This window comes from Eulemur rufifrons, unplaced genomic scaffold (assembly GCF_041146395.1).
Source record: "Eulemur rufifrons isolate Redbay unplaced genomic scaffold, OSU_ERuf_1 scaffold_124, whole genome shotgun sequence".
Classification (NCBI taxonomy): domain Eukaryota; kingdom Metazoa; phylum Chordata; class Mammalia; order Primates; family Lemuridae; genus Eulemur; species Eulemur rufifrons.
Genome location: NW_027182906.1, coordinates 469,420 through 613,598, shown reverse-complemented (window position 1 = coordinate 613,598; position 144,179 = coordinate 469,420).

Sequence of the window (144,179 nt, the reverse complement as noted above, 5' to 3'; positions counted from 1 at the left end):
GGTTAGAGTTAGGGTGAGGTATAGGTGTTAGGTTTAGGGGTTAGTTTTAGGGTAAAAGGATAGGATTAGGGTTACGGGTTGGGCTTAGGATTAGGGTTAAAGTTTACTGCTAGGGTTAGGGACAGGGTTCAGGGTTAGCTTTAGGGGTTCTGGTTAGGCTTAGGTGTTAGGTTAGTGTCAGGGTTAGGTCTAGTCGTGAGGGTAAGGTTTAGGGTTAGCTTTAAGAGCTAGGGTTAGGTTTAATGGTTAGGATTAGGATTAGGGTTAAGGGTTAGGGTAAGGCTTAGGGGTTAGGGTGAAGGGTTAGGGTCAAGGGTTAGGGTTTTTGTTAGGCATAGCGTTGGGGTTAGAAGTAAGGGTTACTCTCAGTGTAAGGTTTGTAGATAAGGTTACGGTTAGGGTTAGCGGTTTAGAATTAGGGTTAGGGATTAGGTGTCACAGTGATGACTAGGAGATAGGGTTAGAATTATGGGATAGGGGTTGTTCTCAGGAAATGGGTTATGCATTAACGTTAGGATAAGAGGTTAAAGTTAGGCGCACGGTGAACTTTACGTGTTAAGGGGAGAAATAGGAACAGGTTTGGGTGTCATGTTCAGGGTAAGGGTTATCTGTTAAAGGTATTGATTATGCTTAGTGCACGGGCCCTGTCTGCATTAGGCGGGCGGGGGGAGTTTAGCGGTCTGGGATTGTACCCGGGAACCCACTCTATCATACTCTGGGTATCGCCCGTGGGTTTCATGCAGAACACAGTGATAGAGCCTCCTTTCACGCATGGCATGGGAGGATTGCAGGCTTTCTAAACTCTAAGAAAGCAAGAAGTCTGAGAATTAGATTTAGGGTTAGGATTATGGTTAGGGTTAAGGATGAAGTTTAGTGTTAGGGTGAGGGCTTAGGGTTAGGGATTAGGGTTAGGGTTAAAGGTTACTCTTAGGTTTAACGGTTACACTTTGGTTTAGGGTTGAGGTTTACGGTTAGGGTTAAGATGAGGGGTTAGGGTTTGGTACAGGTTTAGGGTTAAGTGTTAGGTTTAGGGTTGAAGGTTAGGATTAGGGTTAGGATTAAAGGTTAGCGTGAGAGTTAACGCTTAGGGTTAAGGTTAAGAGTTAGGGTTTAGGGTTAGGGTTAGGGTTAGGGTTAGTTTTAGCGTTAGAGTTATGTGCTATGGTTTGTGTTAGAGGTTAGGGTTAGGTTTACTGTTCACGGTTAGGGTTACGTTTAGGGCTTAGCATTAGGGTTAGGGTTAGGGTTAGGGTTAAGGGATAGGATTAGGGTTCAGTGTTGGGCTAGAGTTAGGGTTTAGTGTTAGGGTTTTCATTAAGGATTAGGGTTAGGGTCAGGGTTAAATGCTTGGGTGCGGGTAATGGTTAGGGTCAGGGTTAAGGTTCACGGATAGGGTTAGTGTTAAGGGTTACGGGTAGGTTTAGGGTTCAGGGTTAGAGTTAGCATTAGGGCTTAAGATTAGGATTAGGCGGTAGGTTAGATTTAGGGTTAGATCTAGGCGTTAGGGTAAGGGCTAGCGTTAGGGTTAAGAGATAGGATTAGGTTTAATGCTTAGGATTAGGGTTAGGGTTTGGGGTTAAAGTAAGTGTTAGGGGTTAGGTTTCAGGATCCAAGGTTAGGGTTATTTTTAGCTGTAGTGTTAGGGTTAGGGATAAGGGATCCCATTAGCATTAAGGGTCTTCCTTACTGTAGGGTTAAGGGTTAGGCTTAGAGTTAAAGGTTAAGGTTAGGGTGAGTGTTAAGATTTAGGGTGAGGGTTAACGGTTAGGGTAAATGTTAAGCGTTAGGGTTAGGGATTAGTGATTAGGGTTTTTGGTTAGTGTTAGGGTTAGCGGTTAGGAGTTAGTGTTTTATGAAGGGGTATGGTTAGAATTAGGATTGGGTTTAGAGTTAGGGTGAGGTATAGGGGTTAGGTTTAGGGGTTAGTTTTAGGGTAAAAGTATAGGATTAGGGTTACCGGTTGGGCTTAGGTTTAGGGTTAAAGTTTACTGCTAGGGTTAGGGATAGGGTTCAAGGTTAGCTTTAGGTGTTATAGTTAGGGTTAGGTGTTAGGTTAGTGCAAGGGTTAGGTCTAGTCGTGAGGGTAAGGTTTAGGGTTAGCTTTAAGAGCTAGGGTTAGGTTTAATGGTTAGGATTAGGATTAGGGTTAAGGGTTAGGGTAAGGCTTAGGGGTTAGGGTGAAGGGTTAGGGTCAAGGGTTAGGGTTTTTGTTAGGCATAGCGTTGGGGTTAGAAGTAAGGATTAGTGTCAGTGTTAGGGTTGTAGGTAGGGTTACGGTTAGGGTTAGCGGTTTAGAATTAGGGTTAGGGATTAGGTGTCACAGTGATGACTAGGAGATAGGGTTAGAATTATGGGATAGGAGTTGTTCTCAGGAAATGGGTTATGCATTAACGTTAGGATAAGAGGTTAAAGTTAGGCGCACAGTGAGGTTTACGTGTTAAGGGGAGAAATAGGAACAGGGTTGGGTGTTATGTTCAGGGTTAGGGTTATCTGTTAAAGGTATTGTTTATGCTTAGCGCACGGGCCCTGTCTGCATTAGGCGGGTGGGGGGAGTTTAGGGGGCTGGGATTGTACCCGGGAACCCACTCTATCATACTCTGGGTATGGGCCCGTGGGTTTCATGCAGGACACAGTGGTAGAGCCTCCTTTCACGCATGGCATGGGAGGATTGCAGGCTTTCTAAACTCTAAGAAAGCAAGAAGTCTGAGAATTAGATTTAGGTTTAGGATTCTGGTTAGGGTTAAGGATGAAGTTTAGTGTTAGGGTGAGGGCTTAGGGTTAGGGATTAGGGTTAGGGTTAAAGGTTACTCTTAGGTTTAACGGTTACACTTTGGTTTAGGGTTGAGGTTTACTGTTCGGGTTAGGATGAGGGGTTAGGGTTTGGTACAGGGTTAGGGTTAAGTGTTAGGTTTAGGGTTGAAGATTAGGATTAGGGTTAGGATTAAAGGTTAGTGTGAGAGTTAACGCTTAGGGTTAAGGTTAAGAGTTAGGGTTTAGGGTTAGGTTTAGGGTTAGGGTTAGTTTTAGGGTTAGAGTTATGTGCTATGGTTTGTGTTGGAGGTTAGGGTTAGGTTTACTGTTCACGGTTAGGGTTACATTTAGGGGTTAGCATTAGGGTTAGGGTTAGGGTTAAGGGATAGGATTAGGGTTAAGTGTTGGGCTTAGGGTTAGGGTTTAGTGTTAGGGTTAGCATTAAGGATTAGGGTTAGGGTCAGGGTTAAATGCTTGGGTGTGGGTAATGGTTAGGGTCAGGGTTAAGGTTCACAGATAGGGTTAGTGTTAAGGGTTACGGGTAGGTTTAGGGTTCAGGGTTAGTGTTAGCATTAGGGCTTAAGGTTAGGATTAGGCGGTAGGTTAGATTTAGGGTTAGATCTAGGCGTTAGGGTAAGGGCTAGCGTTAGGGTTAAGAGATAGGTTTAGGTTTAATGCTTAGGATTAGGGTTAGGGTTTGGGGTTAAAGTAAGTGTTAGGGGTTAGGTTTAAGGATCCAAGGTTAGGGTTATTTTTAGCTGTAGTGTTAGGGTTAGGGATAAGGGATCCCATTAGCATTAAGGGTCTTCCTTACTGTAGGGTTAAGGGTTAGGCTTAGAGTTAAAGGTTAAGGTTAGGGTGAGTGTTAAGATTTAGGGTGAGGGTTAACGGTTAGGGTAAAGGTTAAGCGTTAGGGTTAGGGATTAGTGATTAGGGTTTTGGTTAGTGTTAGGGTTTGCGGTTAGGAGTTAATGTTTTATGAAGGGGTATGGTTAGAACTAGGATTGGGGTTAGAGTTAGGGTGAGGTATAGGTGTTAGGTTTAGGGGTTAGTTTTAGGGTAAAAGGATAGGATTAGGGTTACGGGTTGGGCTTAGGATTAGGGTTAAAGTTTACTGCTAGGGTTAGGGATAGGGTTCAGGGTTAGCTTTAGGGGTTCTGGTTAGGCTTAGGTGTTAGGTTAGTGTCAGGGTTAGGTCTAGTCGTGAGGGTAAGGTTTAGGGTTAGCTTTAAGAGCTAGGGTTAGGTTTAATGGTTAGGATTAGGATTAGGGTTAAGGGTTAGGGTAAGGCTTAGGGGTTAGGGTGAAGGGTTAGGGTCAAGGGTTAGGGTTTTTGTTAGGCATAGCGTTGGGGTTAGAAGTAAGGGTTACTGTCAGTGTTAGGGTTGTAGGTAGGGTTACGGTTAGGGTTAGCGGTTTAGAATTAGGGTTAGGGATTAGGTGTCACAGTGATGACTAGGAGATAGGGTTAGAATTATGGGATAGGGGTTGTTCTCAGGAAATGGGTTATGCATTAACGTTAGGATAAGAGGTTAAAGTTAGGCGCACAGTGAGCTTTACGTGTTAAGGGGAGAAATAGGAACAGGTTTGGGTGTCATGTTCAGGGTAAGGGTTATCTGTTAAAGGTATTGATTATGCTTAGTGCACGGGCCCTGTCTGCATTAGGCGGGCGGGGGGAGTTTAGCGGTCTGGGATTGTACCCGGGAACCCACTCTATCATACTCTGGGTATCGCCCGTGGGTTTCATGCAGAACACAGTGGTAGAGCCTCCTTTCACGCATGGCATGGGAGGATTGCAGGCTTTCTAAACTCTAAGAAAGCAAGAAGTCTGAGAATTAGATTTAGGGTTAGGATTATGGTTAGGGTTAAGGATGAAGTTTAGTGTTAGGGTGAGGGCTTAGGGTTAGGGATTAGGGTTAGGGTTAAAGTTACTCTTAGGTTTAACGGTTACACTTTGGTTTAGGGTTGAGGTTTACGGTTAGGGTTAAGATGAGGGGTTAGGGTTTGGTACAGGTTTAGGGTTAAGTGTTAGGTTTAGGGTTGAAGGTTAGGATTAGGGTTAGGATTTAATGTTAGCGTGAGAGTTAACGCTTAGCGTTAAGGTTAAGAGTTAGGGTTTAGGGTTAGGGTTAGGGTTAGGGTTAGTTTTAGCGTTAGAGTTATGTGCTATGGTTTGTGTTAGAGGTTAGGGTTAGGTTTACTGTTCACGGTTAGGGTTACGTTTAGGGCTTAGCATTAGGGTTAGGGTTAGGGTTAGGGTTAAGGGATAGAATTAGGGTTCAGTGTTGGGCTAGGGTTAGGGTTTAGTGTTAGGGTTATCATTAAGGATTAGGGTTAGGGTCAGCGTTAAATGCTTGGGTGCGGGTAATGGTTAGGGTCAGGGTTAAGGTTCACGGATAGGATCAGTGTTAATGGTTACGGGTAGGTTTAGGGTTCAGGGTTAGAGTTAGCATTAGGGCTTAAGGTTAGGATTAGGCGGTAGGTTAGATTTAGGGTTAGATCTAGGCGTTAGGGTAAGGGCTAGCGTTAGGGTTAAGAGATAGGGTTAGGTATAATGCTTAGGATTAGGGTTAGGGTTTGGGGTTAAAGTAAGTGTTAGGGGTTAGGTTTCAGGATCCAAGGTTAGGGTTATTTTTAGCTGTAGTGTTAGGGTTAGGGATAAGGGATCCCATTAGCATTAAGGGTCTTCCTTACTGTAGGGTTAAGCGTTAGGCTTAGAGTTAAAGGTTAAGGTTAGGGTGAGTGTTAAGATTTAGGGTGAGGGTTAACGGTTAGGGTAAAGGTTAAGCGTTAGGGTTAGGGATTAGTGATTAGGGTTTTTGGTTAGTGTTAGGGTTAGCGGTTAGGAGTTATTGTTTTATGAAGGGGTATGGTTAGAATTAGGATTGGGGTTAGAGTTAGGGTGAGGTATAGCGGTTAGGTTTAGGGGTTAGGTTTAGGGTAAAAGGATAGGATTATGATTACGGGTTGGGCTTAGGTTTAGGGTTAAAGTTTACTGCTAGGGTTAGGGATAGGGTTGAAGTTTAGCTTTAGGGGTTATTGTTAGGGTTAGGTGTTAGGTTAGTGTCACGGTTAGGTCTAGTCGTGAGGGTAAGGTTTAGGGTTAGCTTTAAGAGCTAGGGTTAGGTTTAATGGTTAGGATTAGGATTAGGGTTAAGGGTTAGGGTAAGGCTTAGGGGTTAGGGTGAAGGTTTAGGGTCAAGGGTTAGGGTTTTTGTTAGGCATAGCGTTGGGGTTAGAAGTAAGGGTTACTGTCAGTGTTAGGGTTGTAGGTAGGGTTACGGTTAGGGTTAGAGGTTTAGAATTAGGGTTAGGGATTAGGTGTCACAGTGATGACTAGGAGATAGGGTTACAATTATGGGATAGGGGTTGTTCTCAGGAAATGGATTATGCATTAACGTTAGGATAACTGGTTAAAGTTAGGCGCACGGTGAGGTTTACGTGTTAAGGGGAGAAATTGGAACAGGGTTGGGTGTTATGTTCAGGGTTAGGATTATCTGTTAAAGGTATTGTTTAAGCTTAGCGCACGGGCCCTGTCTGCATTAGGCGGGCGGGGGGAGTTTAGGGGGCTGGGATTGTACCCGGGAACCCACTCTATCATACTCTGGGTATGGGTCCGTGGGTTTCATGCAGGACACAGTGGTAGAGCCTCCTTTCACGCATGGCATGGGAGGATTGCAGGCTTTCTAAACTCTAAGAAAGCAAGAAGTCTGAGAATTAGATTTAGGGTTAGGATTATGGTTAGGGTTAAGGATGAAGTTTAGTGTTAGGGTGAGGGCTTAGGGTTAGGGATTAGGGTTAGGGTTAAAGGTTACTCTTAGGTTTAACGGTTACACTTTGGTTTAGGGTTGAGGTTTACGGTTAGGGTTAAGATGAGGGGTTAAGGTTTGGTACAGGTTTAGGGTTAAGTGTTAGATTTAGGGTTGAAGATTAGGATTGGGGTTAGGATTAAAGTTTAGCGTGAGCGTTAACTCTTAGGGTTAAGGTTAAGAGTTAGGGTTTAGGGTTAGGGTTAGGGTTAGGGTTAGTTTTAGGGTTAGAGTTATGTGCTATGGTTTGTGTTAGAGGTTAGGTTTAGGTTTACTGTTCACGGTGAGGGTTACGTTTAGGGCTTAGCATTAGGGTTACGGTTAGGGTTAGGGTTAAGGCATAGGATTAGGGTTAAATGTTGGGCTAGGGTTAGGGTTTAGTGTTAGGATTATCATTAAGGATTAGGGTTAGGGTCAGGGTTAAATGCTTGGGTGCGGGTAATATTAGGGTCAGGGTTAAGGTTCACGGATAGGGTTAGTGTTATGGGTTACGGGTAGGTTTAGGGTTCAGGGTTAGAGTTAGCATTAGGGCTTAATGTTAGGATTAGGCGGTAGGTTAGATTTAGGGTTAGATCTAGGCGTTAGGGTAAGGGCTAGCGTTAGGGTTAAGAGATAGGGTTAGGTTTAATGCTTAGGATTAGGGTTAGGGTTTGGGGTTAAAGTAAGTGTTAGGGATTAGGTTTAAGGATCAAAGGTTAGGGTTATTTGTAGCTGTAGTGTTAGGGTTAGGGATAAGGGATCCCATTAGCATTAAGGGTCTTTCTTACTGTAAGGTTAAGGGTTAGGCTTAGAGTTAAAGGTTAAGGTTAGGGTGAGTGTTAAGATTTAGGGTGAGTGTGAACGGTTAGGGTAAAGGTTAAGCGTTAGGGTTAGGGATTAGTGATTAGGGTTTTTGGTTAGTGTTAGGGTTAGCAGTTAGGAGTTAGTGTTTTATGAAGGGGTATGGTTAGAATTAGGATTGGGGTTAGAGTTAGGGTGAGGTATAGGGGTTAGGTTTAGGGGTTAGTTTTAGGGTAAAAGGATAGGATTAGGGTTACGGGTTGGGCTTAGGTTTAGGGTTAAAGTTTACTGCTGGATTAGGGATATGGTTCAGGGTTAGCTATAGGGGTTCTGGTTAGGGTTAGGTGTTAGGGTTAGGGTTAGGGTTAGGGTTAGTTTTAGGGTTAGAGTTATGTGCTATGGTTTGTGTTAGAGGTTAGGGTTAGGTTTACTGTTCACGGTTAGGGTTACGTTTAGGGGTTAGCATTAGGGTTAGGGTTCGGGTTAGGGTTAAGGACAGGATTAGGGTTAAGTGTTGGGCTTAGGGTTAGGGTTTAGTGTTAGGGTTAGCATTAAGGATTAGGGTTAGGGTCAGGGTTAAATGCTTTGGTGCGGGTAATGGTTATTGTCAGGGTTAAGGTTCACGGATCGGGTTAGTGTTAAGGGTTATGGGTAGGTTTAGGGTTCAGGGTTAGAGGTAGCATTAGGGCTTAAGGTTAGGATTAGGCGGTAGGTTAGATTTAGGGTTAGATCTAGGCGTTAGGGTAGGGGCTAGCATTAGGGTTAAGGGATAGGGTTAGGTTTAATGCTTAGGATTAGGGTTAGGGTTTGGGGTTAAAGTAAGTGTTAGGGGTTAGGTTTCAGGATCAAAGGTTAGGGTTATTTTTAGCTGTAGTGTTAGGGTTAGGGATAAGGGATCCCATTAGCATTAAGGGTCTTCCTTACTGTAGGGTTAAGGGTTAGGCTTAGAGTTAAAGGTTAAGGTTAGGGTCAGTGTTAAGATTTAGGGTGAGGGTTAACGGTTAGGGTAAAGGTTAAGCGTTAGGGTTAGGGATTAGTGATTAGGGTTTTTGGTTAGTGTTAGGGTTAGCGGTTAGGAGTTAGTGTTTTATGAAGGGGTATGGTTAGAATTAGGATTGGGGTTAGAGTTAGGGTGAGGTGTAGGGGTTAGGTTTAGGGGTTAGTTTTAGGGTAAAAGGATAGGATTAGGGTTACGGGTTGGGCTTAGGTTTAGGGTTAAAGTTTACTGCTAGGGTTAGGGATAGGGTTCAAGGTTAGCTTTAGGGGTTATTGTTAGGGTTAGGTGTTAGGTTAGTGTCAGGGTTAGGTCTAGTCGTGAGGGTAAGGTTTAGGGTTATCTTTAAGAGCTAGGGTTAGGTTTCATGGTTAGGATTAGGATTAGGGTTAAGGTTTAGGGTAAGGCTTAGGGGTTAGGGTGAAGGGTTAGGGTCAAGTGTTAGGGTTTTTGTTAGGCATAGCGTTGGGGTTGTAAGTAAGGGTTACTGTCAGGGTTAGGGTTGTAGGTAGGGTTACGGTTAGGGTTAGCGGTTTAGAATTAGGGTTAGGGATTAGGTGTCACAGTGATGACTAGGAGATAGGGTTAGAATTATGGGATAGGGGTTGTTCTCAGGAAATGGGTTATGCATTAACGTTAGGATAAGAGGTTAAAGTTAGGCGCACAGTGAGGTTTACGTGTTAAGGGGAGAAATAGGAACAGGGTTGGGTGTTATGTTCAGGGTTAGGGTTATCTGTTAAAGGTATTGTTTATGCTTAGCGCACGGGCCCTGTCTGCATTGGCGGGTGGGGGGAGTTTAGGGGACTGGGATTGTACCCGGGAACCCACTCTATCATACTCTGGGTATGGGCCTGTGGGCTTCATGCAGGACACAGTGGTAGAGCCTCCTTTCAAGCATGGCATGGGAGGATTGCAGGCTTTCTAAACTCTAAGAAAGCAAGAAGTCTGAGAATTAGATTTAGGGTTAGGATTGTGGTTAGGGTTAAGGATGAAGTTTAGTGTTAGGGTGAGGGCTTAGGGTTAGGGATTAGGGTTAGGGTTAAATGTTACTCTTAGGTTTAACGGTTACACTTTGGTTTAGGGTTGAGGTTTACGGTTAGGGTTAAGATGAGGGGTTAGGGTTTGGTACAGGGTTAGGGTTAAGTGTTAGGTTTAGGGTTGAAGATTAGGATTAGGGTTAGGATTAAAGGTTAGCGTGAGAGTTAACGCTTAGGGTTAAGGTTAAGAGTTAGGGTTTAGGGTTAGTGTTAGGGTTAGGGTTAGTTTTAGGGTTAGAGTTATGTGCTATGGTTTGTGTTAGAGGTTAGGGTTAGGTTTACTGGTGACGGTTAGGGTTACGTTTAGGGGTTAGCATTAGGGTTCGGGTTCAGGTTAGGGTTAAGGGATAGGATTAGGGTTAAGTGTTGGGCTTAGGGTGAGGGTTTAGTGTTAGGGTTATCATTAAGTATTAGGGTTAGGGTCTGGGTTAAATGCTTGGGTGCGGGTAATGGTTAGGGTCAGCGTTAAGGTTCACGGAGAGGGTTAGTGTTAAGGGTTACGGGTAGGTTTAGGGTTCAGGGTTAGAGTTAGCATTAGGGCTTAAGGTTAGGATTAGGCGGTAGGTTAGATTTAGGGTAAGATCTAGGCGTTAGGGTAAGGGCTAGCGTTAGGGTTAAGAGATAGGATTAGGTTTAATGCTGAGGATTAGGGTTAGGGTTTGGGGTTAAAGTAAGTGTTAGGGGTTAGGTTTAAGGATGAAAGCTTAGGGTTATTTTTAGCTGTAGTGTTAGGGTTAGGGATAAGGGATCCCATTAGCATTAAGGGTCTTCCTTACTGTAGGGTTAAGGGTTAGGCTTAGAGTTAAAGATTAAGGTTAGTGTCAGTGTTAAGATTTAGGGTGAGGGTTAACGGTTAGGGTAAAGGTTAAGCGTTAGGGTTAGGGATTAGTGATTAGGGTTCTTGGTTAGTGTTAGGGTTTGCGGTTAGGAGTTAGTGTTTTATGAAGGGGTATGGTTAGAATTAGGATTGGGGTTAGAGTTAGGGTGAGGTATAGGGGTTAGGTTTAGGGGTTAGTTTTAGGGTAAAAGGATAGGATTAGGGTTACGGGGTGGGCTTAGGTTTAGGGTTAAAGTTTATTGCTAGGGTTAGGGATAGGGTTCAGGGTTAGCTTTAGGGCTTCTGGTTAGGATTAGGTGTTAGGTTAGTGTCAGGGTTAGGTCTAGTCGTGAGGGTAAGGTTTAGGGTTAGCTTTAAGAGCTAGGGTTAGGTTTAATGGTTAGGATTAGGATTAGGGTTAAGGGTTAGGGTAAGGCTTAGGGGTTAGGGTGAAGGGTTAGGGTCAAGGGTTGGGGTTCTTGTTAGGCATAGCGTTGGGGTTAGAAGTAAGGGTTACTGTCAGTGTTAGGGTTGTAGGTAGGGTTACGATTAGGGTTAGCGGTTTAGAATTAGGGTTAGGGACCCGCCAAACCCCCCCGGCAGCGGCGGTCCCTGGTCTCTGCCTGCCGGGGAGCCGGTCCCCCTCCGACCCCGGAGCGCTGCGGGCGCCATCTTGAAAGCAAAGTCGGAACCGCTCGGGAGCCATAAGGTGCCCAGCAGCTCTCTCTCCCCGGCGCCCCCCGCTGGTCTCTGGGCCCGCGCCATCTCCGCCGGCGGCACTCGGCGTGAAGGGGCGGAGCTGCGCTAAGACTTAAAATAAACACTGAGTTGCCGCGCCGGAACCAACGGAGCGGGCGTGAAGGGGCGGAGCTGCGCTAAGACTTAAAATAAACACTGAGTTGCCGCTCCGGAACCAACGGAGCCGGCGTGAAAGGGCGGAGCTGCGCTAACACTTAAAATAAACACTGAGTTGCCGCTCCGGAACCAACGGAGCGGGCGTGTAGGGGCGGAGCTGCGCTAAGACTTAAAATAAACACTGAGTTGCCGCTCCGGAACCAACGGAGCGGGCGTGAAGGGGCGGAGCTGCGCTAAGACTTAAAATAAACACTGAGTTGCCGCTCCGGAACCAACGGAGCCGGCGTGAAGGGGCGGAGCTGCGCTAAGACGTAAAATAAACACTGAGTTGCCGCTCCGGAACCAATGGAGCGGGCGTGAAGGGGCGGAGCTGCGCTAAGGCGCAAAAACACGATCATTGAGCCGCTGAACTGTATACTTCAGAATTGTGTATCCCTTCGGTTAGCGATGCGCTGAGGTGCTGTGTAGCTCTGTTTTTGTTCTTTTGTGTTTGTGTTTTCGCTGTTTCTGGGTTAGGTCTCTTTGTGTTATTTGTTAGTTTAGTTTTTGTTTTTGTCTTTGTTTTTTTTTTATTTTTATTTTTTCTTTATTTTTTTATTTTTTATTTATTTATTTTTTTTCTTTTTTTTCCTCTTCTCTTCTCCTTTTCTTTTCTCTTTCCTTTTCTTCTCCTTCTGTTCTTTCTTTTCACTTCCTTTTCTTTTCTTTTCTTTTCTTTTTTCTTTTTCCTTATTTCTTCTCTCTTTTTGCCTTCTAACTGGGAACCCACGCTGAGCTTGGGAACGGGCCAGGCCCCTGGCTCTGGTACATACCGGAACCTGAGTAGTCACTCCCAACGCCGGCGATCTACGGGCGCGCAATAGCCACCTTGGGGCCCACAGCCAAGTCACTGCGGAGCAATAGGGTGCCAAGAGGCTCCCTGGACGGCCCCCTCCCCAGGTCCACAGACCTTATATAGGGTCCCCACCCACGTCTAAACATTGACTACTTCTCCAGAAGCGAGAGTGTGGAGTCTGGTCCCTGGGGACATTGGGCCAAGGCAGACTTTTGCCTGTGGGAGTTGCGGCAAATGGGGCGCTGAGCGAGCGAGGGCACCATCCACTCCCCACAACTAGTATTTTTCCTGCAGATAGAGACAGAAACCACCCCTATAGAGGAAGAACCAAAGGGAAACAAACAAACAAAGAGAATTTTGGCCCACTACTAGTGTGGACCCTGCCTGCCCTCTGAAAGACTACAACACAGTGTCCTAACTCACCAAAGCAGTCTTGGATCACTCCAATCCTCTAGGATTGGACCCATCATAAGCAGTCCCCCAACTGAAATAGAAAAATTTCTAAACAATTCACAACAGTCTTCCCCTCTTGCCAAAGGAAGCAATATACCTAGACTACTCCACAGCCTAAGAATAGAGCACAGAGAGTGCTGTTAACCAGACTAAATCTATAAGTAAAGATCCAACGATTAATCTAGATGGGAAGGGCCCAGCGAAAAAACACAGGAAGCACAAAGAATCAAACAGAAAGCTCACCCCCAAAGGGAAATACCGGCTCTCAACCATTTGACACAAACCAGACTCAAAACACCAACATGTCACAGGAAGAATTCCAATTATGGATCATAAACAAGCTAAATAATATACAAGAATCAATGGACAGACAACACAAGGAAAATGCAAAAAAAATTCAGGATTTGGAGGAAAAATTCACTAAAGAAATTGAAATATTGAAGAAAAACCAAACTGAACTCCTAGAAATGAAGAATTCACTCAGAGAGCTACAAAACACTGTGGAAAGTCTCAAAAGCAGGGTAGATCAAACAGAGGAAAGAATTTCAGAAATTGAAGATAACTCCTTTCAACTAAATAAGTCAGTCACAGAGATAGATCAAAAAAGTAAGAGAAATGATCTGAGTCTTCAAGAAATGTGGGATTATGTGAAGAAACCTAACTTGAGAGTTATTGGCATCCCTGAGGGTGAAGAAGACAATAAGCAAGGGTTGGACAAGCTATTTGAAGACATAATCGAGGAAAATTTTCCAGGCCTTGCCAATACTCTAGACATACAGATTCAAGAAGCTCAAAGGACCCCTGGGAGATTCATAGCAAATAGGAAAACACCACGCCACGTAGTCATCAGGCTGACCAAAATATCCACTAAAGAGTCCCTTCTCCGAGCTGTAAGGAGAAAGAAACAGGTAACTTACAAAGGAAAACCCATCAGAATTACGCCAGATTTCTCAGCTGAAACCTTACAAGCAAGAAGAGCTTGGGGCCCCATTTTCACGCTTCTGAAACAGAATAATGCCCAGCCTAGAATCTTGTACCCAGCTAAGCTAAGTTTTCTATACGAAGGAGAAATCAAGACATTCTCAGATAAACAAAGGTTGAGGGAATTCACCAAGACAAGACCAGCCCTGCAAGAAGTACTCAAAAGAGAGTTACACACGGACCAGCACAAGAAAGATCCACGAATGTAAAACTACTCAAGAGCTAAAGATCAAATTCCAGATACCACAATGGCTCAGGAGAGAAAACATTGCAATGAAGTTCTACCCAACAAGCTGAACAAAAAACCGTCTCACTTATCCGTCTTCTCAATAAATGTGAATGGCTTGAATTCCCCACTCAAGAGACATAGACTGTCCCAATGGATAAAAAAGCACAAGCCAAGTATCTGCTGTCTCCAAGAAACCCACCTAACGAGCAAAGATGCATTTAGACTGAAAGTAAAAGGATGGAAATCGGTATTTCAAGCAAACGGTAACGAAAAGAAAGCTGGTGTGGCAATCTTAATTTCCAATAACTTAACTTTCAAACCAACAAAAATAATAAAAGACAAAAATGGCTACTACATACTGGTCAAGGGCACAATTCAACAAGAAGCCATGACTATACTCAATATATATGCACCCAACCTAGGTGCACCTAGATTCATAAAGCAAACCCTACTAGATCTGAACCAGATGATAGATAATAATACTGTAATAGCTGGAGACTTTAACACCCCACTGACAGTACAGGACAGATCCTCTAAACAGAAAATAAACAAAGACATAATGGACCTAAATAGAATGCTAGAACAAATGGGCATGGCTGACATCTATAGGACATTCTACCCAAAGTCCACAGAATATACATTCTTCTCATCAGCTCACAGGACATTCTCTAAGATTGACCATGTCCTAGGACATAAATCATGTCTTCAAAAATTCAAAAAAATAGAAATTATACCATGCATCTTCTCAGATCACAGCGGAATAAAAGTAACAATGATCACAAACAGAAACCCTCACTCTTACTCAAAGTCATGGAAGCTAAATAACCTTCTCCTGAATAATTATTCTATAAAAGAAGAAATCAAGATGGAAATCAAAAATTTCTTTGAATTAAATGACAATGGAGATACAACTTATCAAAATCTATGGGATGCAGCTAAAGCAGTCCTGAGAGGAAAATTCATATCCATAAATGCCTATATCAAAAAGACAGAAAACATGCAAATAGACAACCTAACGAATAGACTCAAAGAGCTGGAGAAAGAAGAACAGAACGATCCCAAACCCAGCAGAAGGCGAGAAATTACTAAGATCAAATCAGAACTAAATGAAAAGGACAACAAAGAAACTATAAGGGAAATTAATAAAACAAAAAGTTGGTTCTTTGAAAAGATAAACAAAATAGACACACCTCTGGCTAGACTAACCAAGAGCACAAAAGTAAAATCTCTAATAACCTCCATTAGGAACATGAAAGGAGAAATCACAACCGATGCTACAGAGATACAAGATATCATCTATGAATTCTACAAAAATCTTTATGCACACAAACTGGAGAACGTGGAGGAAATGGACAAATTTTTAGAGACACATAGTCTTCCCAGGCTCAACCAGGAAGAAATAGAGTACCTGAACAGACCAATATCAAGAACTGAAATCGAAACAGCAATAAAAAACCTTCCCAAAAAGAAAAGCCCTGGTCCAGATGGGTTCACACCTGAATTTTACCATACATACAAAGAAGAACTGGTGCCCATCCTACATAAACTATTCTCCAATATTGAGAAGGATGGAGTTCTCCCCAACACGTTCTACCAAGCCAATATAACATTAATACCAAAGCCTGGAAAGGACTCAACAAAAATAGAGAACTACAGACCAATTTCCCTCATGAATATAGATGCAAAAATTTTCAATAAAATACTAGCAAATCGAATCCAAGTACTTATCAAAAAAGTAATCCACCACGACCAAGTGGGCTTCATCCCCGAGATGCAGGGGTGGTTCAACATACGTAAATCTATAAATGTAATTCACCACATAAATAGAAGCAAAAACAAAAATCATATGATACTCTCATTAGATGCAGAAAAAGCATTTGACAAAATTCAACACCCTTTTATGATAAAAACGCTTAACAAAATAGGCATTGATGGAACCTACCTAAAAATGATACAAGCCATATATGACAAACCCACAGCCAACATCATACTGAATGGGGAAAAACTGAAAGCACTCCCACTTAGACCTGGAACCAGACAGGGCTGCCCATTGTCTCCGTTACTTTTCAACATAGTATTGGAAGTCCTTGCGAGAGCTATCAGGCAAGAGAGCAAAATCAAGGGAGTCCAAATAGGGAAGGAAGAGATCAAACTCTCACTTTTTGCTGATGATATGATGTTATATCTGGAAAACCCCCAGGATTCAACCAAGAGACTCCTGGAATTGATTAATGAATACAGCAAAATCTCAGGCTACAAAATTAATATACACAAATCAGAGGCATTTATATATGCCAATGACAGTCAATTGGAAAACCAAATTAAAGACTCAATACCCTTCAAAATAGCAACAAAGAAAATAAAATATCTAGGTATATATCTAACTAAAGAGGTAAAGGACCTCTATAAGGAAAACTATGAAACACTGAGAAAAGAAATAGCAGAACTTGCAAATAGATGGAAAAATATGCCATGCTCGTGGATCGGAAGAATCAACATTGTTAAAATGTCTATACTACCCAAAGTGATCTACAAATTCAATGCAATCCCTATTAAATTACCAACATCATTCTTTACAGACATAGAGAAAATAATTATACAATTTGTATGGAATCAAAGAAGACCCCGTATAGCAAAAGCAATTTTAAGCAATAAAAACAAAATGGGAGGTATTAATTTGCCAGACCTCAAACTATACTACAAGGCCGTGGTTCTTAAAACAGCCTGGTATTGGCACAAGTGCAGGGACACAGACCAGTGGAACACAACAGAAAATCCAAATATAGAACCATCCTCATATAGTCACCTAATTTTTGACAAAGTGGGAAAGAATATACTCCGGGGACAAGAATCCCTATTCAACAAATGGTGCTGGGAGAATTGGTTAGCCACTTGTAGAAGACTGAAACAGGACCCACAGCTTTCACCTCTCACAAAAATCAAATCACGGTGGATAACAGACTTAAACCTTAGGCGTGATACAATCAGAATTCTAGAAGAAAATGTAGGAAAGACTCTTACAGACATTGGCCTAGGCAGAGAATTTATGAAGAAGACCCCCAAGGCAATCACAGCAGCAACAAAAATAAATGAATGGGACATGATTAAACTAAAAAGCTTCTGCACAGCCAAAGAAACAGTCCAGAGAATAAACAGATCACCTACAGAATGGGAAAAAAATTTTGCATACTACACATCAGATAAAGGACTGATAACAAGAATCTATTTAGAACTCAGGAAAATCAGCAAGAAAAAATCAAGCAACCCTATCAAAAAGTGGGCAAAGGACATGAATAGAAATTTTTCAAAAGAAGATATAAAAATGGCTAACAAACATATGAAAAAGTGTTCAACATCTCTAATCATCAGGGAAATGCAAATCAAAACCACAATGAGATATCACTTAACCCCAGTGAGAATGGCCTTTATCAAAAAAACCCAAAACAACACATGTTGGCGTGGGTGTGGAGAGACAGGAACACTAATACACTGCTGGTGGGACTGCAAACTAGTGCAACCCCTGTGGAAAGCATTATGGAGGTATCTTAAACAGATTCAAGTAGACCTGCCATTTGACCCAGCAATCCCATTACTGGGCATATACCCAAAGGAAAAAAGGTCATTCTATAACAAAGGCACGTGTACCCAAATGTTTATAGCAGCACAATTCACAATAGCAAAGATGTGGAAACAACCCAAATGCCCATCAATACATGATTGGATTAGTAAGCTGTGGTATATGTATACCATGGAATATTACTCAGCTATAAGGAATGATGAAGATACGACATCTCTGTGGTTCTCCTGGAGAGAGTTGGAACCCATTATATTAAGTGAAGTATCCCAAGAATGGAAAAACAAGCATCACATGTACTCACCAGAAAATTGGTTTCCCTGATCATCACCTAAATACAAATCTGGGAATGACACCAATTGGACATCAGACTGAGGTGGGGGGTGCGGGAGGGGATGGGGGTATGCCTACACGACGAGTGCATCCCACACCGTTTGGGGAGTGGTAACACTTGAAGGTGCTGACTCGGGAAAGGGGGGGTGGGGAAAAAAAAATATGAAACTATTGTTTTTAACTTGCACTGTTCACTTAATAATTTATCATGAATATTTCCCATATTATTTCATATCATTGTACAAGAAATAATGTATACATTATGAGGACATACTGTATCTAACAAGATATACTGTTAGACTCTTTGATACTGTAAAACTAAATTGAAAAAATATATATATATATAATAAAAAAAAAAAAAAACTATTTTTCTCTCTATCTTTCTGTCTCTGTCCTTCTACCTTTCTGTCTGTCTCTCTTTTTCTCCTCCCCCCCAACACACATACACATACACTCACCCCTATTATTTATTCTTTTTGCATGTTGCTGTCATTATCTCAGGCTAGCATTCTTGATAATCTTAAACCATCTGAATCCATGCTTCAGGCTCACATTCATTCAACTTTGTGATCAGAAAAGAAAAGGACAATGACACTTTCCTAGTGTCCTTGTGAAATATGCCAAAAAAGGATTGCAACTGATCTGGCTTGAGTCATATGTCTACCCCTGGGAACAATTACTTTGTCCAGAGGAGCAAGGAAATATGACTAGCCCCTCTGAGGTCATACCTTGTTGAGGAGGGTGATTTATTATTGGAAGAAGAGCGTTAATCATGGACACAGCCACTGTTGGATTAACTGAGCTAAGAGGCATCACAGTTATATCTTACAGACTCTGGGGAGTTTTTTTTATCTAGTTCCTCTTTTAGATTATAAGGTTTGTGGCCTGGGTGTGGTGGGGTTATGCCTGTAATCCCAGGACTTTGGGAGGCCAAGGTGGGAGGATTGCTTGAGCCCAGAAGTTTGAGGTTGCAAGGAGCTGTGATTGTGTCACTGCACTCCAGCCTGGGCAACAGAGAGAAACTGTACTAAAAAAAAAAAAAATGTCAGAGTAGCTAAAAAAATCTTATTAATAAGTCTAAAATTGTTAACAATTACTTTTTATTAAAATTTAGTCTATACATAAAAAGTGCATGACTCATCAGAATATGGCTTAATGCATTTCACATACTTAACAAACCCAAGAGATTAGCACTCATGTAAGAAACAGAACACCACTAGCAGACATCACAAAAGTCCCCTTTATGTCCCCGTCTAGTTATAACCTAAGGTATTCACTATTCTGACAGCTAATTGCATAGATTAGTCTCACCTGCTTTTATTCCTGAAATAAATAATATTATACACTGTTAAAAAAAAAAAAGAATTAGGGTTAGGGATTAGGTGTCACAGTGATGACTAGGAGATAGGGTTAGAATTATGGGATAGGGGTTGTTCTCAGGAAATGGGTTATGCATTAACGTTAGGATAAGAGGTCAAAGTTAGGCGCACGGTGAGGTTTACGTGTTAAGGGGAGAAATAGGAACAGGGTTGGGTGTTATGTTCAGGGTTAGGGTTATCTGTTAAAGGTATTGTTTATGCTTAGCGCACGGGCCCTGTCTGCATTAGGCGGGCGGGGAGAGTTTAGGGGGCTGGAATTGTACCCGGGAACCCACTCTATCATACTCTGGGTATGGGCCCGTGGGTTTCATGCAGGACACAGTGGTAGAGCCTCCTTTCACGCATGGCATGGGAGGATTGCAGGCTTTGTAAACTCTAAGAAAGCAAGAAGTCTGAGAATTAGATTTAGGGTTAGGATTATGGTTAGGGTGAAGGATGAAGTTTAGTGTTAGGGTGAGGGCTTAGGGTTAGGGATTAGGGTTAGGGTTAAAGGTTACTCTTAGGTTTAACGGTTACACTTTGGTTTAGGGTTGAGGTTTACGGTTAGGGTTAAGATGAGGGGTTAGGGTTTGGTACAGGGTTAGGGTTAAGTGTTAGGTTTAGGGTTGAAGATTAGGATTAGGGTTAGGATTAAAGGTTAGCGTGAGAGTTAACGCTTAGAGTTAAGGTTAAGAGTTAGGGTTTAGGGTTAGGGTTAGGGTTAGTTTTAGCATTAGAGTTATGTGCTACGGTTTGTGTTAGAGGTTAGGGTTAGGTTTACTGTTCACGGTTAGGGTTACGTTTAGGGGTTAACATTAGGGTTAGGGTTAGGGTTAGGGTTAAGGGATAGGATTAGGGTTAAGTGTTGGGCTTAGGGTTAGGGTTTAGTGTTAGGGTTAGCATTAAGGATTAGTGTTAGGGTCAGGGTTAAATGCTTGGGTGTGGGTAATGGTTAGGGTCAGGGTTAAGGTTCACGGATAGGGTTAGTGTTAAGGGTTACGGGTAGGTTTGGGGTTCAGGGTTAGAGTTAGCATTAGTGCTTAAGGTTAGGATTAGGCGGTAGGTTAGATTTAGGGTTAGATCTAGGCGTTAGGGTAAGGGCTAGCGTTAGGGTTAAGAGATAGGGTTAGGTTTAATGCTTAGGATTAGGGTTAGGATTTGGGGTTAAAGTAAGTGTTAGGGGTTAGGTTTAAGGATCCAAGGTTAGGGTTATTTTTAGCTGTAGTGTTAGGGTTAGGGATAAGGGATCCCATTAGCATTAAGGGTCTTCCTTACTGTAGGGTTAAGGGTTAGGCTTAGAGTTAAAGGTTAAGGTTAGGGTCAGGGTTAAGATTTAGGGTGAGAGTTAATGGTTAGGGTAAAGGTTAAGCGTTAGGGTTAGGGATTAGTGATTAGGGTTCTTGGTTAGTGTTAGGGTTAGCGGTTAGGAGTTAGTGTTTTACGAAGGGGTATGGTTAGAATTAGGATTGGGGTGAGAGTTAGGGTGAGGTATAAGGGTTAGGTTTAGGGGTTAGTTTTAGGGTAAAAGGATAGGATTAGGGTTACGGGTTGGGCTTAGGTTTAGGGTTAAAGTTTATTGGTAGGGTTAGGGATAGGATTCAAGGTTAGCTTTAGGTGTTATTGTTAGTGTTAGGTGTTAGGTTAGTGTCAGGGTTAGGTCTAGTCGTGAGGGTAAGGTTTAGGTTTAGCTTTAAGAGCTAGGGTTAGGTTTAATGGTTAGGATTAGGATTACGGTTAAGGGTTAGGGGTAAGGTTTGGGGATTAGGGTGAAGGGTTAGGGTCAAGGGTTAGGGTTTTTGTTAGGCATAGCGTTGGGGTTAGAAGTAAGGGTTACTGTCAGTGTTAGGGTTGTAGGTAGGGTTACGGTTAGGGTTAGCGGTTTAGAATTAGGGTTAGGGATTAGGTGTCACAGTGATGACTAGGAGATAGGGTTAGAATTATGGGATAGGGGTTGTTCTCAGGAAATGGGTTATGCATTAACGTTAGGATAAGAGGTTAAAGTTAGGCGCACGGTGAGGTTTACGTGTTAAGGGGAGAAATAGGAACAGGGTTGGGTGTTATGTTCAGGGTTAGGGTTATCTGTTAAAGGTATTGTTTATGCTTAGCGCACCGGCCCTGTCTGCATGAGGCGGGCGGGGGGAGTTTAGGGGGCTGGGATTGTACCCGGGAACCCACTCTATCATACTCTGGGTATGGGCCCGTGGGATTCATGCAGGACACAGTGGTAGAGCCTCCTTTCACGCATGGCATGGGAGGATTGCAGGCTTTCTAAACTCTAAGAAAGCAAGAAGTCTGAGAATTAGATTTAGGGTTAGGATTATGGTTAGGGTTAAGGATGAAGTTTAGTGTTAGGGTGAGGGCTTAGGGTTAGGGATTAGGGTTAAGGTTAAAGGTTACTCTTAGGTTTAACGGTTACACTTTGGTTTAGGGTTTAGGTTTACGGTTAGGGTTAAGATGAGGAGTTAGGGTTTGGTACACGGTTAGGGTTAAGTGTTAGGTTTAGGGTTGAAGATTAGGATTAGGGTTAGGATTAAAGGTTAGCGTGAGAGTTAACGCTTAGGGTTAAGGTTAAGGGTTAGGGTTTAGGGTTAGGATTAGGGTTAGAGTTCGTTTTAGGGTTAGAGTTATGTGCTATGGTTTGTGTTAGAGGTTAGGTTTAGGTTTACTGGTCACGGTTAGGGTTACGTTTAGGGGGTAGCATTAGGGTTAGGGTTAGGGTTAAGGGATAGGATTAGGGTTAAGTGTTGGTCTTAGGGTTAGGGTTTAGTGTTAGGGTTAGCATTAAGGATTAGGGTTAGGGTCAGGGTTAAAGGCTTGGGTGAGGGTAATGGTTAGGGTCAGGGTTAAGGTTCACGGATAGGGTTAGTGTTAAGGGTTACGGGTAGGTTTAGGGTTCAGGGTTAGTGTTAGCATTAGGGCTGAAGGTTAGGATTAGGCGGTAGGTTAGATTTAGGGTTAGATCTAGGAGTTAGGGTAAGGGCTAGCGTTAGGGTTAAGAGATAGGGTTAGGTTTAATGCTTAGGATTAGGGTTAGGGTTTGGGGTTAAAGTAAGTGTTAGGGGTTAGGTTTAAGGATCCAAGGTTAGGGATATTTTTAGCTGTAGTGTTAGGGTTAGGGATAAGGGATGCCATTAGCATTAAGGGTCTTCCTTACTGTAGGGTTAAGGGTTAGGCTTAGAGTTAAAGGTTAAGGTTAGGTTCAGTGTTAAGATTTAAGGTGAGGGTTAACGGTTAGGGTAAAGGTTAAGCGTTAGGGTTAGGGATTAGTGATTAGGGTTTTTGGTTAGTGTTAGGGTTAGCGGTTAGCAGTTAGTGTTTTATGAAGGGGTATGGTTAGAATTAGGATTGGGGTTAGAGTTAGGGTGAGGTATAGGTGTTAGGTTTAGGGGTTAGTTTTAGGGTAAAAGGATAGGATTAGGGTTACGGGTTGGGCTTAGGTTTAGGGTTAAAGTTTACTGCTAGGGTTAGGGATAGGGTTCAGGGTTAGCTTTAGGGGTTCTGGTTAGGGTTAGGTGTTAGGTTAGTGTCAGGGTTAGGTTTAGTCGTGAGGGTAAGGTTTAGGGTTAGCTTTAAGAGCTAGGGTAAGGTTTAATGGTTAGGATTAGGATTCGGGTTAAGGGTTAGGGTAAGGCTTAGGGGTTAGGGTGAAGGGTTAGGGTCAAGGGTTAGGGTTTTTGTTAGGCTTAGCGTTGGGGTTAGAAGTAAGGGTTACTGTCAGTGTTAGGGTTGTAGGTAGGGTTACGGTTAGGGTTAGCGGTTTAGAATTAGGGTTAGGGATTAGGTGTCACAGTGATGACTAGGAGATAGGGTTAGAATTATGGGATAGGGGTTGTTTATGCATTAACGTTAGGATAAGAGGTTAAAGTTAGGCGCACGGTGAGGTTTACGTGTTAAGGGGAGAAATAGGAACAGGGTTGGGTGTTATGTTCAGGGTTAGGGTTATCTGTTAAAGGTATTGTTTATGCTTAGCGCACGGGCCCTGTCTGCATTAGGCGGGCGGGGGGAGTTTAGGGGGCTGGGATTGTACCCGGGAACCCACTCTATCATACTCTGGGTATGGGCCCGTGGGTTTCATGGAGGACACAGTGGTAGAGCCTCCTTTCACGCATGGCATGGGAGGATTGCAGGCTTTCTAAACTCTAAGAAAGCAAGAAGTCTGAGAATTAGATTTAGGGTTAGGATTATGGTTAAGGTGAAGGATGAAGTTTAGTGTTAGGGTGAGGGCTTAGGGTTAGGGAATAGGGTTAGGGTTAAAGGTTACACTTAGTTTTAGCGGTTACACTTTGGTTTAGGGTTGAGGTTTACGGTTAGGGTTAAGATGAGGGGTTAGGGTTTGGTACAGGGTTAGGGTTAAGTGTTAGCTTTAGGGTTGAAGATTAGGATTAGGGTTAGGATTAAAGGTTAGCGTGAGAGTTAACGCTTAGGGTTAAGGTTAAGAGTTAGGGTTTAGGGTTAGAGTTAGGGTTAGGGTTAGATTTAGGGTTAGAGTTATGTGCTATGGTTTGTGTTAGAGGTTAGGATTAGGTTTACTCGTCACGATTAGGGTTACGTTTAGGGGGTAGCATTAGGGTTAGGGTTAGGGTTAAGGGATAGGATTACGGATAAGTGTTGGGCTTAGGGTTAGGGTTTAGTGTTAGGGTTAGCATTAAGGATTAGGGTTAGGGTCAGGGTTAAATGCTTGGGTGAGGGTAATGGTTAGGGTCAGGGTTAAGGTTCACGGATAGGGTTAGTGTTAAGGGTTACGGGTAGGTTTGGGGTTCAGGGTTAGTGTTAGCATTAGGGCTTAAGGTTAGGATTAGGCGATAGGTTAGATTTAGGGTTAGATCTAGGAGTTAGGGTAAGGGCTAGCGTTAGGGTTAAGAGATAGGGTTAGGTTTAATGCTTAGGATTAGGGTTAGGGTTTGGGGTTAAAGTAAGTGTTAGGGGTTAGGTTTAAGGATCAAAGGTTAGGGTTATTTTTAGCTGTAGTGTTAGGGTTAGGGATAAGAGATCCCATTAGCATTAAGGGTCTTGCTTACCGTAGGGTTAAGGGTTAGGCTTAAAGTTAAAGGCTAAGGTTAGGGTCAGTTTTAAGATTTAGGGTGAGGGTTAACGGTTAGGGTAAAGGTTAAGCGTTAGGGTTACGGATTAGTGATTAGGGTTTTAGGTTAGTGTTAGGGTTAGCGGTTAGGAGTTAGTGTTTTATGAAGGGTTATGGTTAGAATTACGATTGGGGTTAGTGTTAGGGTGAGGTATAGGGGTTAGGTTTAGGGGTTAGTTTTAGGGTAAAAGGATAGGATTAGGGTTACGGGTTGGGCTTAGGTTTAGGGTTAAAGTTTACTGCTAGGGTTAGGGATAGGGTTCAGGGTTAGCTTTAGGGGTTCTGGTTAGGGTTAGGGGTTAGGTTAGTGTCAGGGTTAGGTCTAGTCGTGAGGGTAATGTTTAGGGTTAGCTTTAAGAGCTAGGGTTAGGTTTAATGGTTAGGATTAGGATTAGGGTTAAGGGTTAGGGTAAGGCTTAGGGGTTAGGGTGAAGGGTTAGGGTCAAAGGGCTATGGTTTTCGTTAGGCATAGCGTTGGGGTTAGAAGTAAGGGTTACTGTCAGTGTTAGGGTTGTAGGTAGGGTTACGGTTAGGGTTAGCGGTTTAGAATTAGGGTTAGGAATTAGGTGTCACAGTGATGACTAGGAGATCGGGTTAGAATTATGGGATAGGGGTTGTTCTCAGGAAATGGGTTATGCATTAACGTTAGGATAAGAGGTTAAAGTTATGCGCACGGTGAGGTTTACGTGTTAAGGGGAGAAATAGGAACAGGGTTGGGTGTTATGTTCAGGGTTAGGGTTATCTGTTAAAGGTATTATTTATGCTTAGTGCACGGGCCCTGTCTGCATTAGGCGGGCGGGGGGAGTTTAGGGGGCTGGGATTGTACCCGGGAACCCACTCTATCATACTCTGGGTATGGGCCCGTGGTTTTCATGCAGGACACAGTGGTAGAGCCTCCTTTCAGGCATGGCATGGGAGGATTGCAGGCTTTCTAAACTCTAAGAAAGCAAGAAGTCTGAGAATTAGATTTAGGGTTAGGATTATGGTTAGGGTTAAAGATGAAGTTTAGTGTTAGGGTGAGGGCTTAGGGTTAGGGATTAGGGTGAGGGTTAAAGGTTACTCTTAGGTTTAACGGTTACACTTTGGTTTAGGGTTGAGGTTTACGGTTAGGGTTAAGATGAGGGGTTAGGGTTAGGTACAGGGTTAGGGTTAAGTGTTAGGTTTAGGGTTGAAGATTAGGATTAGGGTTAGGATTAAAGGTTAGCGTGAGAGTTAACGCTTAGGGTTAAGGTTAAGAGTTAGGGTTTAGGGTTAGGGTTAGGGTTAGTTTTAGGGTTAGAGTTATGTGCTATGGTTTGTGTTAGAGGTTAGGGTTAGGTTTACTGGTCACGGTTAGGGTTACGTTTGGGGGTAGCATTAGGGTTAGGGTTAGGGTTAAGGGATAGGATTAGGGATAAGTGTTGGGCTTAGGGTTAGGGTTTAGTGTTAGGGTTAGCATTAAGGATTAGGGTTAGGGTCAGGGTTAAATGCTTGGGTGCGGGTAATGGTTAGGGTCAGGGTTAAGGTTCACGGATAGGGTCAGTGTTAAGGGTTACGGGTAGGTTTAGGGTTCAGGGTTAGTGTTAGCATTAGGGCTTAAGGTTAGGATTAGGCGGTAGGTTAGATTTAGGTTTAGATCTAGGCGTTAGGGTAAGGGCTAGCGTTAGGGTTAAGAGATAGTGTTAGGTTTAATGCTTAGGATTAGGGTTAGGGTTTGGGGTTAAAGTAAGTGTTAGGGGTTAGGTTTCAGGATGCAAGGTTAGGGTTATTTTTAGCTGTAGTGTTAGGGTTAGGGATAAGGGATCCCATTAGCATTAGGGGTCTTTCTTACTGTAGGGTTAAGGGTTAGGCTTAGAGTTAAAGGTTAAGGTTAGGGTCAGTGTTAAGATTTAGCGTGAGGGTTAACGGTTAGGGTAAAGGTTAAGCGTTAGGGTTAGGGATTAGTGATTAGGGTTTTTGGTTAGTGTTAGAGTAGTGGTTAGGAGTTAGTGTTTTATGAAGTTTATGAAGGGGTATGGTTAGAATTAGGATTGGGGTTAGAGTTAGGGTGAGGTATAGGGGTTAGGTTTAGGGGTTAGTTTTAGGGTAAAAGGATAGGATTAGGGTTACGGGTTGGGCTTAGGTTTAGGGTTAAAGTTTACTGCTAGGGTTAGGGATAGGGTTCAGGGTTAGCTTTAGGGGTTCTGGTTAGGGATAGGTGTTAGGTTAGTGTCAGGGTTAGGTCTAGTGAGGGTAAGGTTTAGGGTTAGCTTTAAGAGCTAGGGTTAGGTTTAATGGTTAGCATTAGGATTAGGGTTAAGGGTTAGGGTAAGGCTTAGGGGTTAGGGTGAAGGGTTAGGGTCAAAGGGTTAGGGTTTTCGTTAGGCATAGCGTTGGGGTTAGAAGTAAGGGTTACTGTCAGTGTTAGGGTTGTAGGTAGGGTTACGGTTAGGGTTAGCGGTTTAGAATTAGGGTTAGGAATTAGGTGTCACAGTGATGACTAGGAGATAGGGTTAGAATTATGGGATAGGGGTTGTTCTCAGGAAATGGGTTATGCATTAACGTTAGGATAAGAGGTTAAAGTTAGGCGCACGGTGAGGTTTACGTGTTAAGGGGAGAAATAGGAACAGGGTTGGGTGTTATGTTCAGAGTTAGGGTTATCTGTTAAAGGTATTATTTATGCTTAGTGCACGGGCCCTGTCTGCATTAGGCGGGCGGGGGGAGTTTAGGGGGCTGGGATTGTACCCGGGAACCCACTCTATTATACTCTGGGTATGGGCCTGTGGGTTTCATGCAGGACACAGTGGTAGAGCCTCCTTTCACGCATGGCATGGGAGGATTGCAGGCTTTCTAAACTCTAAGAAAGCAAGAAGTCTGAGAATTAGATTTAGGGTTAGGATTATGGTTAGGGTTAAGGATGAAGTTTAGTGTTAGGGTGAGGGCTTAGGGTTAGGGATTAGGGTTAGGGTTAAAGGTTACTCTTAGGTTTAACGGTTACACTTTGGTTTAGGGTTGAGGTTTACGGTTAGGGTTAAGATGAGGGGTTAGGGTTAGGTACAGGGTTAGGGTTAAGTGTTAGGTTTAGGGTTGAAGATTAGGATTAGGGTTAGGATTAAAGGTTAGCGTGAGAGTTAACGCTTAGGGTTAAGGTTAAGAGTTAGGGTTTAGGGTTAGGGTTAGGGTTAGTTTTAGGGTTAGAGTTATGTGCTATGGTTTGTGTTAGAGGTTAGGGTTAGGTTTACTGGTCACGGTTAGGGTTACGTTTGGGGGTAGCATTAGGGTTAGGGTTAGGGTTAAGGGATAGGATTAGGGATAAGTGTTGGGCTTACGGTTAGGGTTTAGTGTTAGGGTTAGCATTAAGGATTAGGGTTAGGGTCAGGGTTAAATGCTTGGGTGCGGGTAATGGTTAGGGTCAGGGTTAAGGTTCACGGATAGGGTTAGTGTTAAGGGTTACGGGTAGGTTTAGGGTTCAGGGTTAGTGTTAGCATTAGGGCTTAAGGTTAGGATTCGGCGGTAGGTTAGATTTAGGGTTAGATCTAGGCGTTAGGGTAAGGGCTAGCGTTAGGGTTAAGAGATAGGGTTAGGTTTAATTCTTAGGATTAGGGTTAGGGTTTGGGGTTAAAGTAAGTTTTAGGGGTTAGGTTTCAGGATGCAATGTTAGGGTTATTTTTAGCTGTAGTGTTAGGGTTAGGGATAAGGGATGCCATTAGCATTAAGGGTCTTCCTTACTGTAGGGTTAAGGGTTAGGCTTAGAGTTAAAGGTTAAGGTTAGGGTCCGTGTTAAGATTTAGGGTGAGGGTTAACGGTTAGGGTAAAGGTTAAGCATTAGGGTTAGGGATTAGTGATTAGGGTTTTTGGTTAGTGTTAGGGTTAGCGGTTAGGAGTTAGTGTTTTATGAAGGGGTATGGTTAGAATTAGGATTGGGGTTAGAGTTAGGGTGAGGTATAGGGGTTAGGTTTAGGGGTTAGATTTAGGGGTTAGTTTTAGGGTAAAAGGATAGGATTAGGGTTACGGGTTGGGCTTAGGTTTAGGGTTAAAGTTTACTGCTAGGGTTAGGGATAGGGTTCAGGGTTAGCTTTAGGGGTTCTGGTTAGGGTTAGGGGTTAGGTTAGTGTCAGGGTTAGGTCTAGTCGTGCGGGTAAGGTTTAGGGTTAGCTTTAAGAGCTAGGGTTAGGTTTAATGGTTAGGATTAGGATTAGGGTTAAGGGTTAGGGTAAGGCTTAGGGGTTAGGGTGAAGGGTTAGGGTCAAAGGGTTAGGGTTTTCGTTAGGCATAGCGTTGGGGTTAGAAGTAAGGGTTACTGTCAGTGTTAGGGTTGTAGGTAGGGTTACGGTTAGGGTTAGCGGTTTAGAATTAGGGTTAGGAATTAGGTGTCACAGTGATGACTAGGAGATAGGGTTAGAATTATGGGATAGGGGTTGTTCTCAGGAAATGGGTTATGCATTAACGTTAGGATAAGAGGTTAAAGTTATGCGCACGGTGAGGTTTACGTGTTAAGGGGAGAAATAGGAACAGGGTTGGGTGTTATGTTCAGGGTTAGGGTTATCTGTTAAAGGTATTATTTATGCTTAGTGCACGGGCCCTGTCTGCATTAGGCGGGCGGGGGGAGTTTAGGGGGCTGGGATTGTACCCGGGAACCCACTCTATCATACTCTGGGTATGGGCCCGTGGGTTTCATGCAGGACACAGTGGTAGAGCCTCCTTTCAGGCATGGCATGGGAGGATTGCAGGCTTTCTAAACTCTAAGTAAGCAAGAAGTCTGAGAATTAGATTTAGGGTTAGGATTCTGGTTAGGGTTAAGGATGAAGTTTAGTGTTAGGGTGAGGGCTTAGGGTTAGGGAATAGGGTTAGGGTTAAAGGTTACTCTTAGGTTTAACGTTTACACTTTGGTTTAGGGTTGAGGTTTACGGTTAGGGTTAAGATGAGGGGTTAGGGTTTGGTACAGGGTTAGGGTTAAGTGTTAGGTTTAGGGTTAAAGATTAGGATTAGGGTTAGGATTAAAGGTTAGCGTGAGAGTTAACGCTTAGGGTTAAGGTTAAGAGTTAGGGTTTAGGGTTAAGTTTAGGGTTAGTTTTAGGGTTAGAGTTATGTGCTATGGTTTGTGTTAGAGGTTAGGGTTAGGTTTACTGGTCACAGTTAGGGTTACGTTTAGGGGTTAGCATTAGGGTTAGGGTTAGGGTTAGGGTTAAGGGATAGGATTAGGGTTAAGTGTTGGGGTTAGGGTTAGGGTTTAGTGTTAGGGTTAGCATCAAGGATTAGGGTTAGAGTCAGGGTTAAATCCTTGGGTGCGGGTAATGGTTAGGGTCAGGGTTAAGGTTCACGGATAGGGTTAGTGTTAAGGGTTACGGGTAGGTTTAGGGTTCAGGGTTAGTGTTAGCATTAGGGCTTAAGGTTAGGATTAGGCGGTAGGTTAGATTTAGGGTTAAATCTAGGCGTTAGGGTAAGGGCTAGCGTTAGGGTTAAGAGATAGGGTTAGGTTTAATGCTTAGGATTAGGGTTAGGGTTTGGGGTTAAAGTAAGTGTTAGGGGTTAGGTTTAAGGATCCAAGGTTAGGGTTATTTTTAGCTGTAGTGTTAGGGTTAGGGATAAGGGATCCCATTAGCATTAAGGGTCTTCCTTACTGTAGGGTTAAGGGTTAGGCTTAGAGTTAAAGGTTAAGGTTAGGGTCAGTGTTAAGATTTAGGGTGAGGGTTAACGGTTAGGGTAAAGGTTAAGCGTTAGGGTTAGGGATTAGTGATTAGGGTTTTTGGTTAGTGTTAGGGTTAGCGGTTAGGAGTTAGTGTTTTATGAAGGGGTGTGGTTAGAATTAGGATTGGGGTTAGAGTTAGGGTGAGGTATAGGGGTTAGGTTTAGGGGTTAGTTTTAGGGTAAAAGGATAGGATTAGGGTTACGGGTTGGGCTTAGGTTTAGGGTTAAAGTTTACTGCTGGGGTTAGGGATAGGTTTCAGGGTTAGCTTTAGGGGTTCTGCTTAGGGTTAAACGCTGAACACCTGCAAATAATTTTCAACGTAGTGGTTAATTGAAAAGCTCTGCGGCATACTTCTTGGAACAAGCCAGTTACTTGTTCCCACGCAAAGAGGAGTATATAGAACCATGGTGGATTTCCAGCTGATGAAGTAAAGGATTATTAAAGGAACGGGATGGCCATGGGGTTCATCGTTAATTCTCTGTAACAGAATCCGCCCTTTTCACCTGCCAAACACATGCCCACTTCTCCTCTCTGGGGATAATAAAAACTAACCAGCGAACTGACAGAGGGCCTGACCCCCCCATCCACATAGACCACACACACACAAAAAAAAACCGTACCCTCCAGCTACTAATTATAATGCTAACTTGCAAAATTTCCCTGCATTTTAAAACAATTGAAAAATGGTGGTGGGATGATACTTAGAAGAATGGCTTCTTGTCTGTCTCCACTAACAAAAATAGGCAACACCAAGTCAGCTACTCCTCAGCATAGTTATATCCGTCGCAGCCTTCTGGGTTTCAGGAGGCACAAACAAACGTTATCTCAATTATGGTGAAACGCTGAACACCTGCAAATAATTTTCAACGTAGTGGTTAATTTGAAAACTCTCCAGCATACTTCTTGGAACAAGATAGGTACCTGTGCCCACGCATAGAGGAGTATATAGAAACATGGTGGAATCCCAGCTGATGAAGCAAAGGATTCTTAAAGGAATGAAATGACCATGCGGATCCTGTTTAATTCTCTGAAACAGAATCCGCACTTTTCACCTGCCAAACACATGCCCACTACTCTTCTCTGGGGATAATAAAAACAAACCAGCGATCTGACAGAGGGCCTGAACACCCATTCTGACCGACCCCACAAAAAAAAAAGTACCCTCCAGCTACTAATTATAATGCCAATTTGCAAAATTTCCCTGCATTTTTAAACAATGGAGAAATGATGGTGGGATGATACTTAGAAGAATGGCTTCTTGTCAGTCTCCACTGAGAAAAATAGGAAACACCAAGTCTGTTACGCCTCAGCATAGTTATGTCCATAGCAGCCATATTTGGTTTCGGTAGGCACATACACAAGTTATCACAATTATGGTGAAACGCTGAAAACCTGCAAAGGATTTTCAACATACTGGTTAATTGAAAAGCCCTGAGGCATACTTCTTGGAACAAGCCAGTTTCCTGTGCCCACGCATAGAGAAGTATATAGAACCATGGTGGATTCCCAGCTCATGAAGCAAAGGATTCTTAAGGAACGGGATTACCATGCGGATCCTGTTTAATTCTCTGAAACAGATCCGCAGTTTTCACCTGCCATACTAATACCCACTTCTCCTCTCTGGGGATATTAAAAACAAACCAGCGAACTGACAGAGGGCCTGACCAACACACCCACACCGACCCCACAGGAAAAAAAAAAAAAAACACCCTAGCCTCCACCTACTAATTATAATGCTAACTTGCAAAATTTTCCTGCATTTTTAAATAATGGAAAAGTGATGGTGAGATGATACTTAGAAGAATGGATTCTTGTCAGTCTCCACTAACAAAAATAGGCAAAACCAAGTCAGCTACGCCTCAGCATCGTTATGTTCGTGGCAGCCATCTTGGGTTTCAGGAGGCACAAACAAACGTTATCACAATTATGGTGAAACGCTGAACACGTGCAAATAATTTTCAACGTAGTGGTTAATTGAAAAGCTCTGTGGCATACTTCTTGGAACAAGCCAGTTACCTGTTCCCACGCAAAGAGGAGTATATAGAACCATGGTGGATATCCAGCTGATGAAGTAAAGGATTATTAAAGGAACGGGATGACCATGGGGATCATCGTTAATTCTCTGAAACAGAATCCACCCTTTTCACCTGCCAAACACATGCCCACTTCTCCTCTCTGGGGATAATAAAAACTAACCAGCGATCTGACAGAGGGCCTAACCCCCCCCATCCACATCGACCACACACACAAAAAAAACCGTACCCTCCATCTACTAATTATAATGCTAACTTGCAAAATTTCCCTGCATTTTAAAACAATGGAAAAATGGTGGTGGGATGATACTTAGAAGAATGGCTTCTTGTCTGTCTCCATAACAAAAATAGGCAACACCAAGTCAGCTACTCCTCAGCATAGTTATGTCCGTCGCAGCCTTCTTGGGTTTCAGGAGGCACAAACAAACGTTATGACAATTATGGTGAAACGCTGAACACCTGCAAATATTTTCAACGTACTGGTTATTTGAAAAGCCCTGCGGCATACTTCTTGGAACAAGCCATTTACCGGTTCCCACGCAAAGAGGAGTATATAGAACCATGTTGGATTTCTAGCTGAGGAAGTAAAGGATTATTAAAGGAACGGGATGACCATGGGGATCATCGTTAATTCTCTGAAACAGAATCCGCCCTTTTCACCTGCCAAACACATGCCCAATTCTCCTCTCTGGGGATAATAAAAACTAACCAGCGAACTGAGAGAGGGCCTGACCCACCCATCCACATCGACCACACACACACAAAAAAAAACCGTACCCTCCAGCTACTAATTATAATGCTAACTTGCAAAATTTACCTGCCTTTTAAAACAATGGAAAAATGGTGGTGGGATTATACTTAGAATAATGGCTTCTTGTCAGTCTCCACTAACAAAAATAGGCAACACCAAGTCAGCTACTCCTCAGCATAGTTATGTCCATCGCAGCCTTCTTGGCTTTCAGGAGGCACAAACAAACGTTATCAAAATTATGGTGAAACGCTGAACACCTGCAAATAATTTTCAACGTAGTGGTTAATTGAAAAGCTCCTCAGCATACTTCTTGGAACAAGCCAGTTACCTGTTCCCACGCAAAGAGGAGTATATAGAACCATGGTGGATTTCCAGCTGATGAAGTAAAGGATTATTAAAGGAACGGGATGACCATGGGGATCATCGGTAATTCTCTGAAACAGCATCCGCCCTTTTCACCTGCCAAACACATGCCCACTCCTCCTCTCTGGGGATAATAAAAACTAACCAGCGAACTGACAGAGGGCCTGACCCACCAATCCACATCGACCACACACACACAAAAAAGAAAACCCGTACCCTCCAGCTACTAATTATAATGCTAACTTGCAAAATTTCCCTGCCTTTTAAAACAATGGAAAAATGGTGGTGGGATGATACTTAGAAGAATGGCTTCTTGTCAGTCTCCACGAACAAAAATAGGCAACACCAAGTCAGCTACTCCTCAGCATAGTTATGTCCGTCGCAGCCTTCTTCGGTTTCAGGAGGCACATGCAAACGTTATCAAAATTATGGTGAAACGCTGAAAACCTGCAAATAATTTTCAACGTAGTGGTTAATTGAAAAGCTCTGTGGCATACTTCTTGGAACAAGCCAGTTACCTGTTCCCACGCAAAGAGGAGTATATAGAACCATGGTGGATATCCAGCTGATGAAGTAAAGGATTATTAAAGGAACGGGATGACCATGGGGATCATCGTTAATTCTCTGAAACAGAATCCACCCTTTTCACCTGCCAAACACATGCCCACTTCTCCTCTCTGGGGATAATAAAAACTAACCAGCGATCTGACAGAGGGCCTAACCCCCCCCATCCACATCGACCACACACACAAAAAAAACCGTACCCTCCATCTACTAATTATAATGCTAACTTGCAAAATTTCCCTGCATTTTAAAACAATGGAAAAATGGTGGTGGGATGATACTTAGAAGAATGGCTTCTTGTCTGTCTCCATAACAAAAATAGGCAACACCAAGTCAGCTACTCCTCAGCATAGTTATGTCCGTCGCAGCCTTCTTGGGTTTCAGGAGGCACAAACAAACGTTATGACAATTATGGTGAAACGCTGAACACCTGCAAATATTTTCAACGTACTGGTTATTTGAAAAGCCCTGCGGCATACTTCTTGGAACAAGCCATTTACCGGTTCCCACGCAAAGAGGAGTATATAGAACCATGTTGGATTTCTAGCTGAGGAAGTAAAGGATTATTAAAGGAACGGGATGACCATGGGGATCATCGTTAATTCTCTGAAACAGAATCCGCCCTTTTCACCTGCCAAACACATGCCCAATTCTCCTCTCTGGGGATAATAAAAACTAACCAGCGAACTGAGAGAGGGCCTGACCCACCCATCCACATCGACCACACACACACAAAAAAAAACCGTACCCTCCAGCTACTAATTATAATGCTAACTTGCAAAATTTACCTGCCTTTTAAAACAATGGAAAAATGGTGGTGGGATTATACTTAGAATAATGGCTTCTTGTCAGTCTCCACTAACAAAAATAGGCAACACCAAGTCAGCTACTCCTCAGCATAGTTATGTCCATCGCAGCCTTCTTGGCTTTCAGGAGGCACAAACAAACGTTATCAAAATTATGGTGAAACGCTGAACACCTGCAAATAATTTTCAACGTAGTGGTTAATTGAAAAGCTCCTCAGCATACTTCTTGGAACAAGCCAGTTACCTGTTCCCACGCAAAGAGGAGTATATAGAACCATGGTGGATTTCCAGCTGATGAAGTAAAGGATTATTAAAGGAACGGGATGACCATGGGGATCATCGGTAATTCTCTGAAACAGCATCCGCCCTTTTCACCTGCCAAACACATGCCCACTCCTCCTCTCTGGGGATAATAAAAACTAACCAGCGAACTGACAGAGGGCCTGACCCACCAATCCACATCGACCACACACACACAAAAAAGAAAACCCGTACCCTCCAGCTACTAATTATAATGCTAACTTGCAAAATTTCCCTGCCTTTTAAAACAATGGAAAAATGGTGGTGGGATGATACTTAGAAGAATGGCTTCTTGTCAGTCTCCACGAACAAAAATAGGCAACACCAAGTCAGCTACTCCTCAGCATAGTTATGTCCGTCGCAGCCTTCTTGGGTTTCAGGAGGCACATACAAACGTTATCAAAATTATGGTGAAACGCTGAAAACCTGCAAATAATTTTCAACGTACTGGTTAATTTGAAAACTCTCCCGCATACTTCTTGGAACAAGCCAGGTCCCTGTGCCCACGCATAGAGGAGTATATAGAAACATGGTGGAATCCCAGCTGATGAAGCAAAGGATTCTTAAAGGAATGAGATGACCATGCGGATCCTGTTTAATTCTCTGAAACAGAATCCGCACTTTTCACCTGCCAAACACATGCCCACTACTCTTCTCTGGAGATAACAAAAACAAACCAGCGATCTGACAGAGGGCCTGAACACCCATCCTGACCGACCCCACAAAAAAAAAAGTACCCTCCAGCTACTAATTATAATGCCAATTTGCAAAATTTCCCTGCATTTTAAAACAATGGAAAAATGGTGGTGGGATGATACTTAGAAGAATGGCTTCTTGTCAGTCTGCACGAACAAAAATAGGCAACACCAAGTCAGCTACTCCTCAGCATAGTTATGTCCGTCGCAGCCTTCTTGGGTTTCAGGAGGCACAAACAAACGTTATCACAATTATGGTGAAACGCTGAAAACCTGCAAATAATTTTCAACGTAGTGGTTAATTGAAAAGCTCTGCGGCATACTTCTTGGAACAAGCCAGTTACCTGTTCCCACGCAAAGAGGAGTATATAGAACCATGGTGGATTTCCAGCTGATGAAGTAAAGGATTATTAAAGGAACAGGATGACCATGGTTATCATCGTTAATTCTCTGAAACAGAATCCGCCCTTTTCACCTGCCAAACACATGCCCACTTCTCCTCTCTGGGGATAATAAAAACTAACCATCGAACTGACAGAGGGCCTGACCCCCACATCCACATCGACCACAGACACAGAAAAACCGTACCCTCCAGCTACTAATTATAATGCTAACTTGCAAAATTTCCCTGCATTTTAAAACAACGGAAAAATGGTGGTGGGACAATACTTAGAAGAATGGCTTCTTGTCTGTCTCCACTAACAAAAATAGGCAACACCAAGTCAGCTACTCCTCAGCATAGTTATGTTCGTCGCAGCCTTCTTGGGTTTCAGGAGGCACATACAAACGTTATCAAAATTATGGTGAAACGCTGAAAACCTGCAAATAATTTTCAACGTAGTGGTTAATTGAAAAGCTCTGTGGCATACTTCTTGGAACAAGCCAGTTACCTGTTCCCACGCAAAGAGGAGTATATAGAAAAAAGGTGGAATCCCAGCTGATGAAGCAATGTATTCTTAAAGGAAAGAGATGACCATGCGGATCCTCTTTAATTCTCTGAAACAGAATCCGCCCTTTTCACCTGTCAAACACATGCCCACTACTCTTCTCTGGGGATAATAAAAACAAACCAGCGATCTCACAGAGGACCTCAAAAAACATCCTGACCAACCCCACAAATAAAAAAAGTACACTCCAACTACTAATTATAATGCCAATTTGCAAAATTTCCCTGCATTTTTAAACAATGAAGAAATGATCGTGGGATGATACTTTGAAGAATGGCTTCTTGTCAGTCTCCACTAACAAAAATAGGCAACACCAAGTCAGCTACGCCTCAGCATAGTTATGTGCGCAGCAGCCATATTTGGTTTCAGTAGGCACATACACACGTTATCTCAATTATGGTGAAACGCTGAAAACCTGCAAAGGATTTTCAACAAACTGGATAATTTAAAAGCTCTGAGGCATACTTCTTGGAACAAGCCAGTTTCCTGTGCCCACGCCTAGAGAAGTATATAGAACCATGGTGGATTCCCAGCTCATGAAGCAAAGGAGTCTTAAAGGAACGGGATTACCATGCGGATCCTGTTTAATTCTCTGAAACAGATCCGGAGTTTTCACCTGCCATACTAATACCCACTTCTCCACTCTGGGGATAATAAAAACAAACCAGCGAACTGACAGAGGGCCTGAACAACACATCCACACCGACTCCACAGGAAAAAAAAAAAAAAAACACCGTAGCCTCCAGCTACTAATTATAATGCTAATTTGCAAAATTTTCCTGCATTTTTAAACAATGGAAAAATGATGGTGAGATGATACTTAGAAGAATGGATTCTTGTCAGTCTCCACTAACAAAAATAGGCAAAACCAAGTCAGCTACGCCTCAGCATAGTTATGTCCGTCGCAGCCTTCTTGGGTTTCAGGAGGCACAAACAAACGTTATCACAAATATGGTGAAATGCTGAACACCTCCAAATAATTTTTTTTTTTTTTGTTGAGACAGAGTCTCACTTTGTTGCCCAGGCTAGAGTGAGTGCCGTGGCGTCAGCTTAGCTCACAGCAACCTCAGACTCCTCGGCTTAAGCGATCCTACTGCCTCAGCCTCCCGAGTAGCTGGGACTACAGGCATGCGCCACTATGCCCGGCTAATTTTTTCTATATAGATTTTTAGTTGTCCATATAATGTCTTTCTATTTTTAGTAGAGACGGGGTCTTGCTCAGGCTGGTCTCGAACTCCTGACCTTGAGCAATCCACCCGCCTCGGCCTCCCAGAGTGCTAGGATTACAGGCGTGAGCCACCGCGCCCGGCCCCAAATAATTTTCAACGTAGTGGTTAATTGAAAAGCTCTGCGGCATACTTCTTGGAACAAGCCAGTTTCCTGTTCCCACGCAAAGAGGAGTATATAGAACCGTGGTGGATTTCCAGCTGATGAAGTAAAGGATTATTAAAGAAACGGGATGACCATGGGGATCATCGTTAATTCTCTGAAACAGAATCCGCCCTTTTGACCTGCCAAACACATGCCGACTTCTCCTCTCTGGGGATAATAAAAACTAACCAGCGAACTGACAGAGGGCCTGATCCCCCCATCCACATCGACCACACACACACACAAAAAAAAACCGTACCCTCCAGCTACTAATTATAATGCTAACTTGCAAAATTTCCCTGCATTTTAAAACAATGGAAAAAGGGTGGTGGGATGATACTTAGAATAATGGCTTCTTGTCAGTCTCCACTAACAAAAATAGGCAACACCAAGTCAGCTACTCCTTAGCATAGTTATGTCCATCGCAGCCTTCTTGGGTTTCAGGAGGCACAAACAAACGTTATCACAATTATGGTGAAACGCTGAACACCTGCAAATAATTTTCAACGTAGTGGTTAATTGAAAAGCTCTGTGGCATACTTCTTGGAACACCCCAGGTACCTGTGCCCACGCATTGAGGAGTATATAGTAACATGGTGGAATCCCAGCTGATGAAGCAAAGGATTCTTAAAGGAATGAGATGACCATGCGGATCCTCTTTAATTCTCTGAAACAGAATCCGCCCTTTTCACCTGCCAAACACATGCCCACTACTCTTCTCTGGGGATAATAAAAACAAACCAGCGATCTGACAGAGGGCCTGAACACCCATCCTGACCGACCCCACAAAGAAAAAAGTACCCTCCAGCTACTAATTATAATGCCAATTTGCAAAATTTCCCTGCATTTTTAAACAATGGAGAAATGATGGTGGGATGATACTTAGAAGAATGGCTTCTTGTCAGTCTCCACTGACAAAAATAGGCAACACCAAGTCAGCTACGCCTCGGCATAGTTATGTCCGTAGCAGCCATATTTGGTTTCAGTAGGCACATACACACGTTATCACAATTATGGTGAAACGCTGAAAACCTGCAAAGGATTTTCAACATACTGGTTAATTGAAAAGCTCTGAGGCATACTTCTTGGAACAAGCCAGTCTCCTGTGCTCACGCATAGAGAAGTATGTAGAACCATGGTGGATTCCCAGCTCATGAAGCAAAGGATTCTTAAAGGAACGGGATTACCATGCGGATCCTGTTTAATTCTCTGAAACAGATCCGCAGTTTTCACCTGCCAAACACATACCCACTTGTCCTCTCTGGGGATAATAAAAACAAACCAGCGAACTGACAGAGGGCCTGACCAACACATCCACACCGACCCCACAGGAAAAAAAAAAAAACAACCGTAGCCTCCAGGTACTAATTATAATGCTAACTTGCAAAATTTTCCTGCATTTTTAAACAACGGAAAAATGATGGTGAGATGATACTTAGAAGAATGGATTCTTGTCAGTCTCCACTAACAAAAATAGGCAACACCAAGTCAGCTACTCCTCAGCATAGTTATGTCCGTCGCAGCCTTCTTGGGTTTCAGGAGGCACAAACAAACGTTATCACAATTATGGTGAAACGCTGAACACCTGCAAATAATTTTCAACGTAGTGGTTAATTGAAAAGCTCTGCGGCATACTTCTTGGAACAAGCCAGTTACCAGTTCCCACGCAAAGAGGAGTATATAGAACCATGGTGGATTTCCAGCTGATGAAGTAAAGGATTATTAAAGGAACGGGATGACCATGGGGATCATCGTTAATTCTCTGAAACAGAATCCGCCCTTTTCACCTGCCAAACACATGCCCACTTCTCCTCTCTGGGGATAATAAAAACTAACCAGCGAACTGACAGAGGGCTTGACCCCCCCATCCACATCGACCACACACACACAAAAAAAACCGTACCCTCCAGCTACTAATTATAATGCTAACTTGCAAAATTTCCCTGCATTTTAAAACAATGGAAAAATGGTGGTGGGATGATACTTAGAAGAATGGCTTCTTGTCAGTCTCCACTAACAAAAATAGGCAACACCAAGTCAGCTACTCCTCAGCATAGTTATGTCCGTCGCAGCCTTCTTGGGTTTCAGGAGGCACATACAAACGTTATCAAAATTATGGTGAAACGCTGAAAACCTGCAAATAATTTTCAACGTACTGGTTAATTTGAAAACTCTCCAGCATACTTCCTGGAACAAGCCAGGTCCCTGTGCCCACGCATAGAGGAGTATATAGAAACATGGTGGAATCCCAGCTGATGAAGCAAAGGATTCTTAAAGGAATGAGATGACCATGCGGATCCTGTTTAATTCTCTGAAACAGAATCCGCACTTTTCACCTACCAAACACATGCCCACTACTCTTCTCTAGGGATAATAAAAACTAACCAGCGATCTGACAGAGGTCCTGAACACCCATCGTGACCGACCCCACAAAGAAAAAAGTACCCTCCAGCTACTAATTATAATGCCAATTTGCAAAATTTCCCTGCATTTTTAAACAATGGAGAAATGATGGTGGGATGATACTTAGAAGAATGGCTTCTTGTCAGTCTCCACTGACAAAAATAGGCAACACCAATTCAGCTACGCCTCAGCATAGTTATGTCTGTAGCAGCCATATTTGGTTTCAGTAGGCACATACACACGTTATCACAATTATGGTGAAACGCTGAAAACCTGCAAAGGATTTTCAACATACTGGTTAATTGAACAGCTCTGAGGCATACTTCTTGGAACAAGCCAGTTTCCTGTGCCCATGCATAGAGAAGTATATAGAACCATGGTGGATTCCCAGCTCATGAAGCAAAGGATTCTTGAAGGAACGGGATTACCATGCAGATCCTGTTTAATTCTCTGAAACAGATCCGCAGTTTTCACCTGCCATACTAATACCCACTTCTCCTCTCTGGGGATAATAAAAACAAACCAGCGAACTGACAGAGGGCCTGACCAACACATCCACTCCGACCCCACAGGAAAAAAAAAAAAACACCGTAGCCTCCAGCTACTAATTATAATGCTAACTTGCAAAATTTTCCTGCATTTTTAAACAATGGAAAAATGATGGTGAGATGATACTTAGAAGAATGGATTCTTGTCAGTCTCCACTCACAAAAATAGGCAATACCAAGTCAGCTACGCCTCAGCATAGTTATGTCCGTCGCAGCCTTCTTGGGTTTCAGGAGGCACAAACAAACGTTATCACAAATATGGTGAAATGCTGAACACCTCCAAATAATTTTCAACGTAGTGGTTAATTGAAAAGCTCTGCGGCATACTTCTTGGAAGAAGCCAGTTACCTGTTCCCACGCAAAGAGGAGTATATAGAACCGTGGTGGATTTCCAGCTGATGAAGTAAAGGATTATTAAAGAAACGGGATGACCATGGGGATCATCGTTAATTCTCTGAAACAGAATCCGCCCTTTTCACCTGCCAAACACATGCCCACTTCTCCTCTCTGGGGATAATAAAAACTAACCAGCGAACTGACAGAGGGCCTGATCCCCCCATCCACATCGACCACACACACACAAAAAAAAAACCGTACCCTCCAGCTACTAATTATAATGCTAACTTGCAAAATTTCCCTGCATTTTAAAACAATGGAAAAAGGGTGGTGGGATGATACTTAGAATAATGGCTTCTTGTCAGTCTCCACTAACAAAAATAGGCAACACCAAGTCAGCTACTCCTTAGCATAGTTATGTCCATCGCAGCCTTCTTGGGTTTCAGGAGGCACAAACAAACGTTATCACAATTATGGTGAAACGCTGAACACCTGCAAATAATTTTCAACGTAGTGGTTAATTGAAAAGCTCTGCGGCATACTTCCTGGAACAAGCCAGTTACCTGTTCCGACGCAAAGAGGAGTATATAGAACCATGGTGGATTTCCAGCTGATCAAGTAAAGGATTATTAAAGGAACGGGATGACCATGGGGATCATCGTTAATTCTCTGAAACAGAATCCACCCATTTCACCTGCCAAACACATGCCCACTTCTCCTCTCTGGGGATAATAAAAACTAACCAGCGATCTGACACAGGGCCTGAACACCCATCCTGACCGACCCCACAAAAAAAAAAGTACCCTCCAGCTACTAATTATAATGCCAATTTGCAAAATTTCCCTGCATTTTTAAACAATGGAGAAATGATGGTGGGATGATACTTAGAAGAATGGCTTCTTGTCTGTCTCCACTAACAAAAATAGGCAACACCAAGTTAGCTACTCCTCAGCATAGTTATGTCCGTCGCAGCCTTCTTGGGTTTCAGGAGGCACATACAAACGTTATCAAAATTATGGTGAAACGCTGAAAACCCGCAAATAATTTTCAACGTACTGGTTAATTTGAAAACTCTCCAGCATACTTCTTGGAACACCCCAGGTACCTGTGCCCACGCATTGAGGAGTATATAGTAACATGGTGGAATCCCACCTGATGAAGCAAAGGATTCTTAAAGGAATGAGATGACCATGCGGATCCTGTTTAATTCTCTGAAACAGAATCCGCACTTTTCACCTGCCAAACACATGCCCACTACTCTTCTCTGGGGATAATATAAACAAACCAGCGATCTGACAGAGGGCCTGAACACCCATCATGACCGACCCCACAAAGAAAAAAGTACCCTCCAGCTACTAATTATAATGCCAATTTGCAAAATTTCCCTGCATTTTTAAACAATGGTGATATGATGGTGGGATGATACTTAGAAGAATGGCTTCTTGTCAGTCTCCACTGACAAAAATAGGCAACACCAAGTCAGCTACGCCTCGGCATAGTTAGGTCCGTAGCAGCCATATTTGGTTTCAGTAGGCACATACACACGTTATCACAATTATGGTGAAACGCTGAAAACCTGCAAAGGATTTTCAACATACTGGTTAATTGAAAAGCTCTGAGGCATACTTCTTGGAACAAGCCACTTTCCTGTGCCCACGCATAGAGAAGTATATAGAACCATGGTGGATTCCCAGCTCATGAAGCAAAGCATTCTTAAAGGAACGGGATTACCATGCGGATCCTGTTTAATTCTCTGAAACAGATCCGCAGTTTTCACCTGCCAAACACATACTGACTTGTCCTCTCTGGGGATAATAAAAACAAACCAGTGAACTGACAGAGGGCCTGACCAACACATCCACACCGACCCGACAGGAAAAAAAAAAAAAAACCGTAGCCTCCAGGTACTAATTATAATGCTAACTTGCAAAATTTTCGTGCATTTTTAAACAATGGAAAAATGATGGTGAGATGATACTTAGAAGAATGGATTCTTGTCAGTCTCCACTAACAAAAATAGGCAACACCAAGTCAGCTACTCCTCAGCATAGTTATATCCGTCGCTGCCTTCTTGGGTTTCAGGAGGCACAAACAAACGTTATCACAATTATGGTGAAACGCTGAACACCTGCAAATAATTTTCAACGTAGTGGTTAATTGAAAAGCTCTGCGGCATACTTCTTGGAACAAGCCAGTTACCTGTTCCCACGCAAAGAGGAGTATATAGAACCATGGTGGATTTCCAGCTGATGAAGTAAAGGATTATTAAAGGAACGGGATGACCATGGGGATCATCGTTAATTCTCTGAAACAGAATCCGCCCTTTTCACCTGCCAAACACATGCCCACTTCTCCTCTCTGGGGAAAATAAAAACTAACCAGCGAACTGACAGAGGGCCCGACCCCCCCATCCACATCGACCACACACACAAAAAAAAACCGTACCCTCCAGCTACTAATTATAATGCTAACTTGCAAAATTTCCCTGCATTTTAAAACAATGGAAAAATGGTGGTGGGATGATACTTAGAAGAATGGCTTCTTGTCAGTCTCCACTAACAAAAATAGGCAACACCAAGTCAGCTACTCCTCAGCATAGTTATGTCCGTCGCAGCCTTCTTGGGTAGCAGGAGGCACAAACAAACGTTATCAAAATTACGGTGAAACGCTGAACACCTGCAAATAATTTTCAACGTAGTGGTTATTAGAAAAGCTCTGTGGCATACTTCTTGGAACAAGCCAGTTACCTGTTCCCACGCAAAGAGGAGTATATAGAACCATGGTGGATTTCCAGCTGATGAAGTAAAGGATTATTAAAGGAACGGGATGACCATGGGGATCATCGTTAATTCTCTGAAACAGAATCCGCCCTTTTCACCTGCCAAACACATGCCCACTTCTCCTCTCTGGGGATAATAAAAACTAACCAGCGAACTGACAGAGGGCCTGACCCCCCCATCCACATCGACCACACACACAAAAAAAAAAACGTACCCACCAGCTACTAATTATAATTCTAACTTGCAAAATTTCCCTGCATTTTAAAACAATGGAAAAATGGTGGTGGGATGATACTTAGAAGAATGGCTTCTTGTCAGTCTCCACTAACAAAAATAGGCAACACCAAGTCAGCTACTCCTCAGCATAGTTATGTCCGTCGCAGCCTTCTTGGGTTTCAGGAGGCACAAACAAACGTTATCAAAATTACGGTGAAACGCTGAACACCTGCAAATAATTTTCAACGTAGTGGTTATTAGAAAAGCTCTGTGGCATACTTCTTGGAACAAGCCAGTTACCTGTTCCCACGCAAAGAGGAGTATATAGAACCATGGTGGATTTCCAGCTGATGAAGTAAAGGATTATTAAAGGAACGGGATGACCATGGGGATCATCGTTAATTCTCTGAAACAGAATCCGCCCTTTTCACCTGCCAAACACATGCCCACTTCTCCTCTCTGGGGATAATAAAAACTAACCAGCGAACTGACAGAGGGCCTGACCCCCCCATCCACATCGACCACACACACAAAAAAAAAAACGTACCCACCAGCTACTAATTATAATTCTAACTTGCAAAATTTCCCTGCATTTTAAAACAATGGAAAAATGGTGGTGGGATGATACTTAGAAGAATGGCTTCTTGTCTGTCTCCACTAACAAAAATAGGCAACACCAAGTGAGCTACTCCTCAGCATAGTTATGTCCGTCGCAGCCTTCTTGGGTTTCAGGAGGCACATACAAACGTTATCACAATTATGGTGAAACGCTGAACACCTGAAAATAATTTTCAACGTACTGGTTAATTTGAAAACTCTCCAGCATACTTCTTTGAACAAGCCAGGTCCCTGTGCCCACGCATAGAGGAGTATATAGAAACATGGTGGAATCCCAGCTGATGAAGCAAAGGATTCTTAAAGGAATGAGTTGACCATGCGGATCCTGTTTAATTCTCTGAAGCAGAATCCGCACTTTTTACCTACCAAACACATGCCCACTACTCTTCTCTGGGGATAATAAAAACTAACCAGCGATCTGACAGAGGTCCTGAACACCCATCCTGACCGACCCCACAAAAAAAAAAGTACCCTCCAGCTACTAATTATAATGCAAATTTGCAAAATTTCCCTGCATTTTTAAACAATGGAGAAATGATGGTGGGATGATACTTAGAAGAATGGCTTCTTGTCAGTCTCCACTGACAAAAATAGGCAACACCAAGTCAGCTACGCCTCAGCATAGTTATGTCCATAGCAGCCATATTTGGTTTCAGTAGGCACATACACACGTTATCACAATTATGGTGAAACGCTGAAAACCTGCAAAGGATTTTCAACATACTGGTTAATTGAACAGCTCTGAGGCATACTTCTTGGAACAAGCCACTTTCCTGTGCCCACGCATAGAGAAGTATATAGAACCATGGTGGATTCCCAGCTCATGAAGCAAAGGATTCTTTTTTTTTTTTTTTTTTTTTTTGTTGAGACAGAGTCTCACTTTGTTTCCCAGGCTAGAGTGAGTGCCGTGGCGTCAGCTTAGCTCACAGCAACCTCAGACTCCTCAGCTTAAGCGATCCTACTGCCTCAGCCTCCCGAGTAGCTGGGACTACAGGCATGCGCCACTATGCCCGGCTAATTTTTTCTATATAGATTTTTAGTTGTCCATATAATGTCGTTCTATTTTTAGTAGAGACGGGGTCTCGCTCAGGCTGATCTCGAACTCCTGACCTTGAGCAATCCACCCGCCTCGGCCTCCCAGAGTGCTAGGATTACAGACGTGAGCCACCGCGCCCGGCCCCAAATAATTTTCAACTTAGTGGTTAATTGAAAAGCTCTGCGGCATACTTCTTGGAACAAGCCAGTTACCTGTTCCCACGCAAAGAGGGGTATATAGAACCATGGTGGATTTCCAGCTGATGAAGTAAAGGATTATTAAAGGAACGGGATGACCATGGGGATCTTCGTTAATTCTCTGAAACAGAATCCGCCGTTTTCACCTGCCAAACACATGCCCACTTCTCCTCTCTAGGGATAATAAAAACTAACCAGCGAACTGACAGAGGGCCTGACCCCCCCATCCTCATCGACCACACACACAAAAAAAAACCGTACCCTCCAGCTACTAATTATAATGCTAACTTGCAAAATTTCCCTGCATTTTAAAACAATGGAAAAATGGTGGTGGGATGATACTTAGAAGAATGGCTTCTTGTCAGTCTCCACTAACAAAAATAGGCAACACCAAGTGAGCTACTCCTTAGCATAGTTATGTCCATCGCAGCCATGTTGGGTTTAAGGAGGCACAAACAAACGTTATCACAATTATGGTGAAACGCTGAACACCTGCAAATAATTTTCAACGTAGTGGTTAATTGAAAAGCTCTGTGGCATACTTCTTGGAACAAGCCAGTTACCTGTTCCCACGCAAAGAGGAGTATATAGAACCATGGTGGATTTCCAGCTGAAGAAGTAAAGGATTATTAAAGGAACGGGATGACCATGGGGATCATCGTTAATTCTCTGAAACAGAATCCGCCCTTTTCACCTGCCAAACACATGCCCACTTCTCCTCTCTGGGGATAATAAAAACTAACCAGCGAACGGACAGAGGGCTTGACCCCCCCATCCACATCGCCCACACACACAAAAAAGAAACCGTACCCTCCAGCTACTAATTATAATGCTAACTTGCAAAATTTCCCTGCATTTTAAAACAATGGAAAAATGGTGGTGGGATGATACTTAGAAGAATGGCTTCTTGTCTGTCTCCACTAACAAAAATAGGCAACACCAAGTCAGCTACTCCTCAGCATAGTTATGTCCGTCGCAGCCTTCTTGGGTTTCAGGAGGCACATACAAACGTTATCAAAATTATGGTGAAACGCTGAAAACCTGCAAATAATTTTCAACGTACTGGTTAATTTGAAAACTCTCCAGCATACTTCTTGGAACAAGCCAGGTACCTGTGCCCACACATAGAGGAGTATATAGAAACATGGTGGAATCCCAGCTGATGAAGCAAAGGATTCTTAAAGGAATGAGATGACCATGCGGATCCTGTTTAATTCTCTGAAACAGAATCCGCCCTTTTCACCTGCCAAACACATGCCCACTACTCTTCTCTGGGGATAATAAAAACAAACCAGCGATCTGACACAGGGTCTGAACACCCATCCTGACCGATCCCACAAAAAAAAAAGTACCCTCCAGCTACTAATTATAATGCCAATTTGCAAAATTTCCCTGCATTTTTAAACAATGGAGAAATGATGGTGGGATGATACTTAGAAGAATGGCTTCTTGTCAGTCTCCACTGACAAAAATAGGCAACACCAATTCAGCTACGCCTCAGCATAGTTATGTCCGTAGCAGCCATATTTGGTTTCAGTAGGCACATACACACGTTATCACAATTATGGTGAAACGCTGAAAACCTGCAAAGGATTTTCAACATACTGGTTAATTGAAAAGCTCTGAGGCATACTTCTTGGAACAAGCCAGTTTCCTGTGCCCACGCATAGAGAAGTATATAGAACCATGGTGGATTCCCAGTTCATGAAGCAAAGGATTCTTAAAGGAAAGGGATTACCATGCGGATCCTGTTTAATTCTCTGAAACAGATCCGCAGTTTTCACCTGCCATACTAATACCCACTTCTCCTCTCTGGGGATAATAAAAACAAACCAGCGAACTGACAGAGGGCCTGACCAACACATCCACACCGACCCCTCAGGAAAAAAAAAAAAAAAAACCACCTTGGCCTCCAGCAACTAATTATAATGCTAACTTGCAAAATTTTCCTGCATTTTTAAACAATGGAAAAATGATGGTGAGATGATACTTAGAAGAATGGATTCTTGTCAGTCTCCACTAACAAAAATAGGCAACACCAAGTCAGCTACTCCTCAGCATAGTTATGTCCGTCGCAGCCTTCTTGGGTTTCAGGAGGCACAAACAAACGTTATCACAATTATGGTGAAATGCTGAACACCTGCAAATAATTTTCAACGTAGTGGTTAATTGAAAAGCTCTGCGGCATACTCCTTGGAACAAGCCAGTTACCTGTTCCCACGCAAAGAGGAGTATATAGAACCATGGTGGATTTCCAGCTGATGAAGTAAAGGATTATTAAAGGAACGGGATGACCATGGGGATCATCGTTAATTCTCTGAAACAGAATCCGCCCTTTTCACCTGCCAAACACATGCCCACTTCTCCTCTCTGGGGATAATAAAAACTAACCAGCGAACTGACGGAGGGCCTGACCCCCCCCCAACCACATCGACCACACACAAAAAAAAAACCGTACCCTCCAGCTACTAATTATAATGCTAACTTGCAAAATTTCCCTGCGTTTTAAAACAATGGAAAAATGGTGGTGGGATGATACTTAGAAGAATGGCTTCTTGTCAGTCTCCACTAACAAAAATAGGCAACACCAAGTCAGCTACTCCTCAGCATAGTTATGTCCGTCGCAGCCTTCTTGGGTTTCAGGAGTCACAAACAAACGTTATCACAATTATGGTGAAACGCTGAAAACATGCAAATAATTTTGAACGTAGTGGTTAAATGAAAAGCTCTGCGGCATACTTCTTGGAACAAGCCAGGTACCTGTGCCCACGCAAAGAGGAGTATATAGAACCATGGTGGATTTCCAGCTGATGAAGCAAAGGATTCTTAAAGGAATGAGATGACCATGCGGATCCTGTTTAATTCTCTGAAACAGAATCCGCACTTTTCACCTGCCAAACAAATGCCCACTTCTCCTCTCTGGGGATAATAAAAACAAACCAGTGAATTGACAGATGGCCTGACCAATCCATCGACAATGACCGCACAAAAAAAAAAAAAAGTACCCTCCAGCTACTAATTATAATGCTAACTTGCAAAATTTCCCTACATTTTTAAACAATGGAGAAATGATGGTGGGATGATACTTAGAAGAATGGCTTCTTGTCAGTCTCCACTAACAAAAATAGGCAACACCAAGTCAGCTACGCCTCAGCATACTTATGTCCTTGGCAGCCATATTGGGTTTCAGGAGACACATACACACGTTATCACAATTATGGTGAAACGCTGAAAACCTGCAAAGGATTTTCAACATACTGGTTAATTGAAAAGCTCTGAGACATACTTTTGGAACAAGCCAGTTTCCTGTGCCCACGCATAGAGAAGTATATAGAACCATGGTGGATTCCCAGCTCATGAAGCAAAGGTTTCTTAAAGGAACGGGATTAAGATGCGGATCCTGTTTAATTCTCTGAAACAGATCCGCAGTTTTCACCTGCCATACTAATACCCACTTCTCGCTCTGGGGATAATAAAAACAAACCAGCGAACTGACAGAGGGCCTGACCAACACATCCACACCGACCCCTCAGGAAAAAAAAAAAAAAAAAACACCGTAGCCTCCAGCAACTAATTGTAATGCTAACTTGCAAAATTTTCCTGCATTTTTAAACAATGGAAAAATGATGGTGAGATGATACTTAGAAGAATGGCTTCTTGTCAGTCTCCACTAACAAAAATAGGCAAAACCAAGTCAGCTGCGCCTCAGCATAGTTATGTTCGTGGCAGCCATCTTGGGTTTCAGGAGGCACAAACAAACGTTATCACAATTATGGTGAAACGCTGAACACCTGCAAATAATTTTCAACGTACTGGTTAATTGAAAAGCTCTGAGGCATACTTCTTGGAACAAGCCAGTTACCTGTTCCCACGCAAAGAGGAGTATATAGAACCATGGTGGATTTCCAGCTGATGAAGTAAAGGACTATTAAAGGAACGGGATGACCATGGGTATCATCGTTAATTCTCTGAAACAGAATGCGCCCTTTTCACCTGCCAAACACATGCCCACTTCTCCTCTCTGGGGATAATAAAAACTAACCAGCGATCTGACACAGGGCCTGAACACCCATCCTGACCGACCCGACAAAAAAAAAGTGCCCTCCAGCTACTAATTATAATGCCAATTTGCAAAATTTCCCTGCATTTTTAAACAGTGGAGAAATGATGGTGGGATGATACTTCGAAGAATGGCTTCTTGTCAGTCTCCACTGACAAAAATAGGCAACACCAAGTCAGCTACGCCTAAGCATTGTTATGTCCGTAGCAGCCATATTTGGTTTCAGTAGGCACATACACACGTTATCACAATTATGGTGAAACGCTGAAAACCTGCAAAGGATTTTCAACATACTGGTTAATTGAAAAGCTCTGAGGCATACTTCATGGAACAAGCCAGTTTCCTGTGCCCACGCATAGAGAAGTATATAGAACCATGGTGGATTCCCAGCTCATGAAGCAAAGGATTCTTAAAGGAACGGGATTACCATGCGGATCCTGTTTAATTCTCTGAAACAGATCCGCAGTTTTCACCTGCCATACTAATACCCACTTCTCCTCTCTGGGGATAATAAAAACAAACCAGCGAACTGACAGAGGGCCTGACCAACACATCCACACCGACCCCACAGGAAAAAAAAAAAAAAAAACACCGTAGCCTCCAGCTACTAATTATAATGCTAACTTGCAAAATTTTCCTGCATTTTTAAACAATGGAAAAATGATGGTGAGATGATACTTAGAAGAATGGATTCTTGTCAGTCTCCACTAACAAAAATAGGCAAAACCAAGTCAGCTACGCCTCAGCATCGTTATGTCCGTCACAGCCTTCTTGGGTTTCAGGAGGCACAAACAAAGATTATCACAATTATGGTGAAATGCTGAACACCTGCAAATAATTTTCAACGTAGTGGTTAATTGAAAAGCTCTGCGGCATACTCCTTGGAACAAGCCAGTTACCTGTTCCCACGCAAAGAGGAGTATATAGAACCATGGTGGATTTCCAGCTGATGAAGTAAAGGATTATTAAAGGAACGGGATGACCATGGGGATCATCGTTAATTCTCTGAAACAGAATCCGCCCTTTTCACCTGCCAAACACATGCCCACTTCTCCTCTCTGGGGATAATAAAAACTAACCAGCGAACTGACGGAGGGCCTGACCCCCCCCCAACCACATCGACCACACACAAAAAAAAAACCGTACCCTCCAGCTACTAATTATAATGCTAACTTGCAAAATTTCCCTGCGTTTTAAAACAATGGAAAAATGGTGGTGGGATGATACTTAGAAGAATGGCTTCTTGTCAGTCTCCACTAACAAAAATAGGCAACACCAAGTCAGCTACTCCTCAGCATAGTTATGTCCGTCGCAGCCTTCTTGGGTTTCAGGAGTCACAAACAAACGTTATCACAATTATGGTGAAACGCTGAAAACATGCAAATAATTTTGAACGTAGTGGTTAAATGAAAAGCTCTGCGGCATACTTCTTGGAACAAGCCAGGTACCTGTGCCCACGCAAAGAGGAGTATATAGAACCATGGTGGATTTCCAGCTGATGAAGCAAAGGATTCTTAAAGGAATGAGATGACCATGCGGATCCTGTTTAATTCTCTGAAACAGAATCCGCACTTTTCACCTGCCAAACAAATGCCCACTTCTCCTCTCTGGGGATAATAAAAACAAACCAGTGAATTGACAGATGGCCTGACCAATCCATCGACAATGACCGCACAAAAAAAAAAAAAAGTACCCTCCAGCTACTAATTATAATGCTAACTTGCAAAATTTCCCTACATTTTTAAACAATGGAGAAATGATGGTGGGATGATACTTAGAAGAATGGCTTCTTGTCAGTCTCCACTAACAAAAATAGGCAACACCAAGTCAGCTACGCCTCAGCATACTTATGTCCTTGGCAGCCATATTGGGTTTCAGGAGACACATACACACGTTATCACAATTATGGTGAAACGCTGAAAACCTGCAAAGGATTTTCAACATACTGGTTAATTGAAAAGCTCTGAGACATACTTTTGGAACAAGCCAGTTTCCTGTGCCCACGCATAGAGAAGTATATAGAACCATGGTGGATTCCCAGCTCATGAAGCAAAGGTTTCTTAAAGGAACGGGATTAAGATGCGGATCCTGTTTAATTCTCTGAAACAGATCCGCAGTTTTCACCTGCCATACTAATACCCACTTCTCGCTCTGGGGATAATAAAAACAAACCAGCGAACTGACAGAGGGCCTGACCAACACATCCACACCGACCCCTCAGGAAAAAAAAAAAAAAAAAACACCGTAGCCTCCAGCAACTAATTGTAATGCTAACTTGCAAAATTTTCCTGCATTTTTAAACAATGGAAAAATGATGGTGAGATGATACTTAGAAGAATGGCTTCTTGTCAGTCTCCACTAACAAAAATAGGCAAAACCAAGTCAGCTGCGCCTCAGCATAGTTATGTTCGTGGCAGCCATCTTGGGTTTCAGGAGGCACAAACAAACGTTATCACAATTATGGTGAAACGCTGAACACCTGCAAATAATTTTCAACGTACTGGTTAATTGAAAAGCTCTGAGGCATACTTCTTGGAACAAGCCAGTTACCTGTTCCCACGCAAAGAGGAGTATATAGAACCATGGTGGATTTCCAGCTGATGAAGTAAAGGACTATTAAAGGAACGGGATGACCATGGGTATCATCGTTAATTCTCTGAAACAGAATGCGCCCTTTTCACCTGCCAAACACATGCCCACTTCTCCTCTCTGGGGATAATAAAAACTAACCAGCGATCTGACACAGGGCCTGAACACCCATCCTGACCGACCCGACAAAAAAAAAGTGCCCTCCAGCTACTAATTATAATGCCAATTTGCAAAATTTCCCTGCATTTTTAAACAGTGGAGAAATGATGGTGGGATGATACTTCGAAGAATGGCTTCTTGTCAGTCTCCACTGACAAAAATAGGCAACACCAAGTCAGCTACGCCTAAGCATTGTTATGTCCGTAGCAGCCATATTTGGTTTCAGTAGGCACATACACACGTTATCACAATTATGGTGAAACGCTGAAAACCTGCAAAGGATTTTCAACATACTGGTTAATTGAAAAGCTCTGAGGCATACTTCATGGAACAAGCCAGTTTCCTGTGCCCACGCATAGAGAAGTATATAGAACCATGGTGGATTCCCAGCTCATGAAGCAAAGGATTCTTAAAGGAACGGGATTACCATGCGGATCCTGTTTAATTCTCTGAAACAGATCCGCAGTTTTCACCTGCCATACTAATACCCACTTCTCCTCTCTGGGGATAATAAAAACAAACCAGCGAACTGACAGAGGGCCTGACCAACACATCCACACCGACCCCACAGGAAAAAAAAAAAAAAAAACACCGTAGCCTCCAGCTACTAATTATAATGCTAACTTGCAAAATTTTCCTGCATTTTTAAACAATGGAAAAATGATGGTGAGATGATACTTAGAAGAATGGATTCTTGTCAGTCTCCACTAACAAAAATAGGCAAAACCAAGTCAGCTACGCCTCAGCATCGTTATGTCCGTCACAGCCTTCTTGGGTTTCAGGAGGCACAAACAAAGATTATCACAATTATGGTGAAATGCTGAACACCTGCAAATAATTTTCAACGTACTGGTTAGTGGAAAAGCTCTGCGGCATACTCTTTGGAACAAGCCAGTTACCTGTTCCCAAGCAAAGAGGAATATATAGAACCATGGTGGATTTCCAGCTGATGAAGTAAAGGATTATTAAAGGAACGGGATGACCATGGGGATCACCGTTAATTCTCTGAAACAGAATCCGCCCTTTTCACCTGCCAAACACATGCCCACTTCTCCTCTCTGGGGATAATAAAAACTAACCAGCGAACTGACAGAGGGCCTGACCCCCTCATCCGCATCGACCACACACAAAAAAAAAAACCGTACCCTCCAGCTACTAATTATAATGCTAACTTGCAAAATTTCCCTGCATTTTAAAACAATGGAAAAATGGTGGTGGGATGATACTTAGAAGAATGGCTTCTTGTCAGTCTCCACTAACAAAAATAGGCAACACCAAGTCAGCTACTCCTCAGCATAGTTATGTCCGTCGCAGCCTTCTTGGGTTTCAGGAGGCACAAACAAACGTTATCACAATTATGGTGAAACGCTGAACACCTGCAAATAATTTTCAACGTAGTGGTTAATTGAAAAGCTCTGCGGCATACTTCCTGGAACAAGCCAGTTACCTGTTCCCACGCAAAGAGGAGTATATAGAACCATGGTGGATTTCCAGCTGATGAAGTAAAGGATTATTAAAGGAACGGGATGACCATGGGGATCATCGTTAATTCTCTGAAACAGAATCCGCCCATTTCACCTGTCAAACACATGCCCACTTCTCCTCTCTGGGGATAATAAAAACTAACCAGCGAACTGACAGAGGGCCTGACCCCCCCATCCACATCGACCACACACAAAAAAAAAACGTACCCTCCAGCTACTAATTATAATGCTAACTGGCAAAATTTCCCTGCCTTTTAAAACAATGGAAAAATGGTGGTGGGATGATACTTAGAAGAATGGCTTCTTGTCTGTCTCCACTAACAAAAATAGGCAACACCAAGTCAGCTACTCCTCAGCATAGTTATGTCCGTCGCAGCCTTCCTGGGTTTCAGGAGGCACATACAAAAGTTATCAAAATTATGGTGAAACGCTGAAAACCCGCAAATAATTTTCAACGTACTGGTTAATTTGAAAACTCTCCAGCATACTTCTTGGAACACCCCAGGTACCTGTGCCCACGCATTGAGGAGTATATAGTAACATGGTGGAATCCCAGCTGATGAAGCAAAGGATTCTTAAAGGAATGAGATGACCATGCGGATCCTGTTGAATTCTCTGAAACAGAATCCGCCCTTTTCACCTGCCAAACACATGCCCACTACTCTTCTCTGGGGATAATAAAAACAAACCAGCGATCTGACAGAGGGCCTGAACACCCATCCTGACCGACCCCACAAAGAAAAAAGTACCCTCCAGCTACTAATTATAATGCCAATTTGCAAAATTTCCCTGCATTTTTAAACAATGGAGAAATGATGGTGGGATGATACTTAGAAGAATGGCTTCTTGTCAGTCTCCACTGACAAAAATAGGCAACACCAAGTCAGCTACGCCTCGGCATAGTTATGTCCGTAGCAGCCATATTTGGTTTCAGTAGGCACATACACACGTTATCACAATTATGGTGAAACGCTGAAAACCTGCAAAGGATTTTCAACATACTGGTTAATTGAAAAGCTCTGAGGCATACTTCTTGGAACAAGCCAGTTTCCTGTGCTCACGCATAGAGAAGTATATAGAACCATGGTGGATTCCCAGCTCATGAAGCAAAGGATTCTTAAAGGAACGGGATTACCATGCGGATCCTGTTTAATTCTCTGAAACAGATCCGCAGTTTTCACCTCTCAAACACATACCCACTTGTCCTCTCTGGGGATAATAAAAACAAACCAGCGAACTGACAGAGGGCCTGACCAACACATCCACACCGACCCCACAGGAAAAAAAAAAAAACCACCTTGGCCTCCAGCAACTAATTATAATGCTAACTTGCAAAATTTTCCTGCATTTTTAAACAATGGAAAAATGATGGTGAGATGATACTTAGAAGAATGGATTCTTGTCAGTCTCCACTAACAAAAATAGGCAACACCAAGTCAGCTACTCCTCAGCATAGTTATGTCCGTCGCAGCCTTCTTGGGTTTCAGGAGGCACAAACAAACGTTATCACAATTATGGTGAAATGCTGAACACCTGCAAATAATTTTCAACGTAGTGGTTAATTGAAAAGCTCTGCGGCATACTTCTTGGAACAAGCCAGTTACCTGTTCCCACGCAAAGAGGAGTATATAGAACCATGGTGGATTTCCAGCTGATGAAGTAAAGGATTATTAAAGGAACAGGATGACCATGGGGATCATCGTTAATTCTCTGAAACAGAATCCGCCCTTTTCACCTGCCAAACACATGCCCACTTCTCCTCTCTGGGGATAATAAAAACTAACCAGCGAACTGACAGAGGGCCTGACCCCCCCATCCACATCGACCACACACACAAAAAAAAAACCGTAACCTCCAGCTACTAATTATAATGCTAACTTGCAAAATTTCCCTGCATTTTAAAACAATGGAAAAATGGTGGTGGGATGATACTTAGAAGAATGGCTTCTTGTCAGTCTCCACTAACAAAAATAGGCAACACCAAGTCAGCTACTCCTCAGCATAGTTATGTCCGTCACAGCCTTCTTGGGTTTCAGGAGGCACAAACAAACGTTATCACAATTATGGTGAAACGCTGAAAACCTGCAAATAATTTGCAACGTAGTGGTTAATAGAAAAGCTCTGTGGCATACTTCTTGGAACAAGCCAGTTACCTGTTCCCACGCAAAGAGGAGTATATAGAACCATGGTGGATTTCCAGCTGATGAAGTAAAGGATTATTAAAGGAACGGGATGACCATGGGGATCATCGTTAATTCTCTGAAACAGAATCCGCCCTTTTCACCTGCCAAACACATGCCCACTTCTCCTCTCTGGGGATAATAAAAACTAACCAGCGAACTGACAGAGGGCCTGACCCCCCCATCCACATCGACCACACACACAAAAAAAAAAGTACCCTCCAGCTACTAATTATAATGCTAACTTGCAAAATTTCCCTGCATTTTAAAACAATGGAAAAATGGTGGTGGGATGATACTTAGAAGAATGGCTTCTTGTCTGTCTCCACTAACAAAAATAGGCAACACCAAGTCAGCTACTCCTCAGCATAGTTATGTCCGTCGCAGCCTTCTTGGGTTTCAGGAGGCACATACAAACGTTATCAAAATTATGGTGAAACGCTGAAAACCTGCAAATAATTTTCAACGTACTGGTTAATTTGAAAACTCTCCAGCATACTTCCTGGAACAAGCCAGGTCCCTGTGCCCACGCATAGAGGAGTATATAGAAACATGGTGGAATCCCAGCTGATGAAGCAAAGGATTCTTAAAGGAATGAGATGACCATGCGGATCCTGTTGAATTCTCTGAAACAGAATCCGCACTTTTCACCTACCAAACACATGCCCACTACTCTTCTCTAGGGATAATAAAAACTAACCAGCGATCTGACAGAGGTCCTGAACACCCATCGTGACCGACCCCACAAAGAAAAAAGTACCCTCCAGCTACTAATTATAATGCCAATTTGCAAAATTTCCCTGCATTTTTAAACAATGGAGAAATGATGGTGGGATGATACTTAGAAGAATGGCTTCTTGTCAGTCTCCACTGACAAAAATAGGCAACACCAAGTCAGCTACGCCTCAGCATAGTTATGTCCATAGCAGCCATATTTGGTTTCAGTAGGCACATACACACGTTATCACAATTATGGTGAAACGCTGAAAACCTGCAAAGGATTTTCAACATACTGGTTAATTTAAAAGCTCTGAGGCATACTTCTTGGAACAAGCCAGTTTCCTGTGCCCATGCATAGAGAAGTATATAGAACCATGGTGGATTCCCAGCTCATGAAGCAAAGGATTCTTGAAGGAACGGGATTACCATGCAGATCCTGTTTAATTCTCTGAAACAGATCCGCAGTTTTCACCTGCCATACTAATACCCACTTCTCCTCTCTGGGGATAATAAAAACAAACCAGCGAACTGACAGAGGGCCTGACCAACACATCCACTCCGACCCCACAGGAAAAAAAAAAAAAAACACCGTAGCCTCCAGCTACTAATTATAATGCTAACTTGCAAAATTTTCCTGCATTTTTAAACAATGGAAAAATGATGGTGAGATGATACTTAGAAGAATGGATTCTTGTCAGTCTCCACTAACAAAAATAGGCAAAACCAAGTCAGCTACGCCTCAGCATAGTTATGTCCGTCACAGCCTTCTTGGGTTTCAGGAGGCACAAAGAAACGTTATCACAAATATGGTGAAATGCTGAACACCTCCAAATAATTTTCAACGTAGTGGTTAATTGAAAAGCTCTGCGGCATACTTCTTGGAACAAGCCAGTTTCCTGTTCCCACGCAAAGAGGAGTATATAGAACCGTGGTGGATTTCCAGCTGATAAAGTAAAGGATTATTAAAGAAACGGGATGACCATGGGGATCATCGTTAATTCTCTGAAACAGAATCCGCCCTTTTCACCTGCCAAACGCATGCCCACTTCTCCTCTCTGGGGATAATAAAAACTAACCAGCGAACTGACAGAGGGCCTGATCCCCCCATCCACATCGACCACACACACACACAAAAAAAAACCGTACCCTCCAGCTACTAATTATAATGCTAACTTGCAAAATTTCCCTGCATTTTAAAACAATGGAAAAAGGGTGGTGGGATGATACTTAGAATAATGGCTTCTTGTCAGTCTCCACTAACAAAAATAGGCAACACCAAGTCAGCTACTCCTCAGCATAGTTATGTCCGTCGCAGCCTTCTTGGGTTTCAGGAGGCAAATACAAACGTTATCACAATTATGGTGAAACGCTGAACACCTGAAAATAATTTTCAACGTACTGGTTAATTTGAAAACTCTCCAGCATACTTCTTGGAACAAGCCAGGTCCCTGTGCCCACTCATAGAGGAGTATATAGAAACATGGTGGAATCCCAGCTGATGAAGCAAAGGATTCTTAAAGGAATGAGTTGACCATGCGGATCCTGTTTAATTCTCTGAAGCAGAATCCGCCCTTTTCACCTGCCAAACACATGCCCACTACTCTTCTCTGGGGATAATAAAAACTAACCAGCGATCTGACAGAGGTCCTGAACACCCATCCTGACCGACCCCACAAAAAAAAAAGTACCCTCCAGCTACTAATTATAATGCCAATTTGCAAAATTTCCCTGCATTTTTAAACAATGGAGAAATGATGGTGGGATGATACTTAGAAGAATGGCTTCTTGTCAGTCTCCACTGACAAAAATAGGCAACACCAAGTCAGCTACGCCTCAGCATAGTTATGTCCATAGCAGCCATATTTGGTTTCAGTAGGCACATACACACGTTATCACAATTATGGTGAAACGCTGAAAACCTGCAAAGGATTTTCAACATACTGGTTAATTGAACAGCTCTGAGGCATACTTCTTGGAACAAGCCAGTTTCCTGTGCCCACGCATAGAGAAGTATATAGAACCATGGTGGATTCCCAGCTCATGAAGCAAAGGATTCTTTTTTTTTTTTTTTTTTTTTTTTGTTGAGACAGAGTCTCACTTTGTTGCCCAGGCTAGAGTGAGTGCCGTGGCGTCAGCTTAGCTCACAGCAACCTCAGACTCCTCGGCTTAAGCGATCCTACTGCCTCAGCCTCCCGAGTAGCTGGGACTACAGGCATGCGCCACTATGCCCGGCTAATTTTTTCTATATAGATTTTTAGTTGTCCATATAATGTCGTTCTATTTTTAGTAGAGACGGGGTCTCGCTCAGGCTGATCTCGAACTCCTGACCTTGAGCAATCCACCCGCCTCGGCCTCCCAGAGTGCTAGGATTACAGGCGTGAGTCACCGCGCCCGGCCCCAAATAATTTTCAACGTAGTGGTTAATTGAAAAGCTCTGCGGCATACTTCTTGGAACAAGCCAGTTACCTGTTCCCACGCAAAGAGGGGTATATAGAACCATGGTGGATTTCCAGCTGATGAAGTAAAGGATTATTAAAGGAACGGGATGACCATGGGGATCTTCGTTAATTCTCTGAAACAGAATCCGCCGTTTTCACCTGCCAAACACATGCCCACTTCTCCTCTCTAGGGATAATAAAAACTAACCAGCGAACTGACAGAGGGCCTGACCCCCCCATCCTCATCGACCACACACAAAAAAAAATACCGTACCCTCCAGCTACTAATTATAATGCTAACTTGCAAAATTTCCCTGCATTTTAAAACAATGGAAAAATGGTGGTGGGATGATACTTAGAAGAATGGCTTCTTGTCAGTCTCCACTAACAAAAATAGGCAACACCAAGTGAGCTACTCCTTAGCATAGTTATGTCCATCGCAGCCATGTTGGGTTTAAGGAGGCACAAACAAACGTTATCACAATTATGGTGAAACGCTGAACACCTGCAAATAATTTTCAACGTAGTGGTTAATTGAAAAACTCTGTGGCATACTTCTTGGAACAAGCCAGTTACCTGTTCCCACGCAAAGAGGAGTATATAGAACCATGGTGGATTTCCAGCTGAAGAAGTAAAGGATTATTAAAGGAACGGGATGACCATGGGGATCATCGTTAATTCTCTGAAACAGAATCCGCCCTTTTCACCTGCCAAACACATGCCCACTTCTCCTCTCTGGGGATAATAAAAACTAACCAGCGAACGGACAGAGGGCTTGACCCCCCCATCCACATCGCCCACACACACAAAAAAGAAACCGTACCCTCCAGCTACTAATTATAATGCTAACTTGCAAAATTTCCCTGCATTTTAAAACAATGGAAAAATGGTGGTGGGATGATACTTAGAAGAATGGCTTCTTGTCAGTCTCCACTAACAAAAATAGGCAACACCAAGTCAGCTACTCCTCAGCATAGTTATGTCCGTCGCAGCCTTCTTGGGTTTCAGGAGGCACAAACAAACGTTATCACAATTATGGTGAAACGCTGAACACCTGCAAATAATTTTCAACGTAGTGGTTAATTGAAAAGCTCTGCGGCATACTTCTTGGAACAAGCCAGTTACCTGTTCCCACGCAAAGAGTAGTATATCGAACCATGGTGGATTTCCAGCTGATGAAGTTAAGGATTATTAAAGGAACGGGATGACCATGGGGATCATCGTTAATTCTCTGAAACAGAATCCGCCTTTTCACCTGCCAAACACATGCCCACTTCTCCTCTCTGGGGATAATAAAAACTAACCAGCGAACTGACAGAGGGCCTGACCCCCCCCCATCCACATCGACCACACACAAAAAAAAACCCGTGCCCTCCAGCTACTAATTATAATGCTAACTTGCAAAATTTCCCTGCATTTTAAAACAATGAAAAAGGGTGGTGGGATGATACTTAGAAGAATGGCTTCTTGTCAGTCTCCACTAACAAAAATAGGCAACACCAAGTCAGCTACTCCTCAGCATAGTTATGTCCGTCGCAGCCTTCTTGGGTTTCAGGAGGCACAAACAAACGTTATCACAATTATGGTGAAACGCTGAACACCTGCAAATAATTTTGAACGTAGTGGTTAAATGAAAAGCTCTGCGGCATACTTCTTGGAACAAGCCAGTTACCTGTTCCCACGCAAAGAGGAGTATATAGAACCATGGTGGATTTCCAGCTGATGAAGTAAAGGATTATTAAAGGAACGGGATGACCATGGGGATCATCGTTAATTCTCTGAAACAGAATCCGCACTTTTCACCTGCCAAACACATGCCCACTTCTCCTCTCTGGGGATAATAAAAATAACCAGCGAACTGACAGAGGGCCTGACCCCCCCATCCACATCGCCCACACACACACAAAAAAAAACCGTACCCTCCAGCTACTAATTATAATGCTAACATGCAAAATTTCCCTGCATTTTAAAACAATGGAAAAATGGTGGTGGGATGATACTTAGAAGAATGGCTTCTTGTCTGTCTCCACTAACAAAAATAGGCAACACCAAGTCAGCTACTCCTCAGCATAGTTATGTCCGTCGCAGCCTTCTTGGGTTTCAGGAGGCACATACAAACGTTATCAAAATTATGGTGAAACGCTGAAAACCTGCAAATAATTTTCAACGTACTGGTTAATTTGAAAACTCTCCAGCATACTTCTTGGAACAAGCCAGGTACCTGTGCCCACGCATAGAGGAGTATATAGAAACATGGTGGAATCCCAGCTGATGAAGCAAAGTATTCTTAAAGGAATGAGATGACCATGCGGATCCTGTTTAATTCTCTGAAACAGAATCCGCACTTTTCACCTGCCAAACACATGCCCACTACTCTTCTCTGGGGATAATAAAAACAAACCAGCGATCTGACACAGGGCCTGAACACCCATCCTGACCGACCCCACAAAAAAAAAAGTACCCTCCAGCTACTAATTATAATGCCAATTTGCAAAATTTCCCTGCATTTTTAAACAATGGAGAAATGATGGTGGGATGATACTTAGAAGAATGGCTTCTTGTCAGTCTCCACTGACAAAAATAGGCAACACCAAGTCAGCTACGCCTCAGCATAGTTATGTCCGTAGCAGCCATATTTGGTTTCAGTAGGCACATACACACGTTATCACAATTATGGTGAAACGCTGAAAACCTGCAAAGGATTTTCAACATACTGGTTAATTGAAAAGCTCTGAGGCATACTTCTTGGAACAAGCCAGTTTCCTGTGCCCACGCATAGAGAAGTATATAGAACCATGGTGGATTCCCAGTTCATGAAGCAAAGGATTCTTAAAGGAAAGGGATTACCATGCGGATCCTGTTTAATTCTCTGAAACAGATCCGCAGTTTTCACCTGCCATACTAATACCCACTTCTCCTCTCTGGGGATAATAAAAACAAACCAGCGAACTGACAGAGGGCCTGACCAACACATCCACACCGACCCCTCAGGAAAAAAAAAAAAAAACACCGTAGCCTCCAGCAACTAATTATAATGCTAACTTGCAAAATTTTCCTGCATTTTTAAACAATGGAAAAATGATGGTGAGATGATACTTAAAAGAATGGATTCTTGTCAGTCTCCACTAACAAAAATAGGCAACACCAAGTCAGCTACTCCTGAGCATAGTTATGTCCGTCGCAGCCTTCTTGGGTTTCAGGAGGCACAAACAAACGTTATCACAATTATGGTGAAATGCTGAACACCTGCAAATAATTTTCAACGTAGTGGTTAATTGAAAAGCTCTGCGGCATACTCCTTGGAACAAGCCAGTTACCTGTTCCCACGCAAAGAGGAGTATATAGAACCATGGTGGATTTCCAGCTGATGAAGTAAAGGATTATTAAAGGAACGGGATGACCATGGGGATCATCGTTAATTCTCTGAAACAGAATCCGCCCTTTTCACCTGCCAAACACATGCCCACTTCTCCTCTCTGGGGATAATAAAAACTAACCAGCGAAGGGACGGAGGGCCTGACCCTCCCCCAACCACATCGACCACACACAAAAAAAAAACCGTACCCTCCAGCTACTAATTATAATGCTAACTTGCAAAATTTTCCTGCCTTTTAAAACAATGGAAAAATGGTGGTGGGATGATACTTAGAAGAATGGCTTCTTGTCAGTCTCCACTAACAAAAATAGGCAACACCAAGTCAGCTACTCCTCAGCATAGTTATGTCCGTCGCAGCCTTCTTGGGTTTCAGGAGTCACAAACAAACGTTATCACAATTATGGTGAAACGCTGAAAACATGCAAATAATTTTCAACGTAGTGGTTAAATGAAAAGCTCTGCGGCATACTTCTTGGAACAAGCAAGGTACCTGTGCCCACGCATAGAGGAGTATATAGAAACATGGTGGAATCCCAGCTGATGAAGCAAAGGATTCTTAAAGGAATGAGATGACCATGCGGATCCTGTTTAATTCTCTGAAACAGAATCCGCACTTTTCACCTGCCAAACAAATGCCCACTTCTCCTCTCTGGGGATAATAAAAACAAACCAGTGAATTGACAGATGGTCTGACCAATCCATCGACACTGACCACACAAAAAAAAAAAAAAGTACCCTCCAGCTACTAATTATCATGCTAACTTGCAAAATTTCCCTACATTTTTAAACAATGGAGAAATGATGGTGGGATGATATTTAGAAGAATGGCTTCTTGTCAGTCTCCACTAACAAAAATAGGCAACACCAAGTCAGCTACGCCTCAGCATACTTATGTCCTTGGCAGCCATATTGGGTTTCAGGAGACACATACACACGTTATCACAATTATGGTGAAACGCTGAAAACCTGCAAAGGATTTTCAACATACTGGTTAATTGAAAAGCTCTGAGACATACTTTTGGAACAAGCCAGTTTCCTGTGTCCACGCATAGAGAAGTATATAGAACCATGGTGGATTCCCAGCTCATGAAGCAAAGGATTCTTAAAGGAACGGGATTACCATGCGGATCCTGTTTAATTCTCTGAAACAGATCCGCAGTTTTCACCTGCCATACTAATACCCACTTCTCGCTCTGGGGATAATAAAAACAAACCAGCGAACTGACAGAGGGCCTGACCAACACATCCACACCGACCCCTCAGGAAAAAAAAAAAAAAAAAAACACCGTAGCCTCCAGCAACTAATTATAATGCTAACTTGCAAAATTTTCCTGCATTTTTAAACAATGGAAAAATGATGGTGAGATGATACTTAGAAGAATGGCTTCTTGTCAGTCTCCACTAACAAAAATAGGCAAAACCAAGTCAGCTGCGCCTCAGCATAGTTATGTTCGTGGCAGCCATCTTGGGTTTCAGGAGGCACAAACAAACGTTATCACAATTATGGTGAAACGCTGAACACCTGCAAATAATTTTCAACGTACTGGTTAATTGAAAAGCTCTGAGGCATACTTCTTGGAACTAGCCAGTTACCTGTTCCCACGCAAAGAGGAGTATATAGAACCATGGTGGATTTCCAGCTGATGAAGTAAAGGATTATTAAAGGAACGGGATGACCATGGGTATCATCGTTAATTCTCTGAAACAGAATGCGCCCTTTTCACCTGCCAAACACATGCCCACTTCTCCTCTCTGGGGATAATAAAAACTAACCAGCGATCTGACAGAGGGCCTGAACACCCATCCTCACCGACCCGACAAAAAAAAAGTGCCCTCCAGCTACTAATTATAATGCCAATTTGCAAAATTTCCCTGCATTTTTAAACAGTGGAGAAATGATGGTGGGATGATACTTAGAAGAATGGCTTCTTGTCAGTCTCCACTGACAAAAATAGGCAACACCAAGTCAGCTACGCCTAAGCATTGTTATGTCCGTAGCAGCCATATTTGGTTTCAGTAGGCACATACACACGTTATCACAATTATGGTGAAACGCTGAAAACCTGCAAAGGATTTTCAACATACTGGTTAATTGAAAAGCTCTGAGGCATACTTTTTGGAACAAGCCAGTTTCCTGTGCCCACGCATAGAGAAGTATATAGAACCATGGTGGATTCCCAGCTCATGAAGCAAAGGATTCTTAAAGGAACGGGATTACCATGCGGATCCTGTTTAATTCTCTGAAACAGATCCGCAGTTTTCACCTGCCATACTAATACCCACTTCTCCTCTCTGGGGATAATAAAAACAAACCAGCGAACTGACAGAGGGCCTGACCAACACATCCACATCGACCCCACAGGAAAAAAAAAAAAAAAAACACCGTAGCCTCCAGCTACTAATTATAATGCTAACTTGCAAAATTTTCCTGCATTTTTAAACAATGGAAAAATGATGGTGAGATGATACTTAAAAGAATGGATTCTTGTCATTCTCCACTAACAAAAATAGGCAAAACCAAGTCAGCTACGCCTCAGCATCGTTATGTCCGTCACAGCCTTCTTGGGTTTCAGGAGGCACAAACAAACATTATCACAATTATGGTGAAATGCTGAACACCTGCAAATAATTTTCAACGTACTGGTTAGTGGAAAAGCTCTGCGGCATACTCTTTGGAACAAGCCAGTTACCTGTTCCCAAGCAAAGAGGAATATATAGAACCATGGTGGATTTCCAGCTGATGAAGTAAAGGATTATTAAAGGAACGGGATGACCATGGGGATCACCGTTAATTCTCTGAAACAGAATCCGCCCTTTTCATCTGCCAAACACATGCCCACTTCTCCTCTCTGGGGATAATAAAAACTAACCAGCAAACTGACAGAGGGCCTGACTCCCCCATCCGCATCGACCACACACAAAAAAAAAAACCGTACCCTCCAGCTACTAATTATAATGCTAACTTGCAAAATTTCCCTGCATTTTAAAACAATGGAAAAATGATGGTGAGATGACACTTAGAAGAATGGATTCTTGTCAGTCTCCACTAACAAAAATAGGCAAAACCAAATCAGCTAAGCCTCAGCATCGTTATGTTCGTGGCAGCCATCTTGGGTTTCAGGAGGCACAAACAAACGTTATCACAATTATGATGAAACGCTGAACACCTGCAAATCATTTTCAACGTACTGGTTAATTGAAAAGCTATGCTGCATACTTCTTGGAACAAGCCAGGTACCTGTGCCCACGCACAGAGGATTATATAGAAACATGGTGGAATCCCAGCTGATGAAGCAAAGGATTCTTAAAGGAATGAGATGACCATGCGGATCCTGTTTAATTCTCTGAAACAGAATCCGCACTTTTCACCTGCCAAACACATGCCCACTTCTCCTCTCTGGGGATAATAAAACCAAACCAGTGAATTGACAGATGGCCTTACCAACCCATCCACACTGACCCCACAAAAAAAAAAAAAAATACCCTCCAGCTACTAATTATAATGCTAACTTGCAAAATTTCCCTGCATTTTTAAACAATGGAAAAATGATGGTGGATGCTTCTTAGAAGAATGGCTTCTTGTCAGTCTCCACTATCAAAAATTGGCAACACGAAGTCAGCCACGCCTCAGCATACTTATGTCCTTGGCAGCCATATTGGGTTTCAGGAGACACATACACACGTTATCACAATTATGGTGAAACGCTGAAAACCTGCAAAGGATTTTCAACATACTGGTTAATTGAAAAGCTCTGAGGCATACTTCTTGGAACAAGCCAGTTTCCTGTGCCCACGTATAGAGAAGTATATAGAACCATGGTGGATTCCCAGCTCATGAAGCAAAGGATTCTTAAAGGAACGGGATTACCATGCGGATCCTGTTTAATTCTCTGAAACAGATCCGCAGTTTTCACCTGCCATACTAATACCCACTTCTCCTCTCTGGGGATAATAAAAACAAACCAGCGTACTGACAGAGGGCCTGACCAACACATTCACACGACCCCACAAGAAAAAAAAAAAAAAAACACCGTAGCCTCCAGCTACTAATTATAATGCTAACTTGCAAAATTTTCCTGCATTTTTAAACAATGGAAAAATGATGGTGAAATGATACTTAGAAGAATGGATTCTTGTCAGTCTCCACTAACGAAAATAGGCAAATCGAAGTCAGCTACGCCTCAGGATCGTTATGTTCATGGCAGCCATCTTAGGTTTCAGGAGGCACAAACAAACGTTATCACAATTATGGTGAAATGCTGAACACCTGCAAATAATTTTCAACGTACTGGTTAATGGAAAAGCTCTGCGGCATACTTCTTGGAACAAGCCAGTTACCTGTTCCCAAGCAAAGAGGAATATATAGAACCATGGTGGATTTCCAGCTGAAGAAGTAAAGGATTATTAAAGGAACGGGATGACCATGGGGATCACCGTTAATTCTCTGAAACAGAATCCGCCCTTTTCACCTGCCAAACACATGCCCACTTCTCCTCTCTGGGGATAATAAAAACTAACCAGCGAACTGACAGAGGGCCTGACCCTCCCATCCGCATCGACCACACACACAAAAAAAAACCGTACCCTCCAGCTACTAATTATAATGCCAACTTGCAAAATTTCCCTGCATTTTAAAACAATGGAAAAATGGTGGTGGGATGATACTTAGAAGAATGGCTTCTTGTCAGTCTCCACTAACAAAAATAGGCAACACCAAGTCAGCTACTCCTCAGCATCGTTATGTCCGTCGCAGCCTTCTTGGGTTTCAGGAGGCACAAACAAACGTTATCACAATTATGGTGAAACGCTGAACACCTGCAAATAATTTTCAACGTAGTGGTTAATTGAAAAGCTCTGCGGCATACTTCTTGGAACAAGCCAGTTACCTGTTCCCACGCAAAGAGGAGTATATAGAACCATGGTGGATTTCCAGCTGATGAAGTTAAGGATTATTAAAGGAACGGGATGACCATGGGGATCATCGTTAATTCTCTGAAACAGAATCTGCCCTTTTCACCTGGCAAACACATGCCCACTTCTCCTCTCTGGGGATAATAAAAACTAACCAGCGAACTGACAGAGGGCCTGACCCTCCCATCCACATCGACCACACAAAAAAAAATACCGTACCCTCCAGCTACTAATTATAATGCTAACTTGCAAAATTTCCCTGCATTTTAAAACATTGGAAAAATGGTGGTGGGATGATACTTAGAAGAATGGCTTCTTGTTAGTCTCCACCAAAAAAAATAGGCAACACGAAGTCAGCTACTCCTCAGCATAGTTATGTCCGTCGCAGCCTTCTTGGGTTTCAGGAGGCACAAACAAACGTTATCACAATTATGGTGAAATGCTGAACACCTGCAAATAATTTTCAACGTAGTGGTTAATTGAAAAGCTCTGCGGCATACTTCTTGGAACCAGCCAGTTACCTGTTCCCACGCAAAGAGGAGTATATAGAACCATGTTGGATTTCCAGCTGATGAAGTAAAGGATTATTAAAGGAACGGGATGACCATGGGGATCATCGTTAATTCTCTGAAACAGAATCCGCCCTTTTCACCAGCCAAACACATGCCCACTTCTCCTCTCTGGGGATAATAAAAACTAACCAGCGAACTGACAGAGGGCCTGCCCCCCCCATCCACATCGACCACACACAAAAAATAACCGTGCCCTCCAGCTACTAATTATAATGCTAACTTGCAAAATTTCCCTGCCTTTTAAAACAATGGAAAGATCGTGGTGGGATGATACTTAGAAGAATGGCTTCTTGTCTGTCTCCACTAACAAAAATAGGCAACACCAAGTCAGCTACTCCTCAGCATAGTTATGTCCGTCGCAGCCTTCTTGGGTTTCAGGAGGCACATACAAACGTTATCAAAATTATGGTGAAACGCTGAAAACCTGCAAATAATTTTCAACGTACTGGTTAATTTGAAAACTCTCCGGCATACTTCTTGGAACAAGCCAGGTACCTGTGCCCACGCATAGAGGAGTATATAGAAACATGGTGGAATCCCAGCTGATTAAGCAAAGGATTCTTAAAGGAATGAGATGACCATGCGGATCCTGTTTAATTCTCTGAAACAGAATCCGCACTTTTCACCAACCAAACACATGCCCACTTCTCCTCTCTGGGGATAATAAAAACAAACCAGGGATCTGACAGAGGGCCTGAACACCCATCCTGACAGACCCCACAAAAAAAAAAAAGTACCCTCCAGCTACTAATTATAATGCCAATTTGCAAAATTTCCCTGCATTTTTAAACAATGGAGAAATGATGGTGGGATGATACTTAGAAGAATGGCTTCTTGTCAGTCTCCACTGACAAAAATAGGCAACACCAAGTCAGCTACGCCTCAGCATAGTTATGTCCGTAGCAGCCATATTTGGTTTCAGGAGGCACATACACACGTTATCACAATTATGGTGAAACGCTGAAAACCTGCAAAGGATTTTCAACATACTGGTTAATTGAAAAGCTCTGAGGCATACTTCTTGGAACAAGCCAGTTTCCTGTGCCCACGCATAGAGAAGTATATAGAACCATGGTGGATTCCCAGTTCATGAAGCAAAGGATTCTTAAAGGAAAGGGATTACCATGCGGATCCTGTTTAATTCTCTGAAACAGATCCGCAGTTTTCACCTGCCATACTAATACCCACTTCTCCTCTCTGGGGATAATAAAAACAAACCAGCGAACTGACAGAGGGCCTGACCAACACATCCACACCGACCCCTCAGGAAAAAAAAAAAAAAAAACACCGTAGCCTCCAGCAACTAATTATAATGCTAACTTGCAAAATTTTCCTGCATTTTTAAACAATGGAAAAATGATGGTGAGATGATACTTAAAAGAATGGATTCTTGTCAGTCTCCACTAACAAAAATAGGCAACACCAAGTCAGCTACTCCTGAGCATAGTTATGTCCGTCGCAGCCTTCTTGGGTTTCAGGAGGCACAAACAAACGTTATCACAATTATGGTGAAATGCTGAACACCTGCAAATAATTTTCAACGTAGTGGTTAATTGAAAAGCTCTGCGGCATACTCCTTGGAACAAGCCAGTTACCTGTTCCCACGCATAGAGGAGTATATAGAACCATGGTGGATTTCCAGCTGATGAAGTAAAGGATTATTAAAGGAACGGGATGACCATGGGGATCATCGTTAATTCTCTGAAACAGAATCCGCCCTTTTCACCTGCCAAACACATGCCCACTTCTCCTCTCTGGGGATAATAAAAACTAACCAGCGAAGGGACGGAGGGCCTGACCCTCCCCCAACCACATCGACCACACACAAAAAAAAAACCGTACCCTCCAGCTACTAATTATAATGCTAACTTGCAAAATTTTCCTGCCTTTTAAAACAATGGAAAAATGGTGGTGGGATGATACTTAGAAGAATGGCTTCTTGTCAGTCTCCACTAACAAAAATAGGCAACACCAAGTCAGCTACTCCTCAGCATAGTTATGTCCGTCGCAGCCTTCTTGGGTTTCAGGAGTCACAAACAAACGTTATCACAATTATGGTGAAACGCTGAAAACATGCAAATAATTTTCAACGTAGTGGTTAAATGAAAAGCTCTGCGGCATACTTCTTGGAACAAGCAAGGTACCTGTGCCCACGCATAGAGGAGTATATAGAAACATGGTGGAATCCCAGCTGATGAAGCAAAGGATTCTTAAAGGAATGAGATGACCATGCGGATCCTGTTTAATTCTCTGAAACAGAATCCGCACTTTTCACCTGCCAAACAAATGCCCACTTCTCCTCTCTGGGGATAATAAAAACAAACCAGTGAATTGACAGATGGTCTGACCAATCCATCGACACTGACCACACAAAAAAAAAAAAAGTACCCTCCAGCTACTAATTATCATGCTAACTTGCAAAATTTCCCTACATTTTTAAACAATGGAGAAATGATGGTGGGATGATATTTAGAAGAATGGCTTCTTGTCAGTCTCCACTAACAAAAATAGGCAACACCAAGTCAGCTACGCCTCAGCATACTTATGTCCTTGGCAGCCATATTGGGTTTCAGGAGACACATACACACGTTATCACAATTATGGTGAAACGCTGAAAACCTGCAAAGGATTTTCAACATACTGGTTAATTGAAAAGCTCTGAGACATACTTTTGGAACAAGCCAGTTTCCTGTGTCCACGCATAGAGAAGTATATAGAACCATGGTGGATTCCCAGCTCATGAAGCAAAGGATTCTTAAAGGAACGGGATTACCATGCGGATCCTGTTTAATTCTCTGAAACAGATCCGCAGTTTTCACCTGCCATACTAATACCCACTTCTCGCTCTGGGGATAATAAAAACAAACCAGCGAACTGACAGAGGGCCTGACCAACACATCCACACCGACCCCTCAGGAAAAAAAAAAAAAAAAAAACACCGTAGCCTCCAGCAACTAATTATAATGCTAACTTGCAAAATTTTCCTGCATTTTTAAACAATGGAAAAATGATGGTGAGATGATACTTAGAAGAATGGCTTCTTGTCAGTCTCCACTAACAAAAATAGGCAAAACCAAGTCAGCTGCGCCTCAGCATAGTTATGTTCGTGGCAGCCATCTTGGGTTTCAGGAGGCACAAACAAACGTTATCACAATTATGGTGAAACGCTGAACACCTGCAAATAATTTTCAACGTACTGGTTAATTGAAAAGCTCTGAGGCATACTTCTTGGAACAAGCCAGTTACCTGTTCCCACGCAAAGAGGAGTATATAGAACCATGGTGGATTTCCAGCTGATGAAGTAAAGGATTATTAAAGGAACGGGATGACCATGGGTATCATCGTTAATTCTCTGAAACAGAATGCGCCCTTTTCACCTGCCAAACACATGCCCACTTCTCCTCTCTGGGGATAATAAAAACTAACCAGCGATCTGACAGAGGGCCTGAACACCCATCCTCACCGACCCGACAAAAAAAAAGTGCCCTCCAGCTACTAATTATAATGCCAATTTGCAAAATTTCCCTGCATTTTTAAACAGTGGAGAAATGATGGTGGGATGATACTTAGAAGAATGGCTTCTTGTCAGTCTCCACTGACAAAAATAGGCAACACCAAGTCAGCTACGCCTAAGCATTGTTATGTCCGTAGCAGCCATATTTGGTTTCAGTAGGCACATACACACGTTATCACAATTATGGTGAAACGCTGAAAACCTGCAAAGGATTTTCAACATACTGGTTAATTGAAAAGCTCTGAGGCATACTTCTTGGAACAAGCCAGTTTCCTGTGCCCACGCATAGAGAAGTATATAGAACCATGGTGGATTCCCAGCTCATGAAGCAAAGGATTCTTAAAGGAACGGGATTACCATGCGGATCCTGTTTAATTCTCTGAAACAGATCCGCAGTTTTCACCTGCCATACTAATACCCACTTCTCCTCTCTGGGGATAATAAAAACAAACCAGCGAACTGACAGAGGGCCTGACCAACACATCCACATCGACCCCACAGGAAAAAAAAAAAAAAAAACACCGTAGCCTCCAGCTACTAATTATAATGCTAACTTGCAAAATTTTCCTGCATTTTTAAACAATGGAAAAATGATGGTGAGATGATACTTAAAAGAATGGATTCTTGTCAGTCTCCACTAACAAAAATAGGCAAAACCAAGTCAGCTACGCCTCAGCATCGTTATGTCCGTCACAGCCTTCTTGGGTTTCAGGAGGCACAAACAAACATTATCACAATTATGGTGAAATGCTGAACACGTGCAAATAATTTTCAACGTACTGGTTAGTGGAAAAGCTCTGCGGCATACTCTTTGGAACAAGCCAGTTACCTGTTCCCAAGCAAAGAGGAATATATAGAACCATGGTGGATTTCCAGCTGATGAAGTAAAGGATTATTAAAGGAACGGGATGACCATGGGGATCACCGTTAATTCTCTGAAACAGAATCCGCCCTTTTCATCTGCCAAACACATGCCCACTTCTCCTCTCTGGGGATAATAAAAACTAACCAGCAAACTGACAGAGGGCCTGACTCCCCCATCCGCATCGACCACACACACAAAAAAAAACCGTACCCTCCAGCTACTAATTATAATGCTAACTTGCAAAATTTCCCTGCATTTTAAAACAATGGAAAAATGATGGTGAGATGACACTTAGAAGAATGGATTCTTGTCAGTCTCCACTAACAAAAATAGGCAAAACCAAATCAGCTAAGCCTCAGCATCGTTATGTTCGTGGCAGCCATCTTGGGTTTCAGGAGGCACAAACAAACGTTATCACAATTATGATGAAACGCTGAACACCTGCAAATCATTTTCAACGTACTGGTTAATTGAAAAGCTATGCTGCATACTTCTTGGAACAAGCCAGGTACCTGTGCCCACGCACAGAGGATTATATAGAAACATGGTGGAATCCCAGCTGATGAAGCAAAGGATTCTTAAAGGAATGAGATGACCATGCGGATCCTGTTTAATTCTCTGAAACAGAATCCGCACTTTTCACCTGCCAAACACATGCCCACTTCTCCTCTCTGGGGATAATAAAACCAAACCAGTGAATTGACAGATGGCCTTACCAACCCATCCACACTGACCCCACAAAAAAAAAAAAAAATACCCTCCAGCTACTAATTATAATGCTAACTTGCAAAATTTCCCTGCATTTTTAAACAATGGAAAAATGATGGTGGATGCTTCTTAGAAGAATGGCTTCTTGTCAGTCTCCACTATCAAAAATTGGCAACACGAAGTCAGCCACGCCTCAGCATACTTATGTCCTTGGCAGCCATATTGGGTTTCAGGAGACACATACACACGTTATCACAATTATGGTGAAACGCTGAAAACCTGCAAAGGATTTTCAACATACTGGTTAATTGAAAAGCTCTGAGGCATACTTCTTGGAACAAGCCAGTTTCCTGTGCCCACGTATAGAGAAGTATATAGAACCATGGTGGATTCCCAGCTCATGAAGCAAAGGATTCTTAAAGGAACGGGATTACCATGCGGATCCTGTTTAATTCTCTGAAACAGATCCGCAGTTTTCACCTGCCATACTAATACCCACTTCTCCTCTCTGGGGATAATAAAAACAAACCAGCGTACTGACAGAGGGCCTGACCAACACATTCACACGACCCCACAAGAAAAAAAAAAAAAAAAACACCGTAGCCTCCAGCTACTAATTATAATGCTAACTTGCAAAATTTTCCTGCATTTTTAAACAATGGAAAAATGATGGTGAAATGATACTTAGAAGAATGGATTCTTGTCAGTCTCCACTAACGAAAATAGGCAAATCGAAGTCAGCTACGCCTCAGGATCGTTATGTTCATGGCAGCCATCTTAGGTTTCAGGAGGCACAAACAAACGTTATCACAATTATGGTGAAATGCTGAACACCTGCAAATAATTTTCAACGTACTGGTTAATGGAAAAGCTCTGCGGCATACTTCTTGGAACAAGCCAGTTACCTGTTCCCAAGCAAAGAGGAATATATAGAACCATGGTGGATTTCCAGCTGAAGAAGTAAAGGATTATTAAAGGAACGGGATGACCATGGGGATCACCGTTAATTCTCTGAAACAGAATCCGCCCTTTTCACCTGCCAAACACATGCCCACTTCTCCTCTCTGGGGATAATAAAAACTAACCAGCGAACTGACAGAGGGCCTGACCCTCCCATCCGCATCGACCACACACACAAAAAAAAACCGTACCCTCCAGCTACTAATTATAATGCCAACTTGCAAAATTTCCCTGCATTTTAAAACAATGGAAAAATGGTGGTGGGATGATACTTAGAAGAATGGCTTCTTGTCAGTCTCCACTAACAAAAATAGGCAACACCAAGTCAGCTACTCCTCAGCATCGTTATGTCCGTCGCAGCCTTCTTGGGTTTCAGGAGGCACAAACAAACGTTATCACAATTATGGTGAAACGCTGAACACCTGCAAATAATTTTCAACGTAGTGGTTAATTGAAAAGCTCTGCGGCATACTTCTTGGAACAAGCCAGTTACCTGTTCCCACGCAAAGAGGAGTATATAGAACCATGGTGGATTTCCAGCTGATGAAGTTAAGGATTATTAAAGGAACGGGATGACCATGGGGATCATCGTTAATTCTCTGAAACAGAATCTGCCCTTTTCACCTGGCAAACACATGCCCACTTCTCCTCTCTGGGGATAATAAAAACTAACCAGCGAACTGACAGAGGGCCTGACCCTCCCATCCACATCGACCACACAAAAAAAAATACCGTACCCTCCAGCTACTAATTATAATGCTAACTTGCAAAATTTCCCTGCATTTTAAAACATTGGAAAAATGGTGGTGGGATGATACTTAGAAGAATGGCTTCTTGTTAGTCTCCACCAAAAAAAATAGGCAACACGAAGTCAGCTACTCCTCAGCATAGTTATGTCCGTCGCAGCCTTCTTGGGTTTCAGGAGGCACAAACAAACGTTATCACAATTATGGTGAAATGCTGAACACCTGCAAATAATTTTCAACGTAGTGGTTAATTGAAAAGCTCTGCGGCATACTTCTTGGAACCAGCCAGTTACCTGTTCCCACGCAAAGAGGAGTATATAGAACCATGTTGGATTTCCAGCTGATGAAGTAAAGGATTATTAAAGGAACGGGATGACCATGGGGATCATCGTTAATTCTCTGAAACAGAATCCGCCCTTTTCACCAGCCAAACACATGCCCACTTCTCCTCTCTGGGGATAATAAAAACTAACCAGCGAACTGACAGAGGGCCTGCCCCCCCCATCCACATCGACCACACACAAAAAATAACCGTGCCCTCCAGCTACTAATTATAATGCTAACTTGCAAAATTTCCCTGCCTTTTAAAACAATGGAAAAATCGTGGTGGGATGATACTTAGAAGAATGGCTTCTTGTCTGTCTCCACTAACAAAAATAGGCAACACCAAGTCAGCTACTCCTCAGCATAGTTATGTCCGTCGCAGCCTTCTTGGGTTTCAGGAGGCACATACAAACGTTATCAAAATTATGGTGAAACGCTGAAAACCTGCAAATAATTTTCAACGTACTGGTTAATTTGAAAACTCTCCGGCATACTTCTTGGAACAAGCCAGGTACCTGTGCCCACGCATAGAGGAGTATATAGAAACATGGTGGAATCCCAGCTGATTAAGCAAAGGATTCTTAAAGGAATGAGATGACCATGCGGATCCTGTTTAATTCTCTGAAACAGAATCCGCACTTTTCACCAACCAAACACATGCCCACTTCTCCTCTCTGGGGATAATAAAAACAAACCAGCGATCTGACAGAGGGCCTGAACACCCATCCTGACAGACCCCACAAAAAAAAAAAAGTACCCTCCAGCTACAAATTATAATGCCAATTTGCAAAATTTCCCTGCATTTTTAAACAATGGAGAAATGATGGTGGGATGATATTTAGAAGAATGGCTTCTTGTCAGTCTCCACTGACAAAAATAGGCAACACCAAGTCAGCTACGCCTTGGCATAGTTATGTCCGTCACAGCCTTCTTGGGTTTCAGGAGGCACAAACAAACGTTATCTCAATTATGGTGAAACGCTGAACACCTGCAAATATTTTCAACGTACTGGTTAATTGAAAAGCCCTGCGACATACTTCTTGGAACAAGCCAGTTACCTGTTCCCACGCAAAGAGGAGTATATAGAACCATGGTGGATTTCCAGCTGATGAAGTAAAGGATTATTAAAGGAACGGGATGAGCATGGGGATCATCGTTAATTCTCTGAAACAGAATCCGCCCTTTTCACCTGCCAAACACATGGCCACTTCTCCTCTCTGAGGATAATAAAAACTAACAAGAGAACTGACAGAGGGCCTGACCCCCCCATCCGCATCGACCACACACACACAAAAAAAAACCGTACCATCCAGCTACTAATTATAATGCTAACTTGCAAAATTTCCCTGCCTTTTAAAACAATGGAAAAATGGTGGTGGGATGATACTTAGAAGAATGGCTTCTTGTCAGTCTCCACTAACAAAAAGAGGCAACACCAAGTCAGCTACTCCTCAGCACAGTTATGTCCGTCGCAGCCTTCTTGGGTTTCAGGAGGCACAAACAAACGTTATGAAAATTATGGTGAAACGCTGAACACCTGCAAATAATTTTCAACGTAGTGGTTAATTGAAAAGCTCTGCGGCATACTTCTTGGAACAAGCCAGTTACCTGTTCCCACGCAAAGAGGAGTATATAGAACCATGTTGGATTTCCAGCTGATGAAGTAAAGGATTATGAAAGGAACGGGATGACCATGGGGATAATCGTTAATTCTCTGAAACAGAATCCGCCCTTTTCACCTGCCAAACACATGCCCACTTCTCCTCTCTGGGGATAATAAAAACTAAGCAGCGAACTGACAGAAGGGCTGACAACCCCATCTACATCGACCACACACAAAAAAAAAACACCGTAGCATCTAGCTACTAATTATAATGCTAACTTCCAAAATTACCCTGCATTTTAAAACAATGGAAAAATGGTGGTGGGATGATACTTAGAAGAATGGCTTCTTGTCAGTCTCCACTAACAAAAATAGGAAACACCAAGTCAGCTACTCCTCAGCATAGTTATGTCCGTCGCAGCCTTCTTGGGTTTCAGGAGGCACAAACAAACGTTATCACAATTATGGTGAAACGCTGAACACCTGCAAATAATTTTCAACGTACTGGTTAATTGAAAAGCTCTGCGGCATACTTCTTGGAACAAGCCAGTTACCTGTTCCGAGGAAAAGAGGAGTATATAGAACCATGGTGGATTTCCAGCTGATGAAGTAAAGGATTATTAAAGGAAAGGGATGACCATGGGGATCATCGTTAATTCTCTGAAACAGAATCCGCCCTTTTCACCTGCAAAACACATGCCCACTTCTCCTCTCTGGGGATAATAAAAACTAACCAGCGAACTCACAGAGGGCCTGACCCCCCCCATTCACATCGACCACACACAAAAAAAAACCGTACCCTCCAGCTACTAATTATAATGCTAACTTGCAAAATTTTCCTGCATTTTTAAACAATGAAAAAATGAACGTGAGATGATACTTAGAAGAATGGAATCTTGTCAGTCTCCACTAACAAAAATAGGCAAAACCAAGTCAGCTACGCCTCAGCATAGTTATGTCCGTCGCAGTCTTCTTGGGTTTCAGGAGGCACAAACAAACGTTATCACAATTACGGTGAAACGCTGAACACCGGCAAATAATTTTCAACGTAGTGGTTAATTGAAAAGCTCTGCGGCATACTTCTTGGAACAAGTCAGTTACCTGTTCCCACGCAAAGAGGAGTATATAGAACCATGGTAGATTTCCAGCTGATGAAGTAAAGGATTATTAAAGGAACGGGATGACCATGGGGATCATCGTTAATTCTCTGAAACAGAATCCGCCCTTTTCACCTGCCAAACACATGCCCACTTCTCCTCTCTGGGGATAATAAAAACTAACCAGCGAACTGACAGAGGGCCTGACCAACACATCCACACCGACCCGACAAGAAAAAAAAAAAAAAAACACCGTAGGCTCCAGCTACTAATTATAATGCCAACTTGCAAAATTTTCCTGCATTTTAAAACAATGGAAAAATGATGGTGGGATGATACTTAGAAGAATGGATTCTTGTCAGTCTCCACTAACAAAAATAGGCAAAACCAAGTCAGCTACGCCTCAGCATCGTTATGTTCGTGGCAACCTTCTTGGGTTTCAGGAGGCAAAAACAAACGTTATCACAATTATGGTGAAACGCTGAACACCTGCAAATAATTTTCAACGTACTGGTTAATTGAAAAGCTCTGCGGCATACTTCTTGGAACAAGCCAGTTACCTGTTCCCACGCAAAGAGCAGTATATAGAACCATGGTGGATTTCCAGCTGAAGAAGTAAAGGATTATTAAAGGAACGGGATGACCATGGGGATCATCGTTAATTCTCTGAAACAGTATCCGCCATTTTCACCTGCCAAACACATGGCCACTTCTCCTCTCTGGGGATAATAAAAACTAACCAGCGAACTGACAGAGGGCCTGACCCCCCCATCCACATCGACCACACACAAAAAAAAACCGTACCCTCCAGCTACTAATTATAATGCTAACTTGCAAAATTTTTCTGCATTTTTAAACAATGGAAAAATGATGGTGAGATGATACTTAGAAGAATGGATTCTTGTCAGTCTCCACTAACAAAAATAGGCAAAACCAAGTCAGCTACGCCTCAGCATCGTTATGTTCGTGGCAACCTTCTTGGGTTTCAGGAGGCAAAAACAAACGTTATCACAATTATGGTGAAACGCTGAACACCTGCAAATAATTTTCAACGTACTGGTTAATTGAAAAGCTCTGCGGCATACTTCTTGGAACAAGCCAGTTACCTGTTCCCACGCAAAGAGGAGTATATAGAACCATGGTGGATTTCCAGCTGATGAAGTAAAGGATTATTAAAGGAACGGGATGACCATGGGGATCATCGTTAATTCTCTGAAACAGAATCCGCCCTTTTCACCTGCCAAACACATGCCCACTTCTCCGCTCTGGGGATAATAAAAACTAACCAGCGAACTGACAGAGGGCCTCACCCCCCCATCCACATCGACCACACACACAAAAAAAAACCGTACCCTCCAGCTACTAATTATAATGCTATCTTGCAAAATTTCCATGCATTTTAAAACCATGGAAAAATGGTGGTGGGATGATACTTAGAAGAATGGCTTCTTGTCAGTCTCCACTGACAAAAATAGGCAACACCAGTCAGCTACGCCTCAGCATAGTTATGTCCGTAGCAGCCATATTGGTTTCAGTAGGCACATACACACGTTATCACAATTATGGTGAAACGCTGAAAACCTGCAAAGGATTTTCAACATACTGGTTAATTGAAAAGCTCTGAGGCATACTTCTTGGAACAAGCCAGTTTCCTGTGCCCACGCATAGAGAAGTATATAGAATCATGGTGGATTCCCAGCTCATGAAGCAAAGGATTCTTAAAGGAACGGGATTACCATGCGGATCCTGTTTAATTCTCTGAAACAGATCCGCAGTTTTCACCTGCCATACTAATACCCACTTCTCCTCTCTGGGGATAATAAAAACAAACCAGCGAACTGACAGAGGGCCTGACCAACACATCCACACAGACCCCACAGGAAAAAAAAAAAAAAAACACCGTAGCCTCCAGCTACTAATTATAATGCTAACTTCCAAAATTTTCCTGCATTTTTAAACAATGGAAAAATGATGGGGAGATGATACTTAGAAGAATGGATTCTTGTCAGTCTCCACTAACAAAAATAGGCAACACCAAGTCAGCTACGCCTCAGCATCGTTATGTCTGTCGCAGCCTTCTTGGGTTTCAGGAGGCACAAACAAACGTTATCACAATTATGGTGAAACGCTGAACACCTGCAAATAATTTTCAACGTAGTGGTTAATTGAAAAGCTCTACGGCATACTTCTTGGAACAAGCCAGTTACCTGTTCCCAGGCAAAGAGGAGTATATAGAACCATGGTGGATTTCCAGCTGATGAAGTAAAGGATTATTAAAGGAACGGGATGACCATGGGAATCATTGTTAATTCTCTGAAACAGAATCCACCCTTTTCACCTGCCAAACACATGCCCACTTCACCTCTCTGGGGAAAATAAAAACTAACCAGCGAACTGACAGAGGGCCTGACCCCCCCATCCACATGGACCACACAAAAGAAAAAACCGTACCCTCCAGCTACTAATTATAATGCTAACTTGCAAAATTTCCCTGCATGTTAAAACAATGGAAAAATGGTGGTGGGATGATACTTAGAAGAATGGCTTCTTGTCAGTCTCCACTGACAAAAATAGGCAACACCAAGTCAGCTACGCCTCAGCATAGTTATGTCCGTCGCAGCCTTCTTGGGTTTCAGGAGGCACAAACAAACGTTATCACAATTATGGTGAAACGCTGAACACCTGCAAATAATTTTCAACGTACTGGTTAATTTGAAAACCCTCCAGCATACTTCTTGGAACAAGCCAGGTACCTGTGCCCACGCATAGAGGAGTATATAGAAACATGGTGGAATCCCAGCTGATGAAGCAAAGGATTCTTAAAGGAATGAGATGACCATGCGGACCCTGTTTAATTCTCTGAAACAGAATCCGCACTTTTCACCTGCCAAACACATGCCCACTACTCTTCTCTGGGGATAATGAAAACAAACCAGCGTTCTGACAGAGGGCCTGAACACCCATCCTGACCGACCCCACAAAAAAAAAAGTACCCTCCAGCTACTAATTATAATGCCAATTTGCAAAATTTCCCTGCATTTTTAAACAATGGAGAAATGATGGTGGAATGATACTTAGAAGAATGGCTTCTTGTCAGTCTCCACTGACAAAAAAAGGCAACACCAAGTCTGCTACGCCTCAGCATAGTTATGTCCGTAGCAGCCATATTTGGTTTCAGTAGGCACATACACACGTTATCACAATTATGGTGAAACGCTGAAAACCTGCAAAGGATTTTCAACATACTGGTTAATTCAAAAACTCTGAGGCATACTTCTTGGAACAAGACAGTTTCCTGTGCCCACGCATAGAGAAGTATATAGAACCATGGTGGATTCCCAGCTCATGAAGCAAAGGATTCTTAAAGGAACAGGATTACCATGCGGATCCTGTTTAATTCTCTGAAACAGATCCGCAGTTTTCACCTGCCATACTAATACCCACTTCTCCTCTCTGGGGATAATAAAAACAAACCAGCGAAGTGACAGAGGGCCTGACCAACACATCCACACCGACCCCACCGGAAAAAAAAAAAAAAAAACACCGTAGCCTCCAGCTACTAATTATAATGCTAACTTGCAAAATTTTCCTACATTTTTAAACAATGGAAAAATGATGGTGAGATGATACTTAGAAGAATGGATTCTTGTCAGTCTCTACTAACAAAAATAGGCAAAACCAAGTCAGCTACTCCTCAGCATAGTTATGTTCGTGGCAGCCATCTTGGTTTTCAGGAGGCACAAACAAACGTTATCTCAATTATGGTGAAACGGTGAACACCTGCAAATAATTTTCAAAGTGCTGGTTAATTGAAAAGCTCTGCGGCATACTTCTTGGAACAAGCCAGTTACCTGTTCCCACGCAAAGAGGAGTATATAGAACCATGGTGGATTTCCAGCTGATGAAGTAAAGATTATTAAAGGTACGGGATGACCATGGGGATCATCGTTAATTCTCTGAAACAGAATCCGCCCTTTTCTCCTGCCAAACACATGCCCACTTCTCCTCTCTGGTTATAATAAAAACTAACCAGCGAACTGACAGAGGGCCTGACCCCCCCATCCACACTGACCCCACAAAAAAAAAAATGTACCCTCCAGCTACTAATTATAATGCTAACTTGCAAAATTTCCCTGCATTTTTAAACAATGGAAAAATGATGGTGGGATGCTTCTTAGAAGAATGGCTTCTTGTCAGTCTCCACTAACAAAAATAGGCAACACGAGGTCAGCTACGCCCAGCATACTTATGTCCTTGGCAGCCATATTGGGTTTCAGGAGACACATACACACGTTATCACTATTATGGTGAAACGCTGAAAACCTGCAAAGGATATTCAACATACTGGTTAATTGAAAAGCTCTAAGGCATACTTCTTGGAACAAGCCAGTTTCCTGTACCCACGCATAGAGAAGTATATAGAACCATGGAGGATTCCCAGCTCTTGAAGCAAAGGATTCTTAAAGGAACGGGATTACCATGCGGATCCTGTTTAATTCTCTGAAACAGATCCCAAGTTTTCACCTGCCATACTAATACCCACTTCTCCTCTCTGGGGATAATAAAAACAAACCAGCGAACTGACAGAGGGCCTGACCAACACATCCACACCGACCCCACAGGAAAAAAAAAAAAACACCGTAGCCTCCAGCTACTAATTATAATGCTAACTTGCAAAATTTTCCTGCATTTTTAAACAATGGAAAAATGATGGTGAGATAATACTTAGAAGAATGGATTCTTGTCAGTTTCCACTAACAAAAATAGGCAAAACCAAGTCAGCTACGCCTCAGCATAGTTATGTTCGTGACAGCCTTCTTGGGTTTCCGGAGGCACAAACAAACGTTATCACAATTATGGTGAAACGCCGAACACCTGCAAATAATTTTCAACGTACTGGTTAATTGAAAAGCTCTGCGGCATACTTCTTGGAACAAGCCAGTTACCTGTTCCCACACAAAGAGGTTTATATAGAACCATGGTGGATTTCCAGCTGATGAAGTTAAGGATTATTAAAGGAACGGGATGACCATGGGGATCATCGTTAATTCTCTGAAACAGAATCCGCCCTTTTCACCTGCCAAACACATGCCCACTTCTCCTCTCTGGGGATAATAAAAACTAAGCAGCGAACTGACAGAAGGGCTGACAACCCCATCTACATCGACCACACACAAAAAAAAAACACCGTAGCATCTAGCTACTAATTATAATGCTAACTTCCAAAATTACCCTGCATTTTAAAACAATGGAAAAATGGTGGTGGGATGATACTTAGAAGAATGGCTTCTTGTCAGTCTCCACTAACAAAAATAGGAAACACCAAGTCAGCTACTCCTCAGCATAGTTATGTCCGTCGCAGCCTTCTTGGGTTTCAGGAGGCACAAACAAACGTTATCACAATTATGGTGAAACGCTGAACACCTGCAAATAATTTTCAACGTAGTGGTTAATTGAAAAGGTCTGCGGCATACTTCTTGGAACAAGCCAGTTACCTGTTCCCACGCAAAGAGGAGTATATAGAACCATGGTGGATTTCCAGCTGATGAAGTAAAGGATTATTAAAGGAACGGGATGACCATGGGGATCATCGTTAATTCTCTGAAACAAAATCCGCCCTTTTCACCTGCCAAACACATGCCCACTTCTCCTCTCTGGTTATAATAAAAACTAACCAGCGAACTGACAGAGAGCCTGACGAACACATCCACATCGAGCACACACACACAAAAAAACGGTACCCTCCAGCTACTAATTATAATGCTAACTTGCAAAATTTCCCTGCATTTTAAAACAATGGAAAAATGGTGGTGGGATGATACTTAGAAGAATGGCTTCTTGTCAGTCTCCACTAACAAAAATAGGCAACACCAAGTCAGCTACTCCTCAGCATAGTTATGTCCGTCGCAGCCTTCTTGGGTTTCAGGAGGCACAAACAAACGTTATCACAATTATAGTGAAACCCTGAACACCTGCAAATAATTTTCAACGTGTGGTTAATTGAAAAGCTCTGCGACATACTTCTTGGAACAAGCCAGGTACCTGTGGCCACGCATAGAGGAGTATATAGAAACATGGTGGAATCCCAGGTGATGAAGCAAAGGATTCTTAAAGGAATGAGATGACCATGCGGATCCTGTTTAATTCTCTGAAACAGAATCCGCACTTTTCACCTGCCAAACACATGCCCACTTCTCCTCTCTGGGGATAATAAAAACAAGCCAGTGAATTGACAGATGGCCTTACCAACCCATCCACACCGACCCCACAAAAAAAAAAAAAGTACCCTCCAGCTACTAATTATAATGCTAACTTGCAAAATTTTCCTGCATTTTTAAACAATGGAAAAATGATGGTGAGATAATACTTAGAAGAATGGATTCTTGTCAGTTTCCACTAACAAAAATAGGCAAAACCAAGTCAGCTACGCCTCAGCATAGTTATGTTCGTGACAGCCTTCTTGGGTTTCCGGAGGCACAAACAAACGTTATCACAATTATGGTGAAACGCCGAACACCTGCAAATAATTTTCAACGTACTGGTTAATTGAAAAGCTCTGCGGCATACTTCTTGGAACAAGCCAGTTACCTGTTCCCACACAAAGAGGTTTATATAGAACCATGGTGGATTTCCAGCTGATGAAGTTAAGGATTATTAAAGGAACGGGATGACCATGGGGATCATCGTTAATTCTCTGAAACAGAATCCGCCCTTTTCACCTGCCAAACACATGCCCACTTCTCCTCTCTGGGGATAATAAAAACTAAGCAGCGAACTGACAGAAGGGCTGACAACCCCATCTACATCGACCACACACAAAAAAAAAACACCGTAGCATCTAGCTACTAATTATAATGCTAACTTCCAAAATTACCCTGCATTTTAAAACAATGGAAAAATGGTGGTGGGATGATACTTAGAAGAATGGCTTCTTGTCAGTCTCCACTAACAAAAATAGGAAACACCAAGTCAGCTACTCCTCAGCATAGTTATGTCCGTCGCAGCCTTCTTGGGTTTCAGGAGGCACAAACAAACGTTATCACAATTATGGTGAAACGCTGAACACCTGCAAATAATTTTCAACGTAGTGGTTAATTGAAAAGGTCTGCGGCATACTTCTTGGAACAAGCCAGTTACCTGTTCCCACGCAAAGAGGAGTATATAGAACCATGGTGGATTTCCAGCTGATGAAGTAAAGGATTATTAAAAAAACGGGATGACCATGGGGACCATCGTTAATTCTCTGAAACAGAATCCGCCCTTTTCACCTGCCAAACACATGCCCACTTCTCCTCTCTGGGGATAATAAAAACTAACCAGCGAACTGACAGAGGGCCTGACCCCCCCATCCACATCGACCACACACACAAAAAAACCGTACCCTCGAGCTACTAATTATAATGCTAACTTGCAAAATTTCCCTGCATTTTAAAACAATGCAAAAAAGGTGGTGGGATGATACTTAGAAGAATGGCTTCTTGTCCGTCTCCACTAACAAAAATAGGAAACACCAAGTCAGCTACTCCTCAGCATAGTTATGTCTGTTGCAGCATTCTTGGGTTTCAGGAGGCACATACAAACGTTATCAAAATTATGGTGAAACGCTGAAAACCTGTAAATAATTTTCAACGTAGTGGTTAATTGAAAAGCTCTGCGACATACTTCTTGGAACAAGCCAGGTACCTGTGGCCTCGCATAGAGGAGTATATAGAAACATGGTGGAATCCCAGCTGATGAAGCCAAGGATTCTTAAAGGAATGAGATGACCATGCGGATCATGTTTAATTCTCTGAAACAGAATCCGCACTTTTCACCTGCCAAACACATGCCCACTTCTCCTCTCTGGGGATAATAAAAACAAACCAGTGAATTGACAGATGGCCTGACCAACCCATCCACACCGACCCCACAAAAAAAAAAAAGTACCCTCCAGCTACTAATTATAATGCTAACTTGCAAAATTTCCCTGCATTTTTAAACAATGGAAAAATGATGGCGGCATGATACTTAGAAGAATGACTTCTTGTCAGTCTCCACTAACAAAAATCGGCAAAACCAAGTCAGCTACGCCTCAGCATAGTTTTTTCTGTGGCAGCCATCTTGGGTTTCAGGAGGCACATACAAACGTTGTCGCAATTATGATGAAACGCTGAACACCTGCAAATAATTTTCAATGTACTTTTTATTTGAAAAGCTCTGTGGCATACTTCTTGGAACAAGCCAGTAACCTGTGCCCACCCATACGGGAGTATATAGAACCATGGTGGATTTCCAGCTGATGAAGTTAAGGATTATTAAAGGAACGGGATGACCATGGGGATCATCGTTAATTCTCTGAAACAGAATCCGCCCTTTTCACCTGCCAAACACATGCCCACTTCTCCTCTCTGGGGATAATAAAAACTAACCAGCGAACTGACAGAGGGCCTGACCCCCCCCCATCCACATCGACCACACACAAAAAAAAACCGTACCCTCCAGCTACTAATTATAATGCTAACTTGTAAAATTTCCCTGCATTTTAAAACAATGGAAAAATGGTGGTGGGATGATACTTAGAAGAATGGCTTCTTCTCAGTCTCCACTGACAAAAATAGGCAACACCAAGTCAGCTACGCCTCAGCATAGTTATGTCCGTAGCAGCCATATTTGGTTTCAGTAGGCACATACACACGTTATCACAATTATGGTGAAACGCTGAAAACCTGCAAAGGATTTTCAACATACTGGTTAATTGAAAAGCTCTGAGGCATACTTTTTGGAACAAGCCAGTTTCCTGTGCCCACGCATAGAGAAGTATATAGAACCATGGTGGATTCCCAGCTCATGAAGCAAAGGATTCTTAAAGGAACGGGATTACCATGCGGATCCTGTTTAAATCTCTGAAACAGAATCCGCACTTTTCACCTGCCAAACACATGCCCACTTCTACTCTCTGGGGATAATAAAAACTAACCAGCGAACTGACGGAGGGCCTGACCCCCCCATCCACATCTACCACACACACAAAAAAAAACCGGACCCTCCAGCTACTAATTATAATGCTAACTTGTAAAATTTCCCTGCATTTTAAAACAAAGGAAAAATGGTGGTGGGATGATACTTAGAAGAATGGCTTCTTGTCAGTCTTCACTAACAAAAATAGGCAACACCAGTCAGCTACTCCTCAGCATAGTTATGTCCGTCGCAGCCTTCTTGAGTTTCAGGAGGCACAAAGAAACGTTATCACAATTATGGTGAAACCGTGAACACCTGCAAATAATTTTCAACGTAGTGGTTAATTGAAAAGCTCTGAGGCATACTTCTTGGAACAAGCCAGTTACCTGTTCCCACGCAAAGAGGAGTATATAGAACCATGGTGGATTTCCAGCTGATGAAGTAAAGGATTATTAAAGGAACGGGATGACCATGGGGATCATCGTTAATTCTCTGAAACAGAATCTGCACTTTTCACCTGCCAAACACATGCCCACTTCTCCTCTCTGGGGATAATAAAAACAAACCAGTGAATTGACAGATGGCCTACCAACCCATCCACACTGACCGCACAAAAAAAAAAAAGTACCCTCCAGCTACTAATTATAATGCTAACTTGCAAAATTTCCCTGCATTTTTAAACAATGGAAAAATGATGGTGGGATGCTTCTTAGAAGAATGGCTTCTTGTCAGTCTCCACTAACAAAAATAGGCAACACGAAGTCAGCTACGCCCAGCATACTTATGTCCTTGGCAGCCATATTGGGTTTCAGGAGACACATACACACGTTATCACAATTATGGTGAAATGCTGAAAACCTGCAAAGGATATTCAACATACTGGTTAATTGAAAAGCTCTGAGGCATACTTGTTGGAACAAGCCAGTTTCCTGTGCCCACGCATAGAGAAGTATATAGAACCATGGTGGATTCCCAGCTCATGAAGCAAAGGATTCTTAAAGGAACGGGATTACCATGCGGATCCTGTTTAATTCTCTGAAAGAGATCCGAAGTTTTCACCTGCCATACTAATACCCACTTCTCCTCTCTGGGGATAATGAAAACAAACCAGCGAACTGACAGAGGGCCTGACCAACACATCCACACCGACCCCACAGGAAAAAAAAAAAAAAACACCGTAGCCTCCAGCTACTAATTATAATGCTAACTTGCAAAATTTTCCTGCATTTTTAAACAATGGAAAAATGATGGTGAGATGATACTGAGAAGAATGGATTCTTGTCAGTTTCCCTAACAAAAATAGGCAAAACCAAGTCAGCTACGCCTCAGCATAGTTATGTTCGTGACAGCCTTCTTGGGTTTCAGGAGGCACAAACAAACGTTATCACAATTATGGTGAAACGCTGAACACCTGCAAATAATTTTCAACGTACTGGTTAATTGAAAAGCTCTGCGGCATACTTCTTGGAACAAGCCAGTTACCTGTTCCCACGCAAAGAGGTTTATATAGAACCATGGTGGATTTCCAGCTGATGAAGTTAAGGATTATTAAAGGAACGGGATGACCATGGGGATCATCGTTAATTCTCTGAAACAGAATCCGCCCTTTTCACCTGCCAAACACATGCCCACTTCTCCTCTCTGGGGATAATAAAAACTAAGCAGCGAACTGACAGAGGGGCTGACCCCCCCATCCACATCGACCACACACAAAAAAAAAACCGTACCCTCCAGCTACTAATTATAATGCTAACTTCCAAAATTACCCTGCATTTTAAAACAATGGAAAAATGGTGGTGGGATGATACTTAGAAGAATGGCTTCTTGTCAGTCTCCACTAACAAAAATAGGCAACACCAAGTCAGCTACTCCTCAGCATAGTTATGTCCGTCACAGCCTTCTTGGGTTTCAGGAGGCACAAACAAACGTTATCTCAATTATGGTGAAACGCTGAACACCTGCAAATAATTTTCAACGTACTGGTTAATTGAAAAGCTCTGCGGCATACTTCTTGGAACAAGCCAGTTACCTGTTCCCACGCAAAGAGGAGTATATAGAACCATGGTGGATTTCCAGCTGATGAAGTTAAGGATTATTAAAGGAACGGGATGACCATGGGGATCATCGTTAATTCTCTGAAACAGAATCCGCCCTTTTCACCTGCCAAACACATGCCCACTTCTCCTCTCTTGGGATAATAAAAACTAACCAGCGAACTGACAGAGGGCCTGACCCCCCCATCCACATCGATCACACACACAAAAAAAAACCGTACCCTCCAGCTACTAATTATAATGCTAACTTGTAAAATTTCCCTGCATTTTAAAACAATGCAAAAATGGTGGTGGGATGATACTTAGAAGAATGGCTTCTTGTCTGTCTCCACTAACAAAAATAGGCAACACCAAGTCAGCTACTCCTCAGCATAGTTATGTCCATCGCAGCCTTCTTGGGTTTCAGGAGGCACAAACAAACGTTATCACAATTATGGTGAAACGCTGAACACCTGCAAATAATTTTCAACGTAGTGGTTAATTGAAAAGTTCTGCGGCATACTTCTTGGAACAAGCCAGTTACCTGTTCCCACGGAAACAGGAGTATATAGAACCATGGTGGATTTCCAGCTGATGAAGTAAAGGATTATTAAAGGAACGGGATGACCATGGGGATCATCGTTAATTCTCTGAAACAGAATCCGCCCTTCTCACCTGCCAAACACATGACCACTTCTCCTCTCTGGTTATAATAAAAACTAACCAGCGAACTGACAGAGGGCCTGACCAACACATCCACATCGAGCACACACACACAAAAAAACCGTACCCTCCAGCTACTAATTATAATGCTAACTTGCAAAATTTCCCTTCATTTTTAACCAACGGAAAAATGATGGCGGCATGATACTTAGAAGAATGGCTTCTTGTCAGTCTCCACTAACAAAAATCGGCAAAACCAAGTCAGCTACGCCTCAGCATAGTTATGTCTGTGGCAGCCATCTTGGGTTTCAAGGCACATACAAACGTTGTCACAATTATGATGAAACGCTGAACACCTGGAAATAATTTTCAATGTACTTTTTATTTGAAAAGCTCTGTGGCATACTTCTTGGAACAAGCCAGTAACCTGTGCCCACCCATACGGGAGTATATAGAACCATGGTGGATTTCCAGCTGATGAAGTTAAGGATTATTAAAGGAACGGGATGACCATGGGGATCATCGTTAATTCTCTGAAACAGAATCCGCCCTTTTCACCTGCCAAACACATGCCCACTTCTCCTCTCTGGGGATAATAAAAACTAACCAGCGAACTGACAGAGGGCCTGACCCCCCCCATCCACATCCTCCACACACAAAAAAAACCCGTACCCTCCAGCTACTAATTATAATGCTAAGTTCCAAAATTTCCCTTCATTTTTAACCAACGGAAAAATGATTGCGGCATGATACTTAGAAGAATGGTTTCTTGTCAGTCTCCGCTAACAAAAATCGGCAAAACCAAGTCAGCTACCCCTCGGCATAGTTATGTCTGTGGCAGCCATCTTGGGTTTCAAGGCACATACAAACGTTGTCGCAATTATGATGAAACGCTGAACACCTGCGAATAATTTTCAATGTACTTTTTATTTGAAAACCTCTGTGGCATACTTCTTGGAACAAGCCAGTCACCTGTGCCCACCCATACGGGAGTATATAGAACCATGGTGGTTTCCCAGCTGATGAAGCAAAGGATTCTTTTTTTTTTTTTTTTTTTTTTTTTTGTTGAGACAGAGTCTCAATTTGTTGCCCAGGCTAGAGTGAGTGCCGTGGCGTCAGCTTAGTTCACAGCAACCTCAGACTCCTCGGCTTAAACGATCCTACTGCCTCAGCCTCCCGAGTAGCTGGGACTACAGGCATGCGCCACTATGCCCGGCTAATTTTTTCTATATAGATTTTTAGTTGTCCATATAATGTCTTTCTATTTTTAGTAGAGACGGGGTCTCGCTCTTGCTCAGGCTGGTCTCGAACTCCTGACCTCGAGCGATCCACCTGCCTTGGCCTCCCAGAGTGCTAGGATTACAGGCGTGAGCCACCGCGCCCTTCCAGGATTCTTAAAGGAACGGGATGACCATGCGAATGCTGTTTAATTCTCTGAAAGAGTATCCGCACTTTTCAGCTGCCATCAAATGCCGACTTCCCCTCTCTGGGGATAATAAAAACAAACCAGCAAATTTATAGAGGGCCTGACCCCCACATCGACACCGACCCGACAAAAAAAAAAAAAACAAAAAAAAACGTACCCTCCAGCTACTAATTATAAAGCTAACTTGCAAAATTTCCCTGCATTTTTTAACAATGGAAAAATGACGGTGTGCTTATACTTAGAATGGCTTCTTGTTAGTCTCCGCTGACAAAAATAGGCAACACCAAGTCGGCTACATCTCAGCATAGTTATGTCCGTGGCAGCCATCTTGGGTTTCAGGAGGCACATACAAACGTTATTACAATTAGGGTGAAATGCTGAAAACCTGCAAATAATTTTCAACGTACTGGTTAATTGAAAAGCTCTGCGGCATACTTCTTGGAACAAGCCAGTTACCTGTGCCAACGCATAGAGGAGTATATAGAACCATGGTGGATTCCCAGCTGATGAAGCAAAGGATTCTTAAAGGAATGGGATGATCATGTGGATCCTGTTTAATTCTCTGAAATAGAATCCACACTTTTCACCTGCCAAACACATGCCCACTTGTCCTCTCTGGGGATAATAAAAGAAAACCAGCGAACTCACAGAGGGCCTGAAACGCCCATCCACTCCTACCCCACAAAAAAAGAAAAAAAAATACGTACCCTACATCTAATTATAATACTAACTTGCAAAATTTCCCTCCATTTTTACGCAATGGAAAAATGATGGTGGGATGATACTTAGAAGAATGTCTTCTTGTCAGTCTCCACTAACAAAAATAGGCATCAACAAGTCAGCTATGCCTCAGCATATTTATATCCGTGGCAGCCATCTTGGGTTTAAGGAGGCACATTCAAACGTTATCACAATTACGGTTAAACATGCTAAAAACCTGACAATTCTAAAAGTACTGGTTAATTCAAAAGCTCTGTCGCATACTTCTTGGAACAAGCCAGTTACCTGTGCCCATGCAAAGAGAGGTCTAGAGAACCATGGTGGATTCCCAGGTGATGAATCAAAGGATTCTTAAAGGAACAGGCTCAAAAGTGCAGATCCTGTTTCAGTCTAAGTGTGAAACAGGATCCGCACATTTTGCCTGCAACACACATTCGCCCTTCTCATCTCTAGGGATAACAAAAACAGCCCATCGGATTTACAGATGCCCTGCCCCCGGCCCCCACCACCCCACACAAAATAGTCTGCTCCAGCGACTCGTCCTTATGCTATCTGGTGAAAGGTCATAAGCCTTTTAAAAAACTGGAGATAGGATGGTAGAATTATACCTAAAAGACTGGCTTATTGCCAGATTCCCATACCAAGTATTGGCAACAGCAAGTGACGTAGGCCTCAGCATAGGTTTGTCCATGGCAGCCATCTTGGGTTTAAGGAGACACAGATGAACCTTATAACAATTATAATAAAAGGTGCTGCGAAAGCTGTTAAATAATTCTCATGGTAGTGGTTATTTCAAAAGCTCTGCGGCATACTTCTTTGAACTAGCCAGTTAACTGGGCCCACGCATAGTGCGGTGTAGAGAACTATGGTGGATTCCCAGCTGATGAAGCAAAGGATTCTTAAAGGAACAGGATGAACATGCGGATCCTGTTTCATACTCTGAAACAGGATCTGCACTTTTCACCTGCCAAACACATGCCCACTTCTCCTCTCTGGGGATAATAAAAAGAAACCACAGAACTGGCGGAGGGCTTGCCGCACCAGCCCCCAGACCCCACATAAAAACTTCCCGTCCAGCGACTCCTTGTTATTCTAACTGCCAAAAGGTGCTCTGACTTTTAAAATAGTGGAGAAGGATGGTGAAATGATACTTAAAAGAATGTATTCTTTCCAGTCTCCAGTACCAAGGATCGGCCACACAAAGTGAGCTCGGCCTCAGCATAGTTTTGTCCATGGCAGCCATCTCGAGACGAACCTTATGACAATTATGATGAAAGGTGCTGCAAAACCTGGCAAATAATTCTCAACGTAGTGGTTTTTTCAAAAGCTCTGTGGAATACTTCTTGGAACCCGGCAGTTTTCTGGGCCCACGCATAGAGGGGTCTAGAGAACCATGATGGATTCCCAGGTGATGAATCAAAGGATTCTTAAAGGAACAGGCTGAAAAGTGCGGATCCTGTTTCAGTCTGAGACTGAAACACTATATGCACTTTTTGCCTGCAACACACATGCCCACTTCTCCTCTCTAGGGATAATAAAAACAATCAATCGGATTGACAGATGTCCTCCCCCGCCCCCCAACACTGTACACAAAAAGGTCCCCTCCAGCGACTCATCCTTATGCTATCTGGCGAAAGGTCCTCTGCGTTTTAAAATAATGAAGATAGGATGGTGGAATTATACTTAAAATACTGGCCTTTTGCCAGACTCCCATACCAATTATTGGCAACAGGAAGTGACCTAGGTGTCAGCATAGGTTTGTCCGTGGCTGCCATCTAGGGTTTTAGGAAGCACAGATGAACCTTATCAAAATTATGGTAAAAGTGCTGGAAAAGCTGGCAAATAATTTCCATAGTAGTGGTTATTTCAAAAGCTCTGAGGAAAACTTCTTGGAACCAGGCAGTTTTCTGTGTGCACTAAAAGAGGGGTCTAGAGAACCATGGTGGATTCCCAGCTGATGAAGCAAAGGATTCTTAATGGAACGGGGTGAAAAGTGCAGATCCTGTGTCTGTCTAAGACTGAAACAGGACGCACACTTTTCACCTGCCACACACATGCCCACTTTTCCTCTCTGGGGATAATAAAAACAAACCAGCGAACTGACAAAGGGCCTGCCCCCCTTCCACCCACGCAGATCCCCCCCAAAAAAATTCCCCTCCAGCTACTAATTATTATGCTAACTTGCAAAATTTCCCTGCATTTTTAAACAATGGAGAAAGGACGGTGGAGTGATACTTAGAAGAATGGCTTCTTGTCAGTCTCCACTAACAAAAATAGGCAACACCAAGTCAGCTACGCCTCAGCATAGTTATGCCCGTGGCAGCCATGTTGGGTTTAAGGAGGCACATACAAACTTTATCATAATTATGGTGAAACGTGCTGAAAACCCGGCAAATAATTCTCAACGTACTGTTTAATTCAAAAGCTCTGTGGCATACTTCTTGGAAGAAGCCAGTTACCTGGGCCCACGCATAGAGGGGTCTAGAGAACCATGGTGGATTCCAAGGTGATGAATCTAAGGATTCTTAAAGGAACAGGCTGAAAAGTGCAGATCCTGACTGAAACAGGATTCTGACTTTTTGCCTGCAACACACATGCCCACTTCTCCTCTCTAGGGATAACAAAAACAACCCATCGGATTGACAGATGGCCTGCCCCCGCCCCCCACCACCCCACACAAAATCGTGCCCTCCAGCGACTGATCCTTATGCTATCTGGCAATACGTCCTCTGCCTTTTAAAATAATGGAGATAGAATGGTGGAATTATACCTAAAAGACTGGCTTATTGCCAGACTCCCATACCAAGTATTCGCAACAGCAAGTCACCTAGGCCTCAGCACACGTTTGTCCCTGGCAGCCATCTTGGGTTTAAGGAGGCACAGATGAACCTTATCACAATTATGGTGAAAGGTGCTGCAAAAGCGGTCAAGTAATTCTCATGGTAGTGGTTACTTGAAAAGCTCTGCGGCATAATTCTTTGAACTAGCCAGTTAACTGGGCCCACGCATAGAGCAGTCTAGAGGCCCATGGTGGATTCCCAGCTGATGAAGCAAGGGATTCTTAATGGAACGGGGTGAAAAGTGCGGTTTCTGTTTCAGTCTAAGACAGAAACGGGATCCGAACTTTTCACCTGCCACACACATGCCCACTTCTCCGGTCTGGGGAAAATAAAAACAATCCAGCGAACTGACAGAGGGCCTGCGCCCCCCACCCACACCGACCCCACAAATAAAAATGTCCCCTCCAGCTACTAATTATTATGCTAACTTGCAAAGCTTTCCGTGCATTTTAAAATAATGGGGAAAGTATGGTGGAATGATACTTAAAAGAATGGCCTCCTTCCAGCCTCCAGTAACAAGTGTCGTGAAATCCAAGTGACCTAGGCCTCAGCATAGTTTTCTCCGTGGCAGCCATCTTGTGTTTAAGGAGGCACAGACGATCCTTATCACAATTATGGTGATATGTGCTGCAGAAACTGGCAAATAATTCTACACGTAGTGTTTATCTCAAAAGCTGTGCAGCATACATCTTGGTACAGGCCAGTTCATGGGCCCATGCATGGAGGGTTCTAAGGAACCATGGTGGATTCCCAGCTGATGAATCAAAGGATTTTTAATGGAACCAGCTGAAAAGTGCGGATACTGTTTCAGTCTAACTGAAACAGGATCCGCACATTTCACCTGCCACAAATATATCCACTTCCCTGTCTGGGCATAATAAACACAAACAACCAGACTGACAGAGGGACTGTCCCCCAAACCACCCCGATCCCACCCAAAAACATCCCCTCCGTTGACTCATCCTTATGCTAACTGCCGAAAGTTGCTCACCTTTTAATATAAGGGAGAAAGGATGGTGCAATGATAATTAAAAGACTGGATTCTTGTCAGACTCCCGTACCAAGTATTGGCAACACCAAGCGAGAGAACCCTCAGTATAGGTTTGTCCATGGAAGCCATCTAGGGTTTAAGGAAGCACAAATGAACCTTATCAAAATTATGGTAAAAGTGCTGGAAAAGCTGGCAAATAATTTCCATGGTAGTGGTTATTTCAAATGCTCTGTGGCATACTTCTTTGAACTAGCCTGTTAAGTGGGCCCACACATAGTGGGGTGTAGAGAACTATGGTGGATTCCCAGCTGATGAAGCAAAGGATTCTTAAAGGAACAGGATGAAAAGTGCCGATCCTGTATCAGTCTAAGACTGAAACAGGATCCACACTTTTCACTTGCCACACACATGTCCACTTCTCCTCTCCGGGGATAATAAAAACAAACCACTGGACTGACAGAGGGCCTGGCTCTGCCTCTCCCACCCCACACAAAAACGTTTCCTCCAGCGACTCATCCTTAAGCTAAATGGCAATAGGTGCTCTGCCTTTTAAAATAGTTGTGAAAGGAAGGTGGAATGATACTTAAAGGAATGGCTTCTTGCCACGGACCAGTACCAATTATCGGCAACTCCAAGGGAGATTGGCCTAACCGTAGTTTTTTCTGTGGAAGCCAGCTTGGGTTTCAGGATGCACTGCCTAACCTTTTCACAATCATTGTGAAAGTTGCTGCAAAAACTGGCAAATAATACTCAATGTAGTGGTTATTTCCAAAGCTCTGCGGCATACTTCTTGGAACTAGCCAGTTACCTGGGCCCACGCTCAGGGAGGTCTAGAGAACCATGGTGGATTCCCAACTGATGAATTAAAGGATTCCAAAAGGAACAGGCTCAAAAGCGGAGATACTGTTTCAGACTGAAACAGGATCCAAAGTTTTCACCTGCCACATACATGCCCGCTTCTCCTCTCTGGGAATAATAAAAACAAACCACCGGACTGACAGAGGGCCTGCCCTCCCACACACACCCAACCCCACACAAAAAGCCGCTCCAGTGACTCATCTTTATGCTAACTGGCTAAAGGTGCACTGCCTTTTAAAATAATGGAGAAAAGACGGTGGAATTGTACTTAAAAAAAATGGCTTCTTGCCAGGCTCCAGTAAAATGTATCGGTACACCAAGGGAGCTAGGCCTCAGCATAGTTTTGTCCGTGGCAGCCTGCTTGGGTTTAAGGAGGCACAGATGAACCTTATCACAATTATGGTCAAAGGTGCTGCAAAAACTGGCAAACAATTCTCAACGTAGTGGTTATTTCAAAAGCTCTACGGCATACATCTTGGAACTAGCCAGTTACCTGGGCCCACACATAGAGGGGTCTCGACAGCCATGGTGGATTCCCAGCTGATGAATCAAAGGATTCGTAAAGGAACTGGCTGAAAAGTGCGGATCCTGTTTCAGTCTAAGACTGAAACAGGATCCGTACTTTTCACCTGCCACACACATGCCCACCTCTCCTCTTTGGGCATAATAAAGACAAACCACCAGACAGACAGAGAGCCTTCCCCTCAACGCACCACCCGACCCCACTCAAAAACGTCCCCTCCAGCAACTCATTCTTATGATAACTGGAGAAAGGTGTTCTGCCTTTTAAAATGATGGAGAAAGGATGGTGGAATGACTCTTAATAGCATGGCTTCTTGCCAGGCTCCAGTACCAACTATCGGCAACACCAAGTGAACTAGGCCTCAGCATAGTTTTGTCCGCCCCAGCCATCTTGGGTTGAAGGAGGCACGGACGAACCTTATCACAATTATGGTGAAAGGTGGTGCAAAAACTAGCAAATAATTCTCAACGTAGTGGTTATTTCAAAAGCTCTGTGGCATACTTCTTGGAACTAGCCAGTTACCTGGGCCCACGCATAGAGGTCTTTAAAGAACCATGGTGTATTCCCAGCTGATGAATCAAACGATTCTTTTTTGTTTGTTTGTTTGTTTGTTAGCTCATTATGGGGGTACAAAAGATCAGGCTATATACATTCCCCATGCCTCCCCTTTCCCCCGATTCTGAGCTTCAATTTTGTCCATTCCCTAGTCAGTGCACATCACATTCATCATGTAGGTGTGCACCCCTCCTCTCCCCCACCCCATCCCCCCCAGTTAGAACTTGAAGGGTGTCCATTCCCCAGGCAGTGCACATCACATTCATCAAGTAGGTATACACCCATCCCTTCCACCCGGCCCCAACCTCTGTCCGATACCCAATTGGTGTTGTTCCCAAATGTGCACTCAGGGAAACCAATTTGCTGGTGAGTACATGTGGTGCTTATTTTTCCATTCTTGGGATACTTCACTTAATAGAATGGGATCCAGCTCTCTCCAGGAGAACCAAAGAGATGCCATATCGCCATTATTTCTAATAGCTGAGTAATATTCCATGGTATACATATACCACATTTTGCTAATCCATTCATGAATTGATGGGCATTTGGGTTGTTTCCACATCTTTGTGATTGTGAATTGTGCTGCTATAATCATTCAGGTGCAGGTGTCTTTTTTATAGAATGACTTTTGTTCTTCTGGGTAGATGTCCAATAATGGAATTGCTGGATCGAATGGTAGGTCTACTTGAATCTGTTTAAGGTATCTCCACATTGCTTTCCACAGGGGCTGCACTAGTTTAAAGTCCCACCAGCAGTGTATGAATGTACCTATCTCCCCACACCCACACCAACATGTATAGTTTTGGGACTTTTTGATAAAGGCCATTCCCACTGGAGTTAAGTGATATCTCATTGTGGTTTTGATTTGCATTTCCCTGATGATTAGAGATGTTGAACACTTTTTCATATGTTTGTTAGCCATTTTTATATCTTCTTTTGAAAAATTTCTATTTATGTCCTTTGCCCACTTTTTGATAGGGTTGTTTGATTTTTTCTTACTGATTTTCCTGAGTTCTAAATAGATTCTTGTTATCAGTCCTTTATCTGATGTGTAGTATGCGAAAATTTTTTCCCATTCTGTAGGTTGTCCATTTACTCTCGTGACTGTTTCTTTGGCTGTGCAGAAGCTTTTTAATTTGATCAGGTCCCATTTATTTATTTTTGTTGTTGCTGTGATTGCTTTAGGGGTCTTCTTCATAAATTCTTTGCCTAGGCCAATGTCTGTAAGAGTCTTTCCTACATTTTCTTCTAGAATTCTAATAGTTTCTGACCTTAGGTTTAAGTCTGTTAACCACTGTGATTTGATTTTTGTGAGGGGTGAGAGTTATGTGTCCTGTTTTAGTCTTCTACATGTGGATATCCAGTTTTCCCAGCACCATTTATTAAATAAGGAATCTTTTCCCCAGAGTATGTTTTTGTCTGCTTTGTCAAAGATTAGATGGCTATATGAGGATGGTTTTATATTGGGATTTTCTGTTCTGTTCCACTGGTCTGTGTCCCTGCACTTGTGCCAGTACCAGGCTGTTTTAAGAACCACAGCCTTGTAGTATAGTTTGAAGTCTGGCAAATTAATACTTCCCATTTTGTTTTTGTTGTTTAAGATTGCTTTTGCTAAACGGGGTCTTCCCTGGTTCCATACAAAGCGTAAAATGATTTTTCCTATGTCTGTGAAAAAAGATGTTGGTAATTTAATAAGGATTGCATTGAATCTGTAGATAACTTTGGGCAGTATAGACATTTTAACAATGTTGATTCTACCGATCCATGAGCATGGTATGGTTTTCCACTTATTTACATGTTCTGCAATTTCCTTCCTCAGTGTTTCATAGTTCTCCCTATAGAGGTCCTTTACCTCCTTAGTTAAATAAATTCCTAGGTATTTTATTTTCTTTGTTGCTATTTTGAAGGGTATTGAGTCCTTAATTTGGTTTTCCATTTGACTGTTATTGGCATATATGAATGCCTCTGATTTGTGTGTATTGATTTTGTATCCTGAGACTTTACTGAATTCATTGATCAATTCCAGGAGTCTCTTGGTTGAAACCTTGGGGTTTTATAGATATAACATCATATCATCAGCAAAGAGTGAGAGTTTGATCTCTTCTGTCCCTATTTCAACTCCCTTGATTCTGCTCTCTTGCCTGATAGCTCTTGCAAGGACTTCCAATACTATGTAGAAAAGTAATGGGGACAGTGGTAAGCCTTGTCTGGTTCCAGTTTGAAGTGGGAATGCTTTCAGTTTTTCCCCATTCAGTATGATGTTGGCTGAGGGTTTGTCGTATATGGCTTGTATCATTTTTATATAGGCCCCATCTATGCCTATTTTGTTAAGTGTTCTTATCATAAAAGGGTGTTGAATTTTGTCAAATGCTTTCTCTGCATCTATTGAGAGGATCATCTGATCTTTATTTTTGCTTCTATTTATGTGATGAATTACATTCCCATATGTCAAACCATCCCTGCATCTCTGGGATGAAGCCCACTTGGTCGTGATGGATTATTTTTTTGATAAGCACTTGGATTCGATTTGTTAGAATTTTATTGAGAATTTTTGCATCTATATTCATAAGAGAAATTGGTCTATAGTTCTCTGTTTTAGTTGCATCCTTTCCTGGATTTGGTATCAGGATTATGTTGGCTTGGTAAAAAGTGTTGGGGAGAATCCCATCCTTCTCTATATTGGAGAATAGTTTATGTACGATGGGCACCAGTTCTTCTTTGTAGGTATGGTAGAATTCAGGTGTGAACCCATCTGGTCCAGGGCTTTTCTTTTTGGGAAGGTTTTTTATTGCTGTTTCAATTTCAGATCTAGATATCGGTCTATTCAGGAATTCTATTTCTTCCTGGTTGAGCCTGGGAAGGCTGTGTGTTTATAAGAATTTGTCCATTTCCTCCAGGTTTTCTAATTTGTGTGCATAAAGATTTTTGTAGAATTCATAGATGATATCATGTATCTCTGTGGCATCAGTCGTGATTACTCCTTTCGTGTTCCTGATCGAGGTTATAAGAGATTTTTCTTTTCTGCTCTTGGTTAGTTTAGCCAGAAGTGTGTCAATTTTGTTTATTTTTTCAAAGAACCAACTTTTGGTTTTATTAATCTCCGTTATGGTTTGGTTTAATCTCCCTTATGCTCCCTTATGGTCCTTTTCATTTAGTTCTGATTTAATCTTAATAATTTCCTTCTGCTGGGTTTGGGTTTGGTCTCTTCTTTCTTCTCCAGCTCTTTGAGTCTATTCATTAGATTGTCTATTTGTAAGTTTTCTGTCTTTTTGGTATAGGCATTTATGGAAATAAATTTTCCTCTCAGGACTGCTTTAGCTGTGTCCCACAGATTTTGATAAGTTGTATCTCCTTTGTCGTTTAATTCAAAGAATCTTTTGATTTCTGACTTGATTTCTTCATTTATAAAACGATTGTTCAGGAGAAGGTTATTTAGCTTCCATGACTTTGAGTAGAAATGAGGATTTCTGTTAGGGTTCATTGTTACTTTTATTCCACTGTGATCCGAGAAGCTGCATGGTATTATTTCTATATTTTTAAATTTTTTAAGACATTCTTTATGTCCTAAGATATGGTCAATCTTGGAGAATGTCCCATGAGCTGATGAGAAGAACTTATATTCAGTGGTATTTGGGTAGAATGTCCTGTAGATGTCAGTCAGGCCCATTTGTTCTAGCATTCTATTTACGTCCAATATTTCTTTGTTTATTTTTTGTTTGGAGGATCTGTCTTGAACTGTCAGTGGCGTGTTAAAATCTCTGGCTACTAAAGTGTTGTTATCTATCATTTGGTTCAGATCAAGTAGGGTTTGCTTTATGAATCTGGGTGCACCTAGATCGGGTGCATATATGTTAAGTATAGTTATGTCTTCTTGTTGAATTGTACCCTTCACCAGTATATAGTAACCATCTTTGTCTTTCTTTACTTTTGTTGATTTAAAAACTACGTTATCGGAGATTAGAACTGCCACGCCAGCTTTCTTTTGGGTTCCATTTGCTTGGAATATTGATTTCCACCCTTTTATTTTCAGTCTAAATGCATCCTTGCAGGTTAGATGAGTTTCCTGAAGACAGCAGATACTTGGCTTATATCTTTTTTATCCATTGGGCCAGTCCATGTCTCTTGAGTGGGGAATTCAATCCATTCACATTTAATGAGAGAACTGATAAGCGAGACAGATTGCTGTTCCTCATGTTGGGTTGAATTTCATTGATCTGTTTTCTCTCTTGAGCCATTATGATAACTGTGTTTTCATATTTATCTCTTGATTAGTGTTACATTCGAGGGTCCTTCTTGTGCTGGACCACGTGTAACTCTGTTTTGAATACTTCTTGGAAAGCTGCTCTTGTCTTGGTGAATTCTCTGAGTTTTTGTTTATCTGAGAATGTCTTAATTTCACCTTCATATATAAAACTGAGCTTATCTGGGTACAGGATTCTAGGCTGGGCATTATTCTGTTTCAGAAGAGTGAGAATGGGGCTCCAATCTCTTCTTGCTTGTAAGGTTTCAGTTGAGAAATCTGGCGTGATTCGGATGGGCTTTCCTTTGTATGTTACTTGTTTCTTTCTCCTTACAGATTGAAGAAGGGCCTCGTTAGTGGATATTTTGGTCAGTCTGATAACTACATGACGTGGTGTCTTCCTATTTGGTATGAATCTCTCAGAGGTTCTTTGAGCTTCTTGAACCTGTGTATCTAGAGATTTGGCAAGGCCTGGGAAATTTTCCTCAATTATATCTTCAGATACTTTATTCAACCCTTGCTTATTGTCTTCTTCACCCTCAGGAATGCCGATAACTCTCACGTTAGGCTTCTTCACATAATCCCACATTTCTTGTAGACTATGATTATTTCTCATGTTTCTTTGTTTTAACTCTGTGACTGCCTTATTTAATTGGAAAGTGTTATCTTCGATCTCTGAGATTCTTTCTTCTGTTTGATCTACCCTGCTCTTGAGACTTTCCACTGTGTTTTGTAGCTCCTTGAATAAATTTTTCATTTCCAGGAGTTCAGTTTGATTTTTCTTCAGTATTTCAATTTCTTTGGTGAATTTTTCTTCCAAGTCCTGGATCTTTTTTGTGGTTTCTTTGTGTTGATTATCCATTTTTTCTTGCATAATGTTCAGCGTATTTATGATCCATGTTTGAAATTCTTCCTGTGACATGTTGCTATTTGGAATCTGCTTTGTGTTAATTGGTGGAGAACTAGTAATCCTCTTTGAGGGCATGGTTTCAGCTTGATTCTTTATACTCCTAGAGTTCCTTCGCTGAGCCCTTCCCATCTGAATGAATCTTTAAGATCCCTTCTTTCAGCTTTAGTCTGGATAGGGGCACACTGTGAGTGCCAGGTAAGCTGCCTCCTCTGTCACTAGGGGGAGCCCTTCACATATTGTTCAGGATTTTGCTAGCTCCGCTGGGGGGGCTGCCCCTCTTCCTCTCCCGAGGTGGCTTCTGTCTCTCTCTGTGAGAAAGACAGTGGATAGGGAGAGTGGAGCGGTGCCCTCATTCGCCCAACGCCCCAGCCACTGCAGTTCCCGCGGGCGATGGTCTGCCCCACCCCAATGTCTGCAAGGTCCACGCTCTACTCTCTCGTGACTGGGGAACCACTCAGTGTTCACACAAAGGTGGAGCTCCTAGTCAGGGTCCGTGGACTAGGGAAGGGAGCCGCCCAGGGAGCCGCCCGGTACCCAATCGCTCCTCAGCGTTTAGGCTGTGGACCCCGACAATGGCGGCCGCCCGTCTGCAGATCACTGTCACTGGGGTTGAATGCTCAGGGACCGGCAGAGGCCAGAGGAGCCGGGGACCGGGAGAATCCAGCCGCCCACCTATACGAGGCAGTTTGGCATCTGCTAGAGCCGGGACCAAAGCAGCCCCACCGCCCACGTATAGGAGACAGTTGCTAGGTGCGTCAGCTGCGCACAGCACTCCAGGGTCCAAAATGCCTCCTGCCAATGTCTCCTCTCTGCAGAGCCCCACATCTCCCGTGGCGATTCTGCACCGACTTCAGGCAGATCCTCAATTGAGTGGGTGTGGAGGTCAGAGGGGGAACAAGATGCTTTCCTGTGGGGCTGAACCCACCCCACTCTCTGGTGAGGTGGGTACAGCTGTCCCGTGCTCCCTTCTCTATTGGCCATCCCGCACTCTCCAGATTTTGGTGATTTATTTCCCTAATCACCTCAGTCTTTTCTTGCTCTCTCTCTCTGTCCCACGCTGATTCTCCATGGATTCACACCACCGTTCTTGTGGGGAAGTGAACCTCTAGGGTTGTGGGCAGTGGGAGACCCATGCCTTCCACTCCAGGAGCACGAATCCAGGAGGTCACCACCATTCCACCATCATTGAGAATGAATCAAAGGAGTCTTAAAGGAACGGGCTGAAAAGTGCGGATCCTGTTTCAGTCTAAGTCTGAAACAGGATCCGCACTTTTCACCTGCCACACACATGCCCACTTCTCCTCTCTGGGCATAATAAAAACAAACCACTGGACTGACAGAGGGCTTGCCCCCCCACACACACCACACGACCCCACACAAAAACGTCCCCTCCAGTGACTCATTCTTATGCTAACTGGCAAACGGTGCTATGCCTTTTAAAATAATGGAAAAAGGATGGTGGAATGATACTTGAAAGACTGGTTTTATTCCACGCTCCCGTACCAAGTATCGGCAACACCAAGTGAGCTAGGCCTCAGCATAGTTTTTTCCCTGGCAGCCATCTTGGGATTAAGGAGGCAGAGAAGTACCTTGTCACAATTATGGTGAAAGGTGCTGCAAAAACTGGCAAATAATTCTCCACGTAGTGGTTATTTCAAAAGCTCTATGGCATACTTCTTGGAACCAGCTAGTTACCTGGGGCCACGCATAGAGGGTTATAGAGAACCATGGTGGATTCACGGAAGAAGAGTCAAATGATTCTTAAAGGAACGGGCAGAAAATGTGGATCCTGTTTCAGTCTAAGACTAAAACAGGATCCGCACTTTTCACCTGCTGCACACATGCCAACTTCTCCTCTCTGAGGATTAAAAAAAAAAACACTGGACTGGCAGAGCGCCTGCCCCCTCACACACCACCTGACCCCACACAACAACGTGCCCTCCAGCAACTCATTTGCTAACTGGCAAAAGGTGCTCTGCCTTTTAAAACAATGGAAAAAGGTTGGTGGAATGATACTTAAAAGACTGGCTTCTTGCCAGGCTCCAGTACCAAGTATAGGCAATACCAAGTGAGGTAGGCCTCAGCATGGTTTTGTCCATGGCAGCCAGCTTGGTTTAAGGAGGCAGAGACGAACCTTGTCACAATTATGGTGAAAGGTGCTGCAAAAACTGGCAAATAATTCTCCACGTAGTGGTTATTTCAAAAGCTCTGCAGCATAATTCTTGGAAGTATCCAGTTAAAGGGTCCCACGCATTGAGGGGTCCAGAGAACCATGGTAGATTGCCAGGTGATGAATCAAAGGATTCTTAAAGAAACGGGCTGAAAACTGCTGATCCTCTTTCACCCTAAGACTGAAAGAGGATCAGCACTTTTCACCTGCCACACACATGCCCACTTCTCCTCTCTGGGCCTAATAAAAACAAACCGCCAGACTGAAAGATGCCCTGACCCCCAAACACCACCCGACCCCACAAAAAAAGTCCCTTCCAGCGACTCATTCTTATGCTAACTGCCAAAAGGTGCTCTGCCATTTAAAATAGTGGAGAAAGGATCATGGAATGATACTTAAAAAACTGGCTTCTTGCCAGGGTCCAGTACCAAGTATTGGCAACACCAAGTGAGCTATGCCTCAGCATAGTGTTTTCCATGGCAGCCATCTTGTGTTTAAGGATGCAGAGGCGAATCTTAACACAATTATTGTGAAAGGTGCTGCAAAAACTGGCAAATAATTCTCACCGTAGTAGTTATTTCAAAAGCTCTGCGGTATACTTCTTGGAACCAGCCAGTTTACTGGGCGCACTCATAGAGGGGTCTATAGAACCTTGGTAGAGTCCCAGCTGATGAATCAAATGATTCTTAAAGGAACAGGCTGAAAACTGCGGATCCTGTTCAGTCTAAGACTGAAACAGGATCTGCCCTTTTCACCTGCCACACACATACCCACTTCTCCTCTCTGGGGATAATAAAAACAAATCACCAGACTGACAGAGGGCCTGCCCCTCCACCACCCCCTGACTCGACATAAAAACATCCCCTCCAGCAACTCATTCTTATGCTCACTGGTGAAAGGTGCTCTGCCTTTTAAAATAATGGAGAAAGGATGGTGGAATGATACTTGAAAGAGTGGTCTCTTGCCAGGCTCCAATACCAAGTATCAGCAACACCAAGTTAGCTAGGCCTCACCATAGTTTTTTCCGTCGCAGCCATCTTGGATTTAAGGAGGGAGAGATGAACCTTATCACAATTATCGTGAAAGGTGCTGCAAAAACTGGCAAATAACTCTCAATGTAGTGTTTATTTCAAAAGCTCTGTGACATACTTCTTGGAACAAGCCAGTTACCTGTGCCCACGCATAGAGGGGTCTAAGACTGAAACAGGATCCACACTTTTCAACTGCCACACACATGCTCACTTCTCCTCTCTGGGGATAATATAAACAAACCACCATACTGACAGATGGTCTGCCTCCCACCACCCCCCCAACCCCACACGAAAACCTACCCTCCAGTGACTGATCCTTATGCTAAATGGTGAAAGGTGTTCTGCTTTTGTAAATAATGGAAAAAGGATGGTGCAATGATACTTAGAAGAATGGCTTCTTGCCAGGCTCCAGGATCAAGTATCGGCCACACCAAGTGAGCTGGGCCTCAGTATAGTTTTTCCATGGAAGCCCTCTTCGTTTCAAGGAGACAGAGATGAACCTTATCACAATTATGGTGAAAGGTGCTGCAAAAACTGGCAAATAATTCTCAACATAGTAATTAGGGTTAGGGTTAGGGTTTAGGGTTAGGGTTAGGGGTTGGGGTTGGGGTTAGGGTTAGGGTTGGGTTGGGGTTAGGGTTAGGTTTAGAGTAGGGTTAGGGGTTAGGGTTAGGGGTTAGGGTTAGGGTTAGGGGTTAGGGTTAGGGTTAGGGTTAGGGTAGGGGTTAGGGTTAGGGTTAAGAGTCAGGGTTAGGGTTGGGGTTAAGGGTTAGGGTTAGGGGATAGGGTTAGGGGATAGGGTTAGGGTTAGGGGTTAGTGTTAGGGTTAAGGGTTAGGGTTAGGGTTAGGGTAGGGTTAGGGTTAGGGGTTAGGGTTAGGGTTAGGGGTTAGGGTTAGGGGTTAGGGTTAGGGTTAGCGTTAGGGGTTAGGTTTAGGGTTGGGGTTGGGGTTAGGGTTAGGGGTTGGGGTTGTGGTTGGGGTTAGGGTTAGGGTTAGGGGTTAGGGTTAGGGTTAGGGGTTAGGGTTAGGGGTTAGGGTTAGGGTTAGGGGTTAGGGTTAGGGGTTAGTGTTAGGGTTAGGGTTAGGGGTTAGGGTTAGGGTTAGGGGTAGGGGTTGAGGTTGGGGTTGGGGTTAGGGTTAGGGTTAGGGGTTAGGTGTTAGGGTTAGGGGTTAGGGTTAGGGGTTAGGGTTAGGGTTAGGGTTAGGGGTTAGGGTTAGGGGTTAAGGTTAGGGTCAGGGTCAGGGTCAGGTGTTAGGGTTAGGGTTAGGGTCAGGGTTAGGGTTAGGGTCAGGGTTAGGGTCAGGGTTAGGGGGTTAGGGGTAGGGTTAGGGTAAGGGGTTAGGATTAGGGTTAGGGTTTTAGGGTTAGGGGTAGGGGTAGGGGTAGGGTTAGGGTTAGGGTAGGGTTAGGGTTAGGGTTAGGGTTGGGTTAGGGTTGGGGTTGGGGTTGGGGTTAGGGTTAGGGGTTAGGGTTAGGGGTTAGGGTTAGGGTTAGGGGTTAGTGTTAGGGGTTAGGGTCAGGGTCAGGGTCAGGAGTCAGGGTCAGGGTCAGGGCTAGGGCTAGGTTTAGGGCTAGGGCTAGGGCTAGGGCTAGGTTTAGGGTTAGGGGTTAGGGGTAGGGTTAGGGTTAGGGGTTGGGGTTAGGGTTAGGGTTAGGGGTTAGGGTTAGGGTTAGGGGTTAGGGTTAGGGTTAGGGGGTTGGGGTAGGGTTAGGGTTTGGGGGTTAGGGTTAGGGTTAGGGGGTTAGTGTTAGGGTTACGGTTAGGGGTTAGGGTTAGGGTTAGGGTTGAGGTTTACGGTTAGGGTTAAGATGAGGGGTTAGGGTTAGGTACAGGGTTAGGGTTAAGTGTTAGGTTTAGGGTTAAAGATTAGGATTAGGGTTAGGATTAAAGGTTAGCGTGAGAGATTACGCTTAGGGTTAAGGTTAAGAGTTAGGGTTTAGGGTTAAGGTTAGGGTTAGTTTTAGGGTTAGAGTTATGTGCTATGGTTTGTGTTAGAGGTTAGGGTTAGGTTTACTGGTCACGGTTAGGGTTACGTTTAGGGGTTAGCATTAGGGTTAGGGTTAGGTTTAGGGTTAAGGGATAGGATTAGGGTTAAGTGTTGGGCTTAGGGTTAGGGTTTAGTGTTAGGGTTATCATTAAGGATTAGGGGTAGCGTCAGGGTTAAATCCTTGGGTGCGGGTAATGGTTAGGGTTACGGTTAAGGTTCACGGATAGGGTTAGTGTTAAGGGTTACGGGTAGGTTTGGGGTTCAGAGTTAGAGTTAGCATTAGGGCTTAAGGTTAGGATTAGGCGGTAGGTTAGATTTAGGGTTAGATCTAGGCGTTAGGGTAAGGGCTAGCGTTAGGGTTAAGAGATAGGGTTAGGTTAAATGCTTAGGATTAGGGTTAGGGTTTGGGGTTAAAGTAAGTGTTAGGGGTTAGCTTTAAGGATCAAAGGTTAGGGTTATTTTTAGCTGTAGTGTTAGGGTTAGGGATAAGGGATCCCATTAGCATTAAGGGTCTTCCTTACTGTAGGGTTAAGGGTTAGGCTTAGAGTTAAAGGTGAAGGTTAGGGTCAGTGTTAAGATTTAGGGTGAGGGTTAACGGTTAGGGTAAAGGTTAAGCATTAGGGTTAGGGATTAGTGATTAGGGTTTTTGGTTAGTGTTAGGGTTAGCGGTTAGGAGTTAGTGTTTTATGAAGGGGTATGGTTAGAATTAGGATTGGGGTTAGAGTTAGGGTGAGGTATAGGGGTTAGGTTTAGGGGTTAGGTTTAGGGGTTAGTTTTAGGGTAAAAGGATAGGATTAGGGTTACGGGTTGCCCTTAGGTTTAGGGTTAAAGTTTACTGCTAGGGTTAGGGATAGGCTTCAGGTTTAGCTTTAGGGGTTCTGGTTAGGGTTAGGTGTTAGGTTAGTGTCAGGGTTAGGTCTAGTCGTGAGGGTAAGGTTTAGGGTTAGCTTTAAGAGCTAGGGTTAGGATTAATGGTTAGGATTAGGATTAGGGTTAAGGGTTATGGTAAGGCTTAGGGTTTAGGGTGAAGGGTTAGGGTCAAGGGTTAGGGTTTTTGTTAGGCATAGCGTTGGGGTTAGAAATAAGGGTTACTGTCAGTGTTAGGGTTGTAGGTAGGGTTACGGTTAGGGTTAGCGGTTTAGAATTAGGGTTAGGGATTAGGTGTCACAGTGATGACTAGGAGATAGGGTTAGAATTATGGGATAGGGGTTTTTCTCCGGAAATGGGTTATGCATTAACGTTAGGATAAGAGGTTAAAGTTAGGCGCACGGTGAGGTTTATGTGTTAAGGGGAGAAATAGGAACAGGGTTGGGTGTTATGTTCAGGGTTAGGGTTATCTGTTAAAAGTATTGTTTATGCTTAGCGCACGGTCCCTGTCTGCATTAGGTGGGCGGGGGGAGTTTAGGGGGCTGGGATTGTACCCGGGAACCCACTCTATCATACTCTGGGTATGGACCCGAGGGTTTCATGCAGGACACAGTGGTAGAGGCTCCTTTCACGCATGGCATGGGAGGATTGCAGGCTTTCTAAACTCTAAGAAAGCAAGAAGTCGGAGAATTAGATTTAGGGTTAGGATTCTGGTTAGGGTTAAGGATGAAGTTTAGTGTTAGGGTGAGGGTTTAGGGATAGGGATTAGGGTTAGGGTTAAAGGTTACTTTTAGGTTTAACGGTTACACTTTGGTTTAGGGTTTAGGTTTACGGTTCGGATTAAGATGAGGTGTTAGGGTTAGGTACAGGGTTAGGGTTAAGTGTTAGGTTTAGGGTTGAAGATTAGGATTAGGGTGAGGATTAAAGGTTAGCGTGAGAGTTAACGCTTAGGGTTAAGGTTAAGAGTTAGGGTTTAGGGTTAGGGTTAGGGTTAGGGTTAGTTTTAGGGTTAGAGTAATGTGCTATGGTTTGTGTTAGAGGTTAGGGTTAGGTTTACTGGTGACGGTTAGGGTTACGTTTAGGGGTTAGCATTAGGGTTAGGGTTAAGGGATAGGATTAGGGTTAAGTGTTGGGCTTAGGGTTAGGGTTTAGTGTTAGGGTTATCATTAAGCATTAGGTTTAGGGTCAGGGTTAAATGATTGGGTGCAGGTAATGGTTAGGGTCAGGGTTAAGGTTCAAGGATAGGGTTAGTGTTAAGGGATACGGGTAGGTTTACGGTTCAGGCTTAGAGTTAGCATTAGTTCTTAAGGTTAGAATTAGGCGGTAGGTTAGATTTAGGGTTAGTTCTAGGCGTTAGGGTAAGGGCTAGCGTTAGGGTTAAGAGATAGGTTTGGGTTTAATGCTTAGGATTAGGGTTAGGGTTTGGGGTTAAAGTAAGTGTTAGGGGTTAGGTTTAAGGATCAAAGGTTAGGGTTATTTTTAGCTGTAGTGTTAGGGTTAGGGATAAGGGATCCCATTAGCATTAAGGGTCTTCCTTACTGTAGGGTTAAGGGTTAGGCTTAGAGTTAAAGGTTAAGGTTAGGGTCAGTGTTAAGATTTAGGGTGAGGGTTAATGGTTAGGGTAAAGGTTAAGCGTTAGGGTTAGGGATTAGTGATTAGGGTTTTTGGTTAGTGTTAGGGTTAGTGGTTAGGAGTTAGTGTTTTATGAAGGTGTATGGTTAGAATTAGGACTGGGGTTAGAGTTAGGGTGAGGTATAGGGGTTAGGTTTAGGGGTTAGTTTTAGGGCAAAAGGAAAGGATTAGGGTTACGGGTTGGGCTTAGGTTTAGGGTTAAAGTTTACTGCTAGGATTATGGATAGGTTTCAGGGTTAGCTTTAGGGGTTCTGGTTACGGTTAGGTGTTAAGTTAGTGTCAGGGTTAGGACTAGTCTTGAGGGTAAGGTTAGGGTTAGCTTTAAGAGCTAGGGTTAGGTTTAATGGTTAGGATTAGGATTAGGGTTAAGGGTTAGGGTAAGGCTTAGGGGTTGGTGTGAAGGGTTAGGGTCAAGGGTTAGGGTTTTTTTAGGCATAGCGTTGGGGTTAGAAGTAAGGGTTACTGTCAGTGTTAGGGTTGTAGGTAGGGTTACGGTTAGGGTTAGCGGTTTAGAATTAGGGTTAGGGATTAGGTGTCACAGTGATGACTAGGAGATAGGGTAAGAATTATGGGATAGGGGTTGTTCTCAGGAAATGGTTTATGGATTAACGTTAGGATAAGAGGTTAAAGTTAGGCGCACGGTGAGGTTTACGTGTTAAGGGGAGAAATAGGAACAGGGTTGGGTGTTATGTTCAGGGTTAGGGTTATCTGTTAAAGGTATTGTTTATGCTTAGCGCACGGGCCCTGTCTGCATTAGGCGGGTGGGGGGAGTTTAGGGGGCTGGGATTGTCACTGGGAACCCACTGTATCATACTCTGGGTATGGGCCCGTGGGTTTCATGCAGGACACAGTGGTAGAGCCTCCTTTCACGCATGGCATGGGAGGATTGTAGGCTTTCTAAACTCTAAGAAAGCAAGAAGTCGGAGAATTAGATTTAGGGTTAGGATTATGGTTAGGGTTAAGGATGAAGTTTAGTGTTAGGGTGAGGGCTTAGGGTTAGGGATTAGGGTTAGGGTTAAAGGTTACTCTTAGGTTTAACGGTTACACCTTGCTTTAGGGTTTAGGTTTAGGATTAGGGTTAAGATGATGGGTTAGGGTTTGGTACAGGGTTAGGGTTAAGTGTTAGGTTTAGGGTTGAAGATTAGGATTAGGGTTAGGATTAAAGGTTAGCGTGAGAGTTAACGCTTAGGGTTAAGGTTAAGTGTTAGGGTTTAGGGTTAGGGTTAGGGTTAGGGTTAGTTTTAGGGTTAGTTTTAGGTTTAGAGTTATGTGCTATGGTTTGTGTTAGAGGTTAGGGTTAGGTTTACTGGTGACGGTTAGGGTTACGTTTAGGGGTTAGCATTAGGGTTAGGGTTAGGGTTAGGTTTAAGGGATAGGATTAGGGTTAAGTGTTGGGCTTAGGGTTAGGGTTTAGTGTTAGGGTTATCATTAAGGATTAGGGGTAGGGTCAGGGTTAAATGCTTGGGTGCGGGTAATGGTTAGGGTCAGGGTTAAGGTTCACGGATAGGGTTAGTGTTAAGGGTTACGGGTAGGTTTAGGGTTCAGGGTTAGAGTTAGCATTAGGGCTTAAGGTTAGGATTAGGTGGTAGGTTAGATTTAGGGTTAGATCTAGGCGTTAGGGTAAGGGCTAGCGTTAGGGTTAAGAGATAGGGTTAGGTTTAATGCTTAGGATTAGGGTTAGGCTTTGGGGTTAAAGTAAGTGTTAGGTGTTAGTTTTAAGGATCAAAGGTTAGGGTTATTTTAGCTGTAGTGTTAGGGTTAGGGATAAGGGATCCCATTAGCATTAAGGGTCTTCCTTACTGTAGGGTTAAGGGTTAGGCTTAGAGTTAAAGGTTAAGGTTAGGGTCAGTGTTAAGATTTAGGGTGAGGGTTAACGGTTAGGGTAAAGGCTAAGCGTTAGGGTTAGGGATTAGTGATTAGGGTTTTTGGATAGTGTTACGGTTAGCGGTTAGGAGTTAGTGTTTTATGAAGGGGTATGGTTAGAATTAGGATTGGGGTTAGAGTTAGGGTGAGGTATAGGGGTTAGGTTTAGGGATTAGTATTAGGGTAAAAGGACAGGATTAGGGTTACGGGTTGGGCTTAGGTTTAGGGTTAAAGTTTACTGCTAGGGTTAGGGATAGGCTTCAGGTTTAGCTTTAGGTGTTCTGGTTAGGGTTAGGTGTTAGGTTAGTGTCAGGGTTAGGTCTAGTCGTGAGGGTAAGGTTTAGGGTTAGCTTTAAGAGCTAGGGTTAGGATTAATGGTTAGGATTAGGATTAGGGTTAAGGGTTATGGTAAGGCTTAGGGTTTAGGGTGAAGGGTTAGGGTCAAGGGTTAGGGTTTTTGTTAGGCATAGCGTTGGGGTTAGAAGTAAGGGTTACTGTCAGTGTTAGGGTTGTAGGTAGGGTTACGGTTAGGGTTAGCGGTTTAGAATTAGGGTTAGGGATTAGGTGTCACAGTGATGACTAGGAGATAGGGTTAGAATTATGGGATAGGGGTTTTTCTCCGGAAATCGGTTATGCATTAACGTTAGGATAAGAGGTTAAAGTTAGGCGCACGGTGAGGTTTATGTGTTAAGGGGAGAAATAGGAACAGGGTTGGGTGTTATGTTCAGGGTTAGGGTTATCTGTTAAAAGTATTGTTTATGCTTAGCGCACGGACCCTGTCTGCATTAGGTGGGCGGGGGGAGTTTAGGGGGCTGGGATTGTACCCGGGAACCCACTCTATCATACTCTGGGTATGGACCCGAGGGTTTCATGCAGGACACAGTGGTAGAGGCTCCTTTCACGCATGGCATGGGAGGATTGCAGGCTTTCTAAACTCTAAGAAAGCAAGAAGTCGGAGAATTAGATTTAGGGTTAGGATTCTGGTTAGGGTTAAGGATGAAGTTTAGTGTTAGGGTGAGGGTTTAGGGATAGGGATTAGGGTTAGGGTTAAAGGTTACTTTTAGGTTTAACGGTTACACTTTGGTTTAGGGTTTAGGTTTACGGTTCGGATTAAGATGAGGTGTTAGGGTTAGGTACAGGGTTAGGGTTAAGTGTTAGGTTTAGGGTTGAAGATTAGGATTAGGGTGAGGATTAAAGGTTAGCGTGAGAGTTAACGCTTAGGGTTAAGGTTAAGAGTTAGGGTTTGGGATTAGGGTTAGGGTTAGGGTTAGTTTTAGGGTTAGAGTAATGTGCTATGGTTTGTGTTAGAGGTTAGGGTTAGGTTTACTGGTGACGGTTAGGGTTACGTTTAGGGGATAGCATTAGGGTTTGGGTTAGGGTTAAGGGATAGGATTAGGGTTAGATGTTGGGCTTAGGGTTAGGGTTTAGTGTTAGGGTTATCATTAAGGATTAGGGTTAGGGTCAGGGTTAAATGCTTTGGTGCAGGTAATGGTTAGGGTCAGGGTTAAGGTTCACGTATAGGGTTAGTGTTAAGGGTTATGGGTAGGTTTAGGGTTCAGGGTTAGAGTTAGCATTAGGGCTTAAGGTTAGGATTAGGCGGTAGGTTAGATTTAGGGTTAGATCTAGGCGTTAGGGTAAGGGCTAGCGTTAGGGTTAAGAGATAGGGTTAGGTTTAATGCTTAGGATTAGGGTTAGGGTTTGGGGTTAAAGTAAGTGTTAGGGGTTAGGTTTAAGGATCAAAGGTTAGGGTTATTTTTAGCTGTAGTGTTAGGGTTAGGGATAAGGGATCCCATTAGCATTAAGGGTCTTCCTTACTGTAGGGTTAAGGGTTAGGCTTAGAGTTAAATGTTAAGGTTAGGGTCAGTGTTAAGATTTAGGGTGAGGGTTAACGGTTAGGGTAAAGGTTAAGCGTTAGGGTTAGGGATTAGTGATTAGGGTTTTTGGATAGTGTTAGGGTTAGCGGTTAGGAGTTAGTGTTTTATGAAGGGGTATGGTTAGAATTAGGATTGGGGTTAGAGTTAGGGTGAGGTATAGGTGTTAGGTTTAGGGATTAGTATTAGGGTAAAAGGATAGGATTAGGGTTACGGGTTGGGCTTAGGTTTAGGGTTAAAGTTTACTGCTAGGGTTAGGGATAGGGTTCAGGGTTAGCTTTAGGGGTTCTGGTTAGGGTTAGGTGTTAGGTTAGTGTCAGGGTTAGGTCTAGTCGTGAGGGTAAGGTTTAGGGTTAGCTTTAAGAGCTAGGGTTAGGTTTAATGGTTAGGATTAGGATTAGGGTTAAGGTTTAGGGTAAGGCTTAGGGGTTAGGGTGAAGGGTTAGGGTCAAGTGTTAGGTTTTTTGTTAGGCATAGCGTTGGGGTTAGAAGTAAGGGTTACTGTCACTGTTAGGGTTGTAGGCAGGGTTACGGTTAGGGTTAGCGGTTTAGAATTAGGGTTAGGGATTAGGTGTCACAGTGATGACTAGGAGATAGGGTTAGAATTATGGGATAGGGGTTGTTCTCATGAAATGGGTTATGCATTAACGTTAGGATAAGAGGTTAAAGTTAGGCGCACGGTGAGGTTTACGTGTTAAGGGGAGAAATAGGAACAGGGTTGGGTGTTATGTTCAGGGTTAGGGTTATCTGTTCAAGGTATTGTTTATGCTTAGCGCACGGGCCCTGTCTGCATTAGGCAGGCGGGGGGAGTTTAGGGGGCTGGGATTGTACACGGGAACCCACTCTATCATACTCTGGGTATGGGCCCGTGGGTTTCATGCAGGACACAGTGGTAGAGCCTCCTTTCACGCATGGCATGGGAGGATTGCAGGCTTTCTAAACTCTAAGAAAGCAAGAAGTCTGAGAATGAGATTTAGGTTTAGGATTCTGGTTAGGGTGAAGGATGAAGTTTAGTGTTAGGGTGAGGCCTTAGGGATAGGGATTAGGGTTAGGGTTAAAGTTTACTCTTAGGTTTAATGGTTACACTTTGGTTTAGGGTTCAGGTTTACGGTTAGGGTTAAGATGAGGGGTTAGGGTTAGGTACAGGGTTAGGGTTAAGTGTTAGGTTTAGGCTTGAAGATTAGGATTAGGGTTAGGATTAAAGGTTAGCGTGAGAGTTAACGCTAAGGGTTAAGGTTAAGAGTTAGGGTTTAGGGTTAGATTTAGGGTTAGGGTTAGTTTTAGGGTTAGAGTTATGTGCTATGGTTTGTGTTAGAGGTTAGGGTTAGGTTTACTGGTGACGGTTAGGGTTACGTTTAGGGGTTAGCATTAGGGTTAGGGTTAGGGTTAGGGTTAAGGGATAGGATTAGGGTTAAGTGTTGGGCTTAGGGTTAGGGTTTAGTGTTAGGGTTATCATTAAGGATTAGGGGTAGGGTCAGGGTTAAATGCTTGGGTGCGGGTAATGGTTAGGGTCAGGGTTAAGGTTCACGGATAGGGTTAGTGTTAAGGGTTACGGGTAGGTTTAGGGTTCAGGGTTAGAGTTAGCATTAGGGCTTAAGGTTAGGATTAGGCGGTAGGTTAGATTTAGGGTTAGATCTAGGCGTTAGGATAAGGGCTAGCGCTAGGGTTAAGAGATAGGGTTAGGTTTAATGCTTAGGATTAGGGTTAGGCTTTGGGGTTAAAGTAAGTGTTAGGGGTTAGGTTTAAGGATCAAAGGTTAGGGTTATTTTTAGCTGTAGTGTTAGGGTTAGGGATAAGGGATCCCATTAGTATTAAGGGTCTTCCTTACTGTAGGGTTAAGGGTTAGGCTTAGAGTTAAAGGTTAAGGTTAGGGTCAGTGTTAAGATTTAGGGTCAGGGTTAACGGTTAGGGTAAAGGTTAAGCGTTAGGGTTAGGGATTAGTGATTAGGGTTTTTGGTTAGTGTTAGGGTTAGCGGTTAGGAGATAGTGTTTTATGAAGGGGTATGGTTAGAATTAGGACTGGGATTAGAGTTAGGGTGAGGTATAGGTGTTAGGTTTAGGGGTGACTTTTAGGGTAAAAGGATAGGATTAGGGTTACGGGTTGGGCTTAGGTTTAGGGTTAAAGTTTACTGCTAGGGTTAGGGATAGGGTTCAGGGTTAGCTTTAGTGGTTCTGGTTAGTGTTAGGTGTTAGGTTAGTGTCAGGGTTAGGTCTAGTCGTGAGGGTAAGGTTTAGGGTTAGCTATAAGAGCTATGGTTAGGTTTAATGGTTAGGATTAGGATTAGGTTTAAGGGTTAGGGTAAGGCTTAGTGGTTAGGGTGAAGGGTTAGGGTCAAGGGTTAGGGTTTTTGTTAGGCATAGCGTTGGGGTTAGAAGTAAGGGTTACTGTCAGTGTTAGGGTTGTAGTTAGGGTTACGGTTAGGGTTAGCGGTTTAGAATTAGGGTTAGGGATTAGGTGTCACAGTGATGGCTAAGAGATAGGGTTAGAATTATGGGATAGGGGTTCTTCTCAGGAAATGGGTTATGCATTAACGTTAGGATAATAGGTTAAAGTTAGGCGCACGGTGAGGTTTATGTGTTAAGGGGAGAAATAGGAACAGGGTTGGGTGTTATGTTCAGGGTTAGGGTTATCTGTTAAAGGTATTGTTTATGCTTAGCGCACGGGCCCTGTCTGCATTAGGCGGGCGGGGGGAGTTTAGGGGGCTGGGATTGTACCCGGGAACCCACTCTATCATACTCTGGGTATGGGCCCGTGGGTTTCATGCAGGACACAGTGGTAGAGCCTCCTTTCACGCATGGCATGGGAGGATTGCAGGCTTTCTAAACTCTAAGAAAGCAAGAAGTCTGAGAATTAGATTTAGGGTTAGGATTATGGTTAGGGTTAACGATGAAGTTTAGTGTTAGGGTGAGGGCTTAGGGTTAGGGATTAGGGTTAGGGTTAAAGGTTACTCTTAGGTTTAACGGTTACACTTTGGTTTAGGGTTCAGGTTTACGGTTAGGGTTAAGATGAGGGGTTAGGGTTAGGTACAGGGTTAGGGTTAAGTGTTAGGTTTAGGCTTGAAGATTAGGATTAGGGTTAGGATTAAAGGTTAGCGTGAGAGTTAACGCTAAGGGTTAAGGTTAAGAGTTAGGGTTTAGGGTTAGTTTTAGGGTTAGAGTTATGTGCTATGGTTTGTGTTAGAGGTTAGGGTTAGGTTTACTGGTGACGGTTAGGGTTACGTTTAGGGGTTAGCATTAGGGTTAGGGTTAGGGTTAGGGTTAAGGGATAGGATTAGGGTTAAGTGTTGGGCTTAGGGTTAGGGTTTAGTGTTAGGGTTATCATTAAGGATTAGGGGTAGGGTCAGGGTTAAATGCTTGGGTGCGGGTAATGGTTAGGGTCAGGGTTAAGGTTCACGGATAGGGTTAGTGTTAAGGGTTACGGGTAGGTTTAGGGTTCATGGTTAGCGTTAGCATTAGGGCTTGAGGTTAGGATTAGGCGGTAGGTTAGATTTAGGGTTAGATCTAGGCATTAGGATAAGGGCTAGCGCTAGGGTTAAGAGATAGGGTTAGGTTTAATGCTTAGGATTAGGGTTAGGCTTTGGGGTTAAAGTAAGTGTTAGGGGTTAGGTTTAAGGATCCAAGGTTAGGGTTATTTTTAGCTGTAGTGTTAGGGTTAGGGATAAGGGATCCCATTAGTATTAAGGGTCTTCCTTACTGTAGGGTTAAGGCTTAGGCTTAGAGTTAAAGGTTAAGGTTAGGGTCAGTGTTAAGATTTAGGGTGAGGGTTAACGGTTAGGGTAAAGGTTAAGCGTTGGGGTTAGGGATTAGTGATTAGGGTTTTTGGTTAGTGTTAGGGTTAGCGGTTAGGAGTTAGTGTTTTATGAAGGGGTATGGTTAGAATTAGGACTGGGGTTAGAGTTAGGGTGAGGTATAGGGGTTAGGTTTAGGGGTTAGTTTTAGGGTAAAAGGATAGGATTAGGGTTACGGGTTGGGCTTAGGTTTAGGGTTAAAGTTTACTGCTAGGGTTAGGGATAGGGTTCAGGGTTAGCTTTAGGGGTTCTGGTTAGGGTTAGGTGTTAGGTTAGTGTCAGGGTTAGGTCCAGTCGTGAGGGTAAGGTTTAGGTTTAGCTTTAAGAGCTAGGGTTAGGTTTAATGGTTAGGAATAGGATTAGGGTTAAGGGTTAGGGTAAGGCTTAGGGGTTAGGGTGAAGGGTTAGGGTCAAGGGTTAGGGTTTTTGTTAGGCATAGCGTTGGGTTTAGAAGTAAGGGTTACTGTCAGTGTTAGGGTTGTAGGTAGGGTTACGGTTAGGGTTAGCGGTTTAGAATTAGGGTTAGGGATTAGGTGTCACAGTGATGACTAGGAGATAGGGTTAGAATTATGGGATAGGGGTTGTTCTCAGGAAATGGGTTATGCATTAACGTTAGGATAAGAGGTTAAAGTTAGGCGCACGGTGAGGTTTACGTGTTAAGGGGAGAAATAGGAACAGGGTTAGGTGTTATGTTCAGGGTTAGGGTTATCTGTTCAAGGTATTGTTTATGCTTAGCGCACGGGCCCTGTCTGCATTAGGCGGGCGGGGGGAGTTTAGGGGGCTGGGATTGTACCCGGGAACCCACTCTATCATACTCTGGGTATGGGCCCGTAGGTTTCATGCAGGACACAGTGGTAGAGCCTCCTTTCACGCATGGCATGGGAGGATTGCAGGCTTTCTAAACTCTAAGAAAGCAAGAAGTCGGAGAATTAGATTTAGGGTTAGGATTATGGTTAGGGTAAAGGATGAAGTTTAGTGTTAGGGTGAGGGCTTAGGGTTAGGGATTAGGGTTAGGGTTAAAGGTTACTCTTAGGTTTAACGGTTACACTTTGGTTTCCGGTTGAGGTTTACGGTTAGGGTTAAGATGAGGGGTTAGGGTTTGGTACAGGGTTAGGGTTAAGTGTTAGGTTTAGGGTTGAGATTAGGATTAGGGTTAGGATTAAATGTTAGCGTGAGAGTTAACGCTTAGGGTTAAGGTTAAGAGTTAGGGTTTAGGGTTAGGGTTAGGGTTAGGGTTAGTTTTAGGGTTAGAGTTATGTGCTATGGTTTGTGTTAGAGGTTAGGGTTAGGTTTACTGATCAAGGTTAGGGTTACGTTTAGGGGTTAGCATTAGGGTTAGGGTTAAGGGATAGGATTAGGGTTAAGTGTTGGGCTTAGGGTTAGGGTTTAGTGTTAGGGTTATCATTAAGCATTAGGGTTAGGGTCAGGGTTAAATGATTGGGTGCAGGTAATGGTTAGGGTCAGGGTTAAGGTTCAAGGATAGGGTTAGTGTTAAGGGATACGGGTAGGTTTACGGTTCAGGCTTAGAGTTAGCATTAGTTCTTAAGGTTAGAATTAGGCGGTAGGTTAGATTTAGGGTTAGTTCTAGGCGTTAGGGTAAGGGCTAGCGTTAGGGTTAAGAGATAGGTTTGGGTTTAATGCTTAGGATTAGGGTTAGGGTTTGGGGTTAAAGTAAGTGTTAGGGGTTAGGTTTAAGGATCAAAGGTTAGGGTTATTTTTAGCTGTAGTGTTAGGGTTAGGGATAAGGGATCCCATTAGCATTAAGGGTCTTCCTTACTGTAGGGTTAAGGGTTAGGCTTAGAGTTAAATGTTAAGGTTAGGGTCAGTGTTAAGATTTAGGGTGAGGGTTAACGGTTAGGGTAAAGGTTAAGCGTTAGGGTTAGGGATTAGTGATTAGGGTTTTTGGTTAGTGTTAGGGTTTGCGGTTAGGAGTTAGTGTTTTATGAAGGTGTATGGTTAGAATTAGGACTGGGGTTAGAGTTAGGGTGAGGTATAGGGGTTAGGTTTAGGGGTTAGTTTTAGGGCAAAAGGAAAGGATTAGGGTTACGGGTTGGGCTTAGGTTTAGGGTTAAAGTTTACTGCTAGGATTACGGATAGGTTTCAGGGTTAGCTTTAGGGGTTCTCGTTACGGTTAGGTGTTAAGTTAGTGTCAGGGTTAGGACTAGTCTTGAGGGTAAGGTTAGGGTTAGCTTTAAGAGCTAGGGTTAGGTTTAATGGTTAGGATTAGGATTAGGGTTAAGGGTTAGGGTAAGGCTTAGGGGTTGGTGTGAAGGGTTAGGGTCAAGGGTTAGGGTTTTTTTAGGCATAGCGTTGGGGTTAGAAGTAAGGGTTACTGTCAGTGTTAGGGTTGTAGGTAGGGTTACGGTTAGGGTTAGCGGTTTAGAATTAGGGTTAGGGATTAGGTGTCACAGTGATGACTAGGAGATAGGGTAAGAATTATGGGATAGGGGTTGTTCTCAGGAAATGGTTTATGGATTAACGTTAGGATAAGAGGTTAAAGTTAGGCGCACGGTGAGGTTTACGTGTTAAGGGGAGAAATAGGAACAGGGTTGGGTGTTATGTTCAGGGTTAGGGTTATCTGTTAAAGGTATTGTTTATGCTTAGCGCACGGGCCCTGTCTGCATTAGGCGGGTGGGGGGAGTTTAGGGGGCTGGGATTGTCACTGGGAACCCACTGTATCATACTCTGGGTATGGGCCCGTGGGTTTCATGCAGGACACAGTGGTAGAGCCTCCTTTCACGCATGGCATGGGAGGATTGTAGGCTTTCTAAACTCTAAGAAAGCAAGAAGTCGGAGAATTAGATTTAGGGTTAGGATTATGGTTAGGGTTAAGGATGAAGTTTAGTGTTAGGGTGAGGGCTTAGGGTTAGGGATTAGGGTTAGGGTTAAAGGTTACTCTTAGGTTTAACGGTTACACCTTGGTTTAGGGTTTAGGTTTAGGATTAGGGTTAAGATGATGGGTTAGGGTTTGGTACAGGGTTAGGGTTAAGTGTTAGGTTTAGGGTTGAAGATTAGGATTAGGGTTAGGATTAAAGGTTAGCGTGAGAGTTAACGCTTAGGGTTAAGGTTAAGTGTTAGGGTTTAGGGTTAGGGTTAGGGTTAGGGTTAGTTTTAGGTTTAGTTTTAGGTTTAGAGTTATGTGCTATGGTTTGTGTTAGAGGTTAGGGTTAGGTTTACTGGTGACGGTTAGGGTTACGTTTAGGGGTTAGCATTAGGGTTAGGGTTAGGGTTAGGTTTAAGGGATAGGATTAGGGTTAAGTGTTGGGCTTAGGGTTAGGGTTTAGTGTTAGGGTTATCATTAAGGATTAGGGGTAGGGTCAGGGTTAAATGCTTGGGTGCGGGTAATGGTCAGGGTCAGGGTTAAGGTTCACGGATAGGGTTAGTGTTAAGGGTTACGGGTAGGTTTAGGGTTCAGGGTTAGAGTTAGCATTAGGGCTTAAGGTTAGGATTAGGTGGTAGGTTAGATTTAGGGTTAGATCTAGGCGTTAGGGTAAGGGCTAGCGTTAGGGTTAAGAGATAGGGTTAGGTTTAATGCTTAGGATTAGGGTTAGGCTTTGGGGTTAAAGTAAGTGTTAGGTGTTAGTTTTAAGGATCAAAGGTTAGGGTTATTTTAGCTGTAGTGTTAGGGTTAGGGATAAGGGATCCCATTAGCATTAAGGGTCTTCCTTACTGTAGGGTTAAGGGTTAGGCTTAGAGTTAAAGGTTAAGGTTAGGGTCAGTGTTAAGATTTAGGGTGAGGGTTAACGGTTAGGGTAAAGGCTAAGCGTTAGGGTTAGGGATTAGTGATTAGGGTTTTTGGATAGTGTTACGGTTAGCGGTTAGGAGTTAGTGTTTTATGAAGGGGTATGGTTAGAATTAGGATTGGGGTTAGAGTTAGGGTGAGGTATAGGGGTTAGGTTTAGGGATTAGTATTAGGGTAAAAGGACAGGATTAGGGTTACGGGTTGGGCTTAGGTTTAGGGTTAAAGTTTACTGCTAGGGTTAGGGATAGGCTTCAGGTTTAGCTTTAGGTGTTCTGGTTAGGGTTAGGTGTTAGGTTAGTGTCAGGGTTAGGTCTAGTCGTGAGGGTAAGGTTTAGGGTTAGCTTTAAGAGCTAGGGTTAGGATTAATGGTTAGGATTAGGATTAGGGTTAAGGGTTATGGTAAGGCTTAGGGTTTAGGGTGAAGGGTTAGGGTCAAGGGTTAGGGTTTTTGTTAGGCATAGCGTTGGGGTTAGAAGTAAGGGTTACTGTCAGTGTTAGGGTTGTAGGTAGGGTTACGGTTAGGGTTAGCGGTTTAGAATTAGGGTTAGGGATTAGGTGTCACAGTGATGACTAGGAGATAGGGTTAGAATTATGGGATAGGGGTTTTTCTCCGGAAATGGGTTATGCATTAACGTTAGGATAAGAGGTTAAAGTTAGGCGCACGGTGAGGTTTATGTGTTAAGGGGAGAAATAGGAACAGGGTTGGGTGTTATGTTCAGGGTTAGGGTTATCTGTTAAAAGTATTGTTTATGCTTAGCGCACGGACCCTGTCTGCATTAGGTGGGCGGGGGGAGTTTAGGGGGCTGGGATTGTACCCGGGAACCCACTCTATCATACTCTGGGTATGGACCCGAGGGTTTCATGCAGGACACAGTGGTAGAGGCTCCTTTCACGCATGGCATGGGAGGATTGCAGGCTTTCTAAACTCTAAGAAAGCAAGAAGTCTGAGAATTAGATTTAGGGTTAGGATTCTGGTTAGGGTTAAGGATGAAGTTTAGTGTTAGGGTGAGGGTTTAGGGATAGGGATTAGGGTTAGGGTTAAAGGTTACTTTTAGGTTTAACGGTTACACTTTGGTTTAGGGTTTAGGTTTACGGTTCGGATTAAGATGAGGTGTTAGGGTTAGGTACAGGGTTAGGGTTAAGTGTTAGGTTTAGGGTTGAAGATTAGGATTAGGGTGAGGATTAAAGGTTAGCGTGAGAGTTAACGCTTAGGGTTAAGGTTAAGAGTTAGGGTTTGGGATTAGGTTTAGGGTTAGGGTTAGTTTTAGGGTTAGAGTAATGTGCTATGGTTTGTGTTAGAGGTTAGGGTTAGGTTTACTGGTGACGGTTAGGGTTACGTTTAGGGGATAGCATTAGGGTTTGGGTTAGGGTTAAGGGATAGGATTAGGGTTAGATGTTGGGCTTAGGGTTAGGGTTTAGTGTTAGGGTTATCATTAAGGATTAGGGTTAGGGTCAGGGTTAAATGCTTTGGTGCAGGTAATGGTTAGGGTCAGGGTTAAGGTTCACGTATAGGGTTAGTGTTAAGGGTTATGGGTAGGTTTAGGGTTCAGGGTTAGAGTTAGCATTAGGGCTTAAGGTTAGGATTAGGCGGTAGGTTAGATTTAGGGTTAGATCTAGGCGTTAGGGTAAGGGCTAGCGTTAGGGTTAAGAGATAGGGTTAGGTTTAATGCTTAGGATTAGGGTTAGGGTTTGGGGTTAAAGTAAGTGTTAGGGGTTAGGTTTAAGGATCAAAGGTTAGGGTTATTTTTAGCTGTAGTGTTAGGGTTAGGGATAAGGGATCCCATTAGCATTAAGGGTCTTCCTTACTGTAGGGTTAAGGGTTAGGCTTAGAGTTAAATGTTAAGGTTAGGGTCAGTGTTAAGATTTAGGGTGAGGGTTAACGGTTAGGGTAAAGGTTAAGCGTTAGGGTTAGGGATTAGTGATTAGGGTTTTTGGATAGTGTTAGGGTTAGCGGTTAGGAGTTAGTGTTTTATGAAGGGGTATGGTTAGAATTAGGATTGGGGTTAGAGTTAGGGTGAGGTATAGGTGTTAGGTTTAGGGATTAGTATTAGGGTAAAAGGATAGGATTAGGGTTACGGGTTGGGCTTAGGTTTAGGGTTAAAGTTTACTGCTAGGGTTAGGGATAGGGTTCAGGGTTAGCTTTAGGGGTTCTGGTTAGGGTTAGGTGTTAGGTTAGTGTCAGGGTTAGGTCTAGTCGTGAGGGTAAGGTTTAGGGTTAGCTTTAAGAGCTAGGGTTAGGTTTAATGGTTAGGATTAGGATTAGGGTTAAGGTTTAGGGTAAGGCTTAGGGGTTAGGGTGAAGGGTTAGGGTCAAGTGTTAGGTTTTTTGTTAGGCATAGCGTTGGGGTTAGAAGTAAGGGTTACTGTCACTGTTAGGGTTGTAGGCAGGGTTACGGTTAGGGTTAGCGGTTTAGAATTAGGGTTAGGGATTAGGTGTCACAGTGATGACTAGGAGATAGGGTTAGAATTATGGGATAGGGGTTGTTCTCATGAAATGGGTTATGCATTAACGTTAGGATAAGAGGTTAAAGTTAGGCGCACGGTGAGGTTTACGTGTTAAGGGGAGAAATAGGAACAGGGTTGGGTGTTATGTTCAGGGTTAGGGTTATCTGTTCAAGGTATTGTTTATGCTTAGCGCACGGGCCCTGTCTGCATTAGGCAGGCGGGGGGAGTTTAGGGGGCTGGGATTGTACCCGGGAACCCACTCTATCATACTCTGGGTATGGGCCCGTGGGTTTCATGCAGGACACAGTGGTAGAGCCTCCTTTCACGCATGGCATGGGAGGATTGCAGGCTTTCTAAACTCTAAGAAAGCAAGAAGTCTGAGAATGAGATTTAGGTTTAGGATTCTGGTTAGGGTGAAGGATGAAGTTTAGTGTTAGGGTGAGGCCTTAGGGATAGGGATTAGGGTTAGGGTTAAAGTTTACTCTTAGGTTTAATGGTTACACTTTGGTTTAGGGTTCAGGTTTACGGTTAGGGTTAAGATGAGGGGTTAGGGTTAGGTACAGGGTTAGGGTTAAGTGTTAGGTTTAGGCTTGAAGATTAGGATTAGGGTTAGGATTAAAGGTTAGCGTGAGAGTTAACGCTAAGGGTTAAGGTTAAGAGTTAGGGTTTAGGGTTAGATTTAGGGTTAGGGTTAGTTTTAGGGTTAGAGTTATGTGCTATGGTTTGTGTTAGAGGTTAGGGTTAGGTTTACTGGTGACGGTTAGGGTTACGTTTAGGGGTTAGCATTAGGGTTAGGGTTAGGTTTAGGGTTAAGGGACAGGATTAGGGTTAAGTGTTGGGCTTAGGGTTAGGGTTTAGTGTTAGGGTTATCATTTAGGATTAGGGGTAGGGTCAGGGTTAAATGCTTGGGTGCGGGTAATGGTTAGGGTCAGGGTTAAGGTTCACGGATAGGGTTAGTGTTAAGGGTTACGGGTAGGTTTAGGGTTCAGGGTTAGAGTTAGCATTAGGGCTTAAGGTTAGGATTAGGCGGTAGGTTAGATTTAGGGTTAGATCTAGGCGTTAGGGTAAGGGCTAGCGTTAGGGTTAAGAGATAGGGTTAGGTTTAATGCTTAGGATTAGGGTTAGGGTTTGGGGTTAAAGTAAGTGTTAGGGGTTAGGTTTAAGGATCAACGGTTAGGGTTATTTTTAGCTGTAGTGTTAGGGTTAGGGATAAGGGATCCCATTAGCATTAAGGGTCTTCCTTACTGTAGGGTTAAGGGTTAGGCTTAGAGTTAAAGGTGAAGGTTAGGGTCAGTGTTAAGATTTAGGGTGAGGGTTAACGGTTAGGGTAAAGGTTAAGCGTTAGGGTTAGGGATTAGTGATTAGGGTTTTTGGTTAGTGTTAGGGTTAGCGGTTAGGAGTTAGTGTTTTATGAAGGGGTATGGTTAGAATTAGGACTGGGGTTAGAGTTAGGGTGAGGTATAGGGGTTAGGTTTAGGGGTTAGTTTTAGGGTAAAAGGATAGGATTAGGGTTACGGGTTGGGCTTAGGTTTAGGGTTAAAGTTTACTGCTAGGGTTAGGGATAGGGTTCAGGGTTAGCTTTAGGGGTTCAGGTTAGGGTTAGGTGTTAGGTTAGTGTCAGGGTTAGGTCCAGTCGTGAGGGTAAGGTTTAGGGTTAGCTTTAAGAGCTAGGGTTAGGTTTAATGGTTAGGAATAGGATTAGGGTTAAGGGTTAGGGTAAGGCTTAGGGGTTAGGGTGAAGGGTTAGGGTCAAGGGTTAGGGTTTTTGTTAGGCATAGCGTTGGGGTTAGAAGTAAGGGTTACTGTCAGTGTTAGGGTTGTAGGTAGGGTTACGGTTAGGGTTAGCGGTTTAGAATTAGGGTTAGGGATTAGGTGTCACAGTGATGACTAGGAGATAGGGTTAGAATTATGGGATAGGGGTTGTTCTCAGGAAATGGGTTATGCATTAACGTTAGGATAAGAGGTTAAAGTTAGGCGCACGGTGAGGTTTACGTGTTAAGGGGAGAAATAGGAACAGGGTGGGGTGTTATGTTCAGGGTTAGGGTTATCTGTTCAAGGTATTGTTTATGCTTAGCGCACGGGCCCTGTCTGCATTAGGCGGGCGGGGGGAGTTTAGGGGGCTGGGATTGTACCCGGGAACCCACTCTATCATACTCTGGGTATGGGCCCGTAGGTTTCATGCAGGACACAGTGGTAGAGCCTCCTTTCACGCATGGCATGGGAGGAATGCAGGCTTTCTAAACTCTAAGAAAGCAAGAAGTCTGAGAATTAGATTTAGGGTTAGGATTATGGTTAGGGTAAAGAATGAAGTTTAGTGTTAGTGTGAGGGCTTAGGGTTAGGGATTAGGGTTAGGGTTAAAGGTTACTCTTAGGTTTAACGGTTACACTTTGGTTTCGGGTTGAGGTTTACGGTTAGGGTTAAGATGAGGGGTTAGGGTTTGGTACAGGGTTAGGGTTAAGTGTTAGGTTTAGGGTTTAGATTAGGATTAGGGTTAGGATTAAAGGTTAGCGTGAGAGTTAACGCTTAGGGTTAAGGTTAAGAGTTAGGGTTTAGGGTTAGGGTTGGGGTTAGTTTTAGGGTTAGAATTATGTGCTATGGTTTGTGTTAGAGTTTAGGGTTAGGTTTACTGGTGACGGTTAGGGTTACGTTTAGGGTTTAGCATTAGGGTTAGGGTTAGGGTTAAGGGATAGGATAAGGGTTAAGTGTTGGGCTTAGGGTTAGGGTTTAGTGTTAGGGTTATCATTAAGGATTAGGGATAGGGTCAAGGTTAAATGCTTGGGTGCGGGTAATGGTTAGGGTCAGGGTTAAGGTTCACGGATAGGGTTAGTGTTAAGGGTTACGGGTAGGTTTAGGGTTCAGGGTTAGAGTTAGCATTAGGGCTTAAGGTTAGGATTAGGCGGTAGGTTAGATTTAGGGTTAGATCTAGGCGTTAGGGTAAGGGCTAGCGTTAGGGTTAAGAGATAGGGTTAGGTTTAATGCTTAGTATTAGGGTTAGGGTTTGGGGTTAAAGTAAGTGTTAGGGGTTAGGTTTAGGATCAAAGGTTAGGGTAATTTTTAGCTGTAGTGTTAGGGTTAGGGATAAGGGATCCCATTAGCATTAAGGGTCTTCCTTACTGTAGGGTTAAGGGTTAGGCTTAGAGTTAAAGGTGAAGGTTAGGGTCAGTGTTAAGATTTAGGGTGAGGGTTAACGGTTAGGGTAAAGGTTAAGCGTTAGGGTTAGGGATTAGTGATTAGGGTTTTTGGTTAGTGTTAGGGTTAGCGGTTAGGAGTTAGTGTTTTATGAAGGGGTATGGTTAGAATTAGGATTGGGGTTAGAGTTAGGGTGAGGTATAGGGGTTAGGTTTAGGGGTTAGTTTTAGGGTAAAAGGATAGGATTAAGGTTACGGGTTGGGCTTAGGTTTAGGGTTAAAGTTTACTGCTAGGGTTAGGGATAGGGTTCAGGGTTAGCTTTAGGTGTTCTGGTTAGTGTTAGGTGTTAGGTTAGTGTCAGGGTTAGGTCTAGTCGTGAGGGTAAGGTTTAGGGTTAGCTTTAAGAGCTAGGGTTAGGTATAATGGTTAGGATTAGGGTTAGGGTTAAGGGTTAGGGTAAGGCTTAGGGGTTAGGGTGAAGTGTTAGGGTCAAGGGTTAGGGTTTTTGTTAGGCATAGCGTTGGGGTTAGAAATAAGGGTTACTGTCAGTGTTAGGGTTGTAGGTAGGGTTACGGTTAGGGTTAGCGGTTTAGAATTAGGGTTAGGGATTAGGTGTCACAGTGATGACTAGGAGATAGGGTTAGAATTATGGGATAGGGGTTGTTCTCAGGAAATGGGTTATGCATTAACGTTAGGATAAGAGGTTAAAGTGAGGCGCACGGTGAGGTTTACGTGTTAAGGGGAGAAATAGGAACAGATTGGGTGTTATGTTCAAGGTTAGGGTTATCTGTTCAAGGTATTGTTTATGCTTAGCGAACGGGTCCTGTCTGCATTAGGCGGGCGGGGGGAGTTTAGGGGGCTGGGATTGTACCCGGGAACCCACTCTATCATACTCTGGGTGTGGGTCCGTGGGTTTCATGCAGGACAAAGTGGTAGAGCCTCCTTTCACGCATGGCATGGGAGGATTGCAGGCTTTCTAAACTCTAAGAAAGCAAGAAGTCTGAGAATGAGATTTAGGGTTAGGATTGTGGTTAGGGTTAAGGATGAAGTTTAGTGTTAGGGTGAGGGCTTAGGGTTAGGGATTAGGGTTAGGGTTAAAGGTTACTCTTAGGTTTAACGGTTACACTTTGGTTTAGGGTTGAGGTTTACGGTTAGGGTTAAGATGAGGGGTTAGGGTTTGGTACAGGGTTAAGGTTAAGTGTTAGGTTTAGGGTTGAAGATTAGGATTAGGGTTAGGATTAAAGGTTAGCGTGAGAGTTAATGCTTAGGGTTAAGGTTAAGAGTTAGGGTTTAGGGTTAGGGTTATGGTTAGTTTTAGGGTTAGAGTTATGTGCTATGGTTTGTGTTCGAGGTTAGGGTTAGGTTTACTGGTGACGGTTAGGGTTACGTTTAGGGGTTAGCATTAGGGTTAGGGTTAGGGTTAGGGTTAAGGGATAGGATTAGGGTTAAGTGTTGGGCTTAGGGTTAGGGTTTAGTGTTAGGGTTATCATTAAGGATTAGGGGTAGGGTCAGGGTTAAATGCTTGGGTGCGGGTAATGGTTAGGGTCACGGTTAAGGTTCACGGATAGGGTTAGTGTTAAGAGTTACGGGTAGGTTTAGGGTTCAGGGTTAGAGTTAGCATTAGGGCTTAAGGTTAGGATTAGGCGGTAGGTTAGATTTAGGGTTAGATCTAGGCGTTAGGGTAAGGGCTAGCGTTAGGGTTAAGAGATAGGGTTAGGTTTAATGCTTAGGATTAGGGTTACGGTTTGGGGTTAAAGTAAGTGTTAGGGGTTAGGTTTAATGATCAAGGTTAGGGTTATTTTTAGCTGTAGTGTTAGGGTTAGGGATAAGGGATCCCATTAACATTAAGGGTCTTCCTTACTGTAGGGTTAAGGGTTAGGCTTAGAGTTAAAGGTGAAGCTTAGGGTCAGTGTTAAGATTTAGGGTGAGGGTTAACGGTTAGGGTAAAGGTTAAGCGTTAGAGTTAGGGATTAGTGATTAGGGTTTTTGGTTAGTGTTAGGGTTAGCGGTTAGCAGTTAGTGTTTTATGAAGGGGTATGGTTAGAATTAGGATTGGGGTTAGAGTTAGGGTGAGGTATAGGGGTTAGGTTTAGGGGTTAGTTTTAGAGTAAAAGGATAGGATTAGGGATACGGGTTGGGGTTAGGTTAGGATTAAAGTTTACTGCTAGGGTTAGGGATAGGGTTCAGGATTAGCTTTAGGGGTTCTGGTTAGGGTTAGGTGTTAGGTTAGTGTCAGGGTTAGGTCCAGTCGTGAGGGTAAGGTTTAGGGTTAGCTTTAAGAGCTAGGGTTAGGTTTAATAGTTAGGATTAGGATTAGGGTTAAGGGTTAGGGTAAGGCTTAGGGGTAGGGTGAAGGGTTAGAGTCAAGGGTTAGGGTATTTGTTAGGCATAGCGTTGGGGTTAGAAGTAAGGGTTACTGTCAGTGTTAGGGTTGTAGGTAGGGTTACAGTTAGGGTTAGCGGTTTAGAATTAGGGTTAGGGATTAGATGTCACAGTGATGACTAGGTGATAGGGTTGGAATTGTGGGATAGGGGTTGTTCTCAGGAAATGGGTTATGCATTAACTTGAGGATAAGAGGTTAAAGTTAGGCGCACGGTGAGGTTTACGTGTGAAGGGGAGAAATAGGAACAGGGTTGGGTGTTATGTTCAGGGTTAGGGTTATCTGTTAAAGGTATTGCTTATGCTTAGCGCACGGGCCCTGTCTGCATTAGGCGGGCGGGAGGAGTTTAGGGGCCTGGGATTGTACCCGGGAACCCACTCTGTCATACTCTGGGTATGGGCCCGTGGGTTTCATGCAGGACACAGTGGTAGAGCCTCCTTTCACGCATGGCATGGGAGGATTGCAGGCTTTCTAAACTCTAAGAAAGCAAGAAGTCTGAGAATGAGATTTAGGGTTAGGATTCTGGTTAGGGTGAAGGATGAAGTTTAGTGTTAGGGTGAGGGCTTAGGGTTAGGGATTAGGGTTAGGGTTAAAGTTTACTCTTAGGTTTAACGGTTACACTTTGGTTTAGGGTTCAGGTTTACGGTTAGGGTTAAGATGAGGGGTTAGGGTTTGGTACAGGGTTAGGGTTAAGTGTTAGGTTTAGGGATGAAGATTAGGATTAGTGTTAGGATTAAAGGTTAGCGTGAGAGTTAACGCTTAATGTTAAGGTTAAGTGTTAGGGTTTAGGGTTAGGGTTAGGGTTAGTTTTAGGGTTAGAGTTATGTGCTATGGTTTGTGTTAGAGGTTAGGGTTAGGTTTACTGGTGACGGTTAGGGTTACGTTTAGGGGTTAGCATTAGGGTTAGGGTTAGGGTTAGGGTTAAGGGATAGGATTAGGGTTAAGTGTTGGGCTTAGGGTTAGGGTTTAGTGTTAGGGTTATCTTTAAGGATTAGGGGTAGGGTCAGGATTAAATGCTTGGGTGCGGGTAATGGTTAGGGTCAGGGTTAAGGTTCACGGATAGGGTTAGTGTTAAGGGTTACGGGTAGGTTTAGGGTTCAGGGTTAGAGTTAGCATTAGGGCTTAAGGTTAGGATTAGGCGGTAGGTTAGATTTAGGGTTAGATGTAGGCGTTAGGGTAAGGGCTAGCGTTTGGGTTAAGAGATAGGGTTAGGTTTAATGCTTAGGATTAGGGTTAGGGTTTGGGGTTAAAGTAAGTGTTAGGGGTTAGGTTTAGGATCAAAGGTTAGGGTTATTTTTAGCTGTAGTGTTAGGGTTAGGGATAAGGGATCCCATTAGCATTAAGGGTTTTCCTTACTGTAGGGTTAAGGGTTAGGCTTAGAGTTAAAGGTGAAGGTTAGGGTCAGTGTTAAGATTTAGGGTGAGGGTTAACGGTTAGGGTAAAGGTTAAGCGTTAGGGTTAGGGATTAGTGATTAGGGTTTTTGGTTAGTGTTAGGGTTAGCGGTTAGGAGTTAGTGTTTTATGAAGGGGTATGGTTAGAATTAGGATTGGGGTTAGAGTTAGGGTGAGGTATAGGGGTTAGGTTTAGGGGTTAGTTTTAGGGTAAAAGGATAGGATTAGGGTTACGGGTTGGGCTTAGGTTTAGGGTTAAAGTTTACTGCTAGGGTTAGGGATAGGGTTCAGGGTTAGCTTTAGGGGTTCTGGTTAGAGTTAGGTGTTAGGTTAGTGTCAGGATTAGGTCTAGTCGTGAAGGTAAGGTTTAGGGTTAGCTTTAAGAGCTAGGGTTAGGTTTAATGGTTAGGAATAGGATTAGGGTTAAGGGTTAGGTTAAGGCTTAGGGGTTAGGGTGAAGGGTTAGGGTCAAGGGTTAGGGTTTTTTTTAGGCATAGCGTTGGGGTTAGAAGTAAGGGTTACTGTCAGTGTTAGGGTTGTAGGTAGGGTTACGGTTAGGGTTAGTGGTTTAGAATTAGGGTTAGGGATTAGGTGTCACAGTGATGAATAGGAAATAGGGATAGAATTATGGGATGGGGTTGTTCTCAGGAAATGGGTTATGCATTAACGTTAGGATAAGAGGTTAAAGTTAGGCGCACGGTGAGGTTTACGTGTTAAGGGGAGAAATAGGAACAGGGTTGGGTGTTATGTTCAGGATTAGGGTTATCTGTTCAAGGTATTGTTTATGCTTAGCGCACGGGCCCTGTCTGCATTGGGCGGGCGGTGGGAGTTTAGGGGGCTGGGATTGTACCCGGGAACCCACTCTATCATACTCTGGGTATGGGCCCGTGGGTTTCATGCAGGACACAGTGGTAGAGCCTCCTTTCACGCATGGCATGGGAGGATTGCAGGCTTTCTAAACTCTAAGCAAGCAAGAAGTCTGAGAATTAGATTTAGGGTTAGGATTATGGTTAGGGTTAAGGATGAAGTTTAGTGTTAGGGTGAGGGCTTAGGGTTAGGGAGTAGGGTTAGGGTTAAAGGTTACTCTTAGGTTTAACGGTTACAGTTCGGTTTAGGGTTGAGGTTTACGGTTAGGGTTAAGATGAGGGGTTAGGGTTTGGTAGACGTTTAGGGTTAAGTGTTAGGTTTAGGGTTGAAGATTAGGATTAGGGTTAGGATTAAAGGTTAGCGTGAGAGTTAACGCTCAGGGTTTACTGTTAGGGTTAGGGTTAGTTTTAGGGTTAGAGTTATGTGCTATGGTTTGTGTTAGAGGTTAGGGTTAGGTTTACCGTTCACGGTTAGGGTTACGTTTAGGGTATAGCATTAGGGTTAAGGTTAGGGTTAAGGGATAGGATTAGGGTTAAGTGTTAGGTTTAGGGTTGAAGATTAGGATTAGGGTTAGGATTAAAGGTTAGCATGAGATTTAACATTTAGGGTTAAGGTTTAGAGTTAGGGTATACTGTTAGAGTTAGGGTTAGTTTTAGGGTTAGAGTTATGTGCTATGGTTTGTGATAGAGGTTAGGGTTAGGTTTACTGTTCACGGTTAGGGTTACGTTTAAGGTTTAGCATTAGGGTTAGGGATTAGTTTTTGGGTAAGGGTTTAGAGTTAGTGTTGGGCTTCAGGCTCGGGGCTTCGGTTCAGGGTCAGGGGTTAGGGTCGGTGGTACGGCCTAGCTTTAGCAGTGAGTTAAAGGGCACAACACCTGGTTAATCTAAGGTTAGACGGGTGCGGTCGAAGTCATCACGAAAGCACAACATCATTCCCTGGGCCTTGGGACAGGACCTACATGCAGGACTCAGTCGGAGCCTCATCTCACACATGGCATGGCTGTATTGTAGGCTTCCTTCACTCTGGGAATGGAAGTAGTGTGAGAATTAGGGTTGGGGTTGGGGTTAGGGATTTCGAGTTAGGGGTTAGGTTTCGAGTCAGGGTTAGGTGCTAGGGATTAGTGGTTAGGGTTAGAGTTAGTGTTAGGGGTAAGGTGTTAAGTCTGGGTTAGGGGGCCAGGGTAAGTTTTAGGGTTGGAGTTAGCGTTAGGGTTAGGGGTTAGGGTTAAGGGAGAGGGTTAGGTATCAGGGTGAGGGTTAGAGGGTTAACAGTTGGGGTTAAGCTTAGGGGTTAGGGATAGTGTTAGAGTTAAGGGTTAGAAGTATGGTTCAGGTTTATGTTTAGCATTAGGGGTTGGGGTGAGTGTTAACTGTAGGTCAGTGTTGGGGTTAGATCTCTAGGCATTAGGGTAAAGGTTAGGGTTAGGGTTAAGTGTTAGGGTTATGTTTAATGGTTAGGATTGGGAATAGGGTTAAGGGTTAGGGTTAAGGTTAGGGGTTATGACGAAGGATCAACCGTTAGGGTTACTTTTAGGCGTAGGTTTAGGGTAAGAGGTTAGGGTTAGTGTTAGTGTTGTTGGTCGGGTTAAGGTTAGGGTTCGCATTTCAGAATTAGGGATTAGGTGTTACGGTTATGGCTAGGAGTTAGGGTTATAATGACGGTATAGGGCTTGTTCTCAGGGTGTCATGCATTAACGTTAAGATATCGGGTTAAAGTTAGGGTTACGGTTAGGTTTACCTGTTAAGGTGAGCAGTAGGATCAGGGTTATGTGTTATGTTCTGGGTTAGGCTTATGGTTGAATGGTAGGGTTTACGCTTAGGGCACGGGCCCTGTATGCCCTAGGAGGCAAAGTTAGGTGTCTGTGATGGTCGCTGGGAACCCACTCTATCCTACGCAGTGTATGGGCCTCTGGGTTTTAGGCAGGACACTGGCAGAGCGTCCTTTCACGCATGGCATGGGAGGATTGCAGGCTTTCTAAACTCTAAGAAAGCAAGAAGTCTGAGAATTAGATTTAGGGTTAGGATTATGGTTAGGGTTAAGGATGAAGTTTAGTGTTAGGGTGAGGGCTTAGGGTTAGAGATTAGGGTTAGGGTTAAAGGTTACTCTTAGATTTAACAGTTACATTTTGGTTTAGGGTTGAGGTTTACGGTTAGGGTAAAGATGAGGGGTTAGGGTTTGGTACAGGGTTAGGGTTAAGTGTTAGGTTTAGGGTTGAAGATTAGGATTAGGGTTAGGATTAAAGGTTAGCGTGAGAGTTAACGCTTAGGGTTAAGGTTAAGAGTTAGCGTTAGCGTTATTGTTAGGGTTAGTTTTAGGGTTAGAGTTATGTGCCATGGTTTGTGTTAGAGGTTAGGATTAGGTTTACTGTTCACGGTTAGGGTTACGTTTAGGGGTAGCATTAGGGTTAGAGTTAGGGTTAGCGTTAAGGGATCGATTAGGGTTAAGTGTTGAGCTTAGGGTTAGGGTTTAGTGTTAGGGTTATCGTTAAGGATTAGGGTTAGGGTCAGGGTTAAATGTTTGGGTGCGGGTAATGGTTAGGGTCAGGGTTAAGGTTTATAGATAGGGTTAGTGTTAAGGGTTACGGGTAGGTTTAGGGTTCAGGGTTTAGAGTTAGCATTAGGGCTTAAGGTTAGGATTAGGTGGTAGGTTAGATTTAGGGTTAGATCTAGGCGTTAGAGTAAGGGTTAAGAGATAGGGTTAGGTTTAATGCTTAGGATTAGGCTTAGGGCTTGGGGTTAAGTGTGAGGGGTTAGGTTTAAGGATCAAAGGTTAGGGTTATTTTTAGCTGTAGTGTTAGGTTTAGGGATAAGGGATAAGATTGGCGTAAGGGTTTTTCTTACTGTTAGGATTAAGGGTCAGGCTTAGATTAAAGGTTAAGGTTAGGGTCAGTGTTAAGGGTTAGGGTGAGGGTTAACGGTTACGGTAAATGTTAAGCGTTAGTGTTAGGGATTAGCGATCAGGGTTTTTGGTAAGTGTTAGGGTTAGGAGTTCGTGTTTTATGAAGGGGTATGGTTAGAATTAGGATTGGGGTTAGTGTTAGGGTTAGGTTTAGAGGTTAGGCTTAGGGTAAAAGGATAGGATTAGGGTTAAGGGTTGGGATCAGGTTTAGGGTTAAAGTTTAGTGTTCTGGTTAATGTTTAGTGTTATGGTCCAGTTTAAGTGTTAGGGTGAGGGTTAACGGTTAGGATTAGGCTTAGAGGTTGGGGATATAGTGAGGGTTCAGTGTTAGGGTTAGGTTTAGGGTTCAGGGTTAGGGTTAGCTTTAGGGGTTATGGTTAGGGTTAGGTGTTAGGTTAGTGTCAGGGTTCGGTCTAGTCGTGAGGGTAAGGTTTAGGGTTTGCTTTAAGCGCTAGGGTTAGGTTTAATGTTTAGGATTAGGATTAGGGTTAAGGGTTAGTGTAAGGCTTAGGGGTTAGGGTGAAGGGTTAGGGTCAAGGGTTAGGGTTTTTGTTAGGCATAGCATTGGGGTTAGAAGTAAGGGTTACTGTCAGTGTTAGGGTTGTAGGTAGGGTTACGGTTAGGGTTAGCGGTTTAGAATTAGGGTTAGGGATTAGGTGTCACAGTGATGACTAGGAGATAGGGTTAGAATTATGGGATAGGGGTTGTTCTCAGGAAATCGGTTATGCATTAACGTTAGGATAAGAGGTCAAAGTTAGGCGCACGGTGAGGTTTACGTGTTAAGGGGAGAAATAGGAACAGGGTTGGGTGTTATGTTCAGGGTTAGGGTTATCTGTTCAAGGTATTGTTTATGCTTAGCGCACGGGCCCTGTCTGCATTGGGCGGGCGGGGGGAGTTTAGGGGACTGGGATTGTACCCGCGAACCCACTCTATCATACTCTGGGTATGGGCCCGTGGGTTTCATGCAGGACACAGTGGTAGAGCCTCCTTTCACGCATGGCATGGGAGGATTGCAGGCTTTCTAAACTCTAAGAAAGCAAGAAGTCTGAGAATTAGATTTAGGGTTAGGATTATGGTTAGGGTTAAGGATGAAGTTTAGTGTTAGGGTGAGGGCTTAGGGTTAGGGATTAGGGTTAGGGTTAAAGGTTACTCTTAGGTTTAATGGTTACACTTTGGTTTCGGGTTGAGGTTTACGGTTAGGGTTAAGATGAAGGGTTAGGGTTTGGTACAGGGTTAGGGTTAAGTGTTAGGTTTAGGGTTGAAGATTAGGATTAGGGTTAGGATTAAAGCTTAGCGTGAGAGTTAACGCTTAGGATTAAGGTTAAGTGTTAGGGTTTAGGGTTAGGGTTAGGGTTAGTTTTAGGGTTATAGTTATGTGCTGTGGTTTGTGTTAGAGGTTAGGGTTAGGTTTACTGGTGACGGTTAGGGTTACGTTTAGGGGTTAGCATTAGGGTTAGTGTTAGGGTTAGGGTTAAGGGATAGGATTAGGGTTAAGTGTTGGGCTTCGGGTTAGGGTTTAGTGTTAGGGTTATCATTAAGGATTAGGGGTAGGGTCAGGGTTAAATGCTTGGGTGCGGGTAATGGTTAGGGTCAGGGTTAAGGTTCACGGATAGGGTTAGTGTTAAGGGTTACGGGTAGGTTTAGGGTTCAGGGTTAGAGTTAGCATTAGGGCTTAAGGTTAGGAAGAGGCAGTAGGTTAGATTTAGGGTTAGATCTAGGCGTTAGGGTAAGGGCTAGCGTTAGGGTTAAGAGATAGGGTTAGGTTTAATGCTTAGGATTAGGGTTAGGGTTTGGGGTTAAAGTAAGTGTTAGGGGTTAGGTTTAAGGATCAAAGGTTAGGGTCATTTTTAGGTGTAGTGTTAGGGTTAGGGAAAAGGGATCCCATTAGCATTAAGGGTCTTCCTTACTGTAGGGTTAAGGGTTAGGCTTAGAGTTAAAAGTTAAGGTTAGGGTCAGTGTTAAGAATTAGGGTGAGGGTTAACGGTTAGGGTAAAGGTTAAGCATTAGGGTTAGGGATTAGCGATTGGGTTTTTGGTTAGTGTTAGGGTTAGAGGTTAGGAGTTCGTGTTTTATGATGGTTAGAATTAGGATTGGGGTTAGAGTTAGGGTTAGGTATAGGGGTTAGGTTTAGAGGTAAGTTTTACGGTAAAAGGATAGGATTAGGGTTACGGGTTGGGCTTAGGTTTAGGGTTAAAGTTTACTGCTAGGGTTAGGGATAGGGTTCAGGGTTAGCTTTAGGGGTTCTGGTTAGGGTTAGGTGTTAGGTTAGTGTCAGGGTTAGGTCTAGTCGTGAGGGTAAGGTTTAGGGTTAGCTTTAAGAGCTAGGGTTGGGTTTAATGGTTAGGATTAGGATTAGGGTTAAGGGTTAGCGTAAGGCTTAGGGGTTTGGGTGAAGGGTTAGGGTTTTTGTTAGGCATAGCGTTGGGGTTAGAAGTAAGGGTTACTGTCAGTGTTAGGGTTGTAGGTAGGGTTCGGTTAGGGTTAGCAGTTTAGAATTAGGGTTAGGGATTAGGTGTTCCAGTGATGACTAGGAGATAGGGTTAGAATTATGGGATAGGGGTTGTTCTCAGGGAATGGGTTATGCATTAACGTTAGGATAAGAGGTTAAAGTTAGGCGCACGGTGAGGTTTACGTGTTAAGGGGAGAAATAGGAACAGGGTTGGGTGTTATGTTCAGGGTTAGGGTTATCTCTTAAAGGTATTGTTTATGCTTAGCGCACGGGCCCTGTCTGCATTGGGCGGGCGGGGGGAGTTTAGGGGGCTGGGATTGTACCCGCGAACCCACTCTATCATACTCTGGGTATGGGCCCGTGGGTTTCATGCAGGACACAGTGGTAGAGCCTCCTTTCACGCATGGCATGGGAGGATTGCAGGCTTTCTAAACTCTAAGAAAGCAAGAAGTCTGAGAATTAGATTTAGGGTTAGGATTATGGTTAGAGTTAAGGATGAAGTTTAGTGTTAGGGTGAGGGCTTAGGGTTAGAGATTAGGGTTATGGTTAAAGGTTACTCTTAGATTTAACAGTTACACTTTGGTTTAGGGTTGAGGTTTACGGTTAGGGTAAAGATGAGGAGTTAGGGTTTGGTACAGGGTTAGGGTTAAGTGTTAGGTTTAGGGTTGAAGATTAGGATTAGGGTTAGGATTAAAGGTTAGCGTGAGAGTTAACGCTTAGGGTTAAGGTTAAGAGTTAGCGTTAGCGTTATGGTTAGGGTTAGTTTTAGGGTTAGAGTTATGTGCCATGGTTTGTGTTAGAGGTTAGGATTAGGTTTACTGTTCACGGTTAGGGTTACGTTTAGGGGTAGCATTAGGGTTAGAGTTAGGGTTAGCGTTTAGGGATAGGATTAGGGTTAAGTGTTGAGCTTAGGGTTAGGGTTTAGTGTTAGGGTTATCGTTAAGGATTAGGGTTAGGGTCAGGGTTAAATGTTTGGGTGCGGGTAATGGTTAGGGTCAGGGTTAAGGTTTATAGATAGGGTTAGTGTTAAGGGTTACGGGTAGGTTTAGGGTTCAGGGTTTAGAGTTAGCATTAGGGCTTAAGGTTAGGGTTAGGTGGTAGGTTAGATTTAGCGTTAGATCTAGGCGTTAGAGTAAGGGTTAAGAGATAGGGTTAGGTTTAATGCTTAGGATTAGGGTTAGGGTTTGGGGTTAAGTGTTAGGGGTTAGGTTTAAGGATCAAAGGTTAGGGTTATTTTTAGCTGTAGTGTTAGGTTTAGGGATAAGGGATAAGATTGGCGTAAGGGTTTTTCTTACTGTTAGGATTAAGGGTCAGGCTTAGATTAAAGGTTAAGGTTAGGGTCAGTGTTAAGGGTTAGGGTGAGGGTTAACGGTTACGGTAAAGGTTAAGCGTTAGTGTTAGGGATTAGCGATCAGGGTTTTTGGTAAGTGTTAGGGTTAGGAGTTCGTGTTTTAAGAAGGGGTATGGTTAGAATTAGGATTGGGGTTAGTGTTAGGGTTAGGTTTAGGGGTTAGGCTTAGGGTAAAAGGATAGGATTAGGGTTAAGGGTTGGGATCAGGTTTAGGGTTAAAGTTTAGTGTTCTGCTTAATGTTTAGTGTTATGGTCCAGTTTAAGTGTTAAGGTGAGGGTTAACGGTTAGGATTAGGCTTAGAGGTTGGGGATATAGTGAGGATTCAGTGTTAGGGTTAGGTTTAGGGTTCAGGGTTAGGGTTAGCTTTAGGGGTTATGGTTAGGGTTAGGTGTTAGGTTAGTGTCAGGGTTCGGTCTAGTTGTGAGGGTAAGGTTTAGGGTTTGCTTTAAGCGCTAGGGTTAGGTTTAATGTTTAGGATTAGGATTAGGGTTAAGGGTTAGGGTAAGGCTTAGGGGTTAGGGTGAAGGGTTAGGGTTTTTGTTAGGCATAGAGTTGGGGTTAGAAGTAAGGGTTACAGTCAGTGTTAGGGTTGTAGGTAAGGTTACGGTTAGGGTTAGCAGTTTAGATTTAGGGTTAGGGATTAGGTGTTCCAGTGATGACTAGGAGATAGGGTTAGAATTATGGGATAGGGGTTGTTCTCAGGGAATGGGTTATGCATTAACGTTCGGATAAGAGGTTAAAGTTAGGCTCACGGTGAGGTTTACGAGTTAACGGGAGAAAAAGGAACAGGGTTGGGTGTTATGTTCAGGGTTAGGGTTATCTGTTAAAGGTATTGTTTATGCTTAGCGCACGGGCCCTGTCTGCATTAGGCGGGCGGGGGGAGTTTAGGAGGCTGGGATTGTACCCGGGAACCCACTCTATCATACTCTGGGTATGGGCCCGTGGGTTTCATGCAGGACACAGTGGTAGAGCCTCCTTTCATGCATGGCATGGGAGGATTGCAGGCTTTCTAAACTCTAAGAAAGGAAGAAGTCTTATAATTTGTTTTTAGGGTTAGGTTTATGGATAGGGTTAAGGATAAATTTTAGTGTTAGTGTGAGGGCTTAGGGTTAGGGATTACGGTTAGGGTTAAAGGTTACTCTTAGATTTAACGGTTACACTTTGGTTTAGGGTTGAGGTTTACGGTTAGGGTTAAGATGAGGGGTTAGAGTGTGGTACAGGGTTAGGGTTAAGTGTTAGGTTTAGGGTTGAAGATTAGGATTAGGGTTAGGATTAAAGGTTAGCATGAGAGTGAACGCTTAGTGTTAAGGTTAAGAGTTAGGGTTTAGGGCCGGGCGCGGTGGCTCACGCCTGTAATCCTACCACTCTGGGAGGCCGAGGTGGGTGGATCGTTTGAACTCAGGAGTTCAAGACCAGCCTGAGCAAGAGCGAGACCCCATCTGTACTAAAAATAGAAAGAAATTATATGGACAGCTAAAAATATATATAGAAAAAAATTAGCCGGGCATGGTGGCGCATGCCTGTAGTCCCAGCTGCTCGGGAGGCTGAGACAGGAGGATTCCTTGAGCTCAGGAGTCTGAGGTTGCTGTGAGCTAGGCTGATGCCACGGCACTCACTCTATCTTGGGCAACAGAGTGAGACTCTCTCAAAAAAAAAAAAAAAAAAAAAAAGATTTAGGGTTTTGGGTTATGGTTAGGGTTAGGGTTAGTTTTAGGGTTAGAGTTATGTGCTATGGTTTATGTTAGAGGTTAGGGTTAGGTTTACTGTTCACGGTTAGGGTTGGGTTTAGGGGTTAGCATTAGGGTTAGGGATTAGGTTTAGGGTAAGGGTCTAGAGTTAATGTTGGGCTTTAGGCTCGGGGCTTAGGTTCAGGGTCAGGGGTTAGCGTTGGTGGTAGGGCTTAGCTTTAGCGGTCAGTTTAAGGGCACAGGACCTGGTTAATCTACGGTGAGAGGGGTGCGGTCGGAGTCACCACGAAAGCACAACATCATTCCCTGGGCCTTGGGACAGGACCTCCATGCAGGACTCAGGCGGAGCCTCATCTCACACATGGCATGGCTGTATTGTAGGCTTGCTTCACTCTGGGAATGGAAGTAGTGTGAGAATTAGGGTTGGGGTTGGGGTTAGGGTTTTTCGTGTTAGGGGTTAGGTTTCAAGTCAGGGTTAGGTGCTAGGGATTAGTGGTTAGGGTTAGAGTTAGTGTTAGGGGTAAGGTGTTAAGTCTGGGTTAGGGGGCCAGGGTAAGGTTTAGGGTTGGAGTTAGCGTTAGGGTTAGGGGTTAGGGTTAAGGGATAGGGTTAGGATTCAGGGTGAGGGTTAGAGGGTTAACAGTTGGGGTTAGGCTTAGGGGTTAGGGATAGTGTTAGGGTTAAGGGTTAGGAGCTTGGTTCAGGTTTAAGGTTAGCATTAGGGGTTGGGGTTAGTGTTAACTGTAGGTCAGTGTTGGGGTTAGATCTCTAGGCATTAGGGTAAAGGTTAGGGTTAGGGTTAAGAGTTAGGGTTATGTTTAATGGTTAGGATTGGGAATAGGGTTAAGGGTTAGGGTTAAGGTTAGGGGTTATGACTAAGGATCAACGGTTAGGGTTACTTTTAGGCGTAGGATTAGGGTAAGGGGTTAGGGTTAGTGTTAGTGTTGTTGGTCGGGTTAAGGTTAGGGTTGGCGTTTCAGAATTAGGGATTAGGTGTTACGGTTATAGCTAGGAGGTAGGGTTATAATGACGGTATAGGGCTTGTTCTCAGGGTGTCATGCATTAACGTTAAGATATGGGGTTAAAGTTAGGGTTATGGTGAGGTTTACCTGTTAAGGTGAGCAGTAGGATCAGGGTTAGGTGTTATGTTGTGGGTTAGGCTTATGGGTGAGGGGTAGGGTTTATGCTTAGGGCACGGGCCCTGTATGCTCTAGGAGGCAAAGTTAGGTGTCTGGGATGGTCACTGGGAACCCACTCTACCGCACGCAGTGTATGGGCCTCTGGGTTTCATGCAGGACACTGTGGCAGAGCCTCCTTTCACGCATGGCGTGGGAGGATTGCAGGCTTTCTAAACTCTAAGAAAGCAAGAAGTCTGAGAATTACATTTAGGGTTAGGGTTATGGTTAGGGTTAAGGATGAAGTTTAGTGTTAGGGTGAGGGCTTAGGCTTAGGGATTACGGTTAGGGTTAAAGGTTACTCTTAGATTTAACGGTTACACTTTGGTTTAGGGTTGAGGTTTAAGGTTAGGGTTAAGATGGGGGGTTAGGGTTTGGTACAGGGTTAGGGTTAAGTGTTAGGTTTAGGGTTGAAGATTAGGATTAGGGTTAGGATTAAAAGTTAGCGTGAGAGTTAACGCTTAGGGTTAAGGTTAAGAGTTAGGGTTTAGGGTTAGGGTTAGGGTTAGGGTTAGTTTTAGGGTTAGAGTTATGTGCTATGGTTTGTGTTAGAGGTTAGGGTTAGGTTTACTGTTCACGGTTAGGGTTACGTTTAGCGGTTAGCATTAGGGTTAGGGTTAGGGTTAAGGGATAGGATAGGGTTAAGTATTGGGCTTAGGGTTAGGGTTTAGTGTTAGGGTTATCATTAAGGATTAGGGTTAGGGTCAGGGTTAAATGCTTGGGTGCGTGTAATGGTTAGGGTCAGCGTTAAGGTTCACGGATAGGGTTACTGTTAAGGGTTACAGGTAGGTTTAGGGTTCAGGGTTAGCGTTAGCATTAAGGCTTAAGGTTAGGGTTAGGCGGGAGGTTATATTTAGGGTTAGATCTAGGCGTTAGTGTAAGGGCTAGGGTTAGGGTTAAGAGATAGGTTTAGGTTTAATGCATAGGATTAGGGTTAGGGTTTGGGGTTAAAGTAAGTGTTAGGGGTTAGGTTTAAGGATCAAAGGTTAGGGTTATTTTTAGCTGTAGTGTTAGGGTTAGGGATAAGGGATACCATTAGCATTAAGGGTCTTCCTTACTGTAGGGTTAAGGGTTAGGCTTAGAGTTAAAGGTTCAGGTTAGGGTCAGTGTTAAGAATTAGGGTGAGGGTTAACGGTTAGGGTAAAGGTTAAGCGTTAGGGTTAGGGATTAGCGATTAGGGTTTTTGGTTAGTGTTAGGGTTAGGGGTTAGGAGTTCGTGTTTTATGAAGGGGTATGGTTAGAATTAGGATTGAGGTTAGAGTTAGGGTTAGGTATAGGGGTTAGGTTTAGGGGTTAGTTTTAGGGTAAAAGGATAGGATTAGGGTTATGGGTTGGGCTTAGGTTTAGGGTTAAGGATTACTGCTAGGGTTAGGGATAGAGTTCAGGGTTAGCTTTAGGGGTTCTGGTTAGGGTTAGGTGTTAGGTTAGTGCCAGGGTTAGGTCTAGTCGTGAGGGCAAGGTTTAGGGTTAGCTTTAATAGCTAGGGTTAGGTTTAATGGTTAGGATTAGGATTAGGGTTAAGGGTTAGCGTAAGGCTTAGGGGTATTGGTGAAGGGTTAGGGTTTTTGTTAGGCATAGCGTTGGGGTTAGAAGTAAGGGTTACAGTCAGTGTTAGGGTTGTAGGTAGGGTTCCGGTTAGGGTTAGCGGTTTAGAATTAGGGTTAGGGATTAGGTGTTCCAGTGATGACTAGGAGATAGGCTTAGAATTATGGGATAGGGGTTGTTCTCAGGGAATGGGTTATGCATTAACGTTAGGATAAGAGGTTAAAGTTAGGCGCACGGTGAGGTTTACGTGTTAAGGGGAGAAATAGGAAGAGGGTTGGGTGTTATGTTCAGGGTTAGGGTTATCTGTTAAAGGTATTGTTTATGCTTAGCGCACGGGCCCTGTCTGCATTAGGCGGGCGGGGGGAGTTTAGGGGGCTGGGATTGTACCTGGGAACCCACTCTATCATACTCTGGGTATGGGCCCGTGGGTTTCAACACATCCACACCGACCCCACAGGAAAAAAAAAAAAACACCGTAGCCTCCAGCTACTAATTATAATGCTAACTTGCAAAATTTTCCTGCATTTTTAAACAATGGAAAAATGAGGGTGAGATGATACTTAGAAGAATGGATTCTTGTCAGTCTCCACTAACAAAAATAGGCAAAACCAAGTCAGCTACGCCTCAGCATCGTTATGTTCATGGCAGCCACCTTGGGTTTCAGGAGGCACAAACAAACGTTATCACAATTATGGTGAAACGCTGAACACGTGCAAATAATTTTCAACGTAGTGGTTAATTGAAAAGCTCTGCGGCATACTTCTTGGAACAAGCCAGTTACCTGTTTCCACGCAAAGAGGAGTATATACAACCATGGTGGATTACCAGCTGATGAAGTAAAGGATTATTAAAGGAACGGAATGACCATAGGGATCATCGTTAATTCTCTGAAACAGAATCCGCCCTTTTCACCTGCCAAAAACATGCCCACTTCTCCTCTCTGGGGATAATAAAAACTAACCAGCGAACTGACAGAGGGTCTGACCCCCCCATCCACATCGACCACACACACAAAAAAATCCGTACCATCCAGCTATTAATTATAATGCTAACTTGCAAAATTTCCCTGCATTTTAAAACAATGGAAAAATGGTGGTGGGATGATACTTAGAAGAATGGCTTTTTGACAGTCTCCACTAACAAAAATAGGCAACACCAAGTCAGCTACTCCTCAGCATAGTTACGTCCGTCGCAGTCTTCTTCGGTTTCAGGAGGCAGAAACAAACTTTATCACAATTATGATGAAACGCTGAACACCTGCAAATAATTTTCAACGTAGTGGTTAATTGAAAAGCTCTGCGGCATACTTCTTGGAACAAGCCACTTACCTGTTCCCACGCAAAGAGGAGTATATAGAACCATGGTGGATTTCCAGCTGATGAAGTAAAGGATTATTAAAGGAAC